The sequence below is a fragment of the Dermacentor andersoni genome, chromosome 8 (genome assembly GCF_023375885.2).
Source record: "Dermacentor andersoni chromosome 8, qqDerAnde1_hic_scaffold, whole genome shotgun sequence".
NCBI classification, from domain to species: domain Eukaryota; kingdom Metazoa; phylum Arthropoda; class Arachnida; order Ixodida; family Ixodidae; genus Dermacentor; species Dermacentor andersoni.
This window is the reverse complement of record NC_092821.1, coordinates 152,101,285-152,244,064: the sequence shown is the minus strand read 5'-3', so window position 1 is coordinate 152,244,064 and position 142,780 is coordinate 152,101,285. Positions and strand designations below refer to the sequence as shown.

Here is a 142,780-nt window from a genome sequence, read left to right as displayed (position 1 = left end):
GAATACGAATAGAAAGTATCGAATAGCGAATCGAATATTCAAACGCATCTCTCTACAGCAGGAATATTTAGGTGCTACTATTGTAGACTAGTGCAGAAAGGACAGCTAACTAGTAGGGGCAAAGTATCAGTCATGAACATCACTCGTTAAAAAAGCTGAATGAACAGCCTCTCAACAAATTTAGAGCCTGGTTTTACAAACAAGCTGTTCACGAAAGAATGGCTGTCGTCTTTCCAAAACAAACGGATGCGGAAAGAGAGAGGGAAATAAAAAAGAGGCAGCTCTGAATAACTCGTGCGCCGTAGACACATGTGAGAGGGTCCGTTGCAAGAAAAGCGTCACAGGTTTAACGTAAGAAATAAAACTCTACATGACTCATCATCATCATCATCATCCTATTTTATATCCACTGCTAGGACGAAGGCCTCTCCCCGCGATCTCCAATTACCCCTGTCCTGCGCCAACCGATTCCAGCTAACGCCCGCGAATTTCCTAATTTCATCGCCCCACCTAGTCTTCTGCCGTCCTCGACTGCGTTTTCCTTCTCTTGGTACCCATTCTGTAAACCTAATGGTCCAACGGTTATGTAACCTGCGCATTACATGACCTGCCCAGCTCCATTGTTTTCTCCTAATGTCAATTAGAATATCGGCTATACCCGTTTGCTCTCTGATCCAAATCGCCCTCCGCTCCGCTGTGGCTTAGCGGGGCAGCTCGGAGCGGAGCGTACCGTAAAGACGCTCAACTAAAACACTCTATTGCAGTGAAGCATAACAAGCGTGGGAAGGGGCTGTTGCCACAGGACACAGTATGTATTCCTTAATTATACACGCGTGCACCCGGTATTTCTCGTCACAGTACAAGCACAAATATGCCTAATACGTGTACTGACAGGCCTGCAGAGCGTTTTGGAATGTTCCTGTGGTGGGTTGAGCCCTTAAGGGCAGTAAATCACATGCATTTATTTTTCCAACCGGCCGACTTTCGGATGTTTTCGGGGCCCCTGGGGAGTTCGAAAAATCGGACGTGGACTTTGAAACTGACCAAGAAGATGCTTCAAATTGTCCGTGTGGCGAATGAGTGGCGGAAAGCGGACAAGAACAGAAAGGACCTACGCATTGGGGAATGGACGGGAAAGGAAGCGTGCTGCCGCCGTTTTGAGCTCAAAAAACAGTGTTGGCTGATGCTGAGATGCAGGTGTCTCTCATCCAAACCAAAATAAACTCTTTAAAGCAGTGAAACACAACACTGAGGCGTCATTCGCGGGCTGAGAGTATGTCAGGACAGTTGAGGTTGACTTACGAGCTGTTGAGAGAGAATCTCAATTGTGACAAAGTTCGGGCCTCACACCACTGAGCTTGCTATCAGTTGACAGAAATAGCTCATATTCGACAATATTTGCTTCTGTATGCATCTCCTTTTTATTTGTATTTGAGAATGTCCGACTCGATTTGCAATTTTTTTCGAAGGCTTTTTATTTGCTGTGCATTTTACTAACCCCTCCCTTCTATTCTTTTTTTTTTTTTTTTTGAATAGCATAAACACTACTCCTTAGTATTCAAATTTCATTAAGTTGTCTTTTTTTATTTTTTTAATATGCTTACTAGAGAGTGACAGCGTCGGGCGATATGGTTTCAGCCCGTCTTGACATAAAGCAGTTCTGCATCACTCAGGGAAAACCTGGAAAACTCAGGGAATTTGGAAATGTCAACTGGGTAGACACCCTGCCCTGGAAGACGCCATCAAAATCCATGACGTCACAGCCATCAGGTGCGCGAACGTCAAGGAGGCGTCGCCACCCGTCTTTCGTTCTTGCGCTTTTTCTGGCTTACCAAGAGTCTTATCGTAAGTGAGAGTCGTGTTTTTGGTGTTGTAGAAAGGTAATTTACTGATGCAGAAGAAATAATTTTTCTCTTTGTGTCCCTTTAACGTTATGCCTAGCGTTTTTCGTTCCATCGCTCTTTGGGCGGTCCTTAACTTGTTCTCAAGCTTGTTTGTCAGACTCCAAGTATCTGCCCCATATGTCAGCACCGATAAAAGCACTGATTGTACACCTTCCTTTTCAATGATAATGGTAAGCTTCCAGTGAGGAGACGACAATGTCTGCCGTATGCGATCCAACCCATTTTTATTCTTCTGTGAATTTCCTTCTCATGGTAAGGGTTCCCTGTGATTAGTTGACCTAGGTAAACGTACTCCTTCACAGACTCTAGAAACTGACCTACGATCTTGTTCCCTTGCCCGGTTATTTATCAATAGAGAGTTCTAGCTTCGGGGACGCAAGCGGCTTGCGTACGCAAGACGCTTGCGTCCCCTAAACTAAAACTCTGTATTATCTTGGTCTTCTGCAAATTAATCTACAGCCCCACTCTTATACTCTCCCTCAATCATTTGCTGGAATTCGTACGCAGTGTTGCTGAATCGGCAAACCTAAAGTTGCTGAGGTATTTGCCGTCGATCCTTACTCCTAAACCTTCCCAGTTTAATAGCTGGAATAGTTCTTCCAAGCACGCAGTGAATTGCGTTGGAGAGATTGTGTCTCCCTGTCTGACCCCTTTCTTTACAGGTGTTTGCCTACTTTTCTTGTGTTGAATTAAGGTGGCTATGGAATCTCTGTGGATATTTTCCAGGGTATTTACGTAAGCGGTCTGTACTCCTTGATTACGCAATGCCTCTATGACTGCTGGTATCTCTACTGAATCAAGTGCTTTTTTGTAATCTATGAAAGCCATATAGAGAGGCTTATTGTACTCTGTGAATTTCTCGATAACCTGATTAATGACATGGATGTGATCCATTGGAGAGTATCCCGTCCTAAAGCCAGCCTGTTCCGTTGGTTGGCTAAAGTCAAGAGTTGCCCTTATTCTATTGCAAATTACCTTGGTGAATATTTTGGTGAACACTGGGAGTAAGCTAATGGGCCTATAATTTTTCAATTCTTTAACGTCTCTCTTTTTGTGGATTAGTATAATGTTTGCATTCTTCCAGTTTTCTGGGACCTTTGCAGTCGATAGACACTTCGAATAGAGAGCCGCCAGTTTTCCAAGCATTATGTCCCATCCATCTTTGATTAAATCGACTGTTATTCCATCTTCTCCTGCCGCTCTTCCCCGTTTCATGTCTTGCAATGCCCTTTTGACCTCATCGATAGTCACAGGAGGAGTTGCTGTACCCTGTTCATTACTGCTTCGAACGGAGGTATCCTGACTCCTCTGGGTACTGTAGAGGTCAGTATAGAATTCTTCCGCTGCTTTCACAACACCTTCGAGATAGCTGATGTTATTACCATGCCTATCTTTCAGTGCATACATCTTGGTTTGTCCTTACATTGGCTAACCTCCCTGTCTTTCCTCCTCTTTGTCCCCCCCCCCCCCTGGTTTGTCCTATGTCAAGTTTTCTTCTCACTGATTTCAGGCTGCATCCATTTCTTACGGCTTCTTCAGTCTTTCTCGCGTTATAACTTCGAATGTCCCTTATTTTCGCCTTGTTCATCAGTTTTGACAATTCCGCGAATTTTATCTTATCTCTTGAGTTGGACAGTTTCATTAATTTCGTTTCTTTATTAGGTCCTTTGTTACTTGGGAGAGCTTGCCTACTGGTTGTCTTGGTGCCTGCCTTTAGGTTGACCTGTTTCTTCTTGAGGAATTTTACTCTTTCTTTCTTCAAATCGAGGTGAATCCTAGCCCTCGCTAACCTATGATCACTGCGCTTTATCCTACCTATCACTTCTACATCCTGCACTGTGCTTGTATCGGCAGGAACTATGAAGTCAATTTCATTTCTTGTTTCACCATTAGTGCTTTTCCAGGTCCACTTTCTGTTGCTACGCTTCCTGAAAGAGGTGTTCATTATTCGAAACTTATTCCTTTCTGCGAATTCGACCAGCATCTCTCCTCTAGCGTTCCTAGAATCGACGCCGTAGTTGCCAGTTGCTTGTTCACCAGCCTGCTTTTTTCCCACTTTTGCATTGTTGTCGCCCATTACTACAGTATACTGAGTTTGCACTTTTTCTTCATCCCTAATTCAACATCTTCACAAAACTGATCTATTTCATCATCAGCCTGACTGCATGTTGGAGCGTAGGCTTGTACTTTCTTTAATCTATACCTCTTATTAAGTTTGATTACGACTACTGCTACCCTCTCATTAATGCAGTAGAATTCGTCAATGTTGCCCGCTATGTCGTTATGGATTAGGAATCCTACTCCGTATTGCTTATCTGCGAGACCTCTATAGCAGAGGAAATGGCCGTCAGGTCAGCGCTGTATAAGCCTTACCAGTTCTAATCTCACTAAGGCCAATGATATCCCAAGCAATGCCTGATAGTTCCTCAAAGAGTCCTGCTACGCTAGCCGCACTCGAAAGAGTGCGGGTGTTAAAGATTGCCGGGGTCAGTTTCTTAGCGCCCTCTGCTGTGTTACAGGTCTGACAGCCACCTTGGTCAGGTGGCAGCTGCTGGGGACTGAAGGTCATGGGTTAATTGCAGGGATCATGAGGGAGGGAGTGGCCAAATACTGCACCAGGGAGACCAATTCCTGTTAAACGGCCAAAAACACTAAAAGACGCACAAGCTAATTTCACAGGTTGTCATGTAGGCTTCCGTCGAGAAACCGAAAACAATGCTCGGCATTGCTTCGAAAAGTCATGTCGTTTATTTCTGATTATTTGCTACGTTTTGTTTAACAGACGAAGAACAGTAACCAGACTTGAAAATTCTGTTGTTGCGAAATATTTGTTAGTTCGGAATATTCAAAAATGCCGAGTAGTTCCTTGTCGAATACGAATAGTAAGTGTGTAGTTAATTCGATTCCTATACGAAACTTGAAATATTTCAAGAGCTAAAACAACTTTGAAAAATCACGCGTGGTAGACAGCATAATCCAAACCGTTGAGTCGGATAACTAGATGATAGAGGCAGACATGTACAGCAAATCGAAATATATAATTCACTACGAAATTTCTTGCTAATGAACTTTATAACTCATTACGTTAGGGCACATAATGCAATTTACGAGCTGAAGCTAGTGAGTTGTACCTTTTCAAGACACATCTACTGAAAACGAATTTTGAAACTAGGATCAATTTCCAGTAGCGCTGTCAAAGTTGAGTGTAAAATGCGTTGCTGCTTCACTTAGTCTTGAAATAAAACGCACTTTCATGCAAATAAAGATAAAATTATCTGGAACACCAGTTGATTTTGTCGCAGGCTTTCGAAACGCATATTTCAAAATTAATGTCATCTGTGATTTAGTTCCGAGTGACTGTTCATTGCGAACTCACCAGCTAAAGTCGTAAAGTGCAATATGCACCCTAGAGCAGTTTGTTAAAAAGAGTGAAAATTTGTGAAATAATTAGTCGATTGCGTATTTCGACCTCTCGTGCAAACAATTCACACTTATTCTAGTAGTGCCAGCTACAGAGCGCGTGGACGTCAGCGGGTGCTGCTGTCTACGCACCAACGCGCCTTGACGTCATAGATCTCGATAGACTAACCGGGGCTGATTTTCATCGTTAGAGACGGGACTGCCTACATTGCAATTTCAAAGAAGGCTGAGCTGGGCAACTTCCCAGAAATTTTACTGTGCAGCAGCTGTCCAAATAGCGGAAAATACTATCAACTCAATGGCATCACTGATGACGTACTGCTGGCGTGGGTGGAGGCTACGGCGGGAAACGTTTAAAAAAAAAAAAAAAGACGATGAGATTGTGGCTTTCTTGTTCTTTTCTGGTAATCAACCTCTAACCTCAAAAAGGAAGTTTGGAAAGAATACTTCGTCAATGTAAACTTATTTATTGCCAATTTTAGTGTACTTAAGTTGGAAGGGCTTATAAACCACTCCCGAGCTCAAAAATTTCTTATGTAGTGCAGCTGCGCATTAGTTTACATTGAACGTACAGCCTCAATATTTTTTATAGATGATGCTATAATAACAAAGGTGCAGACGTTTCGTTAACGACTATGCGGTTTCTTGCTCGCCTTTGCTACCTTCCCCACTGGTGCTCTTTCCTCCTCTCCACGCATTCCATCTGTGCGCAGTCTAGCAAAAGCTACGAGTCGACCAAAAAGGTCATTGTCTGTTGTACGCCCCTAATCGCCTTCCGCACCACGCCGACTGAATGGAACCTTCGTAAAAGGTTTGGAAGCGCCTCCATTCCAAGAACACACCTCTCCTCGTGTTGGTACTATCATCCCTCGTCGGCGATCACCCCTCCGACTTCATGCGAAGCACCTTGCCGGCGTCACGACGCGCGAAGGAGAGAGCGGGAAAGCCGAGAGGGGAAGACGGGAGCATCCTTTTTCTTTTCTAATTCATACTGGACCTAGCCGCAAGTGTCTTAGGGGCTAGCGTTCGGGGGTGGCTGCCACGTCGACAACAACAAAAGCTCGAATACAGCTCGGGTTGAAAACTGTCCTTTACTGTCTCTTTTTTATTATTCTACGCGGCTAGGACACGAAATGCTTAGCCGTTTGGTAGAAAGGGGATAACCCAACAACGTCGACAAAAAGCATGCAACAGAAAAAAGAAAAGATTCACGCCTTTTGGTTGAACAAAGCGCCTCAAGATGTCCAGTATTCCGCGACAGGTGCGAACGCGTTGACGTGTACTGCAATGCCATGATACGTATGCGAAAGCAGCAGCGCAGATGGTGATGCGATTAGCAATACTGCTCTACACACGACCTTGTTTTGCACTTGTTCCTTCGAAAAGACAAAAAAAGAAAAGAAGGCAATATGGAAATAGTTTAGTCATGATTGCGCTGCTGCCAAAATATTTGTGCCAGTAGTTAAATGGAGTATAGTCGAGGAAGAAACAGATTAATAAATGCGAAAATGTACTTCAGATTGCATTTAAGAAACGCTGATTGAAGTATTATGAACACAAGAAAGTAAATTAAAAAAAAAACTAGGTATGGACAAACAAATCAATCCTAGATTACAATACATTGCAGTTTTATATTAACATTACAAAACATTCCTAGCGCTTTAGTCATGTCTTTCGGTACATACGGAGAGGCCTCGCTTTGGTTAAACTTGGTAATAAACTATAGTCACAAGATGCCGCTGCGAGTGCTGCTGCTTAACCTTCCATGTACCGCTCGCGAATTAAGCAAGGAATTTAAATTACTCACAAGCCCACCATTTTGATGTCCAAGTCCACTTCCAGTTCTTCCAGCGTGGTCATCTGGCACACAGCGCGGACGAGTGTCCGGATGACTCGTTCGCTCGTGAATTCGGGTTTCGAGATCAGCTTTAGTGCGCGGAGCGTGGCTGTGTTGACGAGGTAGTTGGCGAAGTTCGCACCCGACAGCTCTTTGCCGGACGTGAACACGTTCTCACCGACGACCAGGTGCGTCACAGTTCGATTCCGCGTCAGTGCCCCGATAAGTCGTTTCGCCTGCTTCGGGCTCATTTCCACGCTAGCCACGTCGAGGGCGGTGAGCTGCCTCGTGCCTCCTCGAAGTAGTTGGCCGTGCAGTCGCAAGTTGCTCGTGTACTTCGGAGGACAACGCTCGGTGTCGAAGAAGAGCCCTTTCAGTTGCGACATAGACTTGACCGCCTTGAAGGCGGCGACGTCTTCCGCGCTACCCTCAGGATCCATTCCGGAAATGACCACACACTCCACGTCCCTGTTTAGCCTGAGAGCTTTGAGCAGCAAAGGGCAGTGCCTCATGATGCAGTTCATTTCCACGGTCGTGATGCAGCGGTGCTCGGAGAGCAGGAACCCGACGACGTCGAGCCCGTCCCTTTCGTTCGAGTCCTCGCGTATGCCGTCGAATACATACCCGCGACCACTCGCCTGGGTGATGGCAATGCGGACGCCATTTTCGCTGTCGCATCGCGCGTCTTCGCAGATCTCCAGACCGATGTCGAGCAGCGCATGGTTGAAGCATCGCCGATGGCGCAGCAGGCGACAGCTCGAGTCAACGCGTTTGGTACACGTGACTTCCAGGTGTCTTAGGTGCTTCGCAATTTTGGGCGTCTCGTCTTTCTCAGCTTCATCTTTCTCGGCGTCCGTTGCCTCTGGACCGGGCGGGTCGACCTCCATAATTCGCGGGCACTGCTGCGGCGGCGAGTGGTCGCAGTCCTTTCTGGCAGTGCCTGCACAGGGAGAGTCCAAACGAAGTAAAAGCCGAGAAAAACCAGTTTGCCTCGTACGCGCGGGCACACCTGCTAGTCTGTCCCCTCCCGACCAGCTCCCGAGACGAGCGCTAATTGTTTCCACACGCCTCGTAGGAAGCGGGGGATACCTGCTTAGGGCGTCGACCTCTTTGGCCCCTGCCCGTTCCATAGGCGCAGCTGGCCGCAGCTAACGACGGGCGCGTCTCAATGCGCTCTCTCTCCCCAGTGGGGAAGACGGAGCGCATTCACAGCCGCTTCGACGAATCTGCACGGTGTGCGCGAGCACACAGGCTCACGGGAACCGGCAGCCCGGCAACTGCGACGGTGTGGAGACACTAGAGCACCTTCTGCTCCGTTGCCCTGCCTTCGGGGCCGACAGAGGTTCTGGGCGACTCCTACTGTCGGCACGGCCTGCCATCCGACACGCTGCAGTTCCTACTATTCCCCAATGCTCAAAGTTCCATCATCAAGCGTGCACTTGTGACATTGCTTGAGTTTTATGATACATCAAACCTCGGAGCACCGCTCTAAGCCCCGCTTGCGCTTCTCTACTATACATATAATTTTTTTTATTACTTGCCGCCCTCTTCCTCTCACCCCACTCGGCTCTCTCTCCCTCTTTTTTACTCCCCTTCCCCGTGCAGTGCTGTTGAGGGGACCTCGCCCGAGAGTCAGTTACGGCGCTGCCGCACGGACCTGTTGCCTCAGCCTAGCAGAGCTTTCTGTGGCTCTCTCTCGTGTTTGGCCCTTCACCGCCGATGCAGAGGGCACGTGGTCTCGCGCAACTTATTTGCAGTGCGTCGGCAAACTGTATTACAGCTATTTGAGAGTCGAAGCACTTTAAATATTAATTGCTAGGAAGACATAGCGCTATTAGAGGTTGGATTGCGCAACATTTTGACGAGACACACAGAAGAGACACACACCACAGAGCGCTCTGTGTGTCTCGTCAAAATGTTGCGCAATCCAACCTCTAATATGCTATACCAACACGCCCAGTCGTCAACCTTGGCAAGTTACATAGCGCTACCCCTACACAAAATACTTCAACCCCACCCTCCGGATAAGTGACCACTTGTGGTTCTTCCATGTCAACTCCATGCATGGTACACGGCCGTTTTTGCACTTCACCGAAATGCGCCCCACCCCCCTAAAGAGAAAAGCCAATGTACAACGTAGCAAGCAGGGGAAGTCGCATAACGGGCAAACTAGCCGCTGCTTTATTGATCGTGCACACGGACCTTAGCTTTGCATAAGAAACAATGGTATTGCGCATTTGCCTGCGCATTGTATATTTTGCATGTACGCTCCGTGGCTTTGGAGGATCAGGACTTCGAGGAGAATCGAGAATTACAGTGCCACAGAGCTGATGGAATCATTTTATATTGCATCGAGATGGAGCGCATATGTATTAGTGAAACTTTCGTTTGTTTGTTTAGCATGCATGGCATGTTGCGGTGACATAGTCATCATGCTCTTATTCCAATAGATTTGTTTGTTCGTGCATGCGTAGTAAGCTCCTTGTATGAATGTCCCTGACAGAAAGAAAAATTAGTTGAAAGTTTGTGCTTGTCCGTGTCAACACCCTCTCGTGTTTGCCTGTCTTTGGAACGGCGCATACCCGATTTTTTTTTCGGCCTAACTTTCCGTCCTTCGGCCCCCACTTGCTTCTCCCCCACGCACCCACGTGAGCCTGGTCAATGCTATGAATCAAGCGCTCAGACAGCTACAAGCTGCTGTGTCTCGCAGGCAGGGGGGAACGCGGCGGGGTCGCTGTTGTCCTCCTTCTCTCCCTCCGTCGCTGCCGTCCAAAGAACGCGGTCGGTCTAGGTCCAGCGGGGAAAAGTGTGGCGTTTACGCTGTTTTCTTCATTCACCCTTTCCTTTTACCCTTTCCTTCTATGCATAGCTAGCACCGACTGGGTGCAATACCGCCTGAGTGCTTGCAGTCTTGTCCGTTCTTGTCAGCGCACTCCTATCGTGAAACATGCTCGCTTGCGGTCGTCATTCCTCGTGTGGTCGCGCTGCTCCGCGGATTGTTTTGGTGGTCTCCATGGTTGTATGCCTTGATCTCTATTGCGTCAAGGCAGTCTGAGGGTCACTCAGGCTTGTGTCTGTAAGACCGACATGGCTCTTTGTGTGTTGAGTGCAGTAACTCTGTTGTGCGGCACCACAACAGCCCCCTTGTCGGGGAAGGACTGTTGGCTCGAACCAAAGCCCCCGCCCAGTCAGCCCGGGTAGAGGGGGAGTGCCGGGGTCAATGTATCGGATGATGTTGGGTTGATGAGTACATGTTAGCTCTGGGACGCGGCACCTCCGGGTGCCAAGTCCTCTTCCTATCTGACAACAGCACTGAGAAGCCTACATCTTGAAATATGCAGCAAGGTGGCCACAAATTTTTGTAAGTGTTAGAATTAATATAGGCGAAACAAGTAGAAAAAAGTCGGCGCTGGTGACCACCGTGTTCGATGTGGGATGAACTCGGATACACAGAAGCGTGGATCTTACAATGGTGAGTGCATTTGTTTGGCGCATGTTATAAGTTTTATAAGGAGCCAGACGAAGTGAATTATAAAAGGACGCATTAAGTTGTGTGTTTTACAAGCAAGGTTGTTTCAAAGGACTAAATTTCAGGATACTCATGCCTTTAAAATTATGTCCAGCTGCTCAACGCATTTCTTTTTCTCTTTTTAATTCCATGATTTCTGTGTATATTACTGAAGTTCTAACATTTCTCATGGTTTCGCTGCGTCCTTCACGCTGAATTTTTTTCCATTCATGCTCAGCACTGCATCGATTTTGGACGGCCTAAAGAACAATGTGTGGTGGCGATTGCAACGTTATATTGCGTTTGCCTGCTACAAGCTTGGGGCATTGATGTCCGCATTATAAATTTAGGTTGACTAGAAATTTAAAACAGTTTTTATGTGTAGTGGTTACATTTCAAATGTGATAATACATATTTTTCAGTACACTTTATTTAAATGAATACATTTTATATAACCCCTACATCGTTGTCGAGTTCCCTGTAGTGGGGGAACGCAATTATTTAAAAAATAAGCAGGCAATATAAAATGAAATGGTGGTCTTCACAGCTGGAAAATGCTGCTATCGCAGCAAGTTATCGCACAACCGAAAGAATCACTGAAATATGCTTTCTTATTTTATTTCTTGCCTGCGGAAATTTAGGTGCTGATAAATCGCTCGTGTAGACCCATCAAACTTATACTGAGCAGAAACGCTGTGAGCCGAATCGACAATTATTTTGTTATGTTTTAGGATGAATGTTATAAGCGGCTGCCAACCCAAGCAATATCACGCGGTATATATATTACTGAAACAGCCCTGGCTAATGTAGAAGGCCTGTAATTGCATAGCCATAGCTCTTTTTATTCGTAGCCTTTGAATAGTGTCCTGAGTAGAACACGTGTAAATCTGTTTTTCATCCAAATTCCAGGACTTATGATTTTATCAAGCCATGCGCGCTGCCTGATCCTGCTAGTTATACTGAGGAACCGCGCTTCTTCTCACTGTTCTAGGTCAAGCATCATTTCTAGCCGGCACTCTTTCCTTCTTTTCGTATAATAAATGCTTATTTTGCTAGTGTTTCCTGGCGGAACTTCTCGGATTTCACATGAAAAATTTCGCACTAAGGCCACATTGTGTCTACACTATCTGAAACTAGGCTTTTTGTGATGTAGCAGGCCTTGCTGCAATTTTTCAACTATAAAGTGCTACGCTGACTAAGTGTGGGGTGTAAACAAGGCGGACATATCCTGCGCATTTCATGTTTGTGTTCTAAATATTCTCTGTTACACCTTCTACGAAATATGCCATATATGTAGAAATATCTCTTACAAGAAAATTTCTTGATTCACCCCTTCGAACTCTCTGCTCAAGCTTATATTTTTGCGGTATGGCGATTTTTCAAATGAATGCACTGCCACATACATTTGTCATACCAACATCTCTGATAATATTTCTTTTTATATTACAGTGCAAGCATCTCCTCCAAGCAATGGGGAAGTCGCTATGGAAAGTGGTAGCAAATTCAACAAAGCCACCGCGTTATCGTGGTCTTCAGCGGCCTGACCAGCCCGCCGTCATCCAAGCACAGACCAACCTGCCTAGATACGTCAGCTCCTTGCCCTGAAACTCCTGGCCAGCCCACCGTCCTCGGCACCTTGCCCAATTCCTATCCTGAGGGCACTGCCTGTAAATAAACTGTTTGAACATGACCGAGCGTCACCCATATAGGTCAACGGAAAATGCCTGTTAGTGCAAATTTATTCGTAAATAAACTGTCATAAAAGTGAATTTCAGAATTTCTTTATTGTTATTTGCAAGTATAAATGACTTCTGCTTCTTGACATCATATCTTTTTGTCGAGCTTTCCTTGCTACTATTGAGGAAGACGGTATGGGGACAATTGCTATCAAAAATGTCGCTAGCAAAAGGTTCGCAGTAAGAATGCCTGCGTACCCTAGAGCCAACCTATCTACAATAATCGTCATGCACAGGGCATTGGCTCAAATCTGGCATTAATAATGGCAACGATATGGCTCAACACTGATCCTACGCTGGCAGCACAATGGCTGCTGCATTAGCATAACATTGGTCCAATCTTGGCTTTAAAGGGACACTAAAGGCAAATACTAAGTCGACGTGGACTGTTTAAATGCCAGTTCAGAAACCCCGCAGCGCTTGTTTCGTGCCAAGAAAAGACTTAGTTTACGAGAAAATTGTTCATGAAGGGTACGTATACCTTTATCTCAATTCAAATCTCCCGCCACCCAACCGGAGGAGTGGTGACGTTGCATGGGCCATCACCGCCCTTTGCTGCCGTTGGTGAGTAAGTAAGTTTGTTCCTAGTCCCTTTTAACACAGGACAGGCATTTTAGGTGCCACAGGAAAATAAAGTTTTTTTTGCTAAAGCGGCGCCCGAGAGACGGCGGTACCGAGCCTAAACAAATAGCAAGCTCGCAGTAAAATTGGGTATGAAGAACGGCTGAGGAATATGGAAGAAATTAAATGGGCTGGGAGAGTGTTCAGGTATCTGTACAGGCAAAACATTGATTCACAGTGGAGGAAAAGAACTAGGAAGCTTACCAGCAAGTATGCGACCTGTGGGGTGGGCAACACAGCAACAAGGAAGGTCAAGCGGAAAGTCAGAGAGGCTGAATTAATCTCATGGGTGGCGGCAATGGAAAAGAAACCTGCCATGAGTAACTACTTAAGAGGAAAAAACGAAATCAGGAAAGAAACCATTTATGATAACTCAAAGGGAAGCTCATTATTTTTCGAAGCGAGATCGGGATGCCTTATAACACGTACCTATAAAGCGAGATTTATTTATTTATTTATTTATCATACCCTCAAGGTACGGTTGTACATTGCAGAGGGGAGGGGCAAAGTAAGTAAATACAGAGGCAATCACAAAATAAGGAGGGAAGGCAAACAACATGGCAAAAAACATCGTATACAAAACAAGAATGGTAAATAGAAACTTGTGAGCGTGGCAAAAATACATGGCGGAACAAAATAAAGAAAGGAAAGAACATACGATATAAAAATACAAGCAATAATGTAAAACAATGGCATAAAAGCAGTTATTATACAGAACAAGCAAACGCAACAATTATTTATAACATGAAGCTTTGAAGTGTGCTTTTAAAGTTATTGGTGTCAATAATGCTTGTAAGTAATGCGGGTAGGTTATTCCAATCTTTGCTCGTTTGCGGAAGAAATGAGTATGAAAAGCCGACGGTGTTGCAGTGCGGAATGTTTACCTTTTGGCGGTGGTCTATGCGAGATGAAATGTATGATGGTGGTTGGACAAAGATAGAGCGTAAATATGTGTTATGGTAGTAGATTTTATGAAAAAGACATATGCGAGATAGTTTTCTACGGGTTGATAACAGCGGGAGGTGAAGGAGAGCTTTCATGTTAGTGACACTCGCAGTTCTTTGGTAGTTGGTGAGAATGAAACGGGCTGATCGATTCTGTATTGCCTCTAGAGAGTGTATGAGGGTGTCATGACCGGGGTCCCATACTGATGACGCGTACTCTAGTTGTGGGCGAATGTAAGTTATGTACAATAAGAGTTTTAGTGATGATGGTGCTTGAGAAAATTTTCGACGAAAGTATCCCAGCGTGCGAGTGGCCTTAGATGTTATGTGATCAATGTGAGTTTTCCAGGATAGATTGCTGGCAATGTGAACCCCCAAGTATCGATATGACGTTACACATTCTAGTGGGATGTTATTTAGCGTATAGGTGGGGCAGATGAGATATAAGAAGGAAGAAGAAGCATGTGCTTGCTGCGGTAAAGCTAGGGAAACGACGGAGCATATTTTATTAGAATGTGAAGACGTCTACCCAGCGGTCGATTTAGGCACCACTGGCCTCCTTGAAGCCCTTGGGTTCAGCGGGAGCAGTGGTAAAGCAAACAGGTCCGCAATAGACATTAGTAAGAGGCGATTGGAGGATTGGTGGAAGAAAAGTAGGGAAACGACAAAAGACGGAGACTTACAAAAGCACAGTTCGCAATAGGGTATCAGAAAGTTTGGACGTGGTAGTTCATAGTGTTCTTTTTTTTTTCTTTTTTCGTTGGTTAACCTAGGTAGGATATTAGGCAGCATAGTAGCAAGAGCTTGGTGGCGCAACCCACCGCCCCGTTCCAAAGGGGACGCTCATAACATCCATCCAGATAGTTTTCCTCTATATGCTCCCAGCATATACAGGAACACAAAGGACAGAGCGGCGGATTCGCCGCCGCAGATGCTTTGCGGTCTAGTGGCGTAGACCGTTCGGGCATCCGGCGACATCACATGGAAGTTGCATTCTCTGCTACTTGCAGTTTGTGCGAGTTTCGCGAGCCAGCAAATCCCGCGCAGCACTACGCGATAACTACTGAAACGTGAAAACCAAACCTTCGACCGCCCGCGTCGTTGTCAGGGTTATTTCAATGAGTTATTTTTTCTAAAAGTGAAATAGAACTGAACAAGAAGCATTTCGTTTCGTCTTATAATACATTGCAAGGATGTTTTGTGCAACGAGTGGTGGAGTATTCATGACAGAATTTAACTGAGGAGTGGTTTCGTCATCAGGCAAGTACTTGAATGCTCCGGGGGAGTCTCTAATCATGTCCTGCATTTACCTCAATTTCTCAATAATTAAGGCTCTGTTCGCGATAATATTGATGCTTTAGAGATTCTCGAGGACTTATCTATCACTTTAGCTTGACTTAATATTTGCATTTAGTGTCCCTTTAACTCTGGGTACAGTGGCTAGAATAGGGGAAGTGTGCGCAAGGAGCCGCCTCTCGCGTGGGCTTCTCGGATGTTCCGCTCAGGTGGCGGTCGCATTTGCTTGCACGTCGCTCGGAGGCGGCGGTCTGCTGTAGCCACTGTGGCGTTCCAGCCGCTGCACTGAGGCAGCTTGGTGTTCTACATTCATTTTTTTTTTAAATTAGCTGCAGTCATCGCGAAGTCACATCTGAGGAAACTACGATCGCATGGCCTCCGCACTTCACTTCGCGCTGTTGCGAAAGCCGGTCAGAAATGCATGTACAGTTGCCCATTCCGTACATGCGTCTGGTGCCATCGATTCTCCAGTGGAGGCCACGCGATCGCAGTTTCACGTGTTTACCAGACTAAACACAGAGCGTATTAGTGTCGAGATATGAGTTTATTCAGTCGACAAGCGAAGCTGATCTGTAGAACGCCACCTTTGTTTGACCTATATCCGAAACCGTAACTTATCACGACCGCGGCATTAGCTCCTAAATAATACTGCGAAAATGACCTTATTGTAACTGCCTTCGTGCCTTCTTGCCATCTTGCTCCTCATTAGCCCGTGAGGTCTGAGTTAACTAATCGGTTCACCTTGTGAGATGACCTGCATTACTGGAGATTCAAAATTACTGGCATGCTTGTGTTGACTACTAATTTTTAACAAACAGGTGCCATAGCACTGTTCATAAAAAGCAAAAATAACTGACATCCACACAATATTTTTAATGTTTATCAATTTTATTCAGCAAGTTAAGATTAGGCGAAGTGAGCATCCGCATTGTTATGCTGGTTATGTAGTGCGGCGCATCTTCAGATGTTCCTTTTTTTCTCGCGTTGATATTCTTTCTTTGTTCAAAGACTTGATGTAGAAGTGAAGTCGTGCCAAGATAAAAAACTTCACTATATTGCTTGACAGTGCTTCTTTGTGGGCATCACAACCGATGGAAGGAACGTGTTGCATACAATGCAAGATATATGTGACGCTATCTCTTTGGACCTTCTTCCAACTGAACCACATTGTGAAGCTATCCTCTAAAGCTTCCACGAACGAAAAAAGTTGCCTTGAGGGATACAGAAGCCCTCCTTTATCACAAAACTGGGGGAAAGATGAGAGCGCTTCATCTGAATTCTCAGCCGATGTCAGCTAGCAGCTGCTCAAAGCAGTCCCGACATATCGTTGTTAGTATTTTCCGTCGGGCCACATAGCCAGCCAAATAAAATACCAGCCTTGCATCACTATGCTTCTCCGGATAAGGATGATCGGTGCACAAGGATGATGTTTCAAGCACGCTGGAGGCTTCATCAGTTCTTCCCGCGCCAATCAAGTTGTCCACTTGGTTGGCTGCCTCAGCTGGTCCGACAAATGACGCGACTGCGCCGCCTGAGCAGTTGCCTTTGTCTAGAGCTTTTACTAAATTATTGAAGCTCAGACAGTTAACAGCAATAATGAACTGTGCTGAGGTTGGATTATCATTACATTCCGAAAACTGGCGAATTATGCCAGACAACTTCTTTATGGGATCCTGGCTCGGGTATAGGAAGTTAGCAAATATTTGTAACCTACTTGCTCCGTTAAGTATCTCAAAAGCTCCAATGTTCCTTGCAGGGTCACTCTTAAACCTTCTGCTGTGCTTGAAGACAAAAAACTTGCTTTTGAGGGGCCTGTTTTGGCTTCCCATTCATTGATCTAAAGTAGGGAATCACTCAGCACCTGTTCTTCTGGTGAATTCGGTCTGAGGGCACTGGATGGAAGTCTTGATATCATTATGGCAATTAACTTCTGCATAAATCCAATGAAATGTTCTGTCTGCTTCCGGTGTGCCAAGGCTTTGTCAATTTGTCTCTTATAGAAGAAGAGTCCGCGTAGAACTTCAGAGCTGAAAAGATGAAAGGCATAATTAACTTTCATTTTTTCAAAATTATTGGAGTTCAGGTGGACTTCGCTTATCTTTGGCATAACTTTGAGCGTTGTGGCACATTTGTCATAAGCTATCTTCACTGGCTTCACGTCCACATGCCCTGCTGGTGTCTTGTAACCGGCTTTTACAAAGCCGTTTCTCCCACACTTCACTAAGCGTGGAAAGTATGACAGGAAAAACAGTCGTCGGTCATCATCAGTAGGGTGGGATGTTGATGGCTTGATAGCTGTTCCCTTACCCGATATACCGAACTGATGCCACATTGCACGATTCCATGATGCTCCGTCGCATGTCACATAGTCCACTCTCAGCCCAGCATTCTCAGTTAGCATCACCGCTTCCAAGACGACCTTGGAGAGTAGTGGCGCCTTTATATTGCCCTTAGAGACAAACACACCGAGAATCTGGTGCCACGAACCTGACAGCGGCTGAAACATTACCACTAATTCGTGGTTGCAAGGGAATGTTTTGTCAGATTCGCGTGTAAACGGACCGAGGTCTACAAAACGATCAATCTTTCCACCTCCAGCAACACCCAAGTTCTCGGAAAGTTTCATTTCATTGATTATGAGCCCTCCGTGGCGTTCAAGGTCACTTATTTTTTTCGTCTTCTTCATGATGCCTGAAAGCAAATGTGCATTGCACCCGAAGCTGCTGTCATACTGCCTCTTGTATTTCTTGAGGTAGCTTCGGCTCGGCAAAGCAAGTATTCTTTCTCTGCGGACGTGTTCATAAAGTCGAGGACTTTTCATGTGCACGACGATGCACTCGAGTAGCCACTCCGGACTATAACGCATGCCTTTAGGGACTTTCGTCTCCCAGCTTCAAAGCATCGCATGATAGCAGCCTTCTGTTTGGGCGGGAGCATATGTGAATTCTCTTCAGGACGGCAGATTCTTCAATCTTCTCATTTTCCTGCTGCAGCTTGGAAATCACTTGGTCTAAAGTTTTCACCTTTGTCCTGAGGCGACGCACTGTTTCTGCTTTCGCCTTCATTTTCGTGGCAGAGCTCGGTCTTACCTTTTGTTTCTTTTTCCTGCACCTTTGGTTAATCAAAAGCTTTCTGATACTTGCACTTCATACAGCATTTCTCTTCGGGTCCTGAAACTCCCATGCAATACTTGTTTTAGATGGTGTCATTCCACACTGTTAAATTCGCATTCGAAGACGCAAATGGGAACTCTTCCAAAAGTCCGGCCCCTGCACAAACACAGATGGCGTCAACATCCTTCAGCAAAAAAGCTGGATACTCTGGGTTTTCCAGGGTGATCGGAACCCCTCGCACAAACACTTCGCATTTCACCACAGTTTCGACGACTGTGAAAAGCACCAGCTTTTGTGCATGCAGAACACTCACGTTTTTGGGCACAGCTAAGCACACACTATAAGCTACCTTTAACGGTTCTTCGCTGAGAATGTGCTTTCCCCACCGGCGGATGGAAGACGAACATTCTTATAGTCTTGTGCGTCTTCATCGTCGGAAGGCACATGCAGATCAAGGTGATCAACGTCGTTCTGCGAAAGTGGTTGCAGCGGCCCATCCTTTCGACGCCTCTTTGATGGCACTGGGAAATGTAAGCTTCACCTCTCTTTAGGCTTTCTTTTCTTCGATACTGCCTTGGAGAAGTAGATTGGTACATTTGGAAATATCGTCGTTATGGTGCCCTGCAGAAGAAGTGGCCTGCTTCGGTCCAAGAGCACTGTTTGGCCGTCAATTGAGTGTTCAAAGTGTCGTGAGATGAACTGCTGATCGAAATGCAGCTCACACACGGATGCGTTGCGTTCAAGCGGCTTGTCTGCTCTCGGTATGTTCCTTTGCCACTTCTGAAACACGGAGTCTTCCTTCGGGACTCCGAAAAATTAAAACTTGTTCTTGCATGACTTGTAACCAGTCGTGCATCCGGGCACAAAACGATGGCTTTGACGGCGGCTCATTGTGCGTCACTCACACAAACTTCGACGAAAATCTTACCCAGCAGACTGAAAACACTCCGACAACACGTGTAGGAAACTCGCAGTCATCCGCTGTGAAAGCGCTCAACTCGGCGTATGGATGGATGGATGGATGTTATGAGCGTCCCCTTTGGAACGGGGCGGTGGGTTGCGCCACCAAGCTCTTGCTATTATACTGCCTAATGTCTTACCCAAGTTAAACAATAAAAAAGAGAAAAAAACAATATGGACTGCCACACCCAAATTTTCTGATGCCCTATTGCGAACTGTGCTTTTGTACGTCTCCGTTTTTTGTCGTTTCCCTACTTTTCTTCCACCAATCCTCCAATCGCCTCTTACCAGTGCATATTGCGGACATGTTTACTTTTCCACTGCTCCCGCTGCACCCAAGGGCTTCAAGGAGGCCAGCGGTGCCTAAATCGACCGCTGGGTAGACGTGTTCACATACTAATAAAACATGCTCCATAGTTTCCGTAGCTTTACCGCAGCAAGCACATGCTTCTTCGTCCTTCTTATATCTCGCTTTATAGGTGCGTGTTCTGAGGCATCCCGATCTCGCTTCGAAAAGTAATGAGCTTCCTTTTGAGTAATCATAAATTGTTTCTTTCCTGATTTCGTTTTTTCCTCTTAAGTAGCTACTTATATGGCAGGTTTCTTTTCCATTGCCGCCACCCATGAGATTATTTCAGCCTCTCTGACTTTCCGCTTGACCTTCTTTGTTGCTGTGTTGCCCACCCTACAGACCGCATACTTGCTGGTAAGCTTCCTAGTTCTTTTCCTCCACTGTGAATGAATGTTTTTCCTGTACAGATACCTGAACACTCTCCCAGCCCATTTAATTTCTTCCATATTCCTCAGCCGTTATTCATACTCAATTTTACTGCGAGCTTCCCTCACTTCAAAACTAGTCCAGCCCATATCACCCCGCACAGCTTCATTTGTAGTCTTCCTGTGAGTACTCAATGCGAGGCGACCCACTGACCTTTGGTTCCCATCGAGTCCTGATTGTACCCCTGATTTAAAGCAAACAACCGCATTTCCAAATGTAAGTCCTTGGACCATTACACCTTTCCACATACCTCGGAGGACCTCGTACCTATTGTATCCCCATAGCGCTCTGTGCTTCATTATGGCTGCCATTTCTCTTCCCCTTCACTGTTATTGTTTTTTTCTGTGTTTCCATATATCTATTGCCTTCGTTCATCCATATACAAAGGTATTTATATTCTGTTATCCGAGGTATTTCCTGGCCCTGTATCTCCACTGTCTGTTCACTGTTCTCATTAAATACCATAACATCTGATTTTCTAACACTAAATTTCAAACCTAAATTGTTGCCTTCCTGTCCACAAATATTAGCCAGACGTTGCAAATCACTTTGCTTGTTAGCTAGCAACACAATGTCGTCCGCATAAAATAAACCTGGGAGCTGCTACTCTACTACTGTACCCGCCTGTTTGTATGAGAGATTAAACCCGATATTCCTTATACAGATTATACAGTACCAGTGGCACCCACGACGATAATGGAAGAGAGAATAGTCTAGAGGAATTCGAAATCCCACAGGTAACACCGGAAGAAGTAAAGAAAGCCTTGGGAGCTATGCAAAGGGGGAAAGCAGCTGGGGAGGATCAGGTAACAGTAGATTTGTTGAAGGATGGTGGGCAGATTGTTCTAGAGAAACTGGCCACCCTGTATACGCAATGCCTCAGGACTTCGAGCGTACCGGAATCTTGGAAAAACGCTAACATAATCCTAATCCATAAGAAAGGGGACGCCAAAGATTTGAAAAATTATAGACCGATCAGTTTACTGTCCGTTGCCTACAAAGTATTTACTAAGGTAATTGCAAATAGAATCAGGAACATCTTAGACTTCTGTCAACCAAAGGACCAGGCAGGATTCCGTAAAAGGCTACTCAACAATAGACCATATTCACACTATCAATCAGGTGATAGAAAAATGTGCGGAATATAACCAACCTTTATATATAGCTTTCATTGATTACGAGAAAGCGTTTGATTCAGTCGAAACCTCAGCAGTCATGGAGGCATTGCGGAATCAGGGTGTAGACGAGCCGTATGTAAAAATACTGAAAGATATCTATAGCGGCTCCACAGCCACCGTAGTCCTCCATAAAGAAAGCAACAAAATCCCAATAAAGAAAGGCGTCAGGCAGGGAGATACGATCTCTCCGATGCTATTCACAGCGTGTTTACAGGAGGTATTCAGAGACCTGGATTGGGAAGAATTGGGGATAAGAGTTACTGGAGAATAGCTTAGTAACTTGCGATTCGCTGATGATATTGCCTTGCTTAGTAACTCAGGGGACCAACTGCAATGCATGCTCACAGACCTGGAGAGGCAAAGCCGAAGGGTGGGTCTAAAAATTAATCTGCAGAAAACTTAAGTAATGTTTAACAGCCTCGGAAGGGAACAGCAGTTTACAATAGGTAGCGAGGCACTGGAAGTGGTAAGGGAATACATCTACTTAGGACAGGTAGTGACTGGGGATCCGGATCATGAGACTGAAATAATCAGAAGAATAAGAATGGGTTGGGGTGCGTTTGGCAGGCATTCTCAAATCATGAACAGCAGGTTGCCGCTATCCCTCAAGAGGAAAGTGTATAACAGCTGTGTCTTACCAGTACTCACGTACGGGGCAGAAACCTGGAGGCTTACGAAAAGGGTTCTGCTGAAATTGAGGACGACGCAACGAGCTATGGAAAGGAGAATGATAGGTGTAACGTTAAGGGATAAGAAAAGAGCAGATTGGGTGAGGGAACAAACGCGGGTAAATGACATCTTAGTTGAAATCAAGAAAAAGAAATGGGCATGGGCCGGACATGTAATGAGGAGGGAAGATAACCGATGGTCATTAAGGGTTACGGACTGGATTCCAAGGGAAGGAAAGCGTAGCAGAGGGCGGGAGAAAGTTAGGTGGGCGGATGAGATTAAGAAGTTTGCAGGGACAACATGGCCACAATTAGTACATGACCGGGGTTGTTGGAGAAGTATGGGAGAGGCCTTTGCCCTGCAGTGGGCGTAACCAGGCTGATGATGATGATGATGATCCTTGTAGCGCCCTCTCCATCCTCACCATGTACATCATAAGCAGCAGCAGGGATAAAGGGCACCCCTGCCTCAGTCCCTTGTTGATATGAACTTTCTCCTCGCTCCTCATCCCTTCTCATTCAACGCAAACGGTATTTTCTAGGTAAATCTCTCTCAAAAGCTGTAGGCAATCGTCACCTAAGCCTTCCCCTTCCAGAATATCCCACAAAATGTTGTGGTCTACGTTGTCATAGGCTCCTGTAATGTCTAATAAGGCCACATATAACGGTCTGCTTTCTACTTCTGATGTTTCAATACAGTGAGAAAGAACAAATAAGTTATCATTTAAACGCCTACCTATTCTGAAGCCATTCTGAAGTTCTCCCAAAATGTCATTATTCTCTGCCCATGCTTGAAGCTTTAATTTGATTGCCTGCATTGCTAGCCTGTATATTACCGATGTAATAGTCAACGGTCTATACGAATGAATTCTATCTTTCTCCCCCTTACCTTTATAAGTTAAATTCATTCTACTTTGTCGCCAACTTTCTGGTATTCGTCTATCTTTTAAAGTTTTCTCCACTGCTTTCACCAGAGCTTCCTTACTTTTGGTCCTAGTTCATTAATCAGCCTAACGGGAACGTCGTCTAGCCTTGTGGCTGTGCGCTTAGGAATTTTCTTTCCCGCTTCCAGTTGAAATTTGTCAGCACCGCCATCTGGCGGTGGCATCGCTAGGCAGCGTCAGCGACTGGCCTCTCGGGGATAGTCACACTTCCCCTGTTCTAGCCACTGTACTCTGGGCCAGCATTAGATTGGGTTGCACTTTGCCAATATGCTAACATTAGTAGAAGATTGGTACCAATTTCTGCCAGGATTGTGCCATGCTTGTACCATTGCTGGTGTGCTGCCTGAGGGGTGACAGCCTTCACATTCTGGTCATTATAAAGCTAGTGGCCGTTCAACACCATATCCAACAATCAGAACCGCTTGCCATTCCGCTCGACATTATCCCGCAGGCAACAAAGAAGAAAGGTCCCGTGCACATACTAAACATTTACTGCCGGTCGAAAAGCCCGCAAATGGTCTTCGAACAGGTTTTAGAGCAAGCCACGCATGCAGCAGGCAACCATCCGCGTCTAATAGCGGACGACTTCAATGCAGCCCACCCCCTCTGGGGTTATACGTACACCAACCCCAGGGGAAACCCGCTTCACAATGTTGTTGAAGACATGGACCTCACACTCGTCACCGATCCAAGGAATAGCGCGAGGCTCGGCACAAGTGTTACAAGAGACACGAACACCGACCCAACCCTCATTAGAAACATCCTCCAAGCTTGGTGGACCAATCTGGGGGAGCACCTAGGCAGCGACCACGCGCTACTAGCCGCCATTGTCCATGGTCTCGAATACAAAGCAAGGATAGGCACTGCTCGCCTCACGGATTGGAGCATGCAACCTGCGGGAGATAAGAGCAAAAAGAGCTACAAATGAACAGAGCCAACAGCATATCAGTCAATTAAGGACTGGATCACTCAGCTTCACCAGGATGTGAAGGCGCACACCAAAATGCTCGAAATATCCACCACCACTCCGTGCATCAACGCCCGCTTGCTCCACATGTGGGAAACCCGGCGTAGCCTGCTGAAGCGCTGGAAAAGGCAAAGATTAAATTGCAAGCTCAAGAGGCGAATTGTCCTACTCACACAAGAGGCTTCGGAAAACGCCACCACGCTACGCCGAGAGAATTGGCTATCCCTCTGCGACAGTTTGAGAGGAAGTCTAAGTAGTTCCAAGGCGTGGAAGTTATTGAGGTACCTGGTCAACCTGGGCTAGCAGCAAAACAGAATCCCACCACAACATGACCCGAGTAATCAACAAATTTCCAGGAAATGCAGCGGACCTCCTTTTGTCTCTCAAAGCCCGGTACTTCCCCACACAGCCATCGGATCCTCTGCCACCCTACACCGTTAGCCCAAACGAGCTCCTAGGTGAGGACATTCATCTACATGAAGTAACAGCGGCAACAATGGACTTGAGACGCCACACAGCTCCGGGAATGGGACAGATCACACATATGGCGTTTGTAAATCTTGGCAACCCCTCGCTACTAGAGCTTACCTCTCATCTGAACAAAGTATGGAGGGACGGAAGCCTTCCTGAAGACTGGAAAATGGCGGAAGTTCGTCCCATACCGAAGCCAGGAAAGCCACCAGCCATTGAGAACCTACGACCGATCTCCCTCACTTCGTGTGTAGGAAAGCTCCTAGCACATCGTTCTCAACCGGCTACAACCATTTCTGGAGGATTCGGGGAAACTTCCAACAACGACGATAAGATTCCGACCACAACTCTCAACACAAGACATCCTACTTCATCTGAAAGAGGATGTGATTGTACCAGCGACACGCCGCTATCCTCAACTTAGATGTTAAAGGGGCGTTCGATAACGTCAAGCATACAACAAGCTTACAGAGGCTAAACATTACCATCTGGTCGTCCACACTGCAGAGTCAATATATCGGCGCAGTGGAGAGCCGCTTGCAAGAAGCGGCAGACGTGGTGAGCGACTGTATGCCGAGTCATGTGGCCTCAGTTACGCCCCCAAAAAGTCGGAGCTACTCTTAGTCTCACCGCGAAAGAACCACGCAACCGACTCGCCCACTATCATCATACAACTGGAGGGACACATCATCGTTCCATCTCGGATAGTAAAGATACTGGGAGTGGTTTCCCAGTCGGACCGCACCAACACAGTATTCATCAACAAGCTTAAGAATACAACAGGCCAAGTTACGCACATGATCCGGCGAATAACAACCAAGACAAGAGGCATGGGGGAAGCGGGCACGCATCGGCTTGACGAAGCCTTCGTCTTGTCTCGAGTAACTTAATTACGCCATTCCATACACACTATACTCAATGCGACGCAATTCAAGAAAATCAACACAATGATCAGAAAGACATACAAGCAGGCGATGGGCCTGCCGATTCGTAAGTCCACAGAACGTCTACTACGACTATAGGGGTGTACAACAAGGCCAAGGAGCTGATCGAGACACATTTATCCAGCCAGCGAACAAGGTTGGGGAGGTTGCTGGGAGCTCCTGGGGCATGTCTACCCCGCTTAGCCGTTCGCCACCTCGGACTGTGAGCTTACCCCATGCCATCCGGAGCAACATCACCGCACCTCCCCTATCTCGCAACATGCACTCAGTGCACCGCGCACAGCGAAGGAAGGCCCGGGCCCGGGCCATACACAAGCAATACGCTCTACAGCCTACACGTATGCGAAGTCTTACCTCAGACGTGCAGCCGCAACAGTCACCGTAATCGTCAACAAAGAACATCGGAACAGCATTGCACTTCGAAGCCGAGGAAGTGGCCATAGCTATCGCACTCTCCCAAACAGGGGCCGGAGTCATATATAGTGATCGACTCTCAACAGGCGTGTCGCAGCTTCGCTAGCGGCAGATTTCATGCCGATACGCTCAAAATCATCAATCAAAGCTGCCAACGAGATCAGTCATGACCATCTGGGCGCCAGCTCATCACGGCATTCCTGGCAACGAGCTCGCCAACCACGTGGCTCGATATTGGACCCACCGAGCCGACGCCGAAGAATCCGAACCCGAGCGCGTGCACCCTCTAGTCTTGTACCTATAGACCGTTTTTTCGTAGGCGCCGCCATATTCTGAACGCAGTGGCGCCGCCTATGAGCAGCGCCATACTGGCTTGGGTGAAAGCGGTCTTTTGCATGGCAGGTATACGCTCGGCGGTAGGTTCTGGCGTTTTTTTTCGCGGTCGTGCGGTCTATTTAGTATGACGTGCGTCTTCTACGTGGTAAACGGTTCTGTGAGGCGTGCTGGAGTGGAGGCGTCATGGCCGGAATTTCTGCTGGCGTTGAGGTGTACGAAACACGCAGCTCGATGGGGGGGGGGGGGGGGGGGGGGGGGGGCTCGCATATTTGAGCCTACAATCAGCCTCAGAGATCAATTGTGTATTTCTAAATGTTCCAATCACTAATGTGACCTTATTGCAGTATTATCCTCTATTTCTAAGCTGCGGTTTAGGAGCCATAAAACATACGCGACGATCGTAACAGCATGGGTACTGTTCTGCTACGATAGGAGCTGTGCTGTTTGACAAGCGTTCTAACTGTTCACTGCAGTTACATTGCGTGACTACTTGGTTGGATGGATGAGGTTTCCACCCATTAATAAAATAGTTTTGGCTAGTAATAGCAGCATATACCTTACAGTCTGAATTAAGCTTGTCCAGCAAAGCGATCGTTTACGAACTGCGCGAGCGTCCTAAGCAACGTATGTGCTGGATTACAGATGTCTTTGTTCTGTATAGCGCATGGTCCAAGCATACGGCATCAGCGGCTATATATTTACAAACGTTGTGCGGCGTTAGCCCGTTTTCTCTTGCTTTTTAGAGAAAGGGGATGATAACCGAATTTTTTTTTTCGGTTGTGTTCGTTCAGTTCTCTACGACGCACTCACACGTATTACGGAAATTTTGCGCTCAAAAATAGCCATCGCATTCTTTTTATGCGAACCCTCTCATATATTATGGCTGTATACAGGCCAAAAAGGCAATGCCGAAGCACACAGCTTATATGTGTATCGTGCTGGCTCACCAACCGCAGTGGTCGCTGTGTTGAGCAGCGCCATGGGCCTCATGCAGCAAGGCTAGCGTAGACATATGGTAATTTCAAGCATACTAGACTTGAAATGCGTGAGAACGATGCCAGTGTGCCAAAAATATTTGATAGCGCCTGCCGCTCAGATGTTTCGTGGTTGCCTTAGGTTGGCCGTGCACGAGCATGTGCTCTCATGTTTTATGTTTTACTGCCTACACCAATCCATCAGACAGTGAGCTGATTTACCATATAATGTTGGTAATACAGAGACGCCGGTTTTCTTTGTTGAATTAAAATCGATATAAGCAAAATAGTAAACAACACATACACGCACCGCGACTGATAATGCTCGTACACCGCGGCCACTTACTCCGTGACCGCGGCTGATTATGCGTGTCACATTTTTGCGCCCCCAAGACATATTTCTGCCTACAGTAGTTACCGATGCACCGAAAGGCTTCCCTGACGACCTTGTATCAACGAACATGGCGTAAATTTCACAAAGTAAGATCTAAAACATCTCGAAATCGTTCCGCAGCACGCGACAGCAATACTTTCAAGCAGCGCCGCGCCGGATCGCCCAAGCCAGAGAGGATGAAAGGCTCTCCGCGCGCCCTTTCCTCCTCGCCCGATGAAACGGTCTATAGACATCACAGAACATTACAAGCTGACCCGCAGAACATACGCACCCCCACACAAGTCACTACCTAGAGAGCAGGAGCGATTCCTCCGAGCTGTATGCAAGTTAATACATTCCCCCACCCAATTAGACATCACCTCATAGCCCCTACACAATCCTCTTCGCGATGCCGCTTCTGCGCAGAACCCGAATCGCTCAGTCGCATAGTTGGGGTTTGCAGAGAGGCACTATCACATACTCCTAGCCTTTATCAAACCAACGAGCTCCGACCTCGAGGATCGGCAACGGCTGATTGCCCAGTACGCGGCTCGAGCTCAAGGCGTTCTGGAATGAGGACGCCTCTCCGAAGTTTCACTTATGTAATAAACATGTTTATTATATTGTAATAGCGCTATACGTGTTCTTAAAAAAAGAGTATTACACAAATTTAATAGTGCGTAATTCTGGTAATTCAAAGGCTACATGGCGCATTATCAACTCAGTAATTAAGCCATCGGTTAGAGAATATACAATGCCAGACTTGAAAATCTTAGGAATATGTATAGAACCCTTAGTACTGTCGTTTAACTCGTGATTGGTCAAGCAATATCTAATAATGTACCTCTTCTTTTGTCTATTACTTACCCGGAAAGGACGACAAACTCATTTGGTTTTGTGGACATTACAGCGGAGGAGATAGTGTCCATAGTTAACGGCATGTCATTCAAGCATTCTACTGGTCACGATGGAATATCCACAGTGGCCTTAAAACATTGTATTGATATATTGTGCAAGCCATTAGAAAAGATATTCAATCTCTATTTCTATACTGCTACCTATCCAGACTTCTTAAAGACCGCTAAGGTTATTCCTATCTACAAAAATGGGGACCATAACTTGTTAGAAAACTACCGTGCTATATCTGTCTTACGTTGCTTGAAAAACTTATCGCCAAACGAATCACTTCATTTCTTGAATGTGAATCCATTTTGTCTTATTGCCAGCATGGTTATCGAGCTAAAAGATCGACAAATACAGCAGTATTAGCTTTGTCTGACTATATAAATTCTTACTTGAACAACAACAAAAGTATCCTAGGCATATTTCTAAATGTGCGAAAAGCGTGTGCCACTGTAGATCATGACATACTGCTAAATAAGTTAGAATGATATGGTTTTCGAGCTCTAACCCTTCAATTTTTCCGCAGCTATCTCAATAACAGAAAACAACTTGTTTCCATTGCAGATACCAAATCCGACGTCTCTGACATTGTTGCTGGGGTCCCACAAGGCTCGGTACCGGGTTCAATATGTTTTTCTTTATATGTAAACGATCTTCCTGATGCCTTGGAAAACTACTCTGCTGTAATATATGCAAACGACACTATTTTACTTTGTGCACTAGACTCCTTGGACAAAATATTCCAAGTCGATAATAACGAACTTCTTAGTGTTAAACCAGTGATTCGCATTAAATAAGCTGACTCTGAATACCAAGAAAACTAAATATATTCTCTTTACTTCTTCGTGGAAATCACCTCTAAGAGAATGCCATTCGCTTTCTCTAAACCCTAATATACTTGAGCGAGTGAGTTCAATTCAATACTTGGGTGTCACGCTAGATGAGCATCTTCATTCGAAGCCTCACATTGCATTAACGTCTAAAAAGTTAAGCAAAGCTTGTTTTATGCTGTACAAATGCCGTTATTACTTCGACACTGCCACTCTGAGAGCAATTTACTTTAGCGAATTCCGTAGCCATTTATCCTACTGTATTGCATCTTGAGGTAACACGTACGTTTCATATGTAGAACCTATTGTACCTCTTCAGAAAACGGTCTTCTGATTTATGACTTTTTCGGATTACACACAATTCCTTTCTGTAGGTTTTTGGTAGCTATTAGAAGTACCCTGCCTTTTGTTTATAAGTGAATATTTATGTATATATGATTTATTTATACTTTGTCATATTGCCGTTATGATTGTGAATGGTAACTATCATGGATCCCAACTAGCCTTGAGCTAGAGATTCAGATGTCCTGTACAATATTTCCTGCGTACTTTTCCTATTTTGAATAAACTACAAGTTCAAGTTCACCTTTGGCACCGCTACAGGTGTGCGCCAATTAATGGCTCTGTTCCCTACGAAATTGCACAATGAATCAACAAGCTCTATCCTCACCACTACAAGTATACGCCCTCAAGCGCGTCATTGCATTAGTCAAAGCGAGAAGCTTTCTGGAAGCGTATTCGCTTACATTGATAATCACTGTCGATGGTTTCTGCACTTTATTTTTTTTATTTCTCATTAATATGTTAAAACAAGGAAGCAGAAAGAAAAACGAAGGTTAGAACAACTGAAAGTTTATAGGGAGTCAAGTTACCGACAGGCAGACGCGCAAACACATGCACGACTATGGACCAAATCATCATCAGCATCAGCCTATTTTACGTCAACTGCAAGGACGAAGGCATCTCCCTGCGATCTCCAATCAACCCTGTCCTGCGCCAACCGATTCCAACTAGCGCCTGCGAATTTCCTAATTTCATCGCTCCACCTAGTCGTCTGCCGTCCTCGACTGCGCTCCTTTTCTCTTTCTCTAGGCACCCTTTCTGTAACCCTAATGGTCCACCGGTTATCTAAACCACGCATTACACGACCTGCACAGCTCTATTTTTTTCTCTTAATGTCAATTAGAATATCGGCTCTCCCTGTTTGTTCTCTGATCCACACCGCTCTCTTCCTGTCTCTTATTCTTCGTACCATCGCTCTTTGCGCGGTCCTTGACTTGTTTTCGAGATTCTTTTCAGTCTCCAAGTTTCTGCCCCATGTGTTAGCACCGATAGAATGCATTGATTGTACACCTCTCTTTTCAATTATACTGGTAAGCTTCCAGTCAGGATCTGACAATGTCTGCCGAATGCGCTCCAACCCATTTTGCAAGTGCAAGAACGCCCGTGCACCTTGCATTGTGCGCGCAGTGAGGAACCCCAGGTGGTCAAAATTAATCTGGAGTCCTCGGGAGCCCCCTGACCGTTGCCACAATGCCCTTTCGAATTGCCTTGCCGTCGACACAGTGTCCTCCGGAAGTCTTGTAATTACGCGTGAGCCCCCCGCGCAAGCATTGCAGAAGCTGCAGCGCTTATACTCACACGCAACTTACAGAGGGGGAGATAAGATGGCAGAAGAAAGAGGAGAGAGAGAACGCGTAAAACAAACGCCGTGACGAAACGGGTGAATAATCACTCTTCGCTCGTGGCAGCTGGCATACATGGAAGGATCGCGGTAGAGGGGAAGGAAGCTGTGCAGAAAGCATGCTTTCTTTGGGGTCTCTTCGCTACTACTGTAGACGTGGCGAATGTTGCGGGCAAACTGTAAAAATATAATACTAATAATAAAATTCAAGGTTGGTACGGCACGTTTACAGAAATCTTCGCTTAAATCGATCCCCACAGTGTGTGGAATCTGCATATTCTTTTCCCCAGGAAATTACCGTGGGATTTGAGTGAAGCCGCAGTGGGATCCCTATTCATTCGGTGGAAAACAGCACGCAAACGCAGCGTCGATTTGAATTGAATGTTTCGTTTTGCGTGAGGCGTCATACGTTTAGAGCTGAAATTAGGGCTACACTCTAAAAATGGTTGCACCGTTTGGGGTGTATATTTGCCACGGAACGATAATCGTCATCTGTCTTGCTTGCGCTTCCTTTCTTGAAAACGCTGTGCTCCATACTTTCCTGTCGAGAATGCTCTGTCGTGCTGATAACGCGCATGCTGTTCGCGACTTGGAAGCACGAGCTCACAGCGTTAAAGAAAGGAAATGTGGGCAAGACAGATGACGATTATCGCTGTGGGGCAAATATACACCCCAAATGGTGCAACCGTTTTTAGAGTGTAGGTGGTTCTGCGTTAAGTGCATTATAAGTATACTGCCAGCGAAATAAATCTAGGAAAGCAAGCAAGTAGGCAGAAAGATGGACTATCAACTGACGATTTGAAGCGGAGTACAAGAAACAGAATCTTTTCTTTTCTGTCCAGAAAGATGGTTCAAATGGGGCTCAAAAGTGGGCGCCGGGAAACAACACGTCGAAAAGTCACTGACCGACGGCGTAGAAATAAAGGAGTCGAGGGACGTGAAGTGGTCGTAGGAAGAAAGCGCAGGCCCACGCGTCACGAAGCCAAGGAAGAGGGAACAGAATGCTCTGAAAGGAGTACACGGAGCAGCGCAACACCACGGGGACCAAGAATGAGGAGAGGCATGCACAGCGCTAACTTCCAACGTCTTATTTGATCGCACGTGTTACTTATACAATGACAGAGGATCTAAAATAAAATCGAAGAGGCAAACATATAGAGATGCAGTACGCAACCCACACGTGTCGTCACTGTAATCACACAGCGCCTGGTCATTTCAAGGCGATGATTCTATATAAACCTTCTTTCTCCGATAAGGCGAAGAACGGAAAGCTCACACATTTTTATTTCATTTTGTCGACTTCATATGCTTCAGTTATCTCACGTGTCGTTGTGCCTTGGGCCCTGATGGTCGTGTTTTTGTAGATTAGGACGCAGCCTCGATTCCGGCAGTGGATTACTAGATGGCCTGACGCCGCTTTTTCGACGTTGCACTGGTGTTCTTTAGGTATCTGGTTAAGGCGCCGGCCTGTTTGACCTATGTGCACGCACTTACACGATAAAGGTATAAAACATACAACGTCTTGAATGCAATGCACGTGTTTTGCACGCTGCTTTACGGCACAATCTAGCTTTTCTCCTGTCCGCATTAACCTTATTGCAAAGCCCTTTGCGCAACCGTTCGGGAGCGGAAAGAAACTACGTTCACGACGGACTTTCTGGCTATCCTTCGCACATTATGCGAAATGGTGTGCATGTACGGAACTACGGCCTTCTTTCCTCTAGTACATTCTTGGTCCGCTCACTGGAGTTTGCCCCTACACTTCCTACTCACATTTTCAGCTACGGCGGTCAACAAGCTCGTAGGATAGCTCGAGTCACAGAAGCTTTGCATGGTCCTACAAGCTTGCTTCAAGCTTATGCTGACAAGAACTTATCTGCGAATTTTGCAAACACGAACTCATCACAGCGCGTTTTACCTATTTCCAGCGGGCATAAATAAACGGAAGTACGGGCTTATTGCCTCTAGGTTCGTAGCTCCAGTACACGTCTCTTGACGAGAAATGCAACCCTAAGTCTAAAAATCTTTGGAACTGTCTTTAAGCACTTCATGCGAAAGATTGCGAGACAAAAAGCGGCATATGTATAGGATGTTGTTGCTGTGTTTAGATTCGTAGACGACTATCTGATTGTGGCCAATAACGAAGCTAACAGTTTTGACTCTGCGGTTTCAGAAACGCTATAGCCATTTTTATGTCGGAGTCATCTCCTCTGGCGCTGACGCATGAAGTGGTAATTTAGTAGGTAATACTACCAACTATTCGTCCGAAAGTTGTTAAAAAAAGTGTTATTGTGTAAACGTATAACCACATCACTGTACTGACTCTGGCGGGCCTAGTCGCACAAGTCTTCATAGACTTAAACCCGTTTCTTTGCTTTGCTTTTGAATGCGTATGAACAATTATTATTATTATTATTATTATTATTATTGTTGTTGTTGTTGTTGTTGTTGTTGTTGTTGGTTCATTTATAGATGACAAAACGGGTAGTTAACACATTCAACCGCTTTTTCTCGCGTGCTTCTGAAAACGCTTTATCCCAACAGGGAAATCATTGTATGTTGAAGGAATCTGTGTCGGCGTCTGCTTTTATGCCTAGCTTATCAACACCTGACCTGAAAAGGATTCTTTTTAGTTCTGGGCAAAATAAGCCACCAGGAATAGATGGCATATCAGTAGGCACTCCGCGCAGAAACTTCGATGTGCTTGCGAACATCTTGCTTTGTTAAATTAATGGCTTTTTAATAACTGCAGTAATTCCCGAGACTCCGAAAATGGCTATAGTTAAGCCACTATATAAGGGAGGCAGGAAAGAAAAGGTTGAAAACTATAGACTAATCTCAATTTTGCTGGTACTTTCCGAGATACTAGAAAAATTCCTGTACGAATGCATGACGTCTTTCTTAATGAAGTTTTCGATTATATCGCCCAGGCAGTTTGGTTTTGTTGCGAATCGAGTTACCACAGTCCTATTAGAAGAATTAGATGCAGGTAGACCGGATTATAAAAAAAACATTCTTAAAAATGTTGCATACAATTCCCCAATAGTAACATCTGCAAATATCTTCCGTGGACTTGGTCTACCGAACTTCCATTCATTACTTATAGAAACAGTTGTCGTTAAACATTTCTGGAATTCTGCTTTCAAACAAGAAAGTGCCGCCGCAAGGGAGCTTAGAGAACATGTCCGTTATGTAGTTCCGCGTTCAGCCACAAGGTATGGCGCGGCCAGACGCTGTGCTTATGTGCCTGACATATCTAACAAATTACCAGAAGAAATTTTTAATGCGACATCAAAAAGCACGCTCAAACACTTCTTAAAGCAGCTACAGTAAAATTAACCTCTTGTACATCTTTGCATCGCAATATTTACCTCTTCAACTTTTGTTATATGTAGATAACCAAATGTTATCTTGTTCTTATCAATTTTTTGCCATTAGTTTTATTTTTTTCCTTCATGTCTCATCAATTTATGTATATTTTTTTGCCTTGTCTATCATATTCATTGGCGCGGTCCTACAAGCCACCTAAGGCTTAGACCGGCCTGCTTGTGTTGTTTTGTATATTTTGTGGCAATAAACATTATTATTATTATTATTATTATTATTATTATTATTATTATTATTATTATTATTATTATTATTATTATTATTATTATTATTATTATTAACGTACCTCTTCAGTGAAGGCGTATGCTTAGTCTCGACCCCTGTCACCGCCGTATCTCTCAGCACGGCCTGTGCAGGGATTTTGCGGCTTGCGTGCATGCGGTTGAGCGCTGTCCTGGCCTTTCGTTCCCGCACTCTCCGGCAAAATAGGGCTGCCACAGGCGTTGTGAATTCCCGTCTATGCAAAGGGTTCTTGCGCACGCAAGGCACTCGCCCGAAACGCTCTAGTACACGTCTATGTTTGAACACTCACCTTTTGGACTGACTGCAGGTGCGCGCGAAGCAGGACCTGGCTTTCAGATACGCCGCTGCATAGCTTGCGGGAGGGAGTTGCTCGCGCTAATCCGACGTGACTGAACCGAGTAGCAAACTCCGTGCGGAAAGTGGCCAGCGAGAGGGTGTCGACGTCTGTCAAACAATGGTGGTGCGACCTTCACGAAGGGGCGGCTTCAGATTAGCACCCCCGAGCGATAGGAAGGGAAGGCGGGGTGGGTGGCGGGGTCGCGTGCTTGGAAGGCGCAGCTTACAACGTCCCGGAGGAGGTCATCAGCTTGAAACGCGTCATCTTCAAATCGCGAAGCGCAAACAGAGGGAAAAACTCGAACGCACAGATATACAAACACCACAAGGCGACTGAGTGCTCTTCCTTTTTTTCCAAGTCCATTGCACTTTCTTGCGTGCGCTTTGCGACTTCGACTTAAATATGTGACACGGCGGCCCGAAGGACAGAGTCATCAGTGTCGGTGTGCGGGGTTGGGTGACAAACTGTTAGCCGAAGTGGCATTATAAGCGAACTAAATGGTTGCACGTTGACATAGTATAACTCTTTGTACACTAGAATACACGCAATGTTGCCGCGCGACTGACCGCTCGAGGCACATTACGTGCATTCGCGGGCTTCTTTCACTCTCGGAAAAACACTTTTATGTAGCACGTACTGGGAAACAGAAAGCCGTGTCGGGAGTTTTTCATGTTGCTGTACAATTTTCTCATTGACACTTTTCCTCTAAATATAATATTGGAGAAGTTGATTAATGAATGAAGACTAATTGTGTAATTACGCGGAATGCAAAAATAGAAGTTCGAGTGTCTCCAAGCGACGGCAAACAACATTACCTTGGTTCTGTTCAGCTACGTAGCATTTGCATATATTTAATGTTTGACCTGAGTTAAGTGAAACACCCTGTATAAACAAAACAAAGCGCAGATTGATAACAGTTCATTCAGACCCAGGAAACGAACAAAAACAAAAAGGCAGAAAATTGTTCAAAACATTTAATACAGATAACGAAGACAAAAAGGAAAACAGTGAACTATGCTCGTGCTGACTAGCTTGACTGACAATAAAATATTTTTGTCGCTAGTTTCCTCTGCGCCCCCTGCGTGTTCTTTCACATTCCACTCACCGGTAAAAAGAAAAGAAAGAAAATCCCGCCTCCACTCACCCACCGTGTGATATGCAGCGAAGCGCGCGCTGCCGACGTAAGACAAGCGACGCGTACATCAGCCGCGAATGCACGTGTGCGCCAAGTACACCCGTCCTCGTTCTTCGAGACCCTCCGCCGAGCGCAAGTGCCTTATTGAAGTAAATGAACGTTTAAAAGTAAATCACGTCAGAAAATGCATAGGGTGCGGTGCGACTTAATCACTATATGGCTGCAGATAGGATAACTTAGGAGTGTAATGACGTTAGAAGGCAAGCAAACGCTACTACTACTATAGACGCGACAGCGGTTGCGGTCAAACTGAAGATACCGTACGGTACGTTTCTGCTATTTGTGAAAAATAAACACCATGCAAATTTACCAAGCGGACAAATGACGCATGGCGCGCAGACGCAGAGCCGCACTAAATCACCGTAGGGTCTAGGCCACGCTATAGATATACTGGGTGTTCAAAATTAAGCTTTATGGTTTTCTTAATATTAGGCACTGGGAGGCACGCGAAGACTACCTGTGCAAATTAGTTATGCGGCCAGGGGGACACAAAGTGAGATGATAATTATCGCTGTCAGCAGCCCAATTTACTAAAATTGAACAATTAACTTTTTGTTGGCTGCAGTAAGTGTGTATGTTTATATTGAAAAGTTAGAGGCAGCCGCGTTTCTCCGCAGTTTCACTTGCAAGAATTCTCCTATCGTGTCTGAACGAAGAAAGCGGATTAAACAAGGGGCCCGATTTTTATTAATCATATCGTAAGAAGCCAACAAACAAAGACACCAGGAACAATACAGGGGACATTACTTACACTTACTAATTGAAATAAAGCAATTATAAATGAATGAAATTGAAAGTAGATGAATTAACAACTTGCCGCAATTTGGGAACGATCCCACGCCTTCGCCTTAGGCGTGTGGTGCTCTATACCAATTGAGCTATCGCGGCGCCGTCGTCCCGTCCACTTTCTGGGGTATTTATGTTTTACTACTAGTGGCGCTGGCTAACACTCCTAAGGTTAATAGTTCTAGTAGTAACAGATAAACACCCCAGAAAGTGGATAGGAAGACGGCGCCGTGGTAGCTCAATTTGTAGAGCATCGCACGCGTATTGCGAAGACGTGGAATCGTTCCCCACCTGCGGCAAGTTGTTTATTCATCCACTTTCAATTTCATTCATTTATAATTTCTTTATTTCAATTAGTAATTACAAGTAATTTCCCCTGTATTGCCCTTCGTGTCTGTTTGTTGGCTTCTTATGATATGATTAATAAAAATCGGGCCCCTTGGTTAAACCCCTTTCTTCGTTCAGACACGCTAGCAGAATACTTCCAAGTGAAACTGCGGAGAAAAGCTGGTGCCTCTAACTTTTCAATATACAAACATACCCCCTTACTGCAGTCAACTTAATTAATCCATTTTAGTTAATTGGGCTCCTGACAGCCATAATTATCATCTCACTTTGTGTCCCCCTGGCCACACAACTTATTTGCACAGGTGGTGTTCGCGTGCCTCCCAGTGCCTAATTTTGAGAAAACCATGAAGCCTGAACCGGAAGCGGTCGCACGTCACACCAACGCTTCCGTGCCCTCCGCGGTACGCAGCTTTGCGGCTGTGCTCGAGTTCGCGGGTTCGGTCGTGACCGCGCCAGCCACATTTCGACGGAGAAGAAATACAAAAGCGCTCGTGTATTTAGATGTAGCTGCGAGACAAAGCACCAGAGACGCGGTCAGTATTAATCCGGAGTTCGCCACTCTGGCTGCCTCATTATCCGATTGTGGTTTTGGCACGTACAGCTCCATAATTCAAGTTTGACACTTCTGCCACGATGCGATGTGCCATGTGAGACGATGTTCGACCCTCTCAGAGGTTGTGAACAATGGCGCACAACAACGGCTCAAGCAAACACGTCTCGCTGTGTGTTCTGTGTACTACGCATACAAACAGCAGGGGGCACACGCAAGGTAGCGTTGAACGTCTACTCATCACTCTCGTATTGGACTAAACGTTGAGTAAAGTAAACATTCACCGTCAACATAACCGCTGTCAGTCAAAGAATACATCACAGAAAGGTTCGCTTACGTCGATTTCCACAGTGCGTGGGATCCGCATAATTTTTTAGGCAGCAATCCGTTATTTTTGTTTCTCACGTCACGCTGGAGGCCAGCTTTCTCGTACGGCTACCATGGCGGTCACGGAGCCGACGCCGTGATGCTCGCAACGCAGCGCGCGTCGGGGACGTCGCTAAGAATTTGCGTTAGAATCGTGATTATGAAATATACCTTGCTTATATACACCAGCGGACTGTACAACAACCTTATTGCAAGTTTTAAGCATGAAATGCTTTTAACTCCCGTTGTCGGCGACCTTCAAGTGACCTTGAGCCAAAATCCAGAGCCGTTATCAGGGCACTCAAGACGAGAATGGGACGAGAACGAAACGAGAGCATCGTTGCGAGAGCAAAACGAGATCATCCAGGCAACCAGTCAAAAACTTAAAAATGTGGTCTCTGGCCCCCAACCGGATTACATACGCTAGTTACTGCCCAAACAAGTTACAAAAAAAATATTGCTTCCGAGTTCTTGCTAATGTTTGTTCACAATATCATCTCAAGCTGTAACTTGTAGTGCGCCGAAGCTTTATTTCTCATTTCCGACAGCGACGTTCAAAAGCCAGATACAGGGCACTCGACTGTCGTCCTTTGGCGCCGAGTGCTCTTTTCAACGCCAGCGGTCCGCGAGTTCCGCGGCGCGTCCGGCGCGCCGCGAATGGCCGTTTGACCGAGACGATACGCTTGCAGTGAGGTTCGGTCTGCGACAGGAAACCACTGCGTCCACGTGGACCAGTGCACAGTGTGGCGTGGTGCGGTGCGATGCGGCGGGGTGCGCCGTTGCGAGCATGCACTACGCCCGTTTTAACATGCGGGCTATAGTATCATCTCCAACCAACCTGCTTTGCTGGTAGCCATTTCATGCTTTCGATTACGATTACTCTCGATTACGGGAGAGCGTGATTTTTTTTTGCTTTTGTTGTTGCCAGTAATCTGTAATTGTTGTTTCTCCGGTCACATTTTACCGTCTCCACGTGGGAAGCCAGCTGCTAGTTCCTATGGCTGCGGCGCTGACCATCGCTGCTTTGTTGGCGCTGACAGCTGCTGGCGATGCGTTACCAAGGGCGGTCCTAAAAGCGGTGACGTCAGTGACCGGAGTGACCTACTAACGTGATTCACTCGCGTCCAGTTCACGTAAACGAAATTTCATTGCGCGGCAATGTGTTCTTACGTGAACGTGCTCGGGAGCCCATGCCAGGAAATGCACAGCGCTCCTCCGGAAATGATAAGTTCCACTTCAACTTTGTTAGATCGTGCAACTGCCGTTGGGATCCGCCTTCAAGAGCACGCATATAAACGCAGCCAAATCAGCTACGGCAAACCTCAGTGCTCCTGGCTGTTCCTCCTCTTGCCTGGAAATTCTACTATACGGCTGCACTTCCAAAGAACGGAATTACTGTTCGAGAACTTTGGAACGCTTAGGTAATTTCGGAATTTTAGAACTACTACTTTCGGTAATTGGCAAAACGCTCTATTGAGGCTCTCTCTCGGACCTGCACAATTGCCACTGAAAACCCTAAGACGCCGTTTTTGAACTATAAGCGTAACTACAAACTTCTCACCCCGTTGTCGCCCACTGATATTAGTAAGCCGTTGAACACATCTGTGGATATATCTGCTAACTACAATATCGTCTGCATACATTCAGCGTTATATATTGGTTGCTCTACCAATACTCCATTCTGTTTTTGCCAAAGGTTAAACCCTGTGGCTGCTCAGTTTACTTCCCTTTCCACTCCCCTCTTACTACAGCCGATAAAATGAAGTAGTGACAATGGACAGCTCTGTTGCAGCCTTTCGTTAACATCTTCTGTGCTCTCCACACTTAAGCCTTGCCGCGGAATGTGAACTTTACTCTCAGCGTATATATGATTTGGCAGTTTCGTGATGACTTCGTTCACACCTTCCGCTGTCAGAGTATTCCACAAAAGATTTCTGCTATGTTAACATGTCCGCCAGATATCTGGCGCAGACCTTAGTTATCGGCAACGAAATATCGTTGGATTTTCGCTCTGAGCACGAGCTCGCGTGGCTGCGGCGGATCACGCAAATGCCACGGCGGCCGCAGTTCGGTGGGGGTGAAATGCGAAAAAACCCGTGTGCTTAGATTTAGGTGCACGTTAAAGAACCCTGCAGGTGGTCGAAATTTCCAGAGTCCCCCACTACGGCGTGCCTCATAATCAGAAAGTGGTTCTGGCACGTAAAACCCCATAATTTAATTTTTAGTCAGACATCGACGCGTGCGCCATGCCTGAATGCCAGTTTATTCGACTCGCACCTGGCGACTACACTTGTGCCAGAGCGCCAACATCGCAAATGTTCGCGAAGCAAAGACGAGTGCGAGTTGCACTGAACGCCAATTCACACTCGCACGTTGAACACTTTCTCCAAGAACTCCTGCGGTCTGGCAGGGCTGGCGCTGACCACCCTGACGACGGGATCCCTGTTGGAAGAGCCTGCGGCAAAGTTCACCTGCAACAGTAAGGCACACGACGTGTTTGTTTTGATAAAACATAGTAGACGTGGCGGTTTGTGTGCATTCTGTACCTTGAATTGGACCTTGAATCTCTCGAGCAAGAAGTTCCACTTGAGCGCGGTGAGGTCGTTTTCGGATAGGCCCTTGAACTCCTCCACCTTCGCAAGCACACAACGGGACACATGAAAAGGGAGACGAAACAGAAAAAGTTCACCTCCGCCTGATTCACCCAGTCAGGACAACAACAACGCTGAAAAAAGCAGCGCGTTTGGCAATGCGAAAGCTCGTATTCTTTTGTGGGTGCGTCGCCTTCCATTCGGCATAGATGCGCATTTAAATAAAAAGGGCCCTCCGCCTGCAGAAATTGCAGTGGTGGCTTGGGAACTTATCGGCCATAAGCTAGCGAAACCGCTCATGGAGGGCAGCTCGACAAAGCCCTCCTCCTGGGTGGGACCTAACTCTTGCCATCGATGGCGTGGCTTATCAGCAGTAGCGAATTTCAAAAACATGCGCTTCTTGGTAGCGCAACTAAGAATGCCTACACATACTTATACCGCTTATTACACATACCGCTTATTAATGAAGCTAACGAATCTTAACATAAACAGTAAGATTACAAATTGGATAGCTAATTTTTTTAACCAACCGAAGTCAATCAGTCTACGTGAATGGGTACTCATCTTCACTTTCGCATGTAAAATCCGGTGTACCGCAGGGTTCGGTCCTGGGTTCCATATTATTTCTGATCTATATTAACGACATAGGAAACGCTTTATCTTCTACTATAAGGTTATTTGCAGACGACTGTATCATCTACAGACGAATATGTAACGCCGAAGACGAGAACTCATTGCAGGTAGACCTCGACAAACTCGCATTTTGGGTGTTGCCAGTGGCAAATGGAAATTGTCATTTCTAAAACTAAGGCCATGACGTTCACGATAACACATAATCCAGAATTGAGCTACTACACGATTCAGGAAATCCCTGTTGAGAAAGTATCCACATTTAAATATCTCGGAGTTCATTTATCCTCTGATTTGTCTTGGAACGAGCACATTAATACCATAACCAGTAAGGCATCCAAAACACTCGGCTTCATTAAACATAACTTATACTTGGCGAACTCTGCTACTAAGTTATTAGCATACACTACGCTTGTTCGTTCAAAGGTAGAGTACGCATCCATTATTTTGAATCCGCATCAAACCTGTCTGATCGATCAGCTAAGCAATACAAAATAAAGCAGCAAGATATACCACAAAAAAAAATTCTCGCGAAACGACAGTGTTACGTATACCAAGGAATCACTTTCATTGCCCTCTCTTCAAAACCGCCGACTAATAACATTGTTATCACATTTTCACGCGCTTTATCATAGTAGATCCCCGTTCCGCAAATCTTACATTAATGCAGCTCATAGTATTTTTCAGCGGTTTGACCACCCATTTAAAGTGCAACCCCTTTTTGCTCGCACTAATCTGTGCCTTCATTCACCATTACTTTTGGCAATATATCATTGGAACAAACTACAGAGAGAAATTGTATCTGCCATTAACCATGATGTTTTTGTTAACACGTTGAAGGTTTTCCTAAATGTGTGATTATTTCTGTGTTGAGTGCTTACTTGCGTATGTTATTCTTTCTGTATATAATTATGTCACTGGATCTTACCAATGTTCTTTTTTACACGTTTGTAATTGTAACTGGCTCCCCCCCATGTAATGCCCGAATGGGCCTTTAGGATATATGAATAAATAAATAAATACTGCGTACATGCTCGAAGCATGGCATATATCCCTGGGGGAGACAGCTCGCGCACGTTTCTGCGCGTTGTTCTGTCCGGCAGGAGTAGCGAAGAGTGATTTTAGCTCAGGAAATCACCGGCACTTTCACGTATTATGCACATGCGATATGACCATCGGCCAGAGGTCGTTATCACTAAATGTAATAACAGATATACGAACCTCTCTGTGAGCCCTCGCACAACATTGACGGGAATGCCGAGGACAATGCAAGTGGTGGATTTTTTCAGCGGATTTAAGGGGTAATCTTTTTGTTCCAACCTTCCCGCTTTCTAATCTCGAGCGCTAGCAGAGCTCGTTCCACGGTACAAACACAGCATGCGCGCTTCTTCGCTCTTCCCACTACTACCGGCGCGCCTTGCAGTATGCCGGTGGGGCGGCGAAACTGCCGTGAAATCGGTCAACTCTGGCCGCGATCGCGGGGTGTCCAATCCTCACCGTGATTCCGAGGAGTCCCTCAGCCGTGCGTCCGCTCAGGCGTGACCGTTCCACTGATCCCGTGTGGTCCGCCCACATGACTGGGATGTCCAGTTCTTCCGCAGACTGCGGTTCCGCCTGGCCCATGGCCACGGGACATGTCCCGTTCGTGCACAGGAGCTCGCCGGGTCTCAATCGGAAGTTGCAGTGACCGCTGCGTGAGACCACATTGGAGAAACGCGTGAAATTCGGCCTGTGTAATGCTTTATAGGCCGTGAGCGCGCTGTCGACCCCCCCCCCCCTCCCCTTTCTTCTACGTGAACAGTGAAATCTTGCCTTTTGGTCGGCATGGTCTCGTCCATACAAGACCGTCAGCAACAGTAATCCTCATGTTACGTACTTAAAGGCAATTTAGCCGGCATTCGCATCGCTTAAGCTTCGAAGGAAACGCGATCGACATTTCTGTGCAAACAAAGCGAGGGCCGCATATTCACAGCAATATTCTGACGACATGAAGCATAGCGGCTGCTGCACTGAAGAATCCGCTGGTCCGTACGGATGACGTGACATACAAACGAAGCTTCGCTGAAGGTAACGTGCCAGCTTGACAATACCGATCGAAGAATCCTTTCGGCGGTTTAGACTCACTAAGACACTTACTAGGCAGCTGTTAACACAGCTGATAGCGTTGGTGCTTCCCGCTGGGTGTGCTTTCTACGACGCATAAAAAAAATATATATTTCAGGCCGTCACGAACTCTCGCCGAAGCTAACGTGCGCTTAATTGTTTCCGACAGAATTACTCGGGAAGTATATCAACAAGTGACTGTGGCACACGCCCAAATACACTGGACGCACAAGGGCTGACCTCCGCGCAACGATCCGCCGTGTTGGCTCTGCTAAGCACGAGGTCGTGGGTTCAAATCCTGGCAGCTGCGGCGGCATTTCGATGAGGGCGAAATGTAAAAACGCATGTGTACCATGCATTAGGTGCACGGTAAAACACCGGATGATCAACGTTGATCCACAGACCTCCGCTACGGCGTACTTCATAATCACGTCGCAGTTTTGGAACGTGAAAAATCGGGATTTCATTTCGTCTTCCTCTTTTTTTTTTGACGCAACGGAGACATCTACGAAAATATATATAAAGTCAGTCGGCTGACATCAGAGCTTGTGGTTGAATACACATAGTTGGGCTCACATCACGATGACGTAAATGTGCTTAAACGACGCGGGCGAAGGACGAGACACACATAGCTAAACTTTCAACTTGTTTATTCGAAAATCCGGTCGTCACCTGTGTGCACGTGACTTGCGCGCTGCACTCATTGGACATCCAAAAACCGAAGTTCCTTTTCTGCCGACGTCAAAGACGCGTTTTTCCCATTTCATCACATATCCACTTCGCCTCGATGATAATCAAGCCTCGCTCATTGATCGGATTCCGGTTTATGACGGTGCAGCTATCGAATTCTAGATTGCAGCTGCACTTTTTTCGCAGTGCGTGGCGAGATGCCCGTTGTCGCCGTTTCTGACATTATTGCAGTGTTTCTTCAAGCGGTTATTTGGGCAGCGACCGGTATGCCCGACATGCAGGGTGTCCCAGCTAACTTTAGCCAGAGTTTAAAAATATGCGAGTGCCACGTATACCTGGACAGAACAATGGTAACGTTGTTTGCCGTCGCTTGGGGATACTCAGATTATCTTTCATTCCGACTAATTAAATTTTTAGTCTTCATTAATTAATCAACTTCTCAAATATTATAATTAGATGAAAAGTGTAAATGAGAAAATGGTAGAGCGAGATGAAACGCTCCCGATACAGCTTTCCGTTGCTCAATACGTGTTACATGAAAGTGGTTTTCCGAGCGTGAAAGAGGCCCTTACATGCACGCAAAATTACCGCGCGACTGGCCGCTCGAGGCGCTTTGCGTGCATTCGCAGGCTTAATTCTTTCCCGCTTGGGAAAGCACTCTTATGTAGCACGTATTGAGCAACAGAAAGCTGTATCGGGAGCGTTTCATCTCGCTCTACAATTTTCTCATCTATATTTTTCATCTAATTATAATATGAGAAGTTTATTAATTAGGACGTATGTAATTATCTAGGAGGAAAAAAATAATCTGAGTATCTCCAAGCGACGGCAAACAACATTACCTTGGTTCTGTCCAGCTACGTGGCATTCGCGTATTTTTAAACCCTATATATACCATTCTCCAGGAGAGCGGAATTCTATAAACCACGCCCGTTTGACACTCAACGAATTTTACTTCTTTAAAGCCGCCTGGTTGCACTGTGGACCATAAAGTAAGATTAGTAAAAAGTAAAAAGAACTTTCAAACCAAACGCCGTTCTCCTCGCGAGCGTCGCGCTCCCAGACAGAGTCGACGTCAAAAGCGCACAAGTGCGCGTATACGCACATGACAGCGTTGCGACGTCACTCACAGTGACACATGATTCTGAGAACTATTTATGGCAACGTATATCGGGTTATTGGTTTAATCTGTTGCTTTGATAGACGAATTGAAATTAAAAGAAATAATAAAACATACAAACGAGATGTACGCGTGCCCTTGTCTTACTTCGTATCGTATGAGAAGCCAACAAACAAAGACACCAAGGAAAACATAGGGGACATTACTTGCACTTACTAATTGAATTAAAGAAATTATAAATCATTGGCACTGAAAGTGGATGAAAAGAACAACTTCCCGCAGGTGGGGAGCGATCCCACGTCTTCGCATTACGCTTGCGATGCTCTAGCCAATTGAGCTACTGCGGCGCGGTTTCCCCATCCACTTTCTTGGGTATTTGTGTGTTACTACTAGAACTAACCTTGGAAGTGTTAGCCAGCGCCACCACTCACAAACCTTGGCGGCGGATGTGCATGGAACATCCTTTCTGCCGCAGGCGTCACGAGTTCGTGGTCTTTCTGGCTGAAGGCAACTGGTCAATAAACCCGCACAAAAAATCGGGCTCCTCGGTTTCACCCCCTTTCTTCTCGTTCTTACATAACGAGGGTCTCGAATCCGGCAACACTGATGCCGGAACGCGAGAGAGAAAGAGAAAGAAGGCGGGGCCCGTGACGTATTCGTCATGCGATCCTCCGGCTCCGGTATGGGGAAACGCAGGGAAGAAATTTCGCTTGCGGAGGCTAGACGGGGCAAGTGGAGAAAGTGTCCTGTTGGCGGTGACGCTCTTACGTTCCTGGAAGACACGGGGCTGTCGTGTAAATTGTGAATGCGCCGCATGGCTGCCGCTGACAGCTGTACCTAACAGTTAACGGGTTCTGCAATCGCCTCGACCTTCTCTCTCTTCTCTTTTTTCTTTCTTTGTCCCCTCCCCCTTCCCCAGGGCGCTGAGTCGTGCTCCCTAAAGGGCCGCAGAAAATAGCACCTCTTCTTCTTCACAATCACACTCTCTGAAATCATGGGTTCGCGGCACTCTTTCTATCTCTGCTATTAATGAACCAATTTGAAAAATTCTTGCTGGAGAACAATCCTTAGAGGGCTCGTAGCAACTTCCAGCGTATAACCAAAATGTCTTACGTGGCCTGGACCCCTTAACGCCAGCTTAGGTATTGGGGCCACTAGGTATTTTCCCCTCTTGAGTAAACTTCCTTGATATCAGCGTGGGTGCCGTATGCGCGGACTTCACAGCGGCGCCGCCAGAATGCGCACCGTGTCCAGAGGGAAGAGCGAGAGAGGAGCGCAGCTGCCGCCTCAGTCTGCTCGCGTAGTTCATCGCAGATCTTCCGAAATTTAAGTGCGCTTAGCATTCCTAGGGTACTTCACGCACTTTCCGAGGACGTATGGCTGGCTCTTATCTATATATCGCCTGCATATATGTATGCCTCTAACCTCGTCAACTTCTCTGCGGTTTCTGCGATATTTCCACGCGCTATACCCACGTTCAGTCTGCTACGCGCGCCGGATTTACAGGCCACCTATAGACGCGACTTAAAGGCCCACTTATTATAGGCCCATTTATAGAGCGCCACTTATAGGCCACGGAACTTCGGAATGCACGCGATCGCCTTGCGGTGATTCGAGCAATTAAGGAGATTAGTTTTTCCGACAGTGACTGCGTGCGGTGCACTATATGGAGGATCGAACACGTCGCGCAGAGTGCTTCAACTGGAATCCTGAGGGATATACGCGGCACTCGGGGGGAGGCATGCACGCGACATCACTGACCACCGCGACGCCACCAGGCGTGCGCCAGGTCCGTCAAGGTCGAACTGGTTGAGGAAGGCGAACAAGACGCCGCTCAGGGGTGTCATGTTGCCGCTCTGCATCCTCGAGGCCACTTCGCGGTTCACCTGGCTGGCCGTGTACACCGTCGTGTCCACTGCGAACGTCATCGCAGAGCAACTTCACTCTGAGAAAACTTTGCACCTTCTGGGTCTTGTCCCGATGCAATAATCGTCATTTTTTAACGCTGCGCTCGCGGTACACTTCTAGGTCTCGAACGGCATTTGCGTTATAAGCGTACCACAGCATTATTAACGAGAAAATACCGAACACAAAGTTTCAAAGAAAGGAAACTCAAGCTACACAGATGACGATTATTGTTTGGGGACGAGATACGCCCCAAAGTGTGTGACGTGCAAAGACGTGCTTTAGACAGCAACAAAACATGCGTTGGCTCCGCCTATCAAATTAACAGCCGCGGAATGCACAACGACGTTTGAACTGGCGTTTACTTGAAACCAGTGGCGTACCAACTATTTCTCGAGTGGTGGTGGTCGAGGGGGGGGGGAGGGGGGCAAATTGCAAACGATGTCACTCTCTCTCTCTCTCTCTCTCTCTCTCTCTCTATATATATATATATATATATATATATATATATATATATATATATATATATATATATATATATATATATATATATATATATATATATATATATATATATATATATATATATATATATATATATTATTCCGTTTGCGAACTTGCCCGTATGTAATGCTTTGGAGCACTTCCTGTTGGGGATTTTTAAAAAAGCCAGTAATTCACATCAAACACACATGTTACTTTACCATAACATTTACTATGGTGTCCTCCCTCCCTTCCCACCCCTCTTTAGTTCCGCTAGTTTCGATATGGGTTGAGTTCGCTGTTCTCCCAGGGCAACGGGATAAATTTTTTGCTCGCAAAACACATTCATTAAGCTCCGGATCGCTTGCATGCGTAATTTACTGCAAATGTTATAATTTGTCCGCTTTATTTGAACTTTACTAAATATTGCCCATATAGGGGGGGGGGGGGGGGGGACGCCCTTTATTTTCGGCAAATATAAACGAAATGTCTTGTTTAGTTTACCGAGGACATCGCTGAAACCAAGTGGGAACGTGTTATGACGCTTGAAAATAGGGGAAAAAAGAGGACGGCTCAATAATTATTTGAAACGCTTCTAATTGGACATTGAACGTAAAAATATCGCACATTGCAGTTACCATGTCCCTCCTCCCCATTTCCTAAATAATATAAACCTGTTGTAACCTATAGCTATGTCGAGACACTGGAAAGCATAGATAGTGGCCATTTCACACGCTCTAACACTTGAATAATATATATATATATATTTTTTACAGAGACCATGTTTCATCTCAACGCATTTAACTTCGCGCAGAGAGTTTTCGCTCTAAATTCTCGCTAAATTTAGTCCTGGTGGATTTCACAGTTCTGCCAGGGCAGCGGGCTCATTTCTTCTCCGCTCGTTAGACACGCTCATAACACTCTAGAGTGCTTGCATGCGTAATTTATTTTGAAAGCCCCAATTACCCACCTGTTTTGAATTTCACCTACAGGTCATCGACTAGCGTATTTTTAGTCACCAAACATAAAAAGCTACCTCCTTTAGTTCAGTGAGGACACCAGGCGAAACTATTATATCACGCTTGAAAAAGTAAAAAGAAAGAAGATGAGGGTTCAATAATTATTCGTAACACTTTTAAATAAGCTAGAAACGTTAAAGCTAAGCGACAAGTTTCACTTAAATGCTGCATATTCCTTCAAAGTATAAAATATCTGAAACGCAAAGCTCTCTTGGGACATTTGGAAACCTAGCTGACAGCAGCGTGACACTTTCGAACACTTGCTTGCAATGTTTTAATGCTGCATTTGATCAACACGTATTTACCATCGCACATAAGCTTGGTGTATTGTTCCCTTTATGTTCGGAAAATTTGACCTCAGTTGTAGTTGTAACCATGCCAGCGCAGCCGTCTAAGTTTTACACCGCTCGCAAAACAGGCTATAGCGCTATGGATCACTTGCATACATATTCTACTGGAAAATACGCATTTAACCCTGCCATTTGGAACAATTCCTACACATTGGCCATACCATGCCCATAATTTTCCCCTGATATAAATAAGGTACCTTGTTTAACTCACCGAGAACACAGGAGAAACAAACTACGAATTTCGTATGATATACGAAAACACATGAGAAAACGGGAATTTGCTGGTTATCTGCAACACTTGCATTTTAACGGACACTAAAGCGAAACAATAAATCAGTTTAGACTAATAAAGCATTGTTTGAGAACTCTGCGGGCAGTCATATCAAAATAATAGTTTGATTATTAGATGAGAAAATGAAGGTCGAAGTACCAGTATTTGAATTTCGCGCCGAAACCTCGCCGCCGGTACGTCAGTGTGACGTCAGGGATCCCAAGTATGTTTTCGCATTTGGGCCGCGTTGGCTGAGTAAAGGTTCCCTAAACGTGCCATGTTTAATAGTTGGTCCCTATAGAACACGATGTGGTCAATCTGTACCGCTACATAATTAAGTAGGCCCTAGAAGATGCCATCAAAATCCATGACGTTACAGCGACCAGGTGCGGGAACTTCAAGGAGGCGTCGCCACCCGTCTTTCGTTTTTGCGCTTTTTCTGGCTTACCAAGCGTCTTATCGTGGTAAGAGTGGTGTTTTTGGCGTTGTAGAAAGGTAATTTACTGATGCAGAAGAAATCGTTTTTCTCTTTAGTGTCCCTTTAAGTAGGAAAGTAAAAGTTTCGCAACGCATTGCATTTAAGGTTCTCTCTATTTTAACGGAATTTCAATCGTCGATCTCTTGTGCTGTTGTTCTAGGAGTCTGGGAAACATTTCGATTACCGGCAGTATAAAACCCCGAAGCGCTTCAATGAGTAACTTTCTACAACGGCTGCAATGAACCTACACAGAATAAGCACATATCGCTCGTCACTCAGAACATTGCTTCGTACTTCAAATAATTATAAACACCGTGCACCACATATTTTACCGAGGACACCGGGGAAAAACACCTAAACGCCGTGTATAAGGCATAAAAATTGGGAGAAAGCGACCATTTAGTAACGATTTTCAGAGCATATAAGCAACCTACACAGTGCAAATTTTTGGAACACGTTGCCAAAAAGTGGTCCGCACTTTTTCAAGATACGAAATATCTGCTATTATTTCTCCTTTCGGCAAAAAGTAATAGTGCAGCTCTTATTTATAGACAGCCTCAAGATGAAATCGTCAGTCAGAAGTGACACATGCCTTTAGCAAAAAATTCAATTCAGGGTTCTATTGGTATTCAAATGGCTCGGCACGTTCTGCCAAGGTCATTTTCACGAGCATACCTACGATATGTCATGATTACACAATAAAATTTAACAATTATGCCTGTAAAAAGCTTGACTATATGTTGATGGTGATAAGATACTCAGACTCTAACGCTATGCAGGCTATCTCTGGACAAAAATTAAATAGATCCAGCGTTTGATGATTTAACGATTTCATGCCGTAAGGCACACCAGTCGTTGGGCTCGGCTGATTATAATACTTTATCGCTACTTCAACCTCGTCCGAAGGTTAAAGGTAGCAAGCTGATTGTGTTTTCGAATACGGATATGGAAGTCCCACAAAAAATGGGCATGATGCAAGTTGCGCAAGCTGATATTTGTAAGGGCGGAAACTGCCCAGCGCCAGGCGTCCTCCGCAACGCTAGCGTGTATGGCGAATACCACGCGTCCTCCGCTACGGGGCGCCCCGACAAGGCACGAAGCACGATTCTTGCTATCAAAGCAGGGGATGCGTAGTACAGAAATGCATTACTTATGCGGCCGCTCTATTAAGAAAGAAAATTTAGCTTCAGGTGTACTTTTGTTGAACTTTCCAGCATGTAGTCGAAAGTGCCCGCTTTCAAAAGTGTGTGTGTGGGGGGGAGGAAATGACATACTTTGCCCCCCCCTCCTCCTGAAAGTGGGGGGGGGGACAAGGGAGGCACTTGCCCCCCCGGTAGATACGCCTATGCTTGAAACTTGTTTTATGTATTATTAAGTGAAAAAAGGTGGCAGGGTATTTTTCTTTATGGCCGGGGATCACAAAGCTCAAAGCACTACATAGAAAGAAAAAAAAAACATAGACAACGGAGAAAACAAGATTAATATAACAAATAACAAGGTTGACAGATAAACTTGATCTCTGTTAAAACAGCTGCCTAAGCACATTAATTTGTCAGTGCGTCTCATGAAGTTTGTCCTCCTTGTTATTTATTTATTCCTCGGCAAGTTTGAATTCATTCACTCCCAGGAGTGTAGACAGAGTGCTGTGGAGACTAATAAGTCCTTCGTAGCCAGGATGATAGCGACAATTAAGAAGCTGTTCCCAAAATTTTAGATTAGGCATTTTTTCGTCACTGGCCTAATTGACACAATTCAGGCAACTCTGAAGGGAAGCCTATAGATAAAAAAACGTACTCACCGTAGGGTTCCTCGCCGGCGTCATCGCCTACATCGACGCCCTGGATGTAGTCGAAAAGTGCCATTGCTTCGGGCATATCTTGAAAATACGAGGCAATGCAAAAAAGAAAGAAAGAAGAAGAAAAAGAAGTGTGCAACACGGATTAGTTGACTTCACCGGAGAGGTCTGCAGTTCTGTTCGCGACTCTCTCAAGTGAAGCGTTTCTTCAAAATTCGATTTGCATTTATTGGACAGAAGAACGTTGGTTATCAGCCGATAAAAGGAGCCAACTTTCCCCACATTGAATTTCGCACCGAACTGCAGCACCATGACGTTAGCATGACGTCACCGGTTTCAAAGTAGTTCGCGTGCTTTGGCCGCTTTTGTCCGTAAATCGTTCTGGAAACTAAATTGTGCTTTTCATATATTGTTAATTATTTTGCGTGATGTTCTCGTGCAACTCAGTAAAAATGTATTGATTGATTGATTGATTGATTGATTGATTGATTGATTGATTGATTGATTGATTGATTGATTGATTCGCTGTCCAAGCCCAGCAAATCTTTCAGTAATACTAGAGATGGTCGTAAGTGGCCAGAAACGCAACATAAATTTACTGTACGCGACGGCACTGGGATGACTCGTAGATACCGGATGCATATATCACTGCGATTGGTGATGCATTATGTTGCAGTAAAGCAGCGTGTAAGCTGGAGTATAGCTATTGGAGAAGAAAGAAAGCACTCGTGCAACCTACGAAATGTACAGGCGTGCAAGAAATGTTCGGGAATATAATTGTTGTTTGTCATCGAGCGCCTTCATTTCAGAAGCAGCGTTGCATTGGTCGTCGGCAGTATGTATATATCAAGCTTATAACTGCAAGAACAGATCTCAACGGTAGCGAACACCCCTTACAAGGGTGTGTATAAACACCCTCATTTTAAGTATGCTTGAAAGGTGCCACGAGAGGTGTACACCTATAAACACTCATTTAACACTCTTACGGGCGTTTATCTGTTCACTTATTAGCGCGGGAACTTCAAGCCAGTCTTTCATTTCTGACACAGCCACCGTTTACAGCGAAGCTGTTAAGTGCTAGTTCCCCCAGGATCGTGTCCGTGTGTAGGCACAAAATTCCGAAGATAGTGCAATGCCGGGCCGACCCGCCGCGGAGGTGAAGCAGGCGTTAAGCACTCCCCATACCTGCGCCGATGCCGAAGATGATAGTGCAATGCCGGGCCGAACCGCGGCGGAGGTGCAATTACACAGCTTCGCTGGTCATCCTTACTCACAGAGTGGAAGGGTACTGAGTTTTTTCGTCAGAGCAGGCTTGGCAAGCCAGGAAAAGCCGCCGCAGTGGCTTAGCGGCTACGGTATTGCGCTGCTGAGGTCGCGGTATCGAACCCCGGCCGCGGCGGCCGCATTTCGATGCGGGTGAAATGCAACAAACGTCAGTGTCCTTTGGATTGGGGGCACATCTCCTGGTGGTCAAAATTAATCCGGAGTCCGCCACTACTGCGTGCCTCACAATTGTATCGTGATTTTGGCACGTAAGACCCCATAATTCAATTCAATCCAAGCCAGGAGAGACGCTCTCGAAAAACTGCTGGCGAATCCTCTCTGGGATTCCCACATTAGGTCGCCATGGCTTTTGACAGCGTCTACTGGAGTGTAGTCAATTGTTTCCCACAGACAAGCACTGCATCGCATTCTAAAGAACCCAAGGCTCAACCGCGAGTGAGTTTCCAGAACTTCTCTTGCGCCACAGGCGGCCCCAGAACGAGAAAGGCATATACTCTCTGACACGTGGCGTCACACTTAAGTGCCGGCGCGTCTTCCGCCATATAAATGAAGGCAGACCTTTTAAATAATTATTGACCAGTCTAAACTTATTTAGTGGTATCGTCCCTATAAAGGGACAGAAGAATAATTTGAGCTGTATCACTTAATTATGCTTCAACAATGCCAAAAATGATGTTATTACATGCAGTGAGAGGAGGCACAGTAAGCCAGAAAAGACGCAAAAGCGAAAAGCAGCTGACGCCGCCGCCGTGAAGTTTTCACATATAAGCTCGCCGAAACATCACAGATTTTGACTGTTCAAGCCTAATTACGAGCAGAAGCGACAGCGCGAAGAGAAGGACCACAGCACTGTGGTCGGTGGTCGTAATCATGAACCAGCCCAAATGCGTGCCCTTCTGAAGCCTAGTTATCATCGCTAAAGATGGGCTGCACTGCATTCTAAAGGAGCCAAGAAACTGAACTTAGCAAGTTTCGAAAACGTTTACTGTGCCACAATGGTCTAAACACGAAAAAGGTGTACAATATGCGTGACGTCACATTGACGTGCTCTGGCGTCAACTTTAAAATTGGCGTCTAATTAGAAAAAACAAAAACAAGTTCCGGCTTTATTTCCTCTTCTGGTATAACATGAGCGCCTTACTGCACAATTAACGGAAATATATAGTTCTGAAAGAGTACTTTATCCGGGAAAAGTGGCTTTAACGATTACCCCTTTAACACGTTGTCCCTTTAATATTTCTCGTGCAGAGCCAAGCCGGTCGGCGTTCTCTCTCACCTGGATTGACGGTGATCACTGTTCTCCCGTCGGCGGACACCGTGAGCCCGAACACGTTGCCGAGTCGCACCCGTGCGTCGGCGATGTACAGCACTGCCCGTTCATGCGCGCGAACGAACGACTCGGTGTTATTGCATCACCCGATCGGCAGCACCAAGTCCGTCTCTCACCTGTCTCCTTGGCCTTCCACAAGTTCGACAGGTGGATCAGTTCGTCGTCCCACCTGAACAGTACACAGAGCACCTCGGTCACTGTGTAGGTACGTACGTATGCGTGCGTGCGTGCGTATGTATGTATGTATGTATGTATGTATGTATGTATGTATGTATGTATGTATGTATGTATGTATGTATGTATGTATGTATGTATGTATGTATGTATGTATGTATGTATGTATGTATGTATGTATGTATTCAGCGATAACGAGTCAACAGTTAATGAAGGCAAGGAAAGCATAAGTGTATAGGGAACTAAACTTTTCAGACCGTAGGTGAGTATTAACGTAAGGATGGACTTCACATTCTTAATGAATGAGTGAGAAATGAAATTGTTAAGCAGTTGCGGCTCTGTTGAAAGCGCCACCCAACCTCGTAGCGACAGCTTTCCTTCGTCCACCCTCTTGGGTTATATAACAAGTCTCGGGGCACCGTGCCCAGAGGCGTTAGCCGGTGCCATTGGAAGTCACAGCGGCGGACGTTGAACGTCCACTAAACAAGCGTTGCATTAAAGCGTAGGCGTCACATGATCGTGTTTGCTCCGCTGCTCCTAAGTACGTTAAGACGCCCTGATGCTATAACGCCGCGCACGCGGTATTATATAATAGTGACGCCAAAGTGGTTGCTTACAATGTCACCTTGAAGCCGAGGTGGGATTGGTCACACACGGTGACGTCTACCTTCTGTGCCTGTCTGCCGTCCTTGGTCGATATTGGGGTGACAGGCCCAACCTGCGAATGACAGAAAAAGGAGCAGTAAGTATTTTATGCCTTCTGCTTATTTCGTAGACGTGCGATATAGAACAAGCTGGAAAATAAAAGCATCGACGTGTGTGTCTGTTTGTTTGTGAGATGTATACACCGTGTACATCCCACGTGTGTGCATCAGACTCGCCGGGGAAAAAAAAGAAAAAGAAACTCAAAATGCCAGGTTTGGGCTGCAGTCCCCAATTTCAAGTTACTTTCGTAAGCAAGGACTGTCGGCTGGCCTTTATCGCGCAGCCAGAGGAGTATATGCACGCACTGCTTCAAATTGCGCGCGCTGAATGGCCTCGATTGGCTCCAGAAAGTCGTCGCTGGGAGATGACATTTGAACATCACCTATGCTTCCGGCTCCTGCTTCCTTGTGTTGCTTTCCATGTAATCTCATGCTAACGGTTGTTTTGGAGTTGACTTATTAGTACCCATACATTTAACCATGCCTTTAACGCTCTGAATGCATTAAAGCATACCGTAAACGCACGGCCTTCGAGATTTGTTCTTGTCAAAGAGAATCCGTCAGTTACGCTTCGAAATGAATTGCAGTGTCATGAAGTTTGATGACGCTTCGTAAACACAAATAGCTTGCATATCACTTTCTGTTTGTGAGAGCGCTCAGCGACCAGCAGCTGCGCTGTTGCAGCCATCGAGTGCCGAGCAGTGCCGAGGCCATGGCCGAGGGCCCGAGGCAGACTGAAGCAACGTTGGACTGAAGTTCCTTGACTAATCAGCGGCATCGCGAGCGGCATCAATGTCTATCGGGAGGCAAAACATGGCGGCCCCGGCGGACGCGAAAAAGCGTAAACTGAACGATGAAATCAAAGCAGGCACAACCAGCCGAGCTGCCCACCCGGCGGATCGGCCGAAGCAGCGCCGCAACTGTCCCTACCTGGACACAATCAACCGAAACGTGCTGGACTTCGACTTCGAGAAACTCTGCTCGGTGTCGCTTTCCCGGATCAACGTGTACGCGTGCCTAGTCTGCGGCAAATACTTCCAGGGCCGTGGCACCAACACGCACGCCTACACGCACAGCGTACAAGTGAGCGCGCTAGTTTTCCTGTGCGTATCCGTAAGCACCGCTGCCACAATGGGCTTCTTCGATCGTCCCTGTGTCAGTGCACACCGAGCTGCGTGCTCTCGAATTCTGCTGTGGTCGATCGGTAATGCTCCAGGAGAGTTTGCTCGCCCGAACCACTTACCTTGGTGCACACATGTAGAGTTCATTGACGATCGAGTGCGAGCGAGGTGTTTGTGCTCAATTTCAGATGGCCGCGTGCTTTAGCTTGCATGACCGGCTCCGCTGTTGATGACGTTTATGTCAAGCAACCGAGGAATGGACCTTTAGATAGGGTCAGAGACGCATGAAGGGACACCCGGTTGCAACAACCCTCGCTGCACACATGTGTCTTCTGTCTACGTACACATAAGTATACACGTGCAACATACTGTGCGTAGCACATCATTATGCACTGTAGTTCGATCCGTCGAGGTGTTCACTCTGACATAATTCTTTGCCTCTCTCATTTCTGCGTCATATTGTGCAGAAGCAAATAGTAAACGTCGGCAGACAGCCGGCGTCCTCTCTTGTGGGTTATACTTGTTCGACCCATCTTTCGCAATGGAAACCTAAACCAACTCGCCCAAATGTGTACTCTTGGTAAAGGTTGGCATATCAGCAATTCACGACTGACTAACAGCGTAGATGAAACAAAAACAAGGAAAGTGGCAAACAAGTGAAGAAAACAACTAATTTTACAAGAACATACTATTCGAATGACAGGCAAGATACCCATAACCCTCATTAGAAAACCTCTCTTAAAACATTTCAACATAGTTAAATCTATGCGTTCTTTTTACAAAGATTCCTTTGCCTTGCGGATCTCTGTACAAATCCTTTGGCGGGATAAAAAGCTCGCTGGTCTATTCCCAACGCAGGTGAGCCACCACGTGTTCCTCAACCTGCAGACGCTGCGCTTCTACTGCCTTCCCGACAACTACGAGATTGTTGACTCATCCCTGGACGACATCACATACGTCTTGCGGCCTACATTCACGAAAGAGGACATAGTCCGACTAGACACCAGTGACCGCCTGTCACGCGCCTATGATGGGACGACCTATTTGCCTGGCATTGTGGGCCTCAACAACATTAAAGCCAATGACTACTGCAACGTCATTCTCCAGGCGCTCTCTCATGTGCCCCCACTCCGCAACTACTTCCTCCGCGAAGAGAACTACATGGTCCTCAAGAGGCCTCCTGGTGACATCAACGTCCTCTTGGTACAGCGCTTTGGCGAGCTAATCCGCAAGCTCTGGAACCCAAGGAATTTCAAAGTGAGTTCTTGCTGTGAGCAAGTGTCGCAGGTCCTCACAGCCTCAACACTCGCACTTTTCTTTTCCTTTTTAAAATGTCATATTCTGTTGGAAATGTGTTGCATGTATTCAAGTGTTCTGCTGACCAGGACGTCTCTATACTCCACATTCATGCCAACACATTCGTATTGTGACATACAAGTTTTCTTTCTCCTGTACATAGAATGCATTCAGAGCTTGGGGCAGAAAATATTCTATGCAGCAAAAACTGTGTGTTCATTATGTGCTTTGTTAAAGGGGCACCGAAATGCCTTTTCATGGTGCCAAGAACTTGGTAAGAAAATTATAACTTCGAGTCTATATACAGTGCTGCTGCAAACGTGACAGCAAAATTTTATTTCACTGCATAACGCAAGGAGCCTGCAATCTCAAATAATAGATTGCTTGCTGCTTTCTCCTGCGGCTCTTGCCACCCCTGCTCTTATTTTGCTGTGTATAACATTATTCAGGACACTGCAGATAGAACAATGACTCATAGATCCCACCTATTTGGCAGTTGTACATGACCATGATTTACACATGAGCAAAAGCTCATGTGCACTCTTCCAGATCTTCTAGAAGACAGCGTTGTGCTGGTTGTTAATGCAACCTTCCTGTCCTTCCAATACTCCTTTGTTGCTTTCAGCCACCTTTGTCACACACCAACCATGAAATATTGCCATAAGTTCACCACAGAAAGAAGAACATTTAAAAATGTAGCAGTAGACAGGACACCACTGTTCGAGCTGCCCCACCTGAGGGAACTGATGAGTTGGGAGGGCATGGGGAAAGTAAACATTGCACTCTTTATATCGCCGTTCATGTGGCATACTTTTGAAAAATTCCTTCGGGACTGTATTCATTGAACATTATTGCTCATACAAGTGTGCTTCTCAGAAGGACATGTTGCTAGGCTAGTAGGTGCTTATTTAGTGATATGATGTAGCGCGAGGGAACAACCACAAAGAAGAGACACAGAATGCTCATGTGTTTCTCAGGCTTTAAGAAAATTGTTTCAGGGCCCCTTTCAGCTATAGGAACTTTATTACTTGCTAGTAAGGGCACACTCACGTAGACATTTGACGGAGGTCACGCAGCCAACCACGACTGGCAGCCAAGGAGCAACTCGTGGCTGCCTATGTTCACACCAGTGCCTATGTTCACACCAGTAAGCATGACCTACTTGACGCCACACTGAAATGTCTCACAATGGTTGCTGTTCACGTCTGCTCACACCGCCATCGCCACATAAGATAGGCTTCAGCGTATACATAAATCCTGCTCTTGCATCACTAAGTGGTTCGGTATGTTTGCAACTGCAGTTGCGGGAAAAATCGAGCAGCGAGCAGCTGGCCCAAAAATAGTCACATTTCAACCAAAGCGACCATTTGTGAGTGGTTTCATTGCGACCGACTTGAACATGCGACTTCTGAAAGTTGTCAGTGTGAATGAGCGCTTAGAGTGCATGTCAAGTTAAGAAAAAGAAAATTAAAAAGAAGTTGGAACAAGTGAAATGACCTTTTCATTGCATCTATGACATGGAAACTTTGTCTGCTTATCCTCTGCATTCACCCACACACTCTGTAAAGCAAGGAGAGTGCATGTACTAGATTCTGACCCTGCTATCATTGAAGTTCCAGGCACCATAGTTTTGTAGCACCTGTGACAAGATGAACTTTCTGATAATAGATGCAAAGTACACGAGTAACAAGTTTTTTCTTCCTTACAGACAACTCTTAAGTTACTCAGGGTGTCTATCAACCGGGAAAACCGGGAATTCTCAGGGATCTTTAGTGGTCTGGAAAAACTTAGGGAAATCTCAGGGAATTTTTGCCTCTATCAGGGAAGATTAGCTGTAATTTTGTTGAAAGGGTCGAAAGTCACGGTAATGCTGGCTCGAGTAACAGACAGGAATCGTAATGAATCGTCTTTGACGCCCTGTCGTCGGCTGGAGGAGTTGCCAGTGTAGAGTCAACGACCGACTTTCCGGATTCCCGATAATTTGGACCACGTACCCCATAGAGTCAATGTATCAGAACGTCTGAAATTTCGGACGCAAGAACTCTTTGCCGTCCGATTTTCCGGACGTTCTGCATGACCGCAGGTCCGAAACGGCATTAATCAAAGCCACCACCGCTGCCATTTTGATTGCCTTGCCGCCTCGAACCGGCGCTATCGCACTCAGATCCGCTGGCAGCCGTAGCCACCACTGCGGCAGCGCTACGCCTAGCTGCTTCGACGTTCGCTATTAAGTTTCTTGCCGTTCGGTGCCGTGTTTCTTCATTTCTCCGCTGTCAGCAATAATTTTGGCTTTGAAGCTCGGAAAGCACGGTGCATTCCATAATGCTGGTTCATGAAAGTTAGTTTTGCCTCGGTACAGTTGTGTGACGCGGTGAAGCATTAGCAAAAGTATTGCGGTGAAGCTTAACAAGCGTAGGAAGGGTCCATTGTCATGGGACACAGTATGTATTCCTTAATTTTACACGCGTGCACCTGCCCTCTCGTGTCACAGTAGGAGCACCGCTATGCCTAATAAGTGCACTGACAGGCGTTCAGAGCTTTTCCAGGCGTGCCTGTGTCGATTTGAGCCCTTAAGAGCAGTAAAAGACATGCATTTATTTTTTCGGACTGCCTGATTTTTCGGAAGTTCTCGCGGCCCCTAGGGGGAACCGAAAATTGGACGTTGACTGTAAACTGACCAAGAGTATGCTTCAAATGGTCCGTAGTGCGAACGCGCGATAAAAGGAGCACGAGAACAGAAAGGACCGACGCATTGAAGAATGAATGGGGAATGAAGTATGCGAGCGCTTCTTTGAAGGAGTCTGAGCTCAAAAAACACTCTTGGCTGACGCCGAGATGCAGGTGTCCCTCATACAAACCAAAATAAACTCTTTAAAGCAGTGAAACACAACACTGAGGCGTCGTGCGCCGGCTGAGAGTATGTCAAGACAGTTGAGGTTGACTTACGAACTGTTGAGAGAGACTCTCAATTGTGACAAAATTCGGACCTCATACCACTGAGCTTGCTATCAGTTGGTATAAATAGCTCACATTCGAAAATATTTGCTTCTGTATGCATCTCCTTTTTATTTGTATTTGAGAATGTCTGACTCGATTTGACATTTTATTTGCGGTGCATTTTACTAGCCCCTCCCTTCTATTATTTTTTTTTATTAACATAAACACTACTCCTTAGTATTCAAATTGGATGAAGTCGGTTCTTCTAAAAAAAAAAAATTCATATGCTTACTAAAGGGTGACAGCATCGGGCGATATGGTTCCAGCCCGTCTTGACATAAAACATAGTTCTGCATCTCTCAGGGAATTTCGCAAAGGCACTCAGGGAAAACCTGGAAAACTCAGGGAATTTGGAAATGTCAACTTGGTAGGCACCCTGTTACTACACTGCTGGCATACCCCATCTAGACATGAGGCAATTCTGTTAGCTGGAAGAGTAGTTTCACCCTATCTCTTGTACCTTCGGCAGACGACACCAGAACAAACTGGAAAGCTTTATTTTTTCAACAAGTTTTATGTCTTTAAGCTTGCGCACTATGTCAGAACTCCTTTCAGATACAGATACAATATTTCAGACACAGGAGCAAAATTCACTATTTCATATAGATCTCCTCAATATTGTCACAAACACATTGTTTTGCTTTTGCTGGTGACCATTATTCACTGGATTATCACTGTTATCTAGTTGTGGCTCGGTGCAAGACTTGATTACTGTACTGAAATTTGTTGATATTGTTGTTAATTTCATAGCAAGGGTCTTGTTCAGTCTGATTGTGCACAATGACATAAATAGTGTCGTACATTCTCAAGCATATGTCAGCACCAGTGATTACTCTGGATCATATAGGGATGCTTGTATAAATAGCAGATGGACTTGACCCAACAGTTTAGATATCGACGACTATGCTTGCCACCATCGTTATGCTATAAACGTTGCTGTTCTTTGTGGGCACAAGTTCACCCAAGAAAGAGTGAGATACTTGATTCACAGTTTTGCCAGTGTTACTTGTTTCACCATCACTGCAACACTACAGTATCAACCAGCCATTCAAGAAATTTGCCTGGTCTGAATATTGGTTGCCGAAAACAAATAGCCTACTACAAGGCCACATACTGGCTCTACCAGCAACTGCTCAAACTTTTTTTTTCCCATGTACTATCGCACTCATTATGAGCTACGATGTGAAAGCACTTGGCAAAGCGATCGCGTGTTGTAGCTTATGCTGAGCACGATACTATTACCTACACTACAATCATTCTCTTAGATGTGGCATACCAACAATTCCAAATTGTCACAACTGTTAGGCTAACAAATGTTTATAAGATTGTGTGCCATGCATGCCCACCTTCTACGTGTCAGTAACAGATTAGGTAATGGGCACCAATACTCACCATTGTTACTGAGTGGCTGTAGGGTTCTGCTGCTTAACATGAAGCTGCAATTTGATTCTCAACCATTGCAGCCTCATTTCGATACAGATAGAATGGTCTGAAGCATTGGGTACACGTTAAAGAACGTTGAGATGTTCATTATGGCCTATTCTATCTAGTCCTGATCAGCTCAGTGTGCCCTTTGGTTTTGCTTATGCATATTGCTTTCTTTGCTATGCCCGTTCCTGCAGGCACATGTGAGCCCCCATGAAATGCTGCAGGCTGTGGTGTTGTGCAGCAAGAAGCGCTTCCAGATCACGCAACAGGGTGACCCCATCGACTTTCTCTCCTGGTTTCTCAACAGCCTGCACATGGCACTCAATGGCACCCAGAAGACCAGCAGCAGCATTGTCTACCGCACATTTCGCGGCGGCATGAATGTCTACTCACGCAAGGTGCACTTTGCAGAATAACACATTTTCCTGCCTCTTCTGCTAGTACTGAGCACAAGGTCTTAGGTTCGATACGTAGCTGCAGCAGCCGTGTTTTTATGGGGTGTGTAAAAGCACCTGTGCCTAGAGCATTGGACCCATGTTGAAAATGTTGAAGATGATCAAATTTAAACAGGCAGCCCTCCACTGCAGTGCCTCTTATAACATAACTATTGTCAGGCTTTGGGGCATTAGGATCAATCATTCAAGTCAATCTTAATAAAACAACCATAAATGCATGCATTATCATTTAAGTACTGCGAGGTGCTAAACACTATGGTAAGCAGGGTCGCCATCTGAAAACAACTGGATGGATGGATGGATGGATGGATGGATGGATGTTATGAGCGTCAACTGTTTTGTTGTTTTGCTGCACTCTGGTGGTGATATTGTTAATCATTTTCATTAGTACAATGCAGTGGACATCTGAATATTCATTTACTCCTATCTTCTTATGCCTAGCGTAACCCATTTCGAATTTCTTTTTTTTGTATTTTTTCAATATGTATTTCGTTTTAAGTACATATTGCAGTAATGTTCAGTTATAGCAGGAGTGGACGAGAAGCACAAAAAAAAAAAAGCACATGAAGTTCAAAACTGATGCAAAAGCAACTGCAGCCGCACAGCATACAAGGTTACCCTGATTATATATTAACTCAAGGCAACATCCATTGCTAAGAACAATGAAATATAGGTAAAATGCCTGGTTACCTATGCACTCAGCGCTGTGCTAGACACTATGCTAGAGCTTTTACAAATTCAGACAGCGACAATGGCCTAGTTGTGACAAGTAATTAATTATTACTCTTACGCCTAATGTAAATGCATTTTGTATATCCTCTTTCTTGTATATTTTCTCTCACACTCTCTTTTTCTTCACCTTATTCAAGCAAGACGTAATGTTTGCAGGAATATTGAGGTTTACAGTGATGAACTGGGGTCAAACAAGAAGTGTTGTGGCTCTGATGAAGATAAGCACCCTTAGAACATTAGCTCCAGTGAAATTCCTTGTTAAACGACTCTTGATCACTTGACCATATTTAGTTGCATTTTGGTACAGATTATGTTTGCTATATAAGCTATGATATTTTCAACGAATCATGGGTGTGAGTCAGTTCTCCGTGTTCATAGTTTCTTTCTATTCCCGCATTTGTAGTTCTGGTTTCCAGTGATGAACAGTGATGTACTGTTTTGTCCAGGTCATTCCCGTGGAGATGACAGAGGCTGAGAGGCGGGCTGCTCTGCGCACCACGGAGTATGACGAGAAAGTCGAGAGTACTGGCTTTATGTACCTGACCGCAGACCTGCCTGCACAACCTCTGTTCAAGGATGAGCTTCGGGAGAATATCATCCCTCAGGTAAAACCAGTGTCCCAATACAAAAGCACACGCTCCTTTGTTGGTGACTTCTGCAGTTTCTGTGAAGCGTGTCAACAGCATTTCAGACACCCCATTGACTTGTGAAGTGTGTGAAGCAGCTAGACAGCATCAGCTAGGTAAAATATTATTGCCCTGTGCGTACTTGAGAGCCCGTGAAGCTGTTCTAGATGTGTTATACCAGGGACACATTAAAAGAAAGCTGTCATTTAGGTCTGGGCCGTTTCTGCAGATAAGGGTAAATGTGCTAATGAACTTTTTAGTTGCTAACTTCAGGGCACATATTGTAATTGCAGAGTTGAAGCAAAGCAGTAAAGTCATGTGTGCTTGGCCAGGAATCCTATGATTCACACCACTTTAGAGATACACAACTTTAAAATGTGCTATGAAATACATTGGCATTCCAGCGAAGTTTCCCATAAGCATGCCTCCAGCCCGCCGCAGCTATGGCGTAGTAGTTTCGGCATTGCCCCGCTTAGCCCGAGGGTGTGGGATCCAATCCCAGCCACGGCAGCCACATTTTGATGGGGGTGAAATGCAAAAACACTCATGGGTACCGTGGTCTGGGTGCACGTTAAGGAACCCTAAGTGGTCAAAATTAATGCAGTCTCCCACTGTAGTGTGCCTCATAATTGTCTCGTGGTTGTGTCACATAATACCTCAGAATTTTTTTTTAAGCATGCCTCTAACCAGTTCAGTGTAATCTTAACTAGATTGCAGAGACAGTTTTTAGCAGGCTTTGGATATGGATATTCCAAAACTGCTGCTAGTCGGGATCTTCAAATTTGTAATTACAACATGTACCCTAATGTGAGAAAATGAAAAGTTAGCACATTTCAGTTAATTAGCAAAGCTATTGTTGATATTTTTCTTGCTGATAATGTCTGCCTAGTCACGTAGTCTATCTGTGAATACAGTAGTAACCTAGTATGACTAATTTTTAATGTTCTGCATAATAAAGAACATTGATGTGCATTGAATATGAATGCTTAATTGTGTGCAAACTGCTCTTATGCGGTGATGTAGAAAGCAACCCTGGCCCCCCTGTTCAGGAAATGTTCGATAAAATCATGAAATCCCAAACCATCATACAGCAGGAAATTTCGGAACTGAAAGCTTTCCAAAGTAAGCTAGATATATCTCTCAGCTCCTTAGCAACTAGACTAGATCGCATAGAACATCTGTTTGGCGACTTCAAGGCCGGTATTGAACCACTTGCTCCAATCGAACAGCATATGAATTCGATAAAGCAGTCATTTTCCAAGCAACATCAAAAGCTCACTGACCTGGAGGATCGCAGTCGTCGCTCGAATTTGATTATACATGGCATAATGGAAGATACCTCTGAAACTGAAGAGGAACTTAAAGATAAGGTGATTTCTGAGGTCTCTGAAAAACACCTTGGTGTCTCAACATCATCCATTGCCCGTATACATAGAATAGGAAAAGCAAATAACTCAAACCGACCTGTAATCGCATTCTTCCAAGATTTTAATGAAAAAAAGGCCCTGTATGCAAATGTTAGTAAACTTAAAGGTTCGGCTTTTTCCATACAAAATGATTATTCTAAGGAGACACTAAGAAAACGAAAATTGCTCTGGGAATCTTGCAAAACCGGAAGGAAGGATGGAAAGAAGGCTTATCTCATTCATGACAAGCTCAAAATCGGCAACAGCATGTACGCTTGGAACGATTAAACTTAACAACGGATTAGCCTTTCTCCCCTCTCTTCTAGTAACTCTGATTGACAGACCACCTTAGATAACCCAGCTCTTTGTGACCTTGTTATCTTAAACATAAATGCCCAAAGCATAGTGAACAAAGCAACTGCCCTTGAGATCGCTCTGTTTACTCACAGCCCTGATATAGTTGTTATAACCGAGTCTTGGCTTCACTGTAATATCACTAATGATTGCATCTTTCCTCCACCATACACTGTATTTAGGCGTGATAGGGGGTCACGAGGAGGTGGCGTAGCCATTTTACTAAAACCGAATGTTTCCGCAATAGTTCTAAATTCACCAGAAAACCATGAAAGCCTTGCTCTGAAAATCACGTATCTTGGCTACACTTTCATCTTATGTGCACTGTATAGGCCCCCTAATTCAGATCTGGACTATGTGCATAAGCTGCAGGATTTTTTGTTCAACGACAGAAATAAAAAATTTATACTTGCAGGGGATTTCAATCTGCCAACCATAAACTGGTCTAACGAAAACCTTGGATGTTCTGAAAATGCTGACGCTATCTATGATATAATGTTGTCCCACAACCTTCAGCAAATAGTCACTGAACCAACTAGAATACATGGTTCTACTGAGTCAATCTTAGATTTAGTATTCATAAGACGCTCTTTTTGTGATTACACAGTATCTGTTCATGATGGGATATCTGATCACAAGTTAGTAGTCGTATCTTTACCTGTAGTCCACGGACGTATAGAAAAAGCAAAGCATAAGAACGTAAAAGATTATTCAAAAGCACTGGATGAATCCATCCTTGATTACTTGGAATTGGAAAGCTTTGAGGGAGCGAGTGTCACACAGTTATGGAACACGTTCAAGGAACACTGTAAATATTGTATTAATAGCTTCATCCCCGATAAGAAGAAGCGCTTAAAGAAACCAGATCCCTGGATAAATCGGCACATTATTCACCTAAAACGAAGGCTTAAACGGCTGATAAAAAGCTAAGAACGCCAGTTCTAGTCAGTTAGCTATTTCAGCAGAAGAGCTTTCTTCTGGCATTAAATCAGCAAAAGCACATTACTTTACAGAGAGTCTTCCACAATTTATACGAAATGATCCCCATAAATTTTGGGATCACCTTCGAACTTCCCACAAGCAAATAAATCAAATCACTGTGCATAACAACGTGATTACATGTCCTCAATCAATTGCTACGCATTTCAATGCCTACTTTCATTCTGTATTTTCTGAAGAAAGTGCCAATGAACATGTGTTTGACCTTCCACCTGAAGAATCAATCACTGTATCCTACGAAGGCGTTGTTGAGTCCCTACTCCGGTTAGATACCAAAAGTTCGCATGGTCCAGATGACATACCAAACGCCTTCTTACGCCGTTATGCTGAATCATTAGCTCATTTCCTAACAAAAATTTTCTGCTTATCCTTATTGTCTTTTTCATTGCCCCCCGACTGGCTAACAGCCAGAGTTGTGCCTGTGCATAAAAAGGGGACTGCGCGTGTTTAAGCAATTACCGTCCGATTTCTTTGACGAGTACCTGCTGCAAACTAATCGAACACATTATCGCTAACCACATACTTGAAATATTAACCTCTAAAGGATGCTTGTCTCCATTTCAACACGGCTTAGGAAAGGTTTTTCAACTGTCACGCAGTTGGTTACTGCTATCCGTAACTTTAGTTCCGTATTAGATAAATCTGGACAACTGGACATAATTTTTTTAGACTTCAGCAAAGCGTTTAATAAAGTTCCCCATAATAAACTTATTGAAAAACTGAAATTAATAGGCGTGCCCTTGACCTTAGTAAGCTGGATTGCTTCCTACCTACAATATCCAACACAGTTTGTGGATATTGGTGGCATCTCTTCCACGTTACTTCCAGTGACATCTGGTGTGCCCCAAGGAAGTGTACTAAGTCCACTGTTATTTTTGGTTTATATAAACGACATTGTGTGTTCCATTGATAGAAATGTTAAAATTGGTTTATTTGCCGATGACTGCATGCTGTACACCCCAATAAGTTCTGTGGCTGACCAAATATTACTGAATGATGCTTTCCGCGAAATTGTGGCCGGGTGTGACAGATCAGGAATGGTCTTCAATTCTGATAAGACTGTGCTTATGCGCATGACAAGAAAGAAACGTCCTATCCACTTTAGTTACTCTGCTTACGGCACTACAATCTCGGAACTCGAAAAATACAAATATTTAGGCGTTTTAATAAATTCACAGCTTAACTGGAGCAACCATGTTGATTACATCTGTTCATCTGCGTTAAAAAGCTTGGATTTTTAAAACACAAGCTCAAAGGAGCACCCAGTCACGTTAGGCTATTAGCCTATAACTCTCTTATTCGGCCCAAACTTGAGTATGCAGCTATAGTGTGGGACCAGTACACCAAAAAAGATATAGCATAAATAGAAAACGTGCAAAGACGGGCTGTGCGCTTCGTTTACAATAAATTCAAGAGAACTGATTCCCCATCTGCTTTAATGGCCTCCAACGAAATTAAACCTCTTCATATAAGACGGAAAATTGCTCGATTAACGTTTCTTCATTCACTCATCCAGGGAAAGTTTGGAATTTCTTCTTCACCTTAAGGTACACCTTCAACTACACGAAAAACCCGTCACCAACATACCCATGCCCTAACACCATATTTTGCAAAAACAAACTTGTTTAGATACTCATACTTTCCGCGCACAATAAACGATTAGAATGCACTGCCTGAACAGATTGTCTCAAGTGACAGTTTTGAAAGAAATCTTAGCAATTAATTTTGACGTGCAGATTGATGTGCAATGTATTTCCTTTGACTTGTTTCGCTCATTTGTGTCATGTGTCAAACCTTTTGTCTATGTAATAACATTATGGCGTTTGTAAATATGCCTTGTTATCTGCCCTTCCTGCTTGGGCTACATGAGGTCTGCAGTATTATGTAAATAAAAAATTGAAAAAAGACACCCAGTAAACACAAGAGCCAACATTCCATTAGGGTCTACTATGGAAGGGAGTTTTCTGTGGACACTTATTAGTACATTGAACATGACTTAGTCAAATAACTGTGCCTTCATCTTTGATGAAACTACTGAAGCATTAACTTCATTGCTTTCTTATATTATCATTATCATTATGGCTAACTTGCTCATTAGAACTTCTCGCATGTAAGTGCACATGCTAGCCATCATTTCTCACGTGTGGGAACTCTTCATAGAAGCCCCAAAGCTCTCACATTGCATTAGCCCTTGATCCTTCACAATGATAAATTAAATTTGTAGCAGCTGTCAGAAAATCAACTTAGCAGTTGTAGTTGTCTTTGCAACCATTGATTCCTGCTGCAAAGCCTATCTCAAGGTTTAGACTCTGAAAGAATGTACGTTTCGGCATGCTGGTGTCCCATCTTAGCCTTTTAGCTCACAAAAAAAGATACAGAGGCAGTATGAAAGACTTATACAACATAACAGATAGAGCACTTTGTCTAAAGGCTCATTCACACCGGCGACTGACAGTGGTCGCAAATGGTCGCTTTTCTTGAAAAGTGACCATTTTGGGCCAGTCGCTCGCTGCTCGATTTTTCAGTCATGCGACCGTGGTCGCAAAACTGATAAACCAATCTCAATGGCACACCGGAAGTGATCTTTCATGTGTCTGCATCCGGCCTGCTCCTGCGTTGCGGCAAATTCCGCGTAGATTCCGAGAGTTCTCACTGAGAACGATAATCTCCGGGATTGCAACTTGCGGGTCACACTCAGCCGGGCTTGCCGGTGTGAACATCAGTCGCCTTCGGTCGCTTTTTGGTCGCGAGTCGCAAATGGTCGCGCGACCTCCTCAAGTTGCCGATGTGAATGACCCATAAGTATTTTATACTGTGTGTGTGCGTGTGTGTGTTTCTTTCCTTCTTTTTTTACTGAAAGGCTAAATCAAAGCTCATATCCTCTCTGTCTTGCCAGGTGCCACTTTTTACTATCCTCTCAAAGTTCAATGGGACCAGTGAGAAGGAATACAGGACGTACAAGGACTCGACGCTCAAGCGCTTTGAGTTGACCTCACTGCCACCGTACCTCATCCTCTACATCAAGCGCTTCACAAAGAACACATTCTTTGTCGAGAAGAACCCCACTATTGTGAACTTCCCCATAAAGGACGTTGACCTGGGTGAACTGATAGCTGTGAACGTGCCAGATTCTGCTGAGGGAACCTACGTTTACGACCTCATTGCCAATGTTGTGCATGAGGGTGAACCTGGATCAGGGAAAGGAACATACAGGTTGGTGGCCTTCACATAGCTTGGTGTTTTAAAAGGACACTGAGGAGGAAATTAAGCTAAAATCAAGTAGTAAAGTACACTTTTACAATACCAAGAAAAAAGTTTACTTATTTTGAAAGGTGACTTTGTCAGCCAGAAAACAAGCAAAAATGAAGATAGGTGGCATAACTGCTTTCGGGGAAGTTCCCACACTAGGTAGCTGTAATGTCAGGGATTTTGATGGCGTCTGCTCAGGTTTAGTTAATCTTTTGTTGGTAAAAATGGACTACATTGTATTTCAAACAAGTCAGAGATCAAACTTGGAGAATTTCAGAACATTTACTGAGATTTTTACAACAGCCTGAATACAAAAAAATACCGTATTTACTCGCATAACAAATGCCCTTCTTTGCAGAAAAAATTGCGCTAAGTTCAGGGGTGCATTCATTATGCAGGGTAAAATTGTGGGTTATTTTTTCTCTGCGGCCATTGCTAAAAAGTAGGAGATACACAGTATGATTCATTGTCCGATACGGCATTTAACGTACAGGAATGGAGGCTGGATCCGAGGCATTTTGCCATCGCGTAGCGCTGGATCGGGCACATGGTGTGCAACAAAAGTAGGAGACATATGCTACGATTTGGCTGCCATTCCGGCAAGTCTAATGCTGTATTGGATGCTGAACTGTGCTGTACTGTTTGTCTCCTACTTTTGCCGCACAACAGGCATCCGATCCGGCGCTACGGCACGGAAAAACACCGTATCGGACACTGAATCGTACCATGTGTCTCCTACTTGACAGCAACTAGTTTGGGGTTCGATCATAGTGCAGGGTGAATAAAAAAATTCACTTTTTGATTGGAAAAGTGGGGCATGCATTCATTATGCAAGTAAATATGGTACTTTGAGATCGCTGATGTCACACCAATGTGGGAGCACTGAAGTTGCTGTGTAAAACTTAAAAAAGGCTAGTTTGCTCTTCCCTTTATTTCTTCTTTTTTCTTTTGTATTAATCATACTCTTGCTGCAATATTAACAAAAATAGAATTTTTCAAAATCAGCATGAACAAATTTATTGTTTCTCTTTAGGTGTCACTTTAAGGTGAAGCTGTATTATGGGAAGTTCTAACTCTTTTGCATCCATGTCCATGCCAAATTGCCGCTATTAAGGTGAGCGGGTTGGAGAGTGCCCTAGTGTTTGATATGGACATGCAGCACATACCTATACGAGACACCTGCTGTTTCAGTGAGGAAATAGAAGAACTGTGAGAAACAACAACAAGGCTACGAAGGCCGTAGTGGATTGGTTTCGATGAACAAATATATATTTGAATAGGGAAATCAGAGGTAGCCCCAAGCCGAAGCTTCCACATCACATCTTCGGTGCAGCTGTGAAAGTGCAGGTCTTTCCAGCCGTGTACAGTTGAACCTCAATATAACAAGCACAGATATAAGGAATTATCAGATACAACGAACTAAACATAAAGTATTTCTCGCCGATATCAGCATGTAACGAATAAATTCCTATAAGGAATATTGAATACAATTATGGTATTTTTTCACTGGGTGTGACTTCGTTATAACAAGGTTCGATGGTATTTTGGTATTAACTGGTATTTTATGACGCCCCTAGCAGTGGTGTAGCCGGGGGGGGGGGGGGTGCTATCGGGCTTCAGCTTCTCTACCCCCCCCCCCTCCCATTTTTCCTGCTGGTGCCTTGCTCTCTTTTATGCCTGGCACATCGCCTCTGAATCAAGGCACGTATGCTTCGAACCCCCGGCCTAGACAAGTGCAGGATGGTACACGCCTTCAGGCAGACCAAGGGCTTGCTCCAGATAACAGTTGTATTATGATGCACTAATAGGGAATAATGGAACCTTAGACCGTTCAAAAAAATATCCTGAATATGTGCCTGACCCCTAAGATACATCATGTGGGATCCACCATTGCGTTATGGAACCTCAACCGAAACCTTAAAAAGAACTGCAGCAAATGTGTTAGACATGACTCCTATGTCCAGGAAATGCTAAGCAGCGTCATGCAATTCAATCAAAATTTTTCCTATGGCCCTTTTGTGTTGAACACAGGTTCTTGTCAGGTCACCATAGCTAAGCTGCACATGACCTCAGTCAAAAGGAGCAGGACCACCGGGGAATGCTGAGCACTGATGGGTCTCTCTTCTGCTGCTGGATAGTTCAGGCATCAACCTCGAATGGGACAGTCTTACCATCCATCTAAAGTTACTTCTTCTTCCCAGTATTATATTGTTTAGTACTTCACTTACGCAATTCTGATGCTCAATTTTTCAATTTAGATACCCACTACAGTATTATAATGTTTGTTAGAATTGAGTACAAAGCCAAAAATGCAATGGCTTGCATCCAACTCTCACCTCCAATTTCGAATTTCATCTTCTAATCTCAAAGGCTCCAGATTTCTGGCTCCGGACAGGCCGCCATCGGAATATGCACCTGGCAACGTTTAACGCTAGAACGTTATCTAGTGAGGCGAGTCTAGCAGTGCTATTAGAGGAATTAGAGGGCAGTAAATGGGATATAATAGGGCTCAGTGAAGTTAGGAGGCCAAAAGAAGCATATACAGTGCTAAAAAGTGGGCACGTCCTGCGCTACTCGGGCTTAGCGGAGAGACGAGAACTAGGAGTCGGATTCCTGATTAATAAGAAAATAGCTGGTAACATACAGGAATTCTATAGCATTAACGAGAGAGTGGCAGGTCTTGTTGTGAAACTTAATAAGAGGTACAAAATGAAGGTTGTACAGGTCTACGCCCCTACATCCAGTCATGATGACCAGGAAGTCGAAAGTTTCTATGAAGACGTGGAATTGCCGTTGGGTAGAGTCAAAACAAAATACAGTATACTGATGGGCGACTTCAATGCCAAGGTAGGCAAGAAGCAGGCTGGAGACAAGGCAGTGGGGGAATATGGCATAGGTACTAGGAATAGCAGGGGAGAGTTATTAGTAGAGTTTGCGGAACAGAATAATATGTGGATAATGAATACCTTCTTCCGCAAGCGAGATAGCCGAAAGTGGACGTGGAGGAGCCCGAACGGCGAGACTAGAAATGAAATAGACTTCATACTCTGCGCTAACCCTGGCATCATACAAGATGTGGACGTGCTCAGCAAGGTGCGCTGCAGTGACCATAGGATGGCAAGAACTCGAATTAGCCTAGACCTGAGGAGGGAACGGAAGCAACTGGTACATAAGAAGTCGATCAATGAGTTAGCGGTAAGAGGGAAAATAGAGAAATTCCAGATCAAGCTACAGAACAGGTATTCGGCTTTAACTCAGGAAGAGGACCTTAGTGTTGAAGCAATGAACGGCAATCTTGTGGGCATCATTAAGGAGTGTGCAATAGAAGTCGGTGGTAACTCCGTTAGACAGGATACCAGTAGCTATCGCAGGAGACGAAAGATCTGATCAAGAAACGCCAATGTATGAAAGCCTCTAACCCCACAGCTAGAATAGAACTGGCTGAACTTTCGAAGTTAATCAACAAGCGTAAGACAGCTGACATAAGGAAGTATAATATGGATAGAATTGAACATGCTCTCAGGAACGGAGGAAGCCTAAAAGCAGTGAAGAAGAAACTAGGAATTGGCAAGAATCAGATGTATGCGTTAAGAGACAAAGCCGGCAATATCATTACTAATATGGATGAGATAGTTCAAGTGGCTGAGGAGTTCTATAGAGATTTATACAGTACCAGTGGCACCCACGACGATTATGGAAGAGAGAATAGTCTAGAGGAATTCGAAATCCCACAGGTACCACCGGAAGAAGTTAAAAAAGCCTTGGGAGCTATGCAAAGGGGGAAAGCAGCTGGGGAGGATCAGGTAACAGCAGATTTGTTGAAGGATGGTGGGCAGATTGTTCTATAGAAACTGGCCACCCTGTATACGCAATGCCTCATGACTTCGAGCGTACCGGAATCTTGGAAAAACGCTAACATAATCCTAATCCATAAGAAAGGGGATGCCAAAGACTTGAAAAATGATAGACCGATCAGTTTACTGTCCGTTGCCTACAAAGTATTTACTAAGGTAATTGCAAATAGAATCAGGAACACCTTAGACTTCCGTCAACCAAAGGACCAGGCAGGATTCCGTAAAGGCTACTCAACAATAGACCGTATTCACACTATCAATCAGGTGATAGAAAAATGTGCGGAATATAACCGACCTTTATATATAGCTTTCATTGATTACGAGAAAGCGTTTGATTCAGTTGAAACCTCAGCAGTCATGGAGGCATTGCGTAATCAGGGTGTAGACGAGCCGTATGTAAAAATACTGAAAGATATCTATAGCGGCTCCACAGCCACTGTAGTCCTCCATAAAGAAAGCAACAAAATCCCAATAAGGAAAGGCGTCAGGCAGGGAGATACGATCTCTCCGATGCTATTCACAGCGTGTTTACAGGAGGTATTCAGAGACCTGGATTGGGAAGAATTGGGGATAAGAATTAATGGAGAATACCTTAGTAACTTTCGATTCGCTGATGATATTGCCTTGCTTAGTAACTCAAGGGACCAACTACAATGCATGCTCACTCACCTGGAGAAGCAAAGCCGAAGGGTGGGTCTAAAAATTAATCTGCAGAAAACTAAAGTAATGTTTAACAGTCTCGGAAGGGAACAGCAGTTTACAATAGGTAGTGAGGCACTGGAAGTGGTAAGGGAATACATCTACTTAGGACAGGTAGTGACTGCGGATCCGGATCATGAGACTGAAATAATCAGAAGAATAAGAATGGGCTGGGGTGCGTTTGGCAGGCATTCTCAGATCATGAACAGCAGGTTGCCATTATCCCTCAAGAGAAAAGTTTATAACAGCTGTGTCTTACCAGTACTCACGTACGAGGCAGAAACCTGGAGGCTTACGAAAAGGGTTCTACTTAAATTGAGGAGGATGCAACGAGCTATGGAAAGAAGAATGATTGGTATAACATTAAGGGATAAGAAAAGAGCAGATTGGATGAGGGAACAAACGCGAGTTAATGATATCTTAGTTGAAATCAAGAAAAAGAAATGGGCATGGGCAGGACACGTAATGAGGAGGGAAGATAACCGATCGTCATTAAGAGTTACGGAATGGATTCCAAGGGAAGGAAAGCGTAGCAGAGGGCGGCAGAAAGTTAGGTGGGCGGATGAGATTAAGAAGTCTGCAGGGACAACATGGCCACAATTAGTACATGACCGGGGTAGTTGGAGAAGTATGGGAGAGGCCTTTGCCCTGCAGTGGGCATAACCAGGCTGATGATGATGATGATGAATCTCAAAGGCCGTGCTGTGTCGTTCTTCAGGAACCAGGGTTTACTTAGAGCACCAGAAGTTTGCGATCATGTTATGGATGGAATCAAAGATGACATGTTCTGGGTGGTTCATAGTATAATAATCAGTTCTCAGAAGTGGCAATGGATGATGCCCATTCTACTGTGGCTCAAATGCAAGAAATTTGGTTTTTCCAAATTAGAAACATATCATCATTTCTCTCTGTGACCATGAAAATCTGGTGAGGGAACTGTTATATCTGTTACATCTTGATTACTGTGGATTACGACTGGTAAGAGAAAGGACAACTGACGCCATGGTGAGCGGTTGAATCAGCACTGGCCTATCCCCAGTTGGGAGTGGCGTTTATTGCGTAACTAGCAGAGGGAAACATAGGGGGCGCTAGTGATTACATAACACACCGCCACACAAGAACTGACTACAAAAGACAAAAGAAGCCACACAAGAACTGACTACAAAAGACAAAAGAGAACACACACACACAAGACGTTCACAGGAGAAATCTTGAAGGAATTCTCACTGGTCTTCCCGAGCGCGACTTTTTCGGGAATGCTTGCGCTGGCACCGTTCTCGGGTCTGAGGATCGGTCAGGCGGAAGACTTTGGCGTGAGGAATGGTGTGGCTCACTTTCTCCTGTTGCCTCAACAGGATAGTTGTCTTCAGGTGTTTCTTGGGGATCCCTTGAGTGGCTTCGCACTCGTAGGTGGTGTCGGTTGTGCATGTACGCTTGACCATTGGCTGCTGTGACTGTATACCTCCGTGGTTCTGGGCCTACTTGGGTTATGACTGCTTTTTCCCATTTCTTTCCATGCCAGAACCACACTGGTAGGTTCTTGCCCAATGGTGGCAGGTCTCGAGCATGCTGGTCTGCGTACTTGGGCTGTGCCTGCTGCCTTGTTTGAAGCTTCTTCTGGAGCACTTTATGGTGGTAGTGTGGTAACAAGGTTCTGGGATGGGCTGGAATAAACGTTCTTATCCTTCTTCCCATAAGCATCTCTGCTGGGGATAGGAGGCCATTCATCGGAGTTGCTCTGTGGTTCATGAGCACCATTGAGAGTTCCTTGCCCTCAGAAAGCGCTTTAGTCATTGTTGCTTTTATGGTCTCTCAACTTGTCCATTTGAGCGAGGGAAAAGAGGTGATGTGGGTTTGTGGACGATGTCCCATTCCTTGTTGAAGTTTGTAAACTCAGTGGAGTCAAATGGAGGTCCTTGATCAGTCACGACTTCTGAAGGTATGCCAAACCGTGCATAGATGTCGTTGAGCACTGAGATCACAGGTGAGGCTGCAGTTTTTGACATTTTCTTGACCTCTACAAACTTGGAGTAGTAGTCTACTAAAAGCAAATATGTGGCACCATTGTGGTGGAAACAATCCATTGCCACTTTTTCCCACGGACGTGTCAGCAGTTCTCTGTCAAGGAGCGGTTCTCGCTGATTAGCTCGCCGATGGCGTTGGCAGAGCTCACAACCAGACACCATCTCCTCAATGTCCTGGCTTATACGAGGCCAGTAGACACTCTGACGAGCTGTATTCTTACACGAGACTATGCCACAATGGGTCGTGTGGATCCTTGAGAGTACGTCCTTTTGGCATGCCTGGGGCACAACAAGTCGTTCACCGTAACAGAGAAATCCATCAGTTGTGTACAGTTCACTCCTGATTGAGTAGTAGGGCTTGACTGTTGGCGGAACTTTTGAGATTTTGTCAGGCCAGCCTCTCTGGATGTACCAGGCTACACGTTGAAGTGTGCTATCAGTAGCTGTGCAGCTTCTTATCTCAGCTAGCTTTGGTGTTGAGGCCTGCACCAATGTACAGGTCAGAACCTGATGTCCTAGGTAGGTGACTGAGGGCAAACCCAATTTGAGTTTGTCATAGTTCAGTTTGAGGTTGTTAGCTCGTGCTGTGCTGAGCACTTTACGCAAGTGTGCCACATGCTCTTCAAGTGTTCTTGATGCGATCAAGCTGTCGTCAAAGTATGGCGTGACAAGTTCTTGACGTTCAAAGATACTGTCAATTGCTTGCTGAAAAAGTTCAGGGGCTGTATTGAGGCCAAATGGTACCCGAAGGAACCTATAGCGTCCCCAAGGTGTGGCAAATGTGCACAAATACGAGCTGCTTACGTCAAGAGCTAACTGCCAAAATGCACTCTTAGCATCCAAAACTGAGAACACTGTACACCCACTTAGCCGCGCGAACAGTTCTTCTGGAACTGGAATGCAATAGTGATGTCGCTTCACGGCTGCGTTTAAGTTCCTTGGGTCAAGACAGATTCGCACACTTCCATCTTTCTTTGTGATTATGACGATAGGATGCACCCAGTCTGTTGGTTCCGTCACACGCTTGATTATGCCATTCTGTTCCATTCGTTCGAGTTCAGCTTTCACAGTCTTTTCTAGTGCACTAGGTACACGGCGAGGGGCAGTAACTGTAGGCTTAGCATCTGGCTGGAGGTGTATGCTGTATTCTCCAGGTAGCCTGCCAGTGCCTCTGAACACATTAGGAAATTCTTGGAGCACGGCTTCAAGCTGTTGAGAAGCCGAGGGGTACGCCTTTTCCACTGCTTTAATGTTCCCGACTGTGCACCAAGTCTAGCACTGTGCATGCAGCTGCTCCAAGTATAGGCTTGAGGCTTTCTTTGACTAGCAAAAATTTTAGAATGCTCTGCCTGTTTTTCACTGAGCAAGAGAGCTCGCATTCATAATCAATGTTGAGTTGCTCACCGAGGTAAGTTGTGACCTTTGCTTTTGTTGTCACAGTCGGCTGGGGCTTCCATTTCAACACTAGCTGCTCAGGGAGAATGTTCACGTCGGACCCCGTGTCCAATTTAAAGTTCACGTCGCGGCCATTAACTTCGACGCATTCGATCCAGTCTGATAATGCATTTTCCACAATGTCCACGGTGAGGCTTCCCGAGAAGAGTTCCTGGTCGGGGTTGTCACCCTGGTCGGCGCCAAGCATCCGAACTTTTCTCTGCATTGCTCGTTGCTTCTGACGGCAAACACTCGTGTAGTGTCCAAACTTCCCACACGCGTAGCAGGTAGAGCCGTAGGCGGGGCAATGTCGGGGTTGGTGCAAGGTTCCACACCTGCCGCATGTGCGTTGAGATACTGTTCCTCTAGGCTGACTGTTTCTTCGGTACAACGATGGTTGTCCTCTCGGCTGTTGCTTGTCGGGTGCTTGTTGTCGAGCTTGCTTGTGTTTTCTGTTCAAGTTGTCCACATTCACTTCTTGTCCATCCGCTGTCGTTGCTAGCGAAGACACATGCTGCTTGGATATTTCCCCAACTCTGCACGTCGCGACAATTTTCTCCAGTGTTAGGTCTCTCGCGAAACAGCCTTTCTCGAAGTGCTGCATCCTGAATGCCGACGATGATCCTGTCGCCCAGGAGGCGGTCATGCTTGTCACCGAAGTCACATCTTGCTGCTTGCTGCTGGAGTTCAGCAATGAACTCGTCAATGGGCTGGTTTTCTTTCTGACACATGCTGTTGAAGACGGCTGTCACTTGTGTCATGTTTTTGTACGGAAGGTATCTCTCGTCGAACTTCGCAAAAATGGCTGCCACTGTGTCGCTTCTTTGCTCACCTTCAGCTGGCGGAGAAAAACGGAATGTCTCCACGACCTTCCGCGCTGTTGGACCCATGACGTGAAGTAGCAGTGCTCGCCTTGTTGCTTCTGGCTTCGCGCTGTACTCACATGCTGCTTCGTAAAGCTGATAGGCCGCTTTCCAGTCCGACCACGCTTCGGCGGGGTTGCTGCCCAGCTCGAAATGTTTGGGTGGTTGAATGAGCGGGAGTGCCATGCTTAATAACGTTGATGCCGCGTCACTGAAGGGCCTAAGAGCTGCTGCGTTGGGTTAGTTGACTTCTGACACCATGTTATATCTGTTACATCTTGATTACTGTGGATTACGACTGATAAGAGAAAGGACAACGGACGCCATGGTGAGCGGTTGAATCAGCACTGGCCTATCCCCAGTTGGGAGTGGTGTTTATTGCGTAACTAGCAGAGGGAAACGTAGGGGGCGCTAGCGATTACATAACAGGAACAATCAAGGGTATCGCATTATGCGTTACTTAAAGTATGAATATCGGGGCACACGTTACAATCGAGCACATTGCATTTTCCATCCCTGACCAGAAAAAGTCAGATGCACATTTCAATCGAGGGCATGTTAAAATTGAGTAAATGTGGTAGTCTGAGTAGAATAGTTTGCTCATCTTGTTTTAAAGAAGTACTAGAATATATTTTCGAAGTTGTAAACGCTCTTGAACACGCTTCTCGCATGTAGAAGCTTGACACATAGCAAGTACGAAGGTTGAGACAAACTTATAAGATATTCAAGTTTAATTCACATTTTATCTCGAAAGGCCAGACCTGGCATTACTGATGTTATCTGAGTCACGATGACGTCAGTGTCCTGATTCATGACATTGTGACAAACAGCTAAATTTACTTATGTCGGGAAGTGCTTAAGTTAGGCAGGTTGACGTTCATAAAAATGAAGGAAGTGGGCTATAAGTATTCCTTCTGCTTGTGCTTTTGGTTTTTTGCAGTGGCAGTGATTGCAAAAATAGAGTGAGCTAGTGTATTGTGATTACACGAAGCATTCGGTGACGTCACACGAATGCATCGTGTGATGCATTCATATGACTGGGCACCAAAACTGGGTACTGGGTACTAAAACTGAAACTGGTTCTTAGAAACAAGATTTATAGTGAATAATTTGAGGCACTTCGACTCTTGCCTGTGAAATTTCTAGGGTTTAGCTCTTTCCCTACCATGGGGAAAGTAACTGCATTATGTAGGTTACACTAGATTTCTTTTTTTTTTTTAAGGAAGCATTACGCTTATAATTTTATGTAATCCATGAAAAGAAGGCAGAATAAATGTGCTTTTCAGGTATAAAAGGTTTATTAACAAGATCTATGCAGTAACATAAAATTTTAATTGCCAATAACAAAATTGTAGAGTAAAATTGAATGAAACTTCTTCAAATAGTCTTGTACCTAAAAATAAGAAGATGCTATGAAGATGTTGAAATACACAAGACATTTCGCCATTCTATAGTCACTATTTCTGAAGAAATCATAATTTTGTCTTAAACAGTACTTCCAGTACTATGAAAAATTTGCTGGAAGCCCTATAGTTGTGTGCCATGTGGCAAATCAATTCCTTAATGTAAAACACAGGGCACGGTTGAAAGTCTTGCAGCATTTTGTTGCAGCTTTTGCTCGGTTTTGCTAAGGTTGTATTCCTTGAAATTCTAGTGTGCGTTCATTTTAGCTCGCTGGCGCTGAGTGGCTTCAGCTGGTGGAAGGGCCCAAACTAGTGGTGCATCCATCGTCATTGCTCTCCGAATTAAACTCAGACAAGAGGGCAGCACCCTCTGACTTGCTGCTGCTCAGGCTGTCGAGAAAATCAACCGCAGAGCAACAGAATCACGAGAGTGGTGATATCTTGGAGTGCGCACAGGGTTTACGAGGGTGACCATTTTCACGTTCAAACTCCCGTGCCTTCCAAGCCCGTTCTAAAATTTCCACCATGCGGATAAGTGCGAACTCAAAAAACGAAACTGTATATCCTATACTATAAGTTAAATGGCACAGTGGGCTTGTGTGTGCTGCAGAAGGTCTCAAAAACGGCGCTCTAAACCGTCATTAGTGGGCTAAGATTGCTTAATGAGCACTGTAGGGACTGAGTTAGAGAGCGCAAACGTCAGGCAGTCGAAATTGAGTGAGAGCCCCACACTGCAGTGTGTGCCATAGCCTCAGTTGTGCTTTGGGATGTTGGATCCCAGAACTTAACTTTCAGAACTTTCTAATCTTATTGTGAATATAGGCTTAGGCTGAAGTGCTGTATTTACTCTATTCTAATGCACCCTCAATTTTCGCATTTCGAGAAATGCAATATGCCATAGCCATGATTGTTCTCTGGCCACATTTCTACGGTATTGGCGGCGAGGAGTTACGGAGTCGCCATCTATCGGAAGCGCCTCGCTGGCGTAGTATGAGGGATCACGTGGCGCGCTCCTCATAGGTTTTGCTGTCAGCGCTCACTGAAAACACCATGCGCGACCTCTCCCGGACATTTCTGTACGTACTTTCGAAACGAGAGAAGTTTCTTAGTGTCTAAATAATAATCTTAGGCAAACTGAAAGCACAGAATCGTTTACAGACGCTATCTCTTTACCGAATGCGTACAGTGAACGCTACTGCGCGCGGTCGCCGCGATGGAGTCTCCCGAACCGGCTTCTTGCGTGAAAGGTAGGTAAACGCCGAGAGCAAACTATGTGAAATATGTTCTTATAGTGTTTGTATAACTAAATGGAGCGTAACAGAACGAAGCCTTAATGCAGCGATCGCGCAGATTCGCAGCGACCGACTGTGCGTCTGCATGCTTGTCCGCGCACTGTTTCGCTTTCTCCCCGCGCGCGTTTTCTCACCGTGCCATGAGCTTTAGGCCGCAGAATATCAGCATTTGACAGTATACAAGCAACCATTGTTGCGTGGGCGCTATCAGAGCTGTTCAAAAATAATTTCATTGCAGAGACTTCCACGCCTACGGGGACTGTAATGTGCCGTCGCGACGATTCAATCTTTTTTTCTTCTAAATTCTTTGACCTTTCAATATTATTTCTCGAGTTGCGTCGCACTGTATGTTTATCGCTGTTCTCAGCGTGCAATTTCCCGCTGCTCCTCTTTTTGTAATCCAGTGCATTAATTCATAACACAAACATGACCATATGCCATGCTTTTTTTAAATGTGCTTCTTGCCGCTGCCTTTCCACTCCAGTGAACTTGCCAGTATCTATAGCATCGACAAGTTCATAGACCAAACCGTCATGACATTAGTCGGGCAGCGGACTCGGGCGAGCGTCTCAGCGCGCGTTTTCCGAACATCGCAGACCCGGCGTCGTAGCAGAAATCTTCCTCGCGTCTGTGCTTGCTGCATACCCTAGTTGTAGCCGATGACTGTTTGCCGGTTTTATGTTTCGCGAGCCGAGCTTCACGCAGCTTCTTGTCCTGCGGCTACGTGTGAATAAGGCTGACACCGGCCTCCGTTACGTGCGTCTGGCCCTGCGGCACTGAGCAGTAGCCTACCATGTTGCGCGCCTTCAAAGGCAGCCACTACCTATTGTAGTGCTTTGAAGCATTGTAAAGGAGACACTCGAAGCGGGAAAATTTCGCCACTAAATGAGGACCGCAGCGTACGAGGGAATTTAAACTCGTTTTCAGCTCGCTTCGGCGCGCCCGAAGCAGCCGACGCGGCCGCTATGTCCACGTGATCCCTCCTAGCACGTCACGCCGACGGTGGCGCCAGCTTTTCCAGTGGTGGAGCTCGAGGCCAATAGGTGGTGTGCAATGACAACAAACTTTCAATGCTCACACCACTTTTAGGCACCAGCAGTACAGCTTTCAATATTGGGCCGTTGGATTGGGACACTGTCTATTGTAGTTTTGGGTTCTTACTCGATTCTAATGTGCAGGTCATAATTTAGTGAATTTTAACGAGAATAAAAGTCCGCATTAGAATCGAGTAGATACAATAATTCTTCTCACGTGCTTAGCCGCTGTTTGTACATCGTTCAGCACTTTCAAATGAGCATGTTTGGATGCTGGTGAAGTGAGACATAAGCAAATTATTGTACATTCTTGGTTAAGCGTGAAAGATAACTTGCAGCAGGCTCAGTCAATTGCCCGTTTGTTTTCTTGGTGTGCTTGATCATTGAATGATGCTCAGGTTGCTTTTGTAGTAACTGCATGCATTCACACCTATGCAGGGCTCACATCTTGCATCGTGGTTCTGGGAAGTGGTATGAGCTACAAGATCTCCACGTCACCGAGATCTTGCCACAGATGATCACACTGTCAGAAGCCTACATACAGATATGGGAGCGGAGGAGAAAAAAGCTGGCGGCATCAACATCTGAGTAGCCTGTTTTCCAAGTGCATCCTATATTGATGACATCTTAGTTTGCTCATCTATGAATAAATGTAAAGTTGTTCTACTTGCAGAATTGAAGCAGTGCATATTTGTGCGCATCCGCATAAGGGGTGGAATATTGACACATGTAAGGTTATGCTACGTTGGTAGATTATTCACTTTTGGAATATCAGATAAGTCTATCTTTCTGTAAAAAGAGGCTTACTGAAAATGGCACAAAGCATAAGATGGGTGGCAACACCACTTTGAAATTCCTGCATGGTTCTGTGTGAAACCATGCTTTCTAAAAAAGAAAAAAAGGTAGGGTGAGAGGCGTTCTCAAGGCTAAATAACTATTTACTGACAAAGCTAGATAACATTGCATTCCAAAGTATGCAAATGTACACCCAGTAATTTTGGGAGCCTTTCCTGCGCAAGAAAACAACTGATATACTCAAAATTGCAATGAAATCTACATCTTCACATTGATATCAGAGGCACGGTTTGGGCGTGCTGTCCAAGTGGAGAGGTTTGGCCTTTGCTTCCACTAATAGACTTAAGAAGTACAAGTAGAGTTTTTAACAAGTATTTTACCTGGATCGAGCAATTAAGTTTTTTTAACATCTAAAAAAATGTGCTGTCAGAGACAACTAATCTAAAACATATACGCTAGTTTAGATAGCGGAGTGGTCTTTCATCATCAGCAGCAGGAGCCTATTTTTTTGTCCACTGCGGGACGAAGGCCTCTCCCTGCGATCTCCAATTACCCCTGTCCTGCACCAACTGATTCCAACTTGTGCCTGCAAATTTCTTAATTTCATCGCCCCACCTATTTTTCCGCCGTCCTATACTGCACTTTCCTTTTCTTGGCACCCATTCTGTAACTATAATGGTCCACGCATTACACGACCTGCACAGCTCCATTTTTTCTCTTAATGTTAACTGGAATATCGGCTATCCCTGTTTGCTCTCTGATCCCTCTTAACGTTAGTATGCATTTAATTTCATCAGGTTTCCATGTTGGTACATATAAATTAAATTTATACATTTAGGTGCGACTGTCTGGTCACGAGGTTAGTAGTAGAATGCCTGTTTGATTGCTGCTCCGCAGTTGGTTAGCTAGACTTTGATGTACTCAATGCCAGCATAAACAGGATCGTTTGTCAATTTTGAACCAGGCAGACTTGATTTGACGTGGGGGTTGTAATATATAGCTCTTTCACTCATGTAACCTACCACTGGTCAAGACCTTTGCATTTGGTAGCAAACCTTGCAAAGGAAAGAAATGTGTGTAAAGTCACAACCAATAGTTTGGAGGCTAATCATGTCGCAAAAATTTTGTTTTTGTTTGCAGTCTGGGCTTGCCGGTTGAAATTAATTGGTGCAGCCTTTGTGTTCTACCAGTGCAGTGTATTGAAGCAATCCCAAGTTATGGAGCTGTGCTTGAATAAATCTTAATTTTTTGTAGAAGTTGTGGTTTCCAAACTTTTGCTTGCAACGGCCCATATAATATGCACAGCATAATGAAATGTCCAAACCTCTCACAACAATTGCCACAAAGAAATCCTCAGGAAAAAAAAATGTTCGTAGAGCAGTCTTCTGAAGCCCTCAAGCATTTAATGAGCTAGTAAAGAAAATTTAACAAAATACGCTCAACCATGACCTTTTCTTTCTTAGACTAAGGTGCAACAGTGCCAGCGCACACTGCAAAGGAAATCAGATGGGATGTCTCACTTAGGTGAATAGCAGTAAGGACTGTGGTGGTGATTTGTTGGGCAAAGCTTATAAGGAGTTGTTTATGGTGGTTTAGTATATACATAATTGTGCCCTGAGAAAGGATTTTCTAGCAGTCACCATAATGTGGGTCACAAGGAGAAGTAGGGAGCCTAGTAACAAATATTCCATGCTTAACCCCTTGAAGGTCGATTTTTTTTTACAAATGCAGGGTCCAATATTTAATTGTGGATTTAAAATCTTCAGACTGGCCTATTTCGAAAGAAATTACAATTTTTTTATGGTGACCATAAAATGGCAAAAGAAAAATACTTTCCATAGGTAAACATCCATTGTCTATTCACGAATACAGCTGGACTTCCATAAATACTTATAATAAAAATAAAAAATTACATACACTGAAATAGGTCTATTCTGATTCAGCACATGGGTAGTAGTCCGCATCAGAGGAATCTCCACTCTACTCACTTTCAGCAAAGCAACCAGCACGCGCGCCCATAGTGTAAACGAATCGTGTATGCGAGTGCATACAAGAAAACTCTATGGTTGTGTACCCGTCAGTAAAACCAAACAACTCAGAAACTTGTAGTAACCTGTGTTGATTGCAGTAATCATTCGTTGCAACGCCAACGAGGGGCAATCAGTTTTCGCAAGCCGAGTCTCGAGAAAAGAAACGTGGGCATGGCAGCATCGTTTGTATACGAAGGCATCGTTAGTACCCGCCTGTGAACAGACGTAATTACACGCCTGTGAGCAACAGACAGGCGAGCACGTAGTGGTGACCATTTGACCATTTTGGTGACCAGATTAGGCATCAGTTTTTAGGGGCGCAACGAACGGAAACAGCCTGCGAGAATAAACCAAAACTAACCGCAGCACAAGTGCGGATGCGCAAGCATTCGCTAAAACGCCAGCCTAAAGAAGCCATGGAATGAAAACCAAGAGACTAAGGAGCAAATAAATAATTACTTCTATTCACACAGGGTGGCAGAACTTGTTGGGGAAGAACGAGTTGAAAAATTGGCGCATTTTTCAAATATAAGGATGGCGCCGTAAGTATACGGCATCGACCATTTGGGACTTGTTTGCGGCGCCATATATTTACGGCATTGCCAATCAAAGGGTTAATTGACACCGTAAGACCAGGCAGTCAAAATTGATCCGGAGCTGTATCATCTCTCTTAGCCCCTGTGTCTCTTGATCTGCATCCATCAATTAATCAATCAGTCAATCGCTTACCTTCTGGACACCAACAAGCAGGGAGACGTGCCTGTCGCTCATCTCCTGTCCGGAGTAGAGCAGGTCGGCAAGTGTGGTGACATGCGAGACTTCACGCAGAGGCACCTGCAGCAACGGTATGAGCTCGAGGAACACCTCCTCGTCAGCGATGGACACCTCACTGCAGGGCTCACGGTCAACGCTCAGCACCAAGTGGAATGGGCTGGACACATTGCATGGTGGAAAGGAGAGCGGGTGACTTAAAATTGCTGTTCTCAGTAATTTTATTTCTACATTCTGTACAAGAGAAATGCAAGGAACACGGCATTATAATTATGGCAGATTAGCGCAAATTAATACATGGACACAAAGAACAAAGTGGCCAAGGATGGGCATTTTGTTCTTTAATGTCAATGTATTCATTTGCACTAACCTACCATAATTATAATGCAAGGCCAACTAGCCCAACAGTCAGTCCTCCTGAGGGAACTTAGCAATCTTGAACATGTTACATACAAAAAGTAACCAATTGCAATTACATCACTCAAAAATGTAATTGATTACAATGACCAATTACTGCTCCACAAAAGTTACTAAACAAATACTAAAAAGCAATTGGTTACTTTTACGTTTCTTTCCTCCCTACTCTTACTAACGTTGCACAAGCAAATAAAAAAGAATGAGCTGGCCTGGCTCTTTCAGTGCACCCTCTGCAGCCCTGCAGATGTTGTTTATCTGTACAATCAATTGCTTTTCAGAACTTTTGACAGCCATCTTCCCTCATACATATATCACATATATCCGTTATAACGATGAGCAGACTTTAGTTTGTCAACATATACTGTTTAAGGCTTGTAGCGCAGCTCAGAAAGAACAAAAAAGGAAGGAGGTAGGAGCAATCAAAGGGAACAGAAAAAAGAGTGAGTGCTAACTTCCAACTGATGGTTTATTTCGTGACACAAAAGGCTACTTATGCACTCGGCAAACCATGTGACATCAAGAGATTACAAAGAAACCAAGCAACAAAACCAATAGTAACCAAGTGACAACATAATCAGACAGCCTGTGGCTGCAGTCGGAGATACGCCAATTCATTGCTTGATAATGATAATGAAGGTGAGCTTACACATGCATGGCCCAGTCCTCTTAGCTGTGATAAGAATCACAAAAATAAGTTCGTTAATTGCACACATTGTGTTGTTTATTGTTTTCCGCTCAAGTGTGGAAAACGTTACATTGGTCAAACTGGCCGGTGTCTGAATGACAGGCTGCACGAACTTGGTTAGAATGCTAAGAATTGTATTACAGCTGGGGGTTTCTTGCGCAGCACTGCAAAACGTGTGGTTGTGAACCTGTCTTAGAGCAATGCGTCATTCTAGGTCGTAGTTATAATCAGCTCACAAGAGAAATCATAGAAGCAAAGGCTATCATTGGTCTGGGCCATGCATGTGTAAGCTCACCTTCATTATCAAGCAATGATGGTGTTGCTGTGGTGTCACCACAGCGACATCACAGCGCTTGTGGTGTCTTCTCATCTTGTGTCCCTTCTGTTTTGTGCTGTTATCACCAGGACGGATAACCAACAAGCCCAACAAGGAGCCCAAGCTGCTATTCTAGTGAAATGCATTTCTTGTTGTATCCTGAGTAATAGTAAATCCACCTCCATGTCACCCAGAAGTGTTATTAGTGGCTGATGGTCTGTCTCAGTGACGAATGGAGGCCTCAAAGAAATTCATCAAAGCACTGTATGGCCCATGTGACAATATATGTATTTATATATGTCATATATATATATGTATATGACAATATAGGCAATAGTTAGTGCATGGCATGTAACATAGGCAATGTGTATGACTAACAGAAAAGGCTCAGTAGAAGACTTGAGAAGAACAGCATAGTTGGCCCAGCTTTCTGTTTTTCTATGGAGCCCTTTCTGTTAGCCGTGAATGATACTTGATGTATTGTCGTGACAAGGTACCGGTGGTAAATCAAGTGCAAGCCCTACTTGGATGTGTAAAGCCATGCAGACAGGACCTGTCGTGTATGGAAGTGACGCCCTTTCCTGTCCTGTCGTTCCTTCACATTGTACCGTGCCTTTACACTGCAACCAAATACGTACCAACTACCCTGGCAGCAAATAATGATGCCCTAAAATAGTGACAAATGTTCACAAGAAGATTGAAGCCCCAAGTGATGAGCAGTGGTCCAACAAGGAATGTCGCTTAAGCCAACATTTGGAGAAGGGGACTTGGTCTTTGTCAGTACAGCAACTGCTTTTGTTAGTAGCATTTATTTACAGTACGCGTAACTCGCTCTCTACCACACTCAATGGTAAATGAAAAGGAGAATAAGCTGATGCATAAAGTCAGTGTTGCCTCAGCTACTAATTTATCATTATGTCAGCTGGTTATTGCACATTTTTTATGATCTAGTGACAAAGTTTGGTGGAATGTAATTATTTTGGTGTCTTCCAGAAAAACAATAGCAAAATATACTACTTCAGATTTTTAAACTTTTTCTGCCACTTTCTACAAAATCTTATACTGTTTCAATAGATAAGTGCTAAAGCACAGTGAACCTTTTACTGTGCACAAGCAATACACGCTTTTTTTTTATTATTGGGCTTAAGCATGAGGTCCAAAACGCACTACACGTTTCAGATTTCACCTACCAGATGTCATCTGAGGCCCTCATAAAACTAGTTTGAAGCTTGGAAAAGGGTGTCTTGTAAATACTTATGGTGTTCAAGATTCTTTGTGCGCTATGTGGTTTTTCAAAACGCGCACAGCACTAAGAATTTAGGGGGTTATTATGTTGAGTTATTGCTCCCAGCCGGCGCAAAGCAGAAGCAATAATGATCATTAGATTCGTGCCGGCAAAAACTTCTTTTAAAATACCTCTTTTGTCAGCCCAAATAACCTACTGATTTTTTCTGATTTTTCAAACAAAGATCTGCTACAAATTCTTAATGACCGGTAGTAACACTGCGTGGAGTAGGGTGAAGGAAGTCTGAAGTGCTTTGGTGGGGGACGGGGGGGAGGTAGTTGGGATAGTAAGGGAACAAGTAAGGATACAGCTGTCAGTTCCTCCAAAAAGCAGGGGTGACAGAAACGGAAAAGAATCTACACATGTAAGCAGGCATCATGGGCACACATGTGCACCACTTATTACGTTGTGAGCTACTACCGACTACAAGTTTTCAGAGCACAGGATCTGCAGAAAAAATGAAATTTAATTCCAACCATCTTGTCTGTTTCAATATCGAAAGGCACAGTGCACACTTTCCCAAGCAACTTCTCCACTGTGCCCCTCAGTTCTAAGATTATTTGCAAAGGCACTACAAAACTTAGCATTCTTGCAGCATCAATCCTTTTAAAACTTCCTGTAGTCGGTCGTACAATAATGAATGTGCATGTAGACTCACCTGGATGCATAAGGTGAGTATAACTCTTGGGTTGATCCCATATTCCGGTTTCTGACCACGGCATTGGTCACACATACTGCACATCACACAAAAGATTATGAGGGGAGAGGCGGTAGGGATCAGTGAGATAATGCAGTTCTGTTTTCAGTATTTCTTGGTGCCATATTATCTTAAAGTCCACATATAAAGTCAACAGTAATGCACATGTGGAAGATCTTAAAGGTGCTGCCGCCACACTGCACAAGGTTTGGTGTATTTCTCGCTGAATAGCTTCTCTAGTGCAAGCTCGAGCTTTCAGATGCTTGGCACGTGGGTCGCATAACTGACGGCAGTTCCAGCAAGTGTGTCAAACAATAATACAGCAACACCTGTGCATATAATGTTGCTTCATAGGTATCCATAAAGCACACATACCTCTTAATATAATAGCATGTGATGGTCGACAGCTTCTTTCATTTTCTTAGATTTCTTATATTTGGAGTACCCCATTTTTGGGTGATTGGGTGATGTGCCACTATATAGATACGTACCATTCCAACACAATGAGTTTATAATTCTTAAATTCATGCCAACTGAGGGACGAGAGGTGCCACAGTTTAAATACTGGCGCTTGGTGATGAGTTGGTTGTTGAACGCCTTTGAAAACAGAGTACGAAACAGGTTAGGGATGAAGGAAGCAGGCAACATATGAGGATTGCCCCTTGTTTAGTACATGCTGTTATAGTTTTCAGACATGTTCAAGGACTGGCCACATGAGCAGCAGAGTAATAACACTGTATGCTGCGACTCTTTCCCCAGCCTTGACTGGACCATACCCGAAGCTGCAATTCAGTCTTCAATTAAGCCAAGGCATAGTCCCCAAAAGTCACTGAAACCAGAAGTTGAAACAGTATGCAGATCGTGACTTTGGGATGTAGAACCTCATAATTTCATCTTCTATTATTATTATTATTATTATTATTATTATTATTATTATTAAAGGCCTCCTCTTGAGCTGATATGAAAATGTCGTTTAGATACAGAAAACTGGTATTTACGAGGTAACCGCGAGACAAGAAACGGCAGTTTATGAAAAGCGGAATGACTCTAAAAGATCCAAACGCCCAACAGTGCGGGTGCTCGTAAAATGAATACTGAAACAAATCGACGCCCGATAGCGACGGCAGCATTACAATAGCGACATTTTCTGCTGACTCCCGTGAACGGCTAGCGGGCTCCGAGATTGCCTCGGCGGTGCCCGTGCGATCTCGGAGGCCACGGCGGGATACATTCAGTCCATACTGACCGCAGTCTCCGATGCGGAAGACGGCTGCCACCTGCGCCACTTGGCTCCTGTCGCCCCAGCAGGCGGCGTTCACTGTGTCGCGCAGGGAGTCGCGGAGCGTGAAGTTGAGGACGCTGCGCTCCGCGCTGCCGCTGCGGACGCCCGACGACGCTGTAAAAAAAAAAAGGGGGGGGGGGGGGGGGAACGTGACATATTCTAGCGTACTCGCCGGGTAATGGGTCGTACTAGCAATAAGCGAAATTCATGATTTCCCGCAACGCACTTAACTCCTACACGTTGCCCGCGTTCGACAATGTCATCCGTGTCTTGTCATTTTAAGCCAGGTCAGGTCAGGTCAGGTCAGGTCAGGTCAGTTTATTTCCTTAAAGTATTCTAGTACACTGTACTTAAAGGCCCCTTTATCAGGGGTGTTGGCCAATCAGAACTGTCAAGATGGTGAATGGGAATTCGGCAGTGTCTAGACCATTTCTTCCGAAAGAACAAGTTCTCCACTTAGGCCACAGGCCACTGCATGGGCCACTTCCACTTTTTTTTCCTAATAAATATTTGTCTACCCCCGCTTACCGCTACGCGACGCGCCGGGAAAAGGTCTATCAGGCTTTTAGTCGTCTGATTGTATGGCGTCCGTTCTTGTCAATCTTGATGAATTACTATCACTAATCTTGTTAAGCATGAGAACGAATACCGAGAGCGCAGCCTTTCCGCAATGTAAATGTGAATACAGAAAAACTTATTGCATGGCCCTACATCCTCCTGGCGCACAGCCATTCCTTTGAGTTCGCACTATTTGCAGGTGACCTTTTCGGCTCTCAAGTTGGCTACGAGGACGTATGCAGTAGGCAGAAGGCCAACAATTTGTTTCATTAAAACATATATTACGTTTATTAAAGGATGGTGCGCGGTGTAAGTGAGTTGAAAGTATGACTGCAGGGCCATATTTTTATGACCGGAAAGCTGTGCAGTGTCACGTGCGCTGTGCGTTAAGAGGAAAGATGGAGGAGTATCGGTCTCCTGGTCAAAGTATTAGTATCTCCAAAATGCAAGAATACGGCTTGTGGTTATGAATAAATTACATTGTTCATCCACACTGCTGGTTATCGATTTCGGCCATGCATTCGGCTCTCTAGTGTCCTGTGAAGTGAAAACTATACTGCGCCTCTCGTGATATCGCGTTCCATTTGTGACTGACGGCACAATTACTGCAGCATTTGTCAAACTTACCCGAGCTGACAGCGATGGATCGAACAGCCTGTTTAGCAATAACAATGCCTAAGACAGTTACTTTGGTTGCGTTAGGGTCCAACCTGTCAATCGATGTCCTGTTGAGGACAGCGTCGCGTTCCATCTGCGACAACGCGCTTGCACTGGCGTTAGATGGAAACATTACAGATCCAAGTAAATCACACTGCGATTGTTCGAAATTCAGATCAACTACTCATGCATGTACTGCAAGTTTGCGAACCTTAAGCTTGCCCGGACTCCTAGTGTCAAGTATCTTTTAGAGTTTTAAAGGGTGAAGCCAGACTTCGTCTGGCATAAATGGGACCTGTTACTTAAAGTGCGGTTTCAGTTGTCTGTTCAGTAAAGCGTTTTTATTTATTATCATTAACATTTTAATGCAACTAAACCAACGGATGTGCTATCAAATTTGCGATTAATGGTCTTCTGCTATGTTATAACTGCTAAAAGTTTGGTGAAGCGAAATGGAATAGGCATGGTATTTTTCGTCTGCTGCGATAAGCGCCCCAAGGCATCCGCATAGCTATCTTGGAAAGTAGGTTTGTTCATGAGCGCACAATTACAGTGCTTCAAATTTCTATCTGTCTTTCTTGCATTTAGACCAAGAGGCGCGCACATCTGTTCTGAAAACTTCGAGAGCACTGCCACGCGCTCCTCTGGGTATATATGCACGTAGTCGCTTCGATTTAAATAATTTCAGTCGGCATTGATTGCGAGCTTGCCGTAATAATATGCATGTTGTGGACATTCCAAACTACACCAGAACAGCTCTATCGAGCCTAAAGTCTATATTTTATATATTTTTTACGCACGGCACCCTGAACTTATAATTTGTGTGTCAATTTGGCAGGTGGACTGACTTTTGAATGTGTGTCCGCGAACATCTTTCAAATGAGTATAGTTTTAATCGCATTTCGTCAACTAGTGTGTAACGAAATTACTATCAAGTACTGTGTATAATTGGCGTCTAAATAGCAATTAGCTTGAACTTGGTAATGCACGATGAAGAACGACGCGCGAGCGAGAGATACAAAGGCCGAAGCCGATCTCGTGGCGTCGTCTGCTAGTGTGCGCTGACCACAATGACCCGGTTGCATGCGTTTTCAGCCCGTAGGAGGGCCACAGCTGAAGGAAATAAAGTTATTTCCTTCCTTCATGTGGGAAAGCATATGCAGTAACTTCACTAGTATGCAGAATGTGCTTAATCATAGAAAAAAAATGGCAAATGGCACCGAACCACAAAGACCCGCATTGCAGGCGCCAAAATAAAATTGGTGTCGCCGTGCCCGCAATTTTGTACATTACAGCCATCGCTTTATGGTTACGTCTATGAAGAAAAAAAACTTTTGTAAATTGCCTAGAAGTTCAGTATAATTTTTTCGCCCATGGTTAGAAGTTCCACAGCAGCATGCACAGCAGCCACTGTGTTAAGGGGGCGCAGCGAGCGCTGAGGCTCCTATACAAGGTCCTGTGGTTCGGCTGTCAGTGTGGTCAGATGGCGTCTCGACCGCTAGGGCTCCGTGCCGCCCGTCCGTTGTTGGCGGTTATTGGAAGCGCTTGCGTCTTCATGGAGTGCGGCCTCTGTGGCCCCTGCTGAAGTTCACGCAAAAACAGCGCAGGAGTCCCCTTCTGCAGTGCGTCGCGACAGCGCCAGCAACGTCAGCTTGGAAACCAGAGAGTGGCGTGGTTACGACGAGTGTCGTCGACGTAAGTCATGCAGCGGGGCGGCAAGCGTGGTGGCGGCCCAGGGCGAGGCCCAGCCCGGGGCAGAGGACGTGGCCGCGGTGAGAAAGACATTTATTGCTTGTTTCTTGATGCAGCGCGCGATCGTGTCTCTTGACGATATGGACGGAGCGACCTGCCTCCCGCGTCTGTCCGCTTCCGTAGCGTCTCAACGTCAGCTTGCGGCGTACGCTTATAGCTGTATGCTTGCATGTTTATATATGAAGGCATTGACAGAACTCGCGTTCCTCTTGCGTATGGACTCTGAGCATCTATTTGTGCGTGTGTTGCGATTCTCACTTAACTGGCAGGAAAAACAAAGGTTAGGCCTCGTACTAACTCTGCGTTGGACGCCTTCGCACTAGGCTAGTGTATAATGCGGCTTACTAGTATATGTTGCGAATTTGGCGCGAGGTAATACTCGTGCGTGTTCGTATTTTGTGTTCGTAAACCGCGTGCTGCAGTTTAACGTAGTATGCTGTTTAATTCTTGACCACGGGGTCGTCCAGACTACGCTGAGCGGGGCTCGCACTCAATAAGTGCGCGGTGTGCTATAAATGAAAGCACCGGCCAGTCCAATGCGTGGAAACTGTCCGGATTTGGCTCCTTAGTCGCCTCTTAGATGTAGAGTGAGCTGACGAGCTCCCTAGTACATTTGAAATGTTCAACTTTGAAAGCAGAACTATAGCTTCGATGGCAGCTGTAATGGCGGCCGTTTTCAGGCAACTGGGGTTCGTGTGCATGTTGTCCGGGCGTCAGAGATTGCTGTGTTCTCAATAGTTTTTTTTTTTTTTTTATTTAGCTCATCTGAGCGCTCAAGGGGGCAAGGGGGGGGGGCTTATGGGGCTTCAGCCCCCCCCCCCCCCCCCCGAAATTTTTTCGTGCTGACCATGCACTGCCGACCAAAGCAACCCCCAGCGCCGGAAATCATTCTGGGTTTTGTCTAGAATGTCTTTTTCACGCTCGAAAATACATTGTTTGACAAATTATAACAGTGGCTTTTTCTGAGATGCGTAGATTTATTGGGACACTTATATGTATATTTAAATATCTTGTTGCGAGGCTTTGTGTATACGTGCATGAGCTTTGTTTCCAGTGACACTTTATTGCCCTTTATCAAGCTGTATCTTCGCATTTGTATATTCCATTATATCTTCACATTTCTAATGTACGATGGCGAGTCAAATGAAAGTGAGCCAACCCACCCCGCGCAATAATGGTTCGGCTCATTATCTGCGAAGCATGCGCGTAGCACACAAGCACCATTTACAAAAGTGACATGCAGGTGTGAGGATGAATGTACATTAATACTCTCATACACTGGGTTGAACATGGTTGCGTGACGTAATGGATGCTCCAGAAGTTGAGCAGCGTGGTGTTGAGGTTTTTGACTGCTGAAGGTATTTCGTAAAAAGAAATTAGTTGCCGTAGGGCTGCCGTGTCCGTTGAACATCGGATTTCATTGGCCACTGTGAAGCGTTGGCGCGGACGGTTCGAAGGACATGAAAGTTGCAAAGATGATCCAAGACCGGGCCAAAGTCACCGTGCAATCACCCCCAACACAATTGTAAAGGTTGATGAGCTGATTAGACAGTAACGGAGGATAAGCATTGATGAACTGGCAGAGCGTGCGAACATCAGCCACGCTTTTGTTCCCACCATAATTCATGAACATCTCGGTTATCGGGCCTTGTGTGGGTAATGGATGCCGAAGATGTTGAACCCCCGCCAGAAGACTGAGAACTTTGGCATTGCCTTGACTCATCTGATCTGGCATGACAATGAGGATGACTACATCTTGTCTGCAATATTGATCTGGGACGAACCATGGTGCCACTGCTACGAGCCTGAAACACGACGGCAAAGCTTACAGTGGAAACATTCGAATTCACCACCCCCAAAGAAAGAAAGCACAGGCCGTCATTTCTGCCTGAAAGGTGTTGACTTTTTTGAGATCGTCAGGGGCCATTACTGATAGAATTTGCCAAATATTTAAAGAGTATCAATTGTTTCCAATATTGTGAAATGCCAGATCGGTTGCGTGTCGCAATCAAGAACAAACGACGTGGAAAATAGACGAATGGGGTCATCTTGTTCCCCATGTTGCTGATGTGGTTAATACAAAACTGGCAAAGTTCAAATGGGAAACAGTTCAACATCCGCCATACAGCTCAGACCTGTCGCCTTGCCACTTCCACGTTTCGGGGAAACTGAAAAAACGGCTCAAGGGAACCAGATTCATGTCGGACAATGACGTGCAAGAGTCAGTTGCAGACTTTTTGAAGCAGCAACCCAAGGAGTTTTATGAGGCGGGAATCACGCGACTCGTTAGTCAATAGGACAAATGTCTAATTGTACATGCAGACTAATCTTCAATAAAGTACCCCGTTTGTCATATGTTCGCATTAGCTCACTTTAATTTGACTGGCCCTTGTATATTTTGCAAAAAGTCTTGTTTTTATACGTGCTCTCTGTTGAGACTATAATTTCGGTGCAATTACTCGCAATACACGAGCGGTGACACCTGCTCCTGCGTAATATATTGGAGCAAAGGACAGCGTTATTGAGATATTTCATTGGCCGTTGCATATGTACAAGAATGTAAACAAGGTTCTTGAATGACAGTTTCATTAACATATTTGTCCTCAACTTGTTCATTTCATGGCCTTTACATTTTTCATATCAGTGGCATGCACTGCTTTGCTGGTTTCGAACTGATATAGTTCTAAAGTTCGTGCGATATTTTCTTCACTTATTAAATAGACAAACAAATATCTCAAATATATCAGCATCTTTGGCAATGACAATGCAGTATGTATTTGATCCATGAATTCATGTATGTGATCCCTCGACAAATTGTTTAAGAGGAAGCTTTAGCTCGGGCCCAGTTCCGATGCGGTCTATTCAATTACATGTACAACGCAGAAACGCTTTTCTGAGAACCCCTGGATCATTTTTAATGAAATTTGTTGCATTTGAGAGAGAGTTAAATTAGTGTCTGTTGGAAACGGAATTTCTATTTAGTCTGAATTTTGTCTAAAATATTTTTAAAAATTTGAAATTTCGGAATAAGTTGAAGCACGACGTTTACAAATTAATTGCTCTGCATCAAGAACAGATATTGCGGTTCTGTAAACGGCATCTGTTAAAACTCAAAGCGGACAGATTTGATACGTCAGTTGGTATCTTAGGTGAATTTGTTGTGTACAAGGATTCTGCAAAAACCGTATTTCCATAATATTACATTTTTTTAGAATAATGTGTAACAAAAAAATTTTGTCCGCTATAGATGTATTATTAGATGCAATTCAGAGAATTTTGATATCATTTTTCGTTATTTAGTTTTAAACTTCATAGTTTAGCTTTCTGAAAATTTGTGAGTGATGCTAATTTTTAATAAAGAAGTGACTGCCTAAATAAAAGATCCAAAACAAAAAATCACTAGAACTTCAGTTTTTCTTATAATTGCAAGAAACCTCGTCAAATTTGGTGCAGTGGTTGCAGAGAAAAACGAATTCTCCTTCTACATGTATTTAATACGAACACCCGAGTTAAAGCTTCCTCTTAAGGAGGAGGCCGAGCTGCAAAGTGAGCCACCCCCCCTCGAACGAAATTTCTGGCTACGCCACTGCTTCGCTGCGTACCCTGCCTGTCCACTGTCCCCTAGCTGCAAGAGTTTTGTTAGTTTATTTGCCGAAGCCGCTTGACGAACTGCCGCAGTTTTGATCGCGATCAAGCTCGATCCAGATCGAATTTCTCGGTCGTGATTGGCTCCTTTCCACAAAATGTGCGAGAAAGCCAATCGCAGTTGAGAATTTAATATTGTGAGATATTAAAATGACCAAATGATACTAAAATTCCAGCTCCTTGGTATTTATAATAAATCCATGATTACACCATTCTGAGACTCCTTCGAGATCACTCTGGTTCCTCTCTATATATGCACCACCAATATATCAATCGTCCCTCGTTTTTGTGTACAGCGATAGTGAATTTACACACACACACATACATAATGTGTGTGTTTATAGACATGTCCATACGAGTGTAGTGTCTTGCAGAGGCTATGACGTGTGCTACTTAGCTGACTGGACCATAGCCAGTCTGCAGGCTGCGCGTCATCAGCAGATAAGAGCCTGACATCGCACTTTGCACCCACCGGTTTGTGTATATGCCCTTGCCTGAGCTTTAAAAGCAGACATATTAGTTTCCTTTCACTAACAGATTTAGACAAACTGCAGCTAAGTACACTACGAATGTGCAGCACATGAAACCAACTTCTCTATGCATATGATGCAGCATGGAGTCTAATATGCACCCTGTTTGTGAGTATAATTTTCTTCCTGGAATATTACGTAACTCTCCTTCCTCTATGACACATGGTCACTCCAGCACTTGTTACCACATATGCATACAGACAGTGCCAACAGTTGAAGACAAAATGGTGCCACACGTTTGCAACACCAGCCTGTTTGTCTGCTGCCTACACTCGACAAAATGGCTGTATGTAAAGTAGTTCCAACTATTAAAAATTCCTTCATGTATACAGCTTGACAAAGCCACACTTCTACAAAGATTAAGACTTCCTACACCAGCTACACTCGTGTAGCCAGTGTACAAAAAAAATCCCCAATGTTTCAACAAGGGTGATGGAAGAGTCTAGCTAGCAGCTGTCCACATTTTCTCCTTCCATTATGTACAAAGCACTTTTTCGTTCATATTGGAAGAAAAACAGTGAGTGCTAATGTTTACCCACTCATTATTGTCTTAAAACCTCAAATCTGCATGGACTGCATAGTTTGATATTCCAACAAGAGGTGCGCAATTGTCTCTGCAGTAGTTTTGCTCGCTATGCACAAATCTCGAGTCATCTTTTGCGACTTTGCAGTCTTTGTAAGACTGCCCCTTGAGTTACTGTAGAAATTTTTGTCTTGTTCTTCCTTACCTTCGTTTCCATTTTTATTTTTAGTCTTCCCTAGCCATTTGCACTCCACCTGCGTAATCCAGGTGAATTTCCGTCGTCAGCGTCGCCATGATATTCCGTGTAAAGTCCAAGTACGATAACATTGTGGCCACACTTCGTACGCGTAGGTGTGAGGGGAAACTTGTTCTGCACAAGTGGCACATAACTATTGGTCGGCCAAGTGGTTTGCACAAAATGAGTAAAAGAAGTTTGTCTACCGCATAGAAACTTCATTTGCAGTGTGGCTGTGATCCAACTGCGACAGCCATTATAGAAAAAATGAGTTAGAAAGCTTGAAAGGTAATCTGCAAAGGTACCAGATACCATTGGCACACACTATGTTGACCAGAGGGGAGAGAATGTCCCCCTCCATTTCCAAGAGGAGCAAGCTATTGGAAGGGCGAATTCGGCAGCTTTCAATGATGAATGTGTAGCCTTTAGCCACACGACTGAGCTGATTGGTAAACTCTTTGCAACACCACGTGACCGATGCCTCCACTTTCATCGACGTGACGAGTCTCCTTTTTCATATTTGAGCTGCACTGTTTTCCATGTTTTGTACTGATTCGCATAACAGGTTCCAATTAATGGCACTCTCAAGGAATTGAGGTGTCATACCATAATTCTGGTGCCCTGAGAAATACTGTGCGGTAGTATTTATTATATAATGCTAATAAATTCAGTGGATGGACTTGCGTAGTTTATTTAATTAACGAATGTTTTACTTGCTTGTAGTTCAAATAGAAATCAATTATTACCCTCTGTGATGGCTTAGTGGCTATAGCATTCCTGTGCTAAGCTAGAGGACGTGGGATCAAGTTCTGGCCATGGCAGCCACATTTCGATGGATGCAAAATGCAAGAATCCCCATGTACTGTACGTAGGGTGCACGGCAAAGAGTCCCAGGTGGTCAAAATTAATCTGGAGCCCCTCACCACAGCGTGCCTCATCATATTGTCGTTTTGGCATAGAAAATGCCAGAGTTAAATTTTAATTTAGTTAATTATTATTACACGCACATGCATTCATTCCCATTTTCATGTCATACATTTTCTCTTTTGTTACTTCAGATTTCAAAGCATTTCAAACTAATACATCATGGAACGTGAGGGAATATGGAAAAGATTCCCTCGAATCAAACAGGAATAATCAAACGGGAAACTGGGATCAACCTCAATGCAGAGACACTTCACAAGATGTGTAACAATGCCAAGCCTTCATGAAGCAACCAGGATTACGGCATCATGCAGCACTCTTGAGGTCATCTGTTATAGGCAAGAAATTTAGTGGCTTCAGTGTTCGGGCTGCCATACTTGTGTGGCTTAACATTTCGGCGAAGTCTGGATCACTGTCTTCATCGCAGTCTGGGTCCCCTCTCAAATGGTGAAGAGGCAAGGACAGTGGCATGTTGACATTAAGCAACTGCTCAATGCAAAGATCTATAGTATGCTCACAGCTACATTGCCAGCTTATTGCCAGCCTTGACACATGCAAGCTGATTTGAGCACATGTGAAGGCTGGTGTAGTGTCTAGTGGTACTGAAAGGTTGGTATAATGTACTTGCTTTGCTCTATTCTAATCCTTTTCCATTATCCACCAGTCGTGGTTGGCCAGTTTCGGTGAAAATGTGGGTCGAGTGCTACTCTGACCTCTGAGGCGCAGAAAGGAATAGCATTCGAATAGAACCTTGTCCCAAACCTTGAACTCCCCGAAGCTAATACGCTGTGCCATCCATTGCCTTATACTTACATGCTAAATGTACCCTGTTCTTTACTGTTTGACGAGAGAATGTGGTAGGTTCACTTTATCCACGTTTACAAAATATTTAAGAAAAAGTTAACAAAAGATGAAAGGATGCAATTGCAAGGTAGTGCCTACTGGGATCACGATTGCTGATCCAGTTTAATGCAATCAATAATGAAAGATGTCTTGCAAATAAACCAACAATTGTTGCGATTTCATCCTAAAGATTTATTTGTGCAGAAGTGACTGCTTTTAATCAAGCCTTGCACTCCACTATCCCACGGTAGTATAGTGCCCTTTGGGAAACTCTCATAGATGGTAGTAGCCAAGGTGCACCTTTGGGGCTTCTGTTGAATCGAATAGCATGTACAGAGGTGAGCAGCCTTGTCTAGAGTCTACAGAACCCTGGTGGCGTGCTCTAGACAAGGCTGCTCACCTCTACATGATTTATAATGCATGCAGAAACAGCCATGAAACTATGCCATGGAAACATGCATTTTTCAGGAGTGCCATTCTTCAGGTATGTTATGCACGTGCTTTGTAGATTAAAGAGCTTCAGTGGTTACACTGGGGCAGGAATTTATTTACATTATCTACAAGGTTCTACAATTGCCTTTAAGCTTTCCGTGGCAGTCTCTGTTGCTTTTACTTTGTCTTCTGCTGGTTGTGTTGGTCTGCACATTTTCTCCTTTTCCTTCATTCTGGGTCTTAGTGGAAGAAACACTCATCGTGCCTTGTGTCACATCAAGATGCACACTGATAATTGAGATTGAATGATTTCCTGGCATAGAATTTGGCCCATGTGCAGATGTCTGTTCTGTAAATGACAAAGACGTTGATGGTTTGTTCAAAAGAACACTAAAGGAAAATATTAAGTTGGACTTATCGAAAGGTTAGGCTTCTCTAATAACGAAACTGTCATTCGTAGTGAGAACAAAGCTTTTGCAAGCGAGAAAAAAGAGTCGTGCTACCTGTTCTGGACTATAGCACCTCCTGAGATTTCAGCACTGGCTGATTCGTAGAGCGACATAGAGGTAGGTCATGTGGATACAACATTAATTCGCCTGTCTAGGCACGGGTGGTTCAAATTAGAGCAGTAGCGAGGCCTTCATTGAGAATTTTCCACATAATGAAGCAGTATGTTGCAGTGATGCTACTACTGCACCAATTGCACCTAACTACGCCGAGAGGCAAACTCCGCTACATCCTGCTACATGAAGCAAAATACGAGAAATCTGCACCCACGCTACACCAAAACAGTTGCTCAGGCTTTCAAAAACTCGACTATGTCATCGAGCGCCATTTATCTGCACTTCAGCCTGTTTCACATGATGCGATTTTAGTCGCACCGGAGTGAGATTTCCGTCGTTTCAGACGAAAATTGCAGTTACATTGCCGACCCCACGATTTTCGGCTGCGACCAACCGGTAGGTCGCACAGTGGCTGCGCTTTTTTGTTGAAATTGCACGGAGAGCTATTTCGCCGGTTTGTTTTGGCTAATAGTGATTCGCTCAAGTGCATTGTGCGGAGACGTGGATTACCGAATACAGTACGTACGCAAAGGGAGAATAAAAAAATTGTTCCGCAGATTCCATTCTCCCGTTTCTGTGCGTTCGTTGACGCACTACGCAGCAAATGAAGTGCATTGTCATGTTTGCTTCGTACACCTCGGCAAATTGCCATGAGACATGGCCTTCTTGGGGTCCTTGCAATTTTCTTTTGTTGAATAGCATACAAAAATTGCACATATGGGGCAGCTTAAATGATTTCAATCTCGCAAGGGCAAATGACAAGACGGCAAAGTACCCGAAGTTTTCACGCTTGAATTTCCCGATGCCTCTTAAAGTTATCTTGCCTCACTTATTTGACAGAGCAAACATGTAGTATTTTGTAATGAATTTTCTACGATAGCATTAACTCCATGGGTTGCATAAACAGCGTCAGTATTTGTTTTCGAATATTACATGCACGTTAAGTTGTATCTTTTCTCTGGATAATTTTTCCCCCCATACGCAGAAACCAATAAAAATTAAATATGTTGCGGACTTTGTATCCTTGCTGCACCTGTATTAACATTTGCTTTGGATAGTAACTCTACAGTTAGTAAATTAAGTAAATAATTCACTTGCTATAGTGACACCGTACCGACCTGCATCGTCATGTAAAACTCGTGCAACAGTGCGAAAAGCAGGCAAACAGCCTGTACTTTTAAAGATAAAACAGTGGAAAACTACACGTTAAAGAAAAGTAAATGAAAACTGCAGTGAAGCCAGCCAGTTGCATCCCTACCTGTGAAACTGAATCTTTTTAAGTACAATCAGTTCTTGCAAGTTCACAGCTGATAAAGTGTGCAGAAACATTCATGCTTTACAGGTTTCTAATAGTTTCTAATAGGTTCCTGTCACATATATTGGTGTGTTAACCCATATAACGATATCCACCCTGATAACTACCTTTATTAGTAATGAAATATCATTCTAATTGCGAGAACATATCGCCCTAAGATTTTAAAAGAAAAATCTGCATTTCAACTGTACACAATATGCGGTTTATTCAAGAAAGGACCACAAACTGCCTTTTTTCAAGGACAAGCTTATTCCTAGTTTTACCTACATAAGAGACCAAAAAAAATCTGTGGCTATAGCATTCTGCTGCTAACACAAGGCGAGGAGTTGAATTGCCAGCCATGGCAGTCGCATTTCGATGGGCATCATAGGTGAAAAAAAGCCCTTGCACTTATAATTAATTCCTCATCTTTTATCGAACCCTTAAACTTCCAAATACTCTTGCATATGGGGCACACTTATGCAAAATCTAACACCAATCGAAAACAAAGGGTGCAATTGTAAAACAAGCATCTTTTCTGATAATTCTAGTGTGTAAACATTCATTGCATGAATATGTATAGTTCATTCAACAGCACTGCACAAATAAGCATGATCAGGTACAGCAAGTACGCTGTCAGGAAGCTGGTTCTACGGATTTGTACATGTCAAGACATGAATGCTCATACATCATGCACACAGCACAAACAAAACCTTTTTCAAGAGTTGTCCCTTCTGGTAGATATGAGTGGGCCATAAGCAGCAGAAACTTTATTGCAGGGCATTGTGTAATACTGCTTACGAAAGAATGAAGAGTGAACAGGCTTTTAGCAGCAGTACCTCATGCTACCCTAATTAAAGGAATGATGAGCAAGAAAATTTCTGGTAGAGCACTTAAGTTAAACAGTTACATTATTGAAAGACAAAATTCCAGGTTAGAGTTGGAGGTACATTTGGCCCACCCACACCATCACAGGCATACTACGAGAAGTACTGCAGTCTATGGGAAAGCTCTCGACAACGCTACAGACTTTCTTGGACAGTCTGGCCTCTTGCTTTCAGATAAATCAGCTTATGTAGATGTCGGGAAAAAGACTAGAATCAAGAACTACCCCAGATTGCACATTGTGCTCCACATAGCTGGACATGTGTACCTGCAAGTCAACGTCCTCAACTCCTTGGCTAGTGTAAGGCCGTGACTGCACATGGGTGAAACAGTTATGCCATGCCTAGATGCAAATGCTACACTTGGTGAAAAGAATAATCTTGAAATCGTTGTGGGGTGGACGAGTGGATACTATGGAAAATTGCAGATGCTGTGCTTGTGTACAAGGTATTGTACGGTATGAATTACCAGCAGTGCACAAAATATCTCGTCAAATACAGGCATACAAGTATTTCCAACTTTACTATGCTTGAAAACCTCTATGAGAAAGAGCAAATGAACAAGCACCTAGACAGAGTAGAATTGCAGCCTGCAGCACAAATTCTTTGCCTCAAGAGCTCGGAACCTGGTCCCAAGGTACTATGCCAGCTAGCATGAGATGCAAAGACGACTACCCCCTTGTTTCAGAAACTCAACCTCAGGAGCGTCTGAACTTTAACACAACAGGCCTATACCGTGCATTATGGGGGCAAACAAATGGGCCAGGAGACTATATGCAACTGCCAAACACAGAGGAGGTTGCTGATCATGAAGATGCAAGCAATGGGGCACATCTAGTACACTGATGTGGTAATAGCAGTGTAGCAGTAGTATGACACTACATAAAATTAAACACCATATAAGTGAGTACCACTCCAGGTCATCCTACACCTAGAAAGCTGAACCGAAAGCAATCAAAGCAGCAGTTGTAGTGCAAATTTGCAGACAACACCCTGCACACCTGCATGGATTCACCAGAAACTGTCTTGGCTTGCACATCACACGAGATTGTGAGGAAAATCGGGAGATTGTCACGCGACTTGCAAGCACATGGCCAAAAATTAAATTACAGCATACATAGTCATGCAGATATGCCAAAACAAAGTGGGCTTATGAGCCAGACATAAAAACTGAAAACTAGACGAGTTGGTGTGTATTCATTAACTAAAGTGCAACAGATAGACAATGGACAAGAACGAAGCGATCTGTGTGTTCACTTTGTTCTTGTCCATTGTATTTCTGTTGCAATATAGTTAATGAATTCAAGAGGCTGCACAATATCTCTACTCAAGGCCCCGATTTCACATCCAAATCATTGCGCGCACACACACGCACACACAAATGTTGCAAGGGTGTATAGCATGAAGCGGTATCAACAGCATGACACTAGAGATGGATGAGGACTAACTTTCAACTAAGGTTCTTTGTAAAAATGTGACGATTCATACAAATCATCAGAAGACTGCTTTCAAGGCTAGATGAAAATTTGTACTTGATGCAGCCAAACATAAAAATGTTGTAGATAGTACAGAAAAATTTCAACTGCAGGAAAAACACTGCAATCGCCAATCTGCATGCCAGTACCTTTCAAGAAACACTGTTCTTATTCCAATAGACACAACATACAGCTTGTTTATGCGAGCACTCTTCCAGTTCCATGCCATTGAAAAAAACGAGTTTCTTAAAAGGTAGCCACATGCACACATGGTGATCAATGTTTTTTTTTCCTGTATATCTATATGTATTTTCTCTTTCCTGTTTTTTTTTTGTTTGTTTGTTTGGTTTCATCAAGCACTAGTTTTTGTCGGGCTTTATTGCTCTGCTGCTTTCTGGTAACCTTTATAAATCACTGCATTTTCACAATAAGCCTTTTAATTAGAAGTTAGCATACCCTGTTCCTACTGCTTCACACTATACATTCTTGCTACATTGCCCAAATAAGATTTTATGAGGTACACGAAAGCATCATAAGAGCCATTAAAGTGACTTGTTGCAGTTTAAAAAAAAGAATATCCTGGCTGCAAATGGGCACCAGAGAACACATAGGATGAACGAAAAAACAGATGATCTAACAACCAGAAGCTTAATGTACACATTCAGTAAATGCTCGCTGACGAGCAATAAACTGAACATATCCAGAAAGAAATAAATTAATGTGCGTTTCCCGACAGGAAATGCATGCATTTCTAACAGAGGCCATGCTGACAAGATTCTCCCGGCGTTTTTAGATATACAGCTTCCATAGTTTCTCTAGGGAGCCGATCTGCACAGAATGCTAGCTTCATCTACAATCTCCATTCAGATGTCGAGAGTGCATTGTAGAGCACGAAGCTAGCATTCTGTGGAGATCAGCTGCCTAGAGAAATTATGGAAGCTGTAGATGCAAAGACACTAGGAGAATGTTGTCAGCATGGCCTCTTACCTTCTGAGATGGATGCATTTCCTTAAGATCTGTATAAACACACATGAGCTTTTGCTTCTTTTTGTGTAACTTTGACTTATTACTTCTCAACCAGCACTTACCCGGCATGTGCAATAAAGTTTCATTTGTTAGTACGCCTCATGATCCTCTTGGTCTTAGCAGAAAGGTATTTATTCTGTTTACAGCAATGCTGTATATGCCTACGCAAACCCTCGTGGCCAAATCGCAGAAACTCTACTGCAGGGGTATGAGCCATTCTATTCATATTACTTCATGGACGGACAGATTTCTCGTTGGGTAGGCATAGAAATGCTTCTGCATTTAAAAATACATTTATCTACGTATTATTACCTGGAAGGGACACAGAGGGGGACAGTGTTAAGACAAGATCATGATGTCGTAATTATCTTGCTGCAAAGGCATGGTGGGCCTTTGGCTACACCGATAGTGACGTCGTTTCTCTCTCGAGGCAGCGCGCTCGTGCAACAGTCTCTCTGACTTCGCAATAGATGCCTGTAGGCCTTTGTGTTTCAAGGGCTCTGGCGAGGCACTAGTGCTCCAGGTAATTTTACCATCTAACATACTTTCTATATTGCATCATTCTTTCACGATAGATTTTGTTGCACATAGAACATGTCATTTGTCACCGACATAATCTTAATACGGATAGATTTTACGCACTCTAGAGCAACTGTTTAAGGCCCCTTTACAGCCACGTCACATCAACCTCCTAGAACTAAACTACATTGCGAACTCATCACCACGGACCTGGCGCTCTTTGGCCATACCTGGCCAATAAACACCGTGCATTCAATTGACTTCGCAATAGATTCAAAGATGTGTTCCTGTATTTAATTTAATTAAATGAAATGTGCAGCCCCGGTGTGTCACTTGGTAACTGCAGTGCATACCAGAGTCGTAAATACTATGGTTAATGCATTACGAAACACAAATGCGTAACATAATTCAGACTTTGATGGACCCGCTGGATTAACACAATGAACCACTCATTGCACCCTCCATGATCTTGCAAAGCATGATGTGTGGCATTCCAAATAAACAATGTGATAAACCCAAGCCAAACGTGTGCGTAACCTCATTAAGAAACAGACATAACCAATACTATAGAAAGACTAATAAACTGTCGGAATTAACCCAGTGATACACTGGAGCCACACATATCAGCTTATCATAACATAGGTGCATGGGCAGTAATTTTTTGTTATTGTTAAGTATTGTATAATGTTGTGCCAGTAAAACATGTTGGGACTAGTTGGTGCTGCTTTTTTTGTAATGTTGTGCCCTTCCTTTTGTAACTACTTTATTATTCCCCCTCACCTAATACTCCGACCTTGCAGCTTGTGAGGTATATAGATAAATAAGTACATAAGCACATGTCATTCATCCATCTGCATACACCTCGCACCATCCCTTCCTCAACAAACATCAGTGCGTTGATTTCTCGCAGTTTGCCTTCATTAACTGCCATTTGTATTTTGGTATAGTTTGTGAAGAGTAGTGCATAAACATTGCATGACATAAAGGTTGTCTATGCGGTGCATAAACAAACCTTGCCAAATATGACATGTTGGATTGTTGAAAATAAGACCAATTGCATATATCAGTTTAACAGCTTCTAATTGACCGCTTCACAACACTTCGCACAAATTCCAACACCTACACTGAATCTGCATTTCTTTTTTTTGCTTACTAATGTGGTTACTGCAAAACCACTGTTCTTGGCGCCATAAACAATTCCATGTCCGTGGGATGTGGGTTTCCTTGTTTTTGCTGCATTTTTCTCACAGAGGCGCACACTGCCGCGTTCGGCGATCGTTGTTCGAAACGCGCATTCAGTTTGTGTTCAGTTTTGCCTCATGCGATTGACCTAGGCTGTGCCGAGTCGTCTGCCGCGAGGAAGGCAATATGAACGTGCGTTTCGAACAACAATCTGTGTTTTCGCCTAGTAGGTGTGCAAAACACTCATCACATGTCAGTAGCAACGTGTGTACCGCTTCAAACGGGTCATCAACAGACAAGATGGCGGCCAGGACGTGTTTTCAGCGCACATGATCGCTTCCGGCACTTGGTTGTTTTTGTACACAAAAATGGCGGCACCCATGCAAGTGTAGTGTGGTAGCATTTTGTGCAATTTTAGTGCAAAACAACGCATTTGAGCACATTTTGGAACCTGCTAGCCCTACCTGAGTAGGTAATATGCAGTTAAGCTGTATTTGAGTTGAGGTTATGAGCCAGCGACCACTTTTTCTTTCTTTGTACGGCTTGCCCACAATAAAAACCTCCATTATACATAGTTTGCAAATGTCAGGAACCTGCTCCGAAAATCTATTTTACTGCACCAAAATGCGTCTTTGACTGCCCCAAAAGCTGATTCGAAATGGCATGGGCCAGTAGCATCACTGATATTGGCACACTCAAAGCAATTATAAACTTCTAGACGAATAATCTATCAATCTAACTCAACTTTGCATTTTCCTTTAGTGTCCCTTTAGCACATAGCTCCAAAATTGGTAATGTGCTTCGCTATATAATCAACTGGCTGTCCTCTGACTTGTGCTTGCCTCATCAAATACTGAGCCCCATTTCTCAACTCATGTTCATGTCCCACCTTGTTTGACTTTTCAGATGAGCAGCCGGGACAAGAACGACCTCGGCCTGGTGAAGGCCAGGATGTATCATTTATGCAGTCAATGCAGCAGCGTGCTGCCCAGGCTGAGCAGCAGCAGCAGGCACAGCCTGCTGCCCAGGCACAGCCTGCTGCCCAGGCACAGCAGCAGCAGCAGCCCCAGGCACAACGTGGCGGTGCCCAACGGCGGGGTGGAAGGAGAGCACCGGCTGCTGCTCAACAAATGGAACAACCACCAGGTGAATTTACTAGCTGCAAAAACAGTGAAAGGCAATTCAACTTCTAATTGACGGCGATGAAAGGCAGTGTCTTCCTGAGCAAGTTTGGGGTGAGAATTGGGTGTATGAACTGTAGAACTCGTTATGAGGCTACTCATGTCTCAAAACGGCTCTTCAACCAGAGGCGCAGCTTCTCAAACTGCTAGCTGTTACAAGGGAAGCAGGTGAGAAAGGTCTCCTTACCACCGGTAGCAACAACCACGTAGTGGTAACACTAGTGTGACTGCACGGTGGTACAGTCACCAATTGATAAATCGGACACCAATAATCCGGACATACTTGGTCATTCGGACAGCTTGCGGCACTGCCAATGGCCCCATAGAGTTAATACGTAAAGACAGCCGATATTTCAGACAGCCGCCAGCTCTGCATTCGATTATCTGGACTCCGTCCATGGCTGTAGCGTATGCCAACTCAAGTATGGCCTCGAGGGTTGCACACTAGACGGTAATCTCTGAAGCCTTGCTGTGGTCGCCTCTCTGCGCCTCTGAGATGTAACTGCAGCTGCCAATTTTCGAGGCTTTGCCTGAATTGTGAGGTCACATCACGATCATTGCATCCTTTTCCAGCATCCCCGCACATGGCCTGCTATTGCCATTGTGTTTGTTGAGTTTGCCTTGCGGACAGCGTTGTGCCATTCTGGGCTTGTCTTTCTCGTGAAGTTGTAGATAGGCCATGTCAAATGGCATCAACAGTGCTCTCTCAGTTCTACTGCAAATGAGTCAAGTCGCAGTCCGAATGAGCCCTACATTGCAACTGAAGAGGCTCAACTGCTGCCTGCCACAGGGAGCTCAAATGCGGACATCATTGACGAGTTGCTCGGCTGTGGTGTGCAGATTCCTGCCGCCATTAGATTTGTCGACTGCAGACGTCGACGGCGATATTTTGTCATGTGGCGAACTTAGTGATGACGGAATAATTGGGAAGTTCTCTCACCATCAAACAGCGACTCTGACTCGGATGATGTGCCGTGTGGTCCGGAGCCTTCCACATGCGGATCTGACTCGAGCCTTTGCTGTCCTTGCATCGGCGTACTGCGAAACTCAAAACTGGCAGAAGCACAGGCGAACTTGGTTGTACGTAAGAAGTGTGTGCAGCAATGCATCAGCCACTTGCTCTGTGCACAGGGGCCTTACAACATAAAGTGATCATGTTGGGTACATTTCTTTCCGACATTCCATTGTTCAGACTTCTGTACGTTCCCCGTGGAGTCCAAATTATCGGTGGAATGTACCATCAGTATCTGCCCACTTTTTAGACTGCACATACTCATGACATACCTACCAAATTTTACGCTTTTATCATAAGGTGCCCAATTTTCTGCACATTCTTACTAGTAAAGTATAGACACCTATATTTTTACGATTTTCCATGTTCCGTGCCCAAAACGTTCAAATGCAATGGGCATTGGTTTATGGAGTCGCTATAACTGCTGCATCTCACCTATTCGAGGTGCTATGTTGGCAATACTGCATTTAATGGCTTGTATCCAAAACCAACCATCATTTGCAGAAACATAGGTGCTCGCCTTTGATAGCCTTATTGTTTGTATCTGATGTGTTTCCGCCAGAGCTGTGGCACGTGAACCCGTACAAGCAGCCGTACGCGGCCCTCGAAAACCGAAAAATTGCGAAAGAGCAGATTTTTGAAAAACCATATTTTTGGGTTGCATGTCTACCTGTTATCAGAACCCAATTCAACCGTAAAGTAAAAAAAAAAACTACTTTTGAGGCCACTGCGACCCATAAAACACGCGCAAATGCCAAAATGAAGTCAAACTTCGCGCGCGTGCCATTCCTGGCCCATGCGGCCTGCCCACACCATCTTGGTGTCGTTTTGACTGTGAATTCTTTGTCTCTGTTTTGCCGCCTTGCAAAATGGCATCGTCGGCGCGGTTGAGGCGCTATTGGCGTTTTCCCGCAATGTGATGCGGAGCGCTGATTGGCCGGAGCAGCGCGTTCAAATCTCGCGGGCTAAAGCGCGCCTGCCATTGGCTGCTGCACGGGCAGCGGCGGCTGCTCCCTTTGATGCCGCGCTCGTGTTGTTGTTGCCCCATGCTCCGTCTGCCTCAACATGAGCTTGCGAGCTACTCATCGCCTTGCGCTATCTTTTAGATTATTATCTCAGCTTTTTTTTTTTTTTTTCGCTAGTTCGCTGCATGCGATGCCGGCAAAGCCCAAGACAGTACAGGTGTTCGGTGCATGGGAGCGCGATACGAGTCTTGTACGAGCATCGAACTTCCGATCTTCCGCAGCGAGTGCCGACTGCGTAGACGCTTTTCAGCGGTGGAACTGTGCTGTCGGCTGTCGCCAGTCCAAAATCCGACACACCGAGTGTGCCTAAAGCCGCAAGAGCTAATTAGAAGCTCCGCAGGAGCTTTCTTATAAAAAAAACACGTGTTCAACTTTAAGGCCCGTTTTCTCGGAATGGATTTTTTCGCTAGTAGTGGTGCTGAGGAAGGAGATATCTCAATAACCGCTATTCAGATTTGTATGCCGTTTTTTTTATTCTGTTCCTGAATGACTTTGCCAGGGGGTAACAGGCTTCTTTTTTTTAAAGCTGATGCAGTTAACTTATAACAAGCAATTTTTGATGAATGTGGTCATTACTGGCTACATCAAATTCAAAGTCGTCTTAAAATTTTTTGAAGGGGAAATTAAAGAAAAGGCCTTTTTAGCCCCCTGGGATATCTATCAAGGGATCATCACAGTGAATTTCAGCTTCCTACGATGTCCTGGCATTTCTCCAGGCTCTTCCTCAGGCATATACATGAATCACCTAGTTAGACCTCAATAACTCTGGAACTAATAAACGCATCTTCATGAAACTTTGCAGTTCCTCATAGTTCGGTGGTGTGAACGTACCCTGAAAGTTTAATCTGGATATCTTAAAAAATAAAGTTCATTCTCCAGGGTAGCCTCCCCCCTTAAGGGGGAGGAGGGGATCAGAATTAACTTTTTTTGTTTCTTGACGGAAAGGGCTGAAATTTGGCACACACACTGCACATTGCAATAAAGAGAAATCTAAAATTTCATTGGGATATCTTAATTAGTTTTTGTTTTAGAAGAATTTATAAGTTCCTTGCTTGTGGAAAGCCTGGCACAGTAACAAAACATGATAGGGAGCTGGGAATACTTTGCATGTTTGCCCAGATGTCTAATCTACATCAAGACAGTGTCTTTTTCTTTTTTTTTTTTTCTTTTCTTTAGTGCGCTAATAATTCTTTGCTCAACATAACATACACATGACTGTGCTTCACTGCATGGAGCCATGTAGTAATTGAGAAATAATTAAATATTGGAAAGATAAAGAAACATTTCAAGACTGTCTTTAAGTACAGCACAGCTTGTGGATCACAGCAAAACAAACTGCACTAAAATCAGTCCAGCCATTGTTGTGCTACGCTTTCCATGAGCGAGGTGATTGACAAAAAAAGTGCAATTGAGAAAACTGGCTGCAAAGTTTTAAAAGTACTGCAAATTTATTAAAGCACCAGAGCTGTAATATTTTGAATCATTGCTGTCAGGCATCTTCTTACACCTTTGCCTCTTTGTTTGGTGGGCTTTGGATGCCTTCTTCAGGCGTTCTTTATCCTTTTCTTGCGCCGTCTGGAGTAGTGCATGACCACCATTTTCACTGCCTGGTATCGCAGTGTACACCCACAGAACACTGTTGTCATCTTGGGCACAGAGTTTTAGCGATCGGAGTTCATCGCGGAAACAGGCATAATAATGAACTCACAGTCGCAAGGGGCCAAAATTCGTTCTTGGCATTGCTGTTTCCGCTCAGTCGCGGACACTGCGCGATGGGAGTCGCGAACGCTGCATGCCTGCGCTTCTGCAGTCACCGCTGACACAAAATGCGGCTCGAGGCGCCTCTGAATCGTGCAATGATTCGTCTGGTGAGCCTTGAGTCACCATACAGTATGTAGCTCGTCGACAGTTGGGGCTCACTCGCAGGCTGCGTGTCCCTGTCGCACGATGCATCGGAAACGCACACAGTCTCTGCCGGCGATAGAGATCTTCGACCCACGTCGCCTCCAACAACGCGATCTCGATTGCCGACTCACGCGGCCGTACGCACAGGTGCGAGAGCCTCCATTGGCACGTCTTCCGGTGGCTTGGTTATCAGTGTCGATGTCACAGGGCGATTGTCGGCTTCGCTGCTGGAATCGCACGGTGCAAGATAACGCGACACGTTATCCGCGTGTTCAGTCGGGTTCTCCGCTTCTCCCACTGGCCGCCGTCTTTTTCTCACCATAGGAGGCTTGCGCTTCAGTTTTCCGAAGGCATCCATCATTTAAAAGTTCTTTTCGAACTAGCGACGATCCATCACTGATCTGGGAGCTTTCATAAATCCGAATTCTGCAAGTGTCAAACGAAGAAATACGCCGGTGTGGTTTTCAAAGCAAACAACTGCGGTCCGCTGTGGTTGCCAGCTTGCCCGCTGCTGCAGCAGCAACCAATGGCGAGACACCTTTCAGTACGGCAACGAACCGGAGGCCCGCTTTCATCGCAGGGCCCGTGTGACCGCCTCTAGCAGACCCGCGCTTCTTGTGTTTGTGTGTTTGTTACAAGATGGCGACGACCGAAGAATTCAGAAAAGGAATGGCGAAACTTCGAGCTTTCAAACGATACCGAGATGGTGGCGTTCGGTGGCAGGAAAGACGAGTTAAGGCTCCGCGAACTGCGGTGATTTTACGCGATTTAAAGCTGTTTTCTCGCCCTACGCACTGATAAATTGATTTTTTTTCACGCACTTTTAGGGTGTTTTCAGTTAAACCATTTTGATACAATGTAGATTGGGCATTGCAGATACCGAAACGTGTCGTTGCCAAAAATCTATCTTTTCTGCGATTTTCGCGATCTGAATCCCGCGTCCCCCCTTAAGCGATGTTGGAGAGAAGTACAGTGGAACCTCATTTCATTACGTATGTTTTCCTGGCACCAATGTGCAGTAGAGAACACAAAAAATGACCTAATAGATTTACACAAATTTTTTACCGGTTCATATGTTCCCGGAAAACATGATTGTTTTGGTGCCAACATCCAGTATGTTGCCAAACTGTGATCGTATGTTTTCCGGCCGCTAGATCCCATGTGAACAAAAAAAATGCGCGAGGCGCACACGATCGAGAACGGCATATACAGTATTTACTGGCATGATAGGCTCACTTCTTTTTTTCAAAAAATCTGACTCAACGTTCGGGATACGCCTATTACACGGTCTAAAATTTCCAAATATTTTTCAACTCTCATTCTCACGCTTTAAATTTTAACATGTCAAGAATATGGCTACTCTCACATTTTGCCGAGAAATCCAGCATAAAAGTAAACTAAAAGCTACCTACTTACCTTTTAATGAACAGGCGAGACACGTAGACTGCACAAACACGCGTAAAATTTATTTAGACATGTCATGGATGCTCCTCTCCTTCCCCTATTCGGAGTCTGAGTTGAAGTCGGTGAGAACGCTCATCACTGCTGAGTGGAGACTCTACTTTGTCTGAACTCCACAACATGTCGTCTTCGCTCACATCCACTGCGTTGGAGATCCCAGTCTTCTTCAAGCTTTCCTGATGTCATTGGAGATCTCTCACCAGGCTTCCACGATCGATCCGCACAACATTTCCACAGGCAGCCTCTTAATTTTGCCACCTGGAGTTAGATGATGCTGTCCTCCAGCCATCCAGTTAGTGTACAGCCTTCGAACGTTGTCCTTAAAAGGCTTATTTAAGCACACGTCCAAAAGCTGCAGTATCGAAGTGAGGCCTTCCGGAATCGCGGCAATAGCCCTGTGCAGCTCTATCCACTTCTTTCGTAAACCTTCTACAAGGTGCCCGTGAAAACTGTCCAAAATGAGCATGGCCGGATACAACAGGCTGCCCGGCCGCTGGCCCCCATACGATCTTGATCCAATCCGCCATCAACTCTGCGAACATCCAGCCATTCTCCTGTACCCTTACGTAGATGTCTCAGAGAAATTTCTCTTTCAGTCTTCCTCTTCAAAATAACATAAGGCGGCAGTGTGCGCCAATCCGCAGTCAGTGCCAACATAGCAGTACATCTTTCTTCTTCTGCGCCAGATGTTCTAATAAGCACACTTCGTGCTCCTTTCTCCTCTACACTCGTTTCTCTGCATGTCGAAACAGAAGGGAGTCTGATCTGCATTTCCACTCCGGGACAAAATGGTCCTTTTGCTGCTGTAGCCGTATAGCAAAACGGTGAAACTCGAGTATCTTGTCCTCGTATGCTGAGGGCAAGCACTGGCACGTTCTTTGCCTTCTCAAAGTGAGTCCATGGCATCGCATGAAGCGCGTTGTCCATCCGGAGCTTGCCTTGAATTCATAGTTGATGGAAGAACAATTTTTCGCTCATGCATGTTTTTCTTTGGGCAGCCACGTTATGTTGTGCTTCGCGGCGGTTCAGGGGAAGGGGTGGGATATCTGTAGTTAATTGAAGAACTGGTTTTCGCGATGTTATGAGCTGTGGGTCTGCAGCAGCTGCAATGGCAGCAATACTATTGAGGACGTGGGTGTCAGCGCCTTGCTTTATTGGTATTTACTTGGTTGCATTTCCTTCTTTCTTTTTTCTGTTTTTGTTTTGTTTGCTTTATCCAAAACAAATGATTGTGTCTGAATCGTTTACTTTTTCTTTGTAGAACTGCATGGATCCATAACTAGCCTATGGCTAAGGATCCAGACGTTTTCGCATACCATTTTTGATTATCTGAATAAAATTTCTGTTGTTGTTGTAGTCAGTTCAGCAAATACATTAATAAGCTTGGGTTGTGGAATGTGTGTTTCTTTCTTTTTCACCTGAGATGGTGGGGGGGAGGGTGTCGCCTTGCAATTGTGTAAATACAGCACTGATCAGTGCAAAGTTCAGGGTGCCCTTGTTATCCGGAGAAATAAAAAAATATGATAATTCGCAACCAAACTGGAGGTATGCCTGTTATGCGAGTGCACCTATCATGCGAGTAAATACGGTAGCTGCCCACTCCAGCAGCTTTGTCACAGTACTTGCCCGCCAGTATCACATGAAAACGTCAGCACACACTCGGTTTTTTTTTTTGGTACCAGCAAATCATCCCTGGCATTCACAACCAATCCTACTGCAATAAGCATCTTCACCTATCTATTTCACAGTATGTGGTGGTATTGGAAGCTTAGCACTTGATTTTAATAGGCGATAACTGAAATGCGCCGCTGTTCCTTGCTGCAGAATGCGATTAAGTTTTCCGGCTGCTAGATCCCATGTGAACAAGACTCAAGGTGCGCGCAATGGGGCAGAAACTTTGTAAACTAAGGAGCTCGAGAACAAGTTAACTCTTTCGAGACCGCCCAAAAGAAGGCAATTCTGATACATGCTTGAAAATATTTTTTTATTCAATGAAATTTTTGCACTATCTTGTTGAAACATGCATCAATATGAAGCTAAGTGATTGGACTTTTATTGTAGAAAAATTGAAATGATTAAATAGTATACATAACAGAACAAAAATCTACAGCCTTGCAGCGAAGCTGACTGTTGTTTGCAACAATTGTGGGACATCGCAGTTGGATGGAGCTCGCCCCAAGAAGACATCAACCCATTTGTCATCAACCTCATGGCTACACAGGTGGTGATGTCTACAGGAAATGACCAGACAGCCATGGATGATATATTTGCGGCAATGGCATTGTCCCTCAGTGGGATACATCGCCACACTTTTCAGTGCCATTTGAAGTGAACTTTGGAACTTGCTGCCACGCAAGTGGCCGAGGTCGCTATGAGCCAGTGTGAACGGAAAGCGGCCACACTGTATGAGGACCTATATTTTCTCCAAAGAGGAGACATAGCAGTGTGCTATGACGGCACTTGGATGACTCGCTGTCACTCCTCAGAGGCGCCGGTGCTGTCATACAGCTGTTCGCAGGGTACGTGCTGGACTACGTTGTGCTCTCAAAATTTTGTTTGGGGTGCAAATTTGGACTGAAGCGAGATTCTGACGGCTACAAAGCTGGTCACATTGAAGTCGAAGCTAGCCTCACACTGTTTCAAAGCTCTTTAAGAGCAACATGGATTGAGGTACACAACCATCTTGTGCGATGGTGACAGCCGCACATCTACCGCTATCCAAGAAGCGCAAGTCCATGGATTTGTTGATGTCCACAAGGACTGTGTCAATCGCATCCAAAAGAGCGCATGGGGACGACACTTCGTAACTTAGTACAGACACAAGGCAAGGGGAAGCAAAGCCTTGGTGGAAGAGGCCAGCTGACAAAAGAACTTATCACTAGGCTGAGTGCGTGTTATGGCTTGGCTCTAAAATTCAATGACGATGATGTGAATGCCATGCAGAAGGCTGTGATGGCAACATACAGGCATGTGACGTCCACTGACGAACGTTCGGATCACAGCCTGTGCCCAAATGGTGAAAGTTCATGGTGCCGTCACAGTGCTGCTAGAGCAAAGGGAGAGCCTGAACCCAGGCACCAGAACGTGTGGCAGAAGCAATGCTGCCTGTATATACTCTGCTATCTGAAAAGACCGTGCTGCAGAGATGCCAGCAAGATAGATTCAAAATTCTAATGAACGCCTTCATCCTCTGATTTGGAGTTTAGTCTCAAAGGAACAGCATGCATCTCTCTTTGCCGTAAAAGCTGCTGTTACGGAAGCTGTCCTACACTTCAGCACTGGGAATTTGCATACATCTGGTGCAATTCTACAGCAGCTACACATTAACATTTCTGGTAGTGCATCTAAGAGAGCAACGGAGAAAGATCTCAGTCGAAGGGCTAGCTCCATCAAGAAGAGAGAAACTTGAGTGTGACAAAGCTGTTCAAGAAGAGGCATAAGGATGGGATGCATCCAGAATATGCTCCGGGTGCATTTCCTTGAAATTTTATGGGTATGTTCCCAATAAAGATTTTGCAGAATGTTTTTCCTCGACTTCTCAAAACAATTTTGACGCTTATAATTTTGAAGGTAAAATAGCCTCTGTCCTATTTCAGCTATCGGCCTTTTTCTTTCTTCAGAGGGATAAGTGTATGCAGTAAGCAATATGCCCCATTTAAAGGCAGTACTCTTCTAAAAGTTCATGGAATGGGTCACACGTTTTACATGTAAAGATGGCTTGCTTTTTAGCAACTTTGAGCTCCAACTCTCGTTCTAATTGGCCTAGAACATTAATACTTTATTGCACTCCCTCAACATTCTAGATAGTCTTTATACTTGAACCACTGTGTTGGGATCTTTTGTTTAGATGCTAATTTTCCTCCAAACAAAGGACCCAGCTTATAGATTGATATTAGAGTGTATTGGAAACTATGTATCCTATGGCAACTTTAATTGCATTTTCAGAATCTGCACATGAAAATAGTGTGACAATTTCGTTCGGATCTGCCCACAAATTAAAAAGTTTCCATTCAAGTGTAGCCTCCCTCCTTAAACGGGTGTGCAACAGGTGCGCCAGTGTCATTTTTACGTAATGGCATATTCTTGCACCGAAAGCATAAAATTTGTTGGAATTGCTCCATGCTGCACCAAAATGCCTAAACTTGCCTCAAAAGCTGTCGCGCTAGTTTTATCATATAATAAAAGCTGCATTGGCAATCTGCAGTTTTTCCCATCGTCATTCATGTCTGATGTTGCTGATCCTACAGTGTAGTCCACTCGTAAAAATATCGTGAACGAAAAACCGTGATATAACTGATTATCGCTATATCTGGACTGCCATAAAAAAGAGAAAAGGCTGCAAAACATACTCTTGTAGCTCCGGAACCAAATTTGCCACTTACGATAAAAAATGGACGTTCTAGAAAATTGGGTGTGAAAAATGAGGATTTTTATACCTCTAAACAGTGTGTCAAGCTTTGGGAACACTGAAATACTCAAATATCTGCACTTGCTTTTGCGGAAGTTTCAGGTTCACAACTGCAGTGTGCATCGCGCCCAGCAGCTGCTCAAACAGTGGCAGCTACAATTTAGCGTGCATGCAATCACTGAGCGACTCGTATCGACGACGGTGCATTTTGCGTGAACATTGGGGTTTGTCTCGGACTGGCCACTGTCAATCTCGTCGTCGCTGCCCATGCTGTCATCGCCTCCGTCGCACAACGCCGCTGCCTGTTGCGACAATGATCGCCCTGTCAGATTCTTCGCAGAACAAGGCACTGCTATCTGCACTCGGAAACTCCTCCATCAAAGCACCACATATTTCACCGGTAGTAGTGACATGCTCCCAGAGTTTTGGTAATGTCAGCGGCTACTACTGTGTTGGTTTCACACGTGGGGGGGTTTCACCCTGGCGCACTAAGCCCGCTATTTTCATTGATTTGCATGGTCACTGGTTCTATAGTTGTAATACAACTCAAGTCTGCAGTGAAGCCCCGACCACACCCTCATAACCGGCAGCCGCTGCTTCTCCACAAGGCTGCATATAGTCGGTACTCAAACTTTCCCTGTAAGCTAAATAAAGCAGTAACCATAAAAATAATATTGTAAGCGCGTAATTTTATGTTTTCATTGGTCTATTATAGTGAAACTGTGAAAGCCTAATTCTTTATAGAACTGAAATAAGACGCTTGCTTAGCTGCAACTACCGTATTTACTCGCATAATGATCGCACTCGCGTAATGATCGCACCCCTAAATTTTGTCGTCAAAATTCGATTTCTTTTATTTCCCACGTAATGATCGCACCCCGAACTTGCCGCAGCGATATGTCGTGTGCCAAGTCTAGCTAATAATGATCGCGCTTACCATCTGTCGAATGCTACGCGAACGACTCTTCAAGACAAGCCAAGCGGCCTGCACGCACCAAACATTCTTAAGTAGATGCCTCATTTCATTACTTTCATCACTTTCCGCACTTCCATGACAAAATGAGGTACAACCAAAATCGCCTTTATTATGGGTTGGCTTTATAATGGTTGATGTCAACAAAAACAATAAAGACGCATTTCGATTCTTTTCATCTGCTTTTGCACTCGTGAGCACGCAACAAATCGCGCGTGGTAATGATAGTAGCCACGTTTACTCTGATACGTTAAAAGTGTACCCTATTCATACGCCGACGCTTGTAACACAGCTAAGATATTCGCCCACCCTTAGCTGAAACGTGCCGTATTAAGAAAATAGTGAAGACAGATGCCGCAGTTTCCGCAGCACGTCGGCCATGCATTTCTATGTCACTGGCAGTTAAGCGCGCCCACCTGTTTCTGTCCCCTCCAAGTAGACATGGCTACGTTACTGCCGCAAACTTGCCGATATAACGATATTATTCATCACTGATACGGAAGAAACTGTTTCAATACACGTAAGGTACTCGCGAGAAGAAAAAAAGATCGCGTTCGGCGCGTTCGGCTTGCTCCGCCGGCCGCCATTTTTGTTTTGGTGTCCCGCACCCGCAATCTCGCATCCCGCAGCAAACGAGAGGCGAAAAAAAAAAATTTTTTTTTTCCACGGGAAATTTAACCCGCGTAATGATCGCACCCCTGAATTTGCGTCAATTTTTCTGACAAAAAAAGTGCGATCATTATGCGAGTAAATACGGTATTGTCAAGTTTCACTTCAGTTTCATGAGGGAAGCGGAGTCAGCAGTGAAGTCACCAGTACCGTGGACTTTTGAAAAGTGAAATGCTCAGATTCCATACACTTGTGCGTGTCTGTTGCACACCTCCTAGTTTCTGCTCATGAAAAGACTCGTCAAGAAGAGCAGATGCTCTGGATGCATCAAGTACCGTATTTACATGCTTGTTGTAAGTCGACTCGAATGTAAGTCGCCACTCGCACGCCACCCATTCAGAAACATCGAAATTGCAGCCTGCTGCGCAGTGATTTGTTTCTTCGGCGTAAAGGATGGCAGCCCTCTTGAATGCTGCTGTGAACAAGTGCTGAATGATTAGTGGGCCTGAAGCACTCGTGACGACTGAGGAAGCATAGAAGTAGCACGTAGCCGGCAGTCAAGTGGAACGCGTTGAACCAATGCCAGTGCCTTTCAACAGAGAGAAAAACCTGCGAGCGGTGTCTGCTCTGTCTTGCATGAACTACCGATACTCCCCGCAAGCACTGCCGTTCTGAGGGTGCCACCGCAAATGGGAACAGCGGCGCTTCCATCAACTATCTCCTCCCCCCCCCATGAGTGTTGCATGCACTGTAAAACTCTCAAAATGTTGAAAAACTGTGTCATATGCACTCCAGCCATATTTATTCTGTAAATTTTCTTCTGATAATCATGGTCCCATCAGTCTTTAGGCCATCAGTAATTGGCCTAAATAACTGCACTTGCAGATTCTAGCCTGATCTGCATCTATGGCTACATGTCTCATAACCTACAATGGGCAGGCAATTCATTAAGTCTTGCATGCACTTCATTAATGATGGTTTAATTTTTAGCAAAGTTCGAACAATTGAGACCAACAAGCAACAAATTATTTCTCATAAATAATTGTTGCAGATTTCGCCTGCTTCAGGGAACGTTTTTGTCAACATTTTTCTTCTGTATTGATGCTGCATATATAAAACCACAACGATCCCAAATTCACAAAGTAAACATTCTGGAGAGTTGGCAGGTATGGATGTGCGAAATACTAGCAATATACTCCATCTAAAGTCATTTGCAGCTCTGCCAAAGTACGAGGTGTACACTGGTAATGTTCTTGTGCAGCTGAATGTAGTTCCAGGTGTAACTGTAGTGAATGGCAGGATTAGCGTTTTGTTCTTGCTAGGTACATTTACTTTACAGTGATCCATGACATGTTCGGACATTTGTGCACACATTTCATGTACTGCGAATTCAACAGCTGCTGAGCTGACGATGCTGTGTGGACGGACGCATCTCGGCAGACGTTTAAAGTAGATGTGCAACTAGGTGTACTTGTGTAATTTTGCATATTCACCAATACTTGTGCTATATTTATGCATGAGCACTGCATGCATTTTGTTTCCACTGTATGTATGTTTCTTGTATGTTTTTTCATGAGTGTTGATGTGAAACAATCTGCAGGTGCTGTGGCAGCTGGGGAGCCCCTTGACATGGGGGCTATACAGAAGGCCTTGCCCCCTGTACCCAAGGTGGCGGTAGTTCCAAAGCGAACAGCATTTCCGCAGCGGCCAGAGCATGGCCGGTTGGGCAGACCCATACAACTTGTGGCCAATCATTTTGAGATCGAGCTGCCACACGGCGACGTCTACCATTATGACGTTTCAATTGTCTCGTCTTCAAAGAAGGCAGAGGCCAAGGCACCGGACCAAAAGAAAATGCGGTGCCTCAGCACTCGTATAAATCGTCTAGTCGTTCAGAACCTCGTGGCAAAGTACAGAGGAGAGCTGAATAGGTGCCTCCCAGCGTTCGATGGGCGGAAGAACCTTTACACACGAAAGCCACTGCCCTTTAAAGAGCGCACGTTCAAGGTTCCTTTTCAGGAAGGTGACCGGGAGGAGGAGTTCATAGTCACGGTGCAGTATGCAGCAACAGTTAATCTGGATGCACTGCACGCAGTTTACAACAGGACCGTGCGCACTGTTCCACAGGAAGTGATACAGGCACTTGACATAATAATGAGGCACGGTCCGTGCATCACCCTCACGCCCGTGGGGCGTTCCATCTTCATGCCGCCAGGACCAAATGACAACAGTGAACTTGGAGGTGGCCACGAGGTGTGGTTTGGCTACTACACCAGTGTGCGGCCTGCCCAGTGGAAGCCGATGCTCAACATTGACCGTTCGGCGACTGCCTTTTATGAGGCTATTCCGGTCATTGAGTTTATGTGCAAGTTGCTGTCCGAGGGCCCTCCCGGAGCACACTGTCAGAAGCCAGAAGCCTTCAGGAGGCTCACGGCATCACAGTGCATAAAGCTTTCTAAAGAACTGAAGGACCTGAAAGTCAGGGTTCTCCACTTGAGCTACCCTCGAAAATACAAAGTTGCCAAGGTCACTCAACTGCCAGCGCAGGAGCTGTGCTTCAACCTGGATGAGGGCACGAAAACTAATGTAGCAGAATACTTCCGCCAGAAGTATCCCAAATACATGCGCTTCCCGAACTTGCCCTGCATCCAGGCAGGCACGCCGAACCGCCCAGTCTACCTGCCACTGGAGGCCTGCCACATTGTGGAAGGTCAGCCGTACCGGAAGAAGCTGAGCGAGTCGATGACAACTGAGATGATCCGGCGCACTGCACAACCGCCCGTACAGCGGTTCAGGTCCATCATGAGCTCTGTGCAGGATGTTGTCAACAAGAGCCGGCCGTATCTGGATGAGTTTGGCATAAAAGTGAGCACGAATCCAACGCAGCTTAAGGGGCGTGTGCTGGACCCACCATCCCTCACGTTTGATGGCCAGCAGACACTGCGGCCTCGTGATGGTGTGTGGGATCTGCGTTACAACCGGTTGCTAGCTGCCAAGCCCATTGACAAGTGGGCACTGCTTGGTGTCAACTGCCGCCTGGACCAAGGGGCTATCAATAATATGGTGCGCCTGTTCATGGATATTGGTGGTAACCTTGGCATGGTGGTCAGCAATCCTCTTTTTACCAGGAGCGAGCAGACTGGCAGGAGATCCATTTTGCAAATTCTAAAGGAGTTCAAGGATTCCAATGTCGAACTGGTCATTGTTGTGCTTGGACGCCAGGCCTCCTATGCTGACATCAAGGAGGCGGCTGAAGTGAAGCTCGGCATTCGCACGCAGTGCATTAAGGAGCTGAACATGACACGCAAGTGCAATCCTGCACTTATTACCAACCTGTGCTTGAAAATCAATGCAAAGCTTGGCGGAACAAACAACGGGCTTCTCAGCCAGGAAAAGCCTGCCATCTTCAAGGAGCCACTAATTATCATTGGGGCTGATGTCACCCACCCGGCACCAGGCGATCGGTAAGCAGGTTGTTAATCTTCCTAACACCTTACAGCAGTTGGATCAAATTGCTCTAGCATAACGTGTAGAGGTGTGTAAGTAGTTACTAGAAATTGCATTGAAAATGAATACATCGGTGCCAGAAGTAAATTTAATATTGAACAGACATTCTTGCAATGTAAAACTAAGCTATGTTCACATCCTAGTATTCGTGTTGGCAAGTTAGTCATTAAGTTGCACATTGCGAGACATTTATTAAATATGCAAATTGAGCATTTGGAACAAATAAGCAGTTGGTGTGCACACGTGATAGCCTTTGAGTGTCAGTGAATGCGGTCCCCACACCTACCCTTGAGCGACGAAGCCTTCATAACTGGTTTATATGGCACTGTTTACTGAACACTCGTACACAGGCACATCGAACTTATGTAGGCATGTCCAGAGTTCAGTTCAACATTTTCATGTGAACTGGCTAGAGCTTTTTGTTCATGCCAGACTGGTACAGTTGAACCACTGCAAACAATTATCGTAACAGGGTGAAGCCCTCTATTGCTGCCTGTGTCGGGAGCATGGACTCCATCCCGTCACGGTACCAGGCTTCTATTCGTGTACAGATCCAGAAGGAAGAAGCAGTTGCCCGGGTGGAAATCATTGAGGACTTGAAGGTGAGTAGACTCTGCCAGGGTAGCATATGTAGGAAATTTGTTTCATAGGCTCGCATAGCTGATATGTGCAGCTTAGGTGGCTCCCATTTCGCAAGAACGTCTGCCCTCGCCAGGTCGCTATTCAACGAAATGCTTCTTGCTTGATGGTTTGTAGAAACTTGCTTGATGCCCTTGGGTTTATTTGCCAACTTGACAGTGAGCACTTTGGCACCCTTAATCCTCTCATGTTCTTGTCATATGCCACGCATACTTTAATGCAGTCGCATGTCTTGCATCCGATGAAACTGTTCTGCCATGGCAAAGCTGCACTTTGCTTTCCACATGTTGCCATCAACAGTGTGCCTCCTGTCTCCACAATTTGTGCGCATCACCATGTGCAATGGGTGGCACCCCTGTAGCTACAGCTTTTGAAGTAGGGTGCCTTGATTCAGATACATGAAAAGTTACTTAATTTTGGCATACATAGGGTTCGACATAGAGATGACGGTGTTGACCCTAAAAGCCTGTAGCAAGTAATTGATGTTTCTTGCAATGTGAGGGAATGCAACTGTTCCTCCACCTTTGACATGAGGGACACGTTGCAGACGGTTTGCACAGGTGGGATTACAGGTGGCTCCAGTTTGAAAGAAGGCATTGCGGTATGGACGAAGGAAACCTTTATTTGCAAGGATGTTTTGCAAAGTAGCATGAAGAATCGCAAAGTGGGTGCAGATAACATTGGGCAAACGCATCTCGGCAGAGCCAACAGTACCTTGCTTATAAAAACCTTAGAGGAAGAAACAAGCTGAACTAGAAGAAAAAGCAGATAAAACAGACTCACCAGCATTGTCTGTGGAGCCAAGTGATAGAAAATATGGTGACATTTCCAATTAGGCATGCATTGCACTTGAAACTTTGTTGGCTATCTTTTATATTTGCTTTTTCTCCTTTTACCACTCTTACCATTAAGAATTGATAAACCAACAAAGATGCTATAAGAAGAGGATGGCGGTGACGCCACCCCAGTTCCCACACTAAATTGCAGTGACATGTATTTTCAGTCTCCTTGACCTTAATATGTTTAATAAACAAAGATAGACTGCGTTGTATTCTCAGAGCTAAACTCGGCAAGATTCCAGAACCTTTAGTGAGCCACAATGCCTGAAATATGAAAACACTGGAACTTTCGCAAATTGAGCAAGATAGTCTCAACTTCTGAATAAATATCCAGAGTTGCAAGCCTAGACGTTATACTGATGTACGAATGCTGGAGTTATGTGAAATGTTAAGAATGGAACATTGAGGTGAATATTCTTTTTAGAGCGCAGCTCTAAGTGCAGGAAGTGCAGATATCAGGCTGCGATCACAATGAAGAAACATGATCCTGGTGCACTGATTGGTAGGTGCCCATTCCTGCTTTGAGTGTCAGCGTCCCTCGGCGTAAACGAACGAGTTCAGCGGGGGATGAGAGACCGCAATAGCGAAGAGAGCACGAGGAGGAAAGCAGAAGGGGGTATGGCAAAGGTGCGAGAAAAGCATAGTGCCATGCAAAATTTGCTATGCGGCTACGATCATTACGAGATGGTGCCAGACTTGTGCGTGTCTGTTCACCAATGGTGCCATCGATAAGGCATGCTGCAAGCGTGTCCACCGACACATATATGGAAACTGAGGTATGTCTGCACTGCCTGCAGTGAATCGCGCCCACGTGTCACCCACAGGTTGCTCTTGCAATTTCCCAATTTGCGAAGCAGTCGCACCACACTTCACTCCGTTTTCAACGTTCTGCACAAACGGATTGTCCGTGCCAGCCAATATATTGTTAGCTTGCTCTTCTTTAATAAATCTCTACATTATTATAAACAGAGTCCCACTGCAGTCTTTGAATCTGGGACCCTAGTCTGTATATTGTCTCTTACCAATTCATTGTACTTGAAGAACAATAAACAGAAATGAAAACGTATAGCATTGCACTGAAATTTATCATTAGGGAGTGTTGTAATCGTCAGTTAACTTTTTTAATTTGCTCAACCTATTACTGCAAAATTTGTTACAAACAATTTGGACTACTTCATCAACCTAAACTTCTTTGGTGTTTCTCGTTAGTGTGCTCTTAAACCCCGCCATGTTAAGTTGCCCTGAGAGTTCTTTTTCTTGCTTTTCTTAAACCTCTCTGCATGTCTTTCTCGTGCTTTAAACTTGGCCAGTATGTGGCAATGGGCCAGCATTGTCGCTTTATGCCTGTGGCAAATCTGAGGCATTGTTGCGCATTTGCTGGAAGTGGTTTAATGTCATTTGTGGTCTGTTGATGATTCTCACTTGTAGGAAATGATCAAGGAGCTGCTGAAGGCGTTCTACCAAGAGACTAGACACAAGCCTGTAAGGATCATATTCTACCGGGATGGAGTCAGTGAAGGCCAATTTGGCATTGTACGCGACCAGGAGCTCTCTGCAATCCGGCAAGCTTGTCTGGAGCTCTCCCCAGATGGCTCATACAAGCCTCCCGTAACTTTCATAGTCGTCCAGAAGCGTCATCACACTCGCTTCATGCCAGCAAATGAACGTGATGGTGTGGGTCGTGCTAGGAACATTCCACCAGGGACAACTGTGGACACTGTGGTGACGCACCCTGTGGACTTTGATTTTTTTCTTTGTAGCCATGCTGGCATTCAGGGCACAAGCAAGCCAGCACATTACTACGTCGTCCACGACGATGCGAATTTTACTTCAGACGACTTGCAAAAATTAAGCTATTACTTGTGCCACACCTACGCTCGCTGCGCTCGGAGCGTGAGCATTCCAGCACCCGTCTACTATGCCCATCTGGCAGCATTCCGTGCAAAAGAGCACATTGCTAGTGCTTGCAACGTCCCAAGCGGGAGCAGCGTTAGCTCGGGTGGTTCAGACCAGGTGTCAACTGAACAGTACGTCAGTGCTGTGAAAGTAACCCAAACAATGCAGAAGCACATGTATTTTGTGTAACTTCTGTGTATGCAAAGAGCTGCACTTATGCTGTTTTTAAAGATCAATAAATGATTTTAATGTGCTACAAGTGAGCCTCATTGATTGAATGCACCAAATCAACACATGGTATGCAAAAACACCGGCTTTTACAAATTGCAGAGAGAAGGATGCAAAGGAAAGCTGCCCCCGTTTAATACATATTCTGGCCATTTTGCACTTGTAAATGCCATAAACCTGACCCACACATTTTGCGCGACCTCCAGCTTCCAGTGCAAACTCTTGCTTGACCCTCTCTTTAAACGGGGGTCGTAACTTGTGCATCGCAAGAATGGCCAAGAAAACCAGTTCTTTGAAAATCATATTGGCTTCTGAAACATTATGGTTACGAAATATTTTCACTTAAGTGAGGATGCATGTTTGAGACAGAAAAATCGCGGGAAAAAATTCAATATTCGGAAACGGTATTTTAAGAATCTTCAACTATTCCACCACTTCACCAAATTTTGCGCATTCTAAATCAATATTTCAGCCGTAATATGAATTTTTGGCACCGGTCGTTCGGTCGCGCCAACCCGTATATCGTTTGAAAGAGCAGTCTCCCGTTTTCATTTTCCCGCCACCACTGGCTCCGTCCGAACATTGGCAGTGAAGAAATTCAGCCTTAAGACCCAATGCGTGCTATAATTGGTCGACACGTGACCCGCAGCTAGCCACGTCATCGGCTAGACTGGCGTCGTCTACATCACTTCGCGGCCGCTGCGCATACGCCGTGCGTGCCCACGAGGTTTACCACGCTGACAGCGATGCCGACCTCGACTTCAAAGTTCGCTACGTAAGTACAAATTTCGAAAAAAAAAAAAAGTTTGCATACAACGTCGAGAAACGACGCGCCGCGTTCAGTCACGCTGGCTGCACCAGTGTGTCGAACCATCGGTCTGAGTAGATGCTGTTCTCGCCAACGTGACGTAACGTGTGTGCGTGCTCACTCAACGTCGCGTCGCACCCGGCGGAGGAAGAGGGCGCGCACACAAACGATGCACGATTGTGCGCGGCGACGATTGAGGTGGTCGTGGTTGGCCGTGGCCCGCGGACCCTCCTGTGGACGAGGCTTCAGCGACTTTGTTCGTAGCTAAGTGCTCTTTTAACTTTATTAGCTAGTGTTTTGAAGTTTTTTTTTTTTTTTTGCATGGAGTAGGGGCGCAAATTTTGAATTCTTGGTAGGAGTAGTAAACGTACCGGCTTTGTCTAGGTCTGGCGGCTCCCCCGTTAGGCCTAGGGGGTAGGAGGAACCTATTTGATAGGCTTATTTAGTTCTTTCAGCTAGCTCTTCGGATTCTTACATGGAGTAGGGAGTGATAATTCTTTATTTTTGTTTGGGATAGCGGTCGAGGTCGGGTTTGCGTGAGTGATTTGGCGAACTTGCTCGTTGGGCCTAGGGACGTAGGCCTAGCGATGAAATCGAAGAACGTGAAGGCCGCGGGTGACGGGGAGCAAGTGCAGTGCGACGAGTGCCTGCGCTGGTGCTTCCAAGACGAGACTAAATTCCAGAATTTAGCAGACGCGGTGGGGTCTAGCTTCACGTGCAGGTCGTGCGAGGGCGTCAGGGAAGCCGTCCAAAAACTGGAAGGGAATTGGGCGCCTAAGTTTGAAGAGCTTAAGGCAAACCTGAGGGAGGAGCAGGAGAAGCGGGTCGCACTGCAGGCGAAAGTTGAAAGGGACACTAAAGGTTACTATTAAGTCAACGTGGACTGTTGAAATACCATCACAGAAACCTCGAAACGCTTGTTTCGTGCCAAGGAGAGACTTATTTTAAGAGAAAATGCGTTCTGAAGCGTCCGCGTACCGCTAGCGCAGTTCAAATCGCCCGCCCTCCGATCGAGGAGTACTGACATCATGGTCTCATAGTGACGTTGCGCCAACGGTGAGTAGAACGGCGTCCGCAGACGGCGCTACGGCTTTTCTGCGCAAAACGCAAACGCGCGGCCAGAAACAGAGCCAAGACAGAGCCGACAGCAGAGCGAAAGCGGGAGTATGGTGGCTAGCAGAAGGAGAAACGAATTACGTCCCACGGCACACGGAGAGTCCGTTTTCGTTAAACTATAGGCTGCGGCGAGCTCGCAGCGTGGTCGGCGTGATCTGTGAGAAGTGACGAGTCTTTTCGCACTCGCAACAGGGCATAAAAAAGTGCGAATCGACGCAAAACTCGGCTTAGAACCGTGCTTCGCCACAGCCAGGGCTCAATACGACCCAAGCTGGCGCGACCCAGATGTCGTTTCCCGCACCGCCACCAGGCGCCGCTACTATACCTCAAACTCCAGCGCAAGACGCCCATAAGCTGGTACTTCATTCTATGGCGCAAACTTCGACGCTCGTCGCAATGGACCCTGACACCGACAGATTGGCTCGCGATGGTGGGCTCAACTTCAGCGATTTGAGCACCGACGAGCGCGACCTGCTGCTGAGGGCTCGCACTGCCGGCGTCGTTGCGTACTACGACGGCGGCCTCGACACCGGCTCTCCGGAGCGGGAAAGCAACGAGGGCTTCCCACGACATCACATGGACGTGGCATTCTCGCTGCTTGTTCCAAATGAAAGTGTCGCGAGCCAGCAGAACCCTCACAGCACGACGCGATAACGAAAGTACTGAAACTCCAAAGCGTGCGCGGCGCAGAGTCGAGCGAAAACGAAACCTTTCGAACACCCATATTACTGAAGGGTAACGTCAAAATGTTATTTTTTCTTAGAGTCGAATAGACGTAGACAAGTAGCATTTTTTTCCGTCTTATAATCGAATGAAATGATATTTTTAATACGAGTAGTTGAGTAACACAAATTATGAGGAGTCCTTTCGTCATCGGGCTAGTACCGGAATGTCGCTGGGGGGTCTCAAATCGTGTCATGCATTTACCTCAATTTCTCGGTTACTAAAGCTCTGTTCGCGATTAAATTGACGCCTTAGACGTTCTAGAACATTGCTCTACCACTTTAACTTGAGTTTCTGGTAACCTTTAGTGTCCCTCGAAAATTTCGTCAAGGTGGAGGCGGCCCAGGCCGCACAGTTAGTAAGGACTGTGGCCGAGCTTGAGGAAGCGAAAGAAAGGAGCGCCGAACTGAAAAAGCGGCTCGACGCTCTTGAGACTCGGGCAGCGGATAATGTCGGGTCAGGACGCCAAAGCGGTGGCGAAGTGGGAGGCAGGGAGCCAAAGCAAGCGGTCGCTAGCTCGCCGCCGGTGAATCGGCGTAGGTATAGTGAAGCAGCGCAACACGCCCCGAGTGAGGCGACGCTGCAGCCAGAGGAAGCTGGAAAAAGCGGCACCTACCTTGAGGCCACCATGCGGAAAAAGCAGGAGCCCAGGGGACAATGCCCTTTGTCGAGTCCGAATCAGGCGGAAAAGGACACCGGGAAGCAGGGAGAGGTAGGAGAGAGTGAAAGGGTGATTATCGCTGGCGACTCAAACATGGCTGGGTGCTCAAAAGCAATTGTGGAGAGGGTGAAAGGCGACAAAAGAGTGGCGGTAGGGACATTTCCAGGGCGGACACTGAGTTCTGTCATGGAGCGAGCAAAAGAAAAGCTCACGGAAAATGCCCACGTGCGCAACCTTGTCGTAGTAGCAGGTGGGCTAAATGACGTCCTGAACAGGAAAGGGCCAGGACTAGCCCAGCGCTTGGCGAAGGGGTGGACGACTTGCGCGAGCTATCCCCTCAGGTGCAGATCGTGGTGTGCACGGTGCCGGAGGTGCCTGTGCGTGACAGTCACGTACAAAGAGCCGTAATGGCTGCCAATGAGGCAGTATGGAAAATGAGCCGAGAGAAAGGCTTCGAGGTTGTCGAAGTAAACAGGGAAGTGAGAAGTTGTGGTGGTTTTAAACGAGATGGGATCCACTTCAATTACAGGCTAGCACGAGAAGTGGGCTGGCGACTTGGGGGTCGCGCTGTTGCTTTTTTAGGGGTCCCGCGGGCGCTCAGGAAGTCAGAGTAGGTAGTAATAAAGAAGGTCCTCTAGGGGAACATCAGAAGAGCATCGCCGTCGATAACAGAGAAAGGAGGAAAGAAAGAACAAGAGCTCGCCATGCAATAGGCTACATAAACATGCAGGGCGGCAGAAGAAATTAAAAGTGGGCAGAGATTGAGGAGCAGTTACATAGAGAACAAATAGGGGTGTATGCGGTTACAGAAACGCACCTTAGAGACTCGGAAGAGCCGCCAGTTATTGAGAATTATGTATGGGAAGGGTGCAACAGAACTAAGTCGGAAAGAAAGGGAGGGGGAGTCGGAATGCTCATCCATCAGGGAGCCAAATGGAAAAGAGTAAATTCACAATGTCAAGAGCATCTTTGGTTATCAGGTACAATGAGTGGGAAAGAAACTTGGCTGGGAGTTACGTATTTGTGGACCGGATAAAATTGCACAGAGAAGAATAAAGAGTTAGTGGAATGCATAAGCGCTGATATTAAGGGTTTCGGGAATGGTGCTGAGATTGTCCTATTAGGTGACATGAATGCCCACATACAGTATTTAGATGGCTATGCCGACAACAACGGGTAGTCAAAGCTAGACTTTTGTGAGCAACATAACCTCGTGATCGTGAATACAGGGCCTAAGTGTGAAGGACAGATCACGTGGGAAGTGGGAAACCGGCAATCGACCATTGATTACTGTCTGATGACAGAAGGAATTCATGATAAGTTGAGAGAAATGGTCATCGATGAGGAAGGGTTTAGCAGCATAGGGAGTGACCATAAACGCATCATTTTGAAAATGGGATATGTAGTTGGGAAAGAGAGCAAGGAAAGCACAATGGCCAGTCCAAATTTGAACGCTGAACAAATAGCAAATGTAGTCACTAGAGTTGAGGAAGAACTTGGCAAGTGGCCAAGTAAGGGGTGGGAATATGGTGAGCTTCTAAGTGTAGTAACGACAGAAATACGGGAAAGAGAAACAACATGTTCGTTGGAAAGGAAAAAAGAAACCGAAAAGCTGGTGGAACAAGGAGATACGAGAAGCGATCGTCGAACGACAGAAAGCATCTCGAGAGCACAGGCAGGCAAAGAAGGCGCAGTTGCCACAAGATGAAGTAACCAGTAAATGGGAAATATACCGGGCGAAAAAGTCTATGGTTCAAATACTGGTGCAAGCAAAATTAAAAGGTGAAAGTGAACGTTGGTTGTCAGAAATACGTGAGAAAAGAAAGGCCGCACCTAGAATATTTTGGAATCACATAAAATTATTAGGCAGGAAGTCAACAACAATACAACATGTCCTAGACGAAGATGAAAACAGACTGGAAGGAGAGGCAGCAATAAATTACATCCAAAAAGTAACAGCCGAATCTTTCCAAGGCAAGGACGAGGTTGTATTTGAAGAAAAAAAAAAGAGCATGAAAGAGACCGAAGTGGAAAAGGAACTGGTGCTTACAAATTTAAACTGGAAGAAAGCGGAAGAGAAAATTCCAAAGCGCACAGCCACAGGGCTAGACGAGGTTCCCGCTAGGCTGATAAATGAACTAGGACCAAAAAGTTGGGAAGCTCTGGTGAAAGCAGTGGAAAAAACTTTAAAAGGTAGACGAATACCAGACAGTTGGCGACAAAGTAGAATGAATTTAATTTATAAAGGTAAGGGGGAGAAAGACAGAATTCACTCGTATAGACCGTTGACCATTACATCGGTAATATACAGGCTAGCAATGCAGGCAATCAAATTAAAGCTTCAAGCATGGGCAGAAAATAATGGCATTTTGGGAGAGCTTCAGAATGGCTTTAGAATAGGTAGGCGTTTGGATGATAACTTGTTTGTTCTTACTCAGCTGTATTGAAATATCAAAAGCAGAAAGCAGACCGTTGTATGTGGCCTTTTTGGACATTACAGGAGCCTACGACAACGTAGACGGCAACATTTTGTGGGATATTCTGGAAGGGGAAGGCTTAGGTAACGATTGTCTACAGCTTTTGAGAGAGATTTACCTAGAAAATACTGTTTGCGTTGAATGGGAAGGGATGAGGAGCGCGGAGAAAGTTCATATCAACAAGGGACTGAGGCAGGGGTGCCCTTTATCCCCGCTGCTGTTTATGATGTACATGGTGAGGATGGAGAGGGCGCTAGAAGGAAGTAATATCGGGTTTAATCTCTCATACAAACAGGCAGGTACAGTAATAGAGCAGTAACAACCAGGTTTATTTAATGCGGACGACATTGTGTTGCTCGCAAACAAGCAAAGTGATTTGCAACGTCTGGCTAATATCTGTGGACAGGAAGGCATCAATTTAGGTTTTAAATTTAGTGTTAGAAAATCAGGTGTTATTGTATTCAATGAAAACAGTGAACAGACAGTGGAGATACAGGGCCAAGAAATACCTCGGGTAACAGAATATAAATACCTTGGTATATGGATAAACGAAGGCAACGGATATATGGAAACACAGGAAAAAACCATAACAGTCAAATAATAGTCCGACCACATCAAGGGCTACCAATTAAAGACTTGACGGCTCCGCAGATTTCCGAAGCGGTCATCATGGCCACACAAAGGAAGGTGAGAGGGGAACACTTCCTTTTGCGGCTAAAGCCAGGATCAAACATCTTTATCATATCTACCCCCAAACAAGAGGTAGCAGATATAGTCAGGAAAATAACGACGCTCGTTATCAACGGCAAACAACACGCAGTGAACGCTTACGTGACGGCCGGAGAAGACACAAAGAAAGGTGTAGTGCACGGATTGGCACCGCACACGAGTCCGGAAACACTCCAAGCCAACCTGCGCATCAGAACGCAAGGAGTGGAGATACTACGAGCGCGCATGCTTGGGGAAACAAAGACAGCGGTCATTACTTTCTATGGCCCCATGATACCACGCTTTGTCTACTACATGGGAGGAGAAATGCGCTGTTACCCATTCAAGAACACCGTACAATTCTGCCACGCCTGCATGCAAACAGGCCACAGGACGGACGTGTGCCCTCAACCCCATACCTCAGTATGCAGCAAATGTGGCACTAAGGAGCCAGAGCCAGAGCACGAATGTAAACCCACCTGCTCCACTTGTGGAGAGGAGCATCTTGCCGGTTCGAAGGAGTGCAAGAAACGGTACAAACAGCCACGGCAGAACAACAAAACGCATAGGAAGCCTTCCTCCAGACTACTCAAAACTCCGATCAAGGAGTCTGTACCAAGGCCACGGTGGTACGACACGGATGAAACGGACGACGACGGATGGCCACCATTAAAGCGACAAGAAGACCTACCAGCGGTGTCGCCACGACGACAGCGATCCCGATCAAGAGAGCGACGAAGGCGACATAAGGACTCTGACTCTTCAGACCTCCCCACTTCCCACCGCCAGCCCATTCTTACAGGGTCCAGGCAAAGATCTCCCACTCCAACAAGGAAGAAGGAACCCACCGACAACAAGGTGAGCTGGGCGGGGATGGTTCGTACCACGGCTCCCATAACATCAAACCCAGAATACCGAAAAATTGTATTAGAAAATAGGCAACTCAAGCGAAGCTTAGAAGAACTTAGGCTGGAGATCGCCGCACTTAAAAGCCAACTCACAGCTAAGGCGGAACAAGCAAAACTCACGCATGTGGCACAACAAGAACACACGAAAGCGACACCCACTACGGACAAAACACTACATCTCCTAGTGCAACAGATGCAAAGCATCCAAAACTTCCAAGAACAACTATACGCTGATTTACAGGGACTTAAAGGATACGTGGAAGAAACGCTAGCCCGACAAAGACCACTGCGTAAAAGAGCGAATAGCAACCCCAGCGCACCGTCGGCTAGAAAAGCCAAGAATGGCATAATCTCGGACTCGACGGACGTCGAAAGCGTGATCGACAATGGCCAGTAAAACGCCCAGAATCGTAGACACCGCTGAGATACGGCATTGGAACTACCGCTCTTTCCAAAGAAGAGCAGCAGCGCTACAGACTTTCATCGATTCGGCCATCAGCAAACCTGATATATGCCTCCAAGAAGTAGGAAAGGGTACAGTCAAGCTAAGGGATTACTACACAGTTACGAATCAGCAGTACCCGCGGGTTGCTACATTAGTGCATAAAGGAATAGCGGTGAGCTCACACTATGTCGCTCAATGCGCAACCGAGCACCAAATCATTGAAATACACACATCGAAGAAAGGGAGAGCAAAGACCTTTATTTGCAACGTATACAGCCCTCCCAAAGAACGTCGACCGGACTTTGCGGCAATTATAGAATACGCATTAGGCCACCTGAGAGGAAAAGACAAATTTGTACTCCTAGGCGACTTCAACGCTCCCCACACCAATTGGGGATACCGACGAGATACCCCCAAAGGCAGAAGCCTGGTAGAAATTACAGACAAATATGATGTAGCTAGTAACTCTCCCACTAACACCCACTAGATTAGGAAATAGCGTGTGCGGGGACACCTACCCCGACCTAATCTTCACGCTAAACATAGCGGATGGGCAATGGAGAAATTTAGACGAAAATCTGGGAAGTGACCACTATATTATTAGCTATTCAATGACCACACCCCGGCTCAAACTTCCACCAAAGCAGGCCAGAATCACAAACTGGACGGCATACAGGAAATATCCAATGTCCACAACACCCTCCAACACAGCTGAGGACTGGGCAAAGGAACTCAAAGTCGCGCACGAAGCCACAACACGAAACATATCCATTAACGCGAAAACACCTGCAGTAGACCTACATCTGCTGCACCTGTGGGAGGGCCGGCGCAGCTTAACCAGGCGCTGGAAAACTCAAAGACTGAACAGAAAACTTAGGGCAAGAATAGCAACGCTAACAGAACAAGCAAATGAGTATGCCAGAGAGCTGCAAGCGGAAAATTGGCTCCAATTTTGCGATTCACTGAGAGGAACGTTATCCACCGCTAAGACATGGGCTATCTTACGTAGCATGATAGACCCGGACTCTACAAAGACGGCAACAGCGAGAACGATACGCACCCTAGTAGGTGAATACAAGGGTGACACCGATAAACTGATCCAAGCGCTCAGGGAGAAATACATTAAAACAGGGGGCGATAGTGTCGAATCTCTCAGCTACAAAGGGCCGACAAACAACCCTCTAGATGAGCCCGTTACGGTTGCCGAATTGTATGCGGCGGCGCAGGACATCAGACGAAACACAGCACCCGGAGCGGACGGCATCACCAATGCAATTCTGCGCAACCTCAGCAATGAGCAACTCGGACGACTAGTCGACTACTTCAACAAGGGCATATGGGAAACTGGTACCATTCCACAGCAGTGGAAGGAAGCCACCATAGTCCTAATCCCTAAACCGGGAAAACAGAAAACTATTCAGAACTTGAGACCAATCTCACTAACGTCATGTCTCGGGAAGCTATTTGAAAAAGTGATACTCACCAGGTTAACTGATTATATCGAAAGTCACAACCTCCTATCGGTGTACATGTATGGTTTCCGCAAACATCTGTCAACACAGGATGTTTTCCTTAGGCTAAGAGACGAAGTAATAAACAACGTGGCGACTGGTGAAGAAAACATAGTGGTGGCGTTGGGCCTAAAGAGCGCATTCGACACTATGTCCCATAAGCTCATCATGGAGGAACTAGAAGAAATGGGATGCGGAAAGAGAATTTTTGACTACGTCAAATCCTTAACTGGTAGGACTGCCACGATAGGTTTAGAAGACATGCGATCACCCAAGCTCAATCTACCCAACAAAGGAACTCCACAGGGAGCTATACTCTCACCATTATTGTTTAACATTGGCATGAACAATTTGGCAAGAAGGTTGCATCAAATCCAAGATCTCAAATTCGCGCTCTATGCGGATGATATCACCTTATGGATGCACAAGGGATCGTTAGGCCACAAAGAAAGCACCCTACAAAAAGCCATCAACACCGTTCAAAACTTCGTGGCAGAACACGGCATGGCATGTGCTCCAGAAAAGTCGGAATTGGTCAGAGTCCATGGACGAAACTACCGTAACAGGCCAAACCTACACCTCCAACTAGAGAACCGAATGCTTCCAGAAAAGACCAAGGTTCGTGTGTTGGGCCTCTGGATCCAAAGCAACAGGCGAGCGGATCACACTATCGCGACCCTGAAAGCGACAACGAAGCAAATAGCAAGACTAATAGGACGAATCACAAAGAAAGGGAGAGGCCTATGCGAAAACGAAACGATACGACTCGTTCAAGCTTTTGTCATCAGCCGGATAACATATGCTCTTCCCTATCAAAACTTAAATCGTACAGAAATCAAGATGGTGGACCAAATCATACGGTGCGCGTACAAGGTGGCGCTAGGATTACCGGTGAACACCGGAAATGAAAGACTACACGACACAGGAGTTTACAACACCTTTGAAGAGCTCAAGACAGCGGTTATGATAAATCAGACAGAGCGCCTGTGTCTCACACAAGCCGGACAACAACTACTGACTGAACTAAGATATTCGGTGAAACCGCAATATTGCAGTGACCAAATCCACCAGATACCAGGCCACATCAGGAAGCAAATACAAGCCATACCGATACCAAAGAACATGAATCCCGAATTCCACAAAGGCCGAAGACAAGCCCGAGCCAAGCAACTTATCAAAAGCTTTGGGAATAATCAAGAAGTGCAATACACGGACGCCGCTCGAACTGCTAGAGGACACGTCATTGTAGCAGTTCGCAGCACGCAGCGGAAAAGAGCCGAAATAACGGCCTCAATAAATACAACATGCACAGCCACTGCTGAAGCTTCAGCAATCGCGATGGCAATCAAACACAGCGACAGCACCGGGCACTCGGCACTGGTGATCTCCGACTCTCAAGCAGCATGTAGAATGTACGTGCAAGGCAGATTGCCACGAATCGCGCTGAGAATCTTAGGCGACGCGCTCCAAGAAGAACATGCAATCATATGGTGTCCAGGACACGAGGGCATCCCAGGCAATGAGAGGGCACACTCCCTAGCTCGAGAACTCACAAACCGAGCGGGGAACCACAGCCCTTTCCAAGACAGTCCACTTACAGCCCGAGACATCCTCGAACACCAACGTCGCACGAGAGAGCGCCTTGCCCCCCCGCATCGGCAACTGGGGGTACAAGAAGCCCGCGCATACAGACGAATACAGACGCACACCTATCCCCACTTGGGAAGAGCACACCACATGAATCCCATACTACATGCCAGCGCTTGTCCATGGTGCGGTGCGTGGCCGTCGCTGCCACATGCGACGTGGGAATGTACAAAAAGACCACGAGAAGCGAACTCGCCTGAGATGCTTGCCTACAATAGGGAGCCGTGGGAGATCCTCCTCGCCCGGCCGGGGCTGGGGGCCCAAAGGGGCCTCTTGGACCAGGCGGAGAGAGTAGCCAGGATCACTGGTGTCCTGGAATAGGGACCCACCCAACCGCTTCCCTCCCACCCTACCCTTTTCCTTACTCCCCTGTTCCCTCTCCATAATTAATAAAGTTTTTCCACCACCACCACCAACCGGTATCGTTATAAGTTGGCTGGACTGCACACCAGACGGTGCATCTATAGTTAAGCACATAATGGAATACGAATGTATCACCCGCGTAGAAGAAACGCTGCGATTCAAAGCAAATGGAAGTATTTACTAGTCAGCAGTTGGATATAAGCCATTTAGATTATTAATTGTTGAAAAAAAAAGGACGTGATTGATAGAACCTGAGTCGTTACAGGCACAGGCTTAATGAAACAGATCTAACTAATGAAACTAGACATGTGTCTGCTGCAGAAAATCGACTCGGCACATCGCAATGGAATGCGCAGATATCCACCTAGGCAAGACTGTCGGAAATGTGTATCTTCCAGGAGTGCTGGATTTCAAAACTTATGCTAATTTTACAAGTAGAGATAAGCGAAATGCTAGACTGCAATATACAGTCAACGACCGATCTTTCAGACTTCCTAGTTGCCGCGAGAACGTCCGAAATATTGGGCACTTCGAAAAAAAAAATTATGCATGCCTTTTACTGCCCCCAAGGGCTCAAATCGTCACAGGCATGTCCGAAATAGCTCTGAAGACCTGCCAATAATATTATTAAGCGTATTGGTGCTCGCACTGCGACAGCAGGCGGCGGGTGCACTCGTGTATAATTAAGGAATACATTGTGTCCCATAACAATTGTACCTTCCCACTCTCGGTACGCTTCACCGCGTAACATTGCTATATTGAGGTGAAGCCGACTTTAGTGAACCGGCATTATGCAACGCGTCGTACTTTCCGAGCTTCGAAGCCAATGGCAAAGATTACAGAGCCAGCGCCATTGCTGACAGCGGCGAATTCTTTCAATGAAAAATTCAGTGCCCTTCCAGTCCGTGAAGAAGGATGACCAGCGAAGCTGTGTGTGTGGGCCCTGCAGGCCCCATAGCAAATTTTGGTTATACGCTGGAAGTTGTTACGCTCTAACAAAAGTTTACACCCTTTGAGTCGTACCTTGCCACACAACAATAAACGTCATCTGTCTTGTCTGCATTTTTTTTCTTTAACACTGCGAGCCCGGTACTTCCCAGTAACGAACGGCATGCGCGTTATCAGCATGACATAGCATTGCCGACAGGAAAGTAGCAGGCGCGGCGTTTTCAAGAAAGGAAACGCAAGCAAGGCAGATGAAGATTATTGTTGTGTGGCAGATATACACCCCAAAGGGTGTAAACTTTTTTTAGAGTGTACGTGTCCTCTAGAGAGCGTTCTGCCGCAAAACGTTTTCAAGTCGGCTCATTAAAATTTGGAGGACGCCTAAGTTTTGCCTTTAAGAGCGGAACGCGATATAATTTAAAAATCCCTGACCGCTTTTCACGCTTACCGCCAACTGGAGCGTATGTAACCGTAATGTTGACAGGGAAACGCTGGCCGCGAACGCTATACACGAAGGCGGGCTTTGTGGTAGAAACGCGGCCTCTTGCGTAGGCCGCGATGCGATGCAAGCGAGCACCAGCTGGATGTATTGCAAGGAACCGTGTGCGTCGCTCCGTAGCCCGCAAGACAACCGCCCGCCGGCGTGAGCAAATGGCGGACTCCGCAGCTGTGAATGGTAGAAACGCTGGAAAATGGGTTTCTTTGAGTTTTCGCGTAACAGAATTGTTTTCTCGTATAGTCAAATTACAATCGGAGAGCTATCATGTCTGTATGTTGTGTGTAAGTCATAGTTCACGATTTTTCCACGTATTTTAGCTTGAGAAATTTAATTAGATCAGTATATTCCTTGCGTCACATGGAGGGTTGGGTATGGGTGGTTCGAAAATGTTTTTGCCGAAACTACGTCCGACGCCGGATTTTCTGCGACACGGGCTCCTTGACGCTATCGCGTTATTAGAGTGTGGAGCCCGTGAAGAGGAGGAGACGCTTAACGCGTTTCATTTCATTAGGGACCAGTAAAGTTGTTTATCTCTTAATAGAGAGTTCCCCAAAGAGCTTTGCGGGTGTTAGCGTTGGGGCACGCAGGAGTGAAGAGTTTTAGAATAGGGCTTTGCGTTTGCGGATAGCGTCTTGCGCTGACAGTGTCACTATGGCGTCAAAGAAGAGCTATTAGAAATAATTAAACCATTTTATGATAGTAATAGTAATTTTCACTTGCGTGTATTCGCGTTTAATTACAATTTAGAGGTTATTCTGTAAGCAGCAAACAATTAGTTGCGCTTAGTTTTGAGCAAACCAACTTTATGTGCCTTCACCAGCCAAGCTCAGCCGTGTTAGGCCTACGAGCATAAAATCCACAATCGACTTCGGAATGAGCAGCATCTAGTGAATCAAACTTCATAACACACGCTAGTTGAGAGAAAGCGATAACCGCAGCCACTTCTCCTAGCTTGCGAACTTCACGCGTTACCACGAATCGAACCGTTTGGTGCTAGGCTAGAGCCGTCGCTTCGATGGGTGTCGCCATGTTTGCTGACGCAAAGCTTTTGGGGCCGCTATTTGGGCTCCCGCAAAATCGGTGAAATAGCGTTCCCCACGCAAAACCCAAACGCAGTTTGCGTCTCGCGCATGCGCAGTGGCTTCGACGCTATTTCTTTGGGGCCCTTATTCTAAAACTCTCTAATAGTCGCCGTATAAATATCTCAGTGCCGCGAACCCATGTCAGGAGGCGAGCTCCACTGCCAACAAAGACACTCTCTCTACTCGCCGTGTCTAGCCTCCGCAAGGGAAATTCCTTCCCTGCGTTCTCCAATACCGGACCTCGACGATCGTGTGACGCATGCGTCACGCCCCCCCCCCCCCTTCATTTTTTTTTCCCTCGCTTTTTTTTGCCGCGCGGCGCACTTCCGCTGACTGCGTCGCGCGCGAGCTGTTGCGATTGTCTCGTTTCGCGCAGCGCACGATTTTGCGTGCTGTGCACGAGGACACCTGACGAGCAGTATACGCCAGTGCTTCACGAATACTGAGGCACACAAGCGGATCACGGAGCATGATCCGGTGCTGGTACACCGTAGAAAATCGCAGTTTCGGTGTCTGCGCGCGCGACTGCACGACGTAGGAACAAGCAGACGAAACGCAAGTACATCTCTCTTGCTGCGGCGCGATGTAAAACAAAAACATGCCGACATTCGGTTTGTGTGTTTTGTTACTTCTCTAAGCTTTAATTCGTCTGTTCTAGCAACACATTACACAAGTAACAGATGTTGCCTTCAATAATTCTCGAAGTCACGTGTCACCACGAGCGAGGTCACAGTGCAGACACGTGTACGCAGGCGCACTAGCATGTGTACTTCATCTTCCGGCTTGGAGCGCGGCGGCCGCGAGGAGAAGGGAAAACAGCGCTCGGTTTGAAATTCAGGTCTTTCTGCTGTGCGTAGCAATGCAATACTTTGCAGACGCGATCGTTATCGCGCAATGTATGCTCTGCGTTTCTCAGCTCAATATGGCCAGACCATGGCCATTTCCACTATCTTCGGGATCGGCTCACGTACGGGGAGCGCTTCACCTCCGCCGCGGGTCGGCCCGGCATTGCGCTATCTTAGGGATCGGCCCACGTATGGGGGCTTAACGCCTGCTTCACCTCTGTCGCGAGTCGGCCCGGTATTGGACTATCCTCGGGATCGGCCCACGTGTGAAAAATGTAGGTCTATGTCCATGGATACAAGATCCGCCAGAACCCAGCCATACGCAGCTTCGCTGTAAAAACACTGCACTAAACAGCAAGAATATTGGTAGCGAATGTTGAAGCAGGTAGGCCTATCGTTGCTGCGGAGCTGGCTACGGCTGCCAGCGAATCTGCATGCGAGAGCACCTGTTCGAGGCGGCGAGATAATAAAATGGCGGTGGTATGACTTCGAGAACGCAGTTTCGGGTCTGCGGTCATGGCAAAAAGTCCGGAAAATCAAACGGCGAAGGGTTTTTGCATCCGAAATTTCACACGTTCTTATACATTTACTCGAAGGGGTACGTGGCGCTGCTGCGAAGGCGTCCGAATTATCGGGTGTCCAGAAAATCGGTCGTTGACTGTAGTAAAATGTTATTAGCTCAAGCAGTCTAGGCATTTATATGTCACCGCCCCATTTCGAAGGGGATGGCATTATAAATCATTGACAATGTAACACATGAGGTCCGCTGCAAAAAGATGAGAAATTGACAATTGCTTTTACAGCATCGTTCACGTCTTAGCTGTGTCGTGT

At 45.3% G+C, this 142,780-nt stretch overlaps 4 protein-coding genes across 5 annotated transcripts in view; 2 read left to right on the top strand and 2 right to left on the bottom strand.

Annotated features, from left to right (window-relative positions):
- Positions 1-9,227, bottom strand: part of LOC126525994 (uncharacterized) — a 21,290-nt gene extending 12,063 nt beyond the window's left edge. Inside the window, exons 1-2 of the mRNA XM_050173998.3 lie at positions 9,179-9,227; positions 7,132-8,101 (exon numbers count right to left, since the gene is read on the bottom strand). Coding sequence (XP_050029955.2) covers positions 7,132-8,101; positions 9,179-9,227 — 1,019 coding nt within the window. The remainder of the gene's footprint in view (positions 1-7,131; positions 8,102-9,178) is intronic.
- A 31,032-nt stretch (positions 9,228-40,259) lies between these two features.
- On the bottom strand, positions 40,260-91,954 carry hdm (meiosis specific with OB domains hold'em). Its single transcript, XM_050173385.3, has 12 exons — positions 91,672-91,954; positions 90,451-90,600; positions 89,166-89,241; positions 85,763-85,964; positions 54,856-54,956; positions 54,181-54,233; positions 54,011-54,103; positions 51,454-51,531; positions 46,911-47,064; positions 42,734-42,926; positions 40,562-40,648; positions 40,260-40,486 (listed from the first exon to the last, which is right to left on the bottom strand). Exons 1-12 carry the CDS (start codon positions 91,832-91,834, stop codon positions 40,376-40,378), a joined length of 1,461 nt encoding a protein of 486 aa, XP_050029342.1. The 5' UTR covers positions 91,835-91,954; the 3' UTR covers positions 40,260-40,375.
- Usp39 (ubiquitin specific protease 39) lies at positions 54,900-82,883 on the top strand. Of its 2 annotated transcripts, none has more exons than XM_055067691.1 (6): positions 54,900-54,980; positions 56,922-57,320; positions 61,979-62,182; positions 63,418-63,576; positions 69,253-69,569; positions 82,647-82,883. In XM_055067691.1, exons 1-6 carry the CDS (start codon positions 54,963-54,965, stop codon positions 82,798-82,800), a joined length of 1,251 nt encoding a protein of 416 aa, XP_054923666.1. In that variant the 5' UTR covers positions 54,900-54,962; the 3' UTR covers positions 82,801-82,883. The 2 variants fall into 2 exon arrangements, with proteins under 2 accessions (XP_054923666.1, XP_050029341.1); XM_050173384.3 differs by lacking the exon at positions 54,900-54,980 and adding an exon at positions 55,724-56,025.
- Positions 91,955-93,164: 1,210 nt separating the features above from the next.
- On the top strand, positions 93,165-127,242 carry LOC126525489 (protein argonaute-2-like). The gene is made up of 5 exons (XM_050173379.2): positions 93,165-93,473; positions 108,435-108,674; positions 121,703-123,566; positions 124,082-124,211; positions 126,516-127,242. Exons 1-5 carry the CDS (start codon positions 93,404-93,406, stop codon positions 127,170-127,172), a joined length of 2,961 nt encoding a protein of 986 aa, XP_050029336.1. The 5' UTR covers positions 93,165-93,403; the 3' UTR covers positions 127,173-127,242.
- Positions 127,243-142,780: the final 15,538 nt, after the last annotated feature.

What these genes read in the sequence shown, in the direction of transcription:
- Usp39 (XM_050173384.3), top strand. Translation starts at nt 55,735, where the DNA reads ATGTCTATCGGGAGGCAAAACATGGCGGCCCCGGCGGACGCGAAAAAG. An exon ending in GGAACCCAAGGAATTTCAAA is followed by an intron (nt 57,321 to 61,978) that starts GTGAGTTCTTGC and finishes CCGTTCCTGCAG; the next exon opens with GCACATGTGAGCCCCCATGA. An exon ending in TGAATGTCTACTCACGCAAG is followed by an intron (nt 62,183 to 63,417) that starts GTGCACTTTGCA and finishes TGTTTTGTCCAG; the next exon opens with GTCATTCCCGTGGAGATGAC.
- hdm (XM_050173385.3), bottom strand. Translation starts at nt 91,834, where the DNA reads ATGTTTCCATCTAACGCCAGTGCAAGCGCGTTGTCGCAGATGGAACGC. An exon ending in ATCCATCGCTGTCAGCTCGG is followed by an intron (nt 90,601 to 91,671) that starts GTAAGTTTGACA and finishes TTTTTTTTACAG; the next exon opens with CGTCGTCGGGCGTCCGCAGC. An exon ending in AGTGATCACCGTCAATCCAG is followed by an intron (nt 51,532 to 54,010) that starts GTGAGAGAGAAC and finishes CGTATTTTCAAG; the next exon opens with ATATGCCCGAAGCAATGGCA.
- LOC126525489 (XM_050173379.2), top strand. Translation starts at nt 93,404, where the DNA reads ATGCAGCGGGGCGGCAAGCGTGGTGGCGGCCCAGGGCGAGGCCCAGCC. An exon ending in GGGCAGAGGACGTGGCCGCG is followed by an intron (nt 93,474 to 108,434) that starts GTGAGAAAGACA and finishes TTGACTTTTCAG; the next exon opens with ATGAGCAGCCGGGACAAGAA. An exon ending in ACAAATGGAACAACCACCAG is followed by an intron (nt 108,675 to 121,702) that starts GTGAATTTACTA and finishes AACAATCTGCAG; the next exon opens with GTGCTGTGGCAGCTGGGGAG.